General features: G+C 43.3%; 1 protein-coding gene across 1 annotated transcript; it reads left to right on the top strand.

The window, feature by feature from the left end:
* The first annotated feature begins 55,274 nt into the window (after positions 1 to 55,274).
* DCLK3 (doublecortin like kinase 3) lies at positions 55,275 to 113,203 on the top strand. The gene is made up of 5 exons (XM_056520382.1): positions 55,275 to 55,542; positions 83,414 to 85,167; positions 94,015 to 94,147; positions 111,465 to 111,632; positions 111,813 to 113,203. The coding sequence occupies exons 1-5, from the start codon at positions 55,485 to 55,487 to the stop codon at positions 112,007 to 112,009; spliced, it is 2,310 nt and encodes a 769-aa protein (XP_056376357.1). The 5' UTR covers positions 55,275 to 55,484; the 3' UTR covers positions 112,010 to 113,203.
* Positions 113,204 to 144,179: the final 30,976 nt, after the last annotated feature.

The raw sequence follows: 144,179 nt of genomic DNA on the forward strand, positions 1-144,179 counted from the left end.
CCTACAGAATAATGATAAGGTGTAATGTTTACCGAAATATGCACTGCGTAGAAACGGAAGCCCCCAAAAGTTACAAAATGGCGTTTTTTCTTCGATTTTGTCGCACAATGATTTTTTTTCCGTTTCGCCGTGCATTTTTGGGTAAAATGACTGATGTCACTGCAAAGTAGAATTGGCGACGCAAAAAATAAGCCATAATATGGATTTTTAGGTGGAAAATTGAAAGGGTTATGATTTTTAAAAGGTAAGGAGGAAAAAATGAAAGTGCAAAAACGGAAAAAACCTGAGTCCTTAAGGGGTTAATGTATAGAGTATAAGGTGCATATAACTGTTATAATAACAATAATAATAATCTGCTGGTTCTCAGAACATCTGTAAGACGCCCCACCCTCCCGGCTAGAGGTAACTTGTTGACCCGGGATGTGGTGAAAGTAAGTGACAGTTTGTTCAGAGATACCACGCATGCTCAGTGATTGGTGCAATTAAATTAGAGAATCCCTACTCTGTTGAGAGGAATTGCCGGAGCCTTCACGGTTCAGTACAGCCACTCCAAAGACTGTGGTTTTGCTCCAATTACAGAACATGGGTTCCAAATCATCTAAGTCATATCCTCCTCCCCTTCCCGGTGAAACATGTAAGGATTATGTGACCCGAGTTAGCCCTACAAGATGGAACTTAGTGAATCCGTGGGTAGATGATATAGCTGGTTGGTCAGAATTCATGGAGGAATCCAGCCCATTCCCGAGGGAGGGGGCCAATGATAATTACCACATGGACATGATAAAGGGATTTTGTTTGGGCGATTGGGATGCCTTCCCCCATTATACGGGGGATCCCGAATGGGATATGAAGTATATGCAGGAGGGAGGAGTTCAGTGGTTAAAAATAGCACCTTACTGGACAAATAATTACAGCCCCATGCCAGACAAAGGTCCTCTCCATGACAAACAATCCAGACATTTACATACGATGACTAAGATCAAATCTAACACTAGAAAGCTATTTAAACGTAGTCCGAATTCATCTCAAGAAAACCCCCCTCCATACTCTGTACCCACCGCCCCTCCTGATAACCGCCTACCATCCAGAACTGTTATTATCCAGAATTATGATCCTAAGCCCCCCAAAATTACCCAGGGTCTTTATCCTTCCCTCAGCCCTCACACTACAGAACCTTTCACTGAGGAAGATGAGTTAGTGGTTTCTGCAGGAGTTATACCCGAACACAACCCTATACCTGATTGTAGTTACCCTACATCTGAACACAATTCAAAATCCATGACCAAGCAGCAGAAATCAACCCGCTCACATCCTGTTAGTTCACGGGAGATGAGAAACCTTCTGCCACCAGAGAAAGATGAAGTGAGAGATCAGGAAGAAGATGAGGAGAAGGAGGACAGTGAGGAATCAGAGAGTTAAAATAGTCCCCCTGCAAGGGCATTATATGCTGCAAGGCCCCCTGCCAACAGGGCATTCCCCTTCATGACGGTAGGGCAACTTGTAGTAAAGAAAGCAATCTCAATAGAAGACGTCAACGCAATTTTAAAACATTGTCCCAAGCCAAACATTGCCCCGTCAGGTACAATACAATACCTGAAGAAAGCTTGTAATGGTAAACAGTTTACTCAGGAAGATTTACGTATCATACTAGATAGTCTTATAGGCACACACACGACATGGAATTGGGAAAATGTAAGCTCAATAAACGTACTCCAACCTGACCCCCAAGCTCACAACTACATCTGTAATCTCGAGACAGGTAGAGAGAGTATATGGAGAGAATTAGAAGAGGAACTTAACAGAGTTTTCAAACAAAAATCATCACTGCCCATTGCTGTGGCATGCAAACAAAAATTAGGTGAAACAGTTACTGAATTTTGGAAGAGGTTAAACAATGTTGGCGTTATGATGCAGGGCTGCCCTACACTGATGACAATAGTCCCCTAATTATCTCAACTTTTATAGCGAACCTCCAAGAAAAGGTAGTGCTCTCAGTAAAACAAAATGTCTCCTCATGGCCATCCGACAAAATCCTTGAATTCGAGCAACATTTGTTCGAAAAAGAGGCTGACGGATGCTTTGTGGAAACTAAAAAAACACCCCTTGCAACCACCACCACACACGCCTACACTCAGGGCATGGGCAACCAAAATAGGACTAGGGGCAGAGGACGGGGCAGGGGATTTAATAACCGTAACACATTCCAAGATCACCGTAATTTTAACCATTCATATGATCCCAACACTAATCCTCAGCCACCCCCACAACAAAACTCCTGTTATAATTGTGGGAACATGGGTCACTGGGCTAGAGACTGTACTGCACCCAGACGCCCCAGACAGCAGAACAATAATCAAACCCCACCACAGGATCAACCAAACCCCTTCCCAAATTATTTCCCTCTCCCCTGCTGTCCACAACAATAACAACATCAACCACAACAGCCACCCAGGTTCCCAATCAACTGGAACAACCAATATAATTACTGACGAGGCCCGGAGGCATTTACCCCGACTTATACACAGGTCACAGAACATTGGAAAGACTCCCCTATCATCCTGCTCAATGTCAATGGCAGGCAGATAGGTTTTCTTGTCGATACTGGAGCCACCTCCAGCATCCTCAACAGGGACAATTACAAAGGACCACTAGTGAAGTCTGAGCCCTCTATGGGAATTAATGGGGTGCTGACCAGAACATACCAAACTACACCGCTACCAGTCTACACGATTGACAATCAGTACATCACACATCACACATTCAGGGTCATACCAGATTGCCCAGTAAGCCTGTTAGGAAGAGATCTATTTGCCAAATTAAACGTCACCATTTCTGCAGATCCATCAGGGATACACGTCCACTCTGATCTCATCCCTATACAAGTCCCCCACCTGACCATGCTGTCCCTCGACCCTCACCCAGAGCTTCACCAAATTCCTTCGGGATTATGGTCCACCTCAGACTACGACACCGGTTTCATTAATTGTACCCCCTATGAGGCCACTCTAAAACCTGATGCTACCCTGGTGTTCCTTAAACAATACCCCCTTTCAAAAGAGAAAATTGATGGCCTAAGACCTATGATACATGAGTTCTTGTCCAAAGGCATACTTGAAGAAGTAGTGTCTCCCTATTGTATTCCTATTAACCCCGTACCAAAGTCAGATGGTACTGTAAGATTTGTCCAAGACCTCAGGGCCATAAACAGTCTCATTGTCCCAATTGCCCCTTTAGTCCCGGACATTAACGGGCTACTTTCAGCTATACCCACGGACGCTGCCATCTTCAGTGTTCTAGATCTGAAGAATGCCTTCTTCTTCATAACAGTAGGCAAGGGTACCAAACTCCTTTTTGCTTTTTCCTTTGATAGCTGCCAGTTAACTTGGGCTAGAATGCCCCAAGGATTTGCTGATTCACCTGTTGTGTTCAGCATTGTCCTCCAAACAACTTTAAAACCTAAATTGGAAACTAATTAGGGAAACCTCAAAGTTATTGAGAATAGACTGAAAGTTCCATGTCCCATATCATCCACAATCCTCAGGGATAGTAGAAAGAATGAATAGAACAGTCAAGGACAAAATAAGAAAGGCCACAGGGGGCACCTTTGAGAAGTGGAAACGAGTCCTTCCCATCATACTCGCAGAAATTAGAATAACCCCCCATAAAACTTTAACCCCTTCCCTCAGAATGTCATATATAAACGCTGGGTTGTGCAGTGCGTTCGCGCATCCCGACGTTTATAAATTACATTCAGTTAACCCGGCGATGCGCAGCATCGCACGGGTTGACTGGCAGAAGTCCCGATGTTTACAGCTGGGGACAACTTCTGCTTCACCCCCAGGACCATCCATTGATGGTCCTGGTCAGCGATCACTGTGATTGGTCCCTGTGGACCAATCACAGTGACCTGGGGTGAAAGTTCAGATCCCCCGCACTGCCCGCCCCTGGAAGTCGGGCAGAACGGGGGATGATGGCTGCGGGGGCTCGAGGGGACCTGCGGCATAGGTGGGGGAACACGCAGGGACCGACGGCCTTACCCGAACCAGCGGCGGGACCGGCCACGTGGACGAGCAGCGACGGGACCGGCAGGTAAGTATGTGGTTCTCAGAAGCAGCAGTGAAGATCTTCACTGCTGCTTCTAGGAGTCTGAAAACTACAACTCCCAGCATGCCTAGACAGCCTTTGGCTGTCTGGGCATGCTGGGAGTTGTAGTTTTGCAACATCTGGAGGGCCCCAGTTTGGAGACCATTGTATAATGGTCTCCAATCTGTGCTCTTCCAGCTGTTGCAAAACTACAACTCTCAGTATGCACTGACTGTCCAGGCATGCTGGGAGTTTTAGTTCAGCAACATCTGGCCCTTCAGTATGCCCTTCAGCTGTCTGGGCATGCTGGGAGTTGTAGTTTTGCAACAACTGGAGACACACTGGTTGGGAAACATTGTCTGTTTCTAACTCAGTGTTTCCTAACCTGTGTGCCTCCAGCTGTTGCAAAACTATAACTCCCAGCATGCACTAACAGACCATGCATGCTGGGAGTTGTGGTTTTGCAACAGCTGGTGCACCCCCCCCCCCCCCCTGTGAATGTACAGGGTACATTCACATGGGCGAGGGTTTTACAGTGGGTTTCTCGCTTGCAAGTTTGAGATGCAGCAAATTTTGCGCTGGGAAACTCGCTGTAATCCCCTGCCCATGTGACTGTACCCTAAAAACACTACACTACACCAACACAAAATAAAATAAAAAGTTAAAAACACTACATATACACATACCCCTACACAGCCCCCCTCCCCCAATAAGAACGTCCGGTACACCACTGTTTCCAAAGCAGAGCCTCCAACTGTTGAAAAACAACAACGCCCAGTATTGCCGGACAGCCGTTGACTGTCCACGCATGCTGGGAGTTTTGCAACAGCTGTAGGCACCCTGTTTGGGAATCACTGGCGTAGAATACCCCTATGTCCACCCCTATGCAAATCCCTAATTTAGGCCTCAAATGCACATGGCGCTCTCACTTTGGAGCCCTGTCGTATTTCAGGGCAACAGTTAAGGGCCACATATGGGGTATCGCCGTACTCGGGAGAAATTGCGTTACAAGGTTTGGGGGGCTTTTTCTTCTTTAACCCTTCATGAAAAGGAAATGTTGGGGTCTACACCAGAATGTTAGTGTAAAAAAATTTAATTTTTTACACTAACATGCTGATGTTGCCCTATACTTTACATTTTCACAAGAGGGAAAAAGGAAAAAAGCCCCCCAAAATTTGTAACGCAATTTCTCCCGACTACGGAGATACCCCATATGTGGGCGCAAAGTGCTCTGGGGGCGCACAACAAGGCCCAGAAGGGAGAGTGCACCATGTACATTTGAGGTGATTTGCACAGGGGTGGCTGATTGTTACAGCGGTTTTGACAAACGCAAAAAAAACAAAAAACACATGTGACCCCATTTCGGAAACGACACCCCTCACGGAATGTAATGAGGGGTGCAGTGAGAATTTACCCCCCACAGGTGTCTGACGGATCTTTGGAACAGTGGTCCGTGAAAATGAAATGGCTTTTTGAGAGCAAATTTTGCTCGGGGGGCATGTCGCATTTAGGAAGCCCCTATGGTGCCAGAACAGCAAAAAAAAACAACACATGGCATACTATTTTGGAAACGTAACAAGGGGTACAGGGGTACAGTGAGCATAACAAGGAGGAACGTAACAAGGGGTACAGTGAGCATTTGCCCCCCACTGGTTGTACAGCCCACTGTTCCAAAGATCTGTCAGACACCAGTGGGGGGCAAATGCTCACTGTACCCCTTGTTACGTTCCTCAAGGGGTCTAGTTTCCAAAATAGTATGCCATGTGTTGTTTTTTTTTGCTGTTCTGGCACCATAGGGGCTTCCTAAATGCGACATGCCCCCCGAGCAAAATTTGCTCTCAAAAAGCCAAATATGACTCCTCTTCTGAGCATTGTAGTTCGCCCATAGTGCACTTCAGGTCAACTTATGGGGTACCTCCATACTCCGAAGAGAAAGGTTACAAATTTTGGGGGGTATTTTCTGCTATTAACCCTTGCAAAAATGTGAAATTTCGGGAGAAACACACATTTTAGTGGAAAAAAACTTTTTTTTTTTACATATGCAAAAGTCGTGAAACACCTGTGGGGTATTAAGGCTCACTTTATTCCTTATTATGTTCCTCAAGGGGTCTAGTTTCCAAAATGGTATGCCATGTGTTTTTTTTTTGCTATTCTGGCACCATAGGGGCTTCCTAAATGCGACATGCCCCCCGAACAAAATTTGCTCTCAAAAAGCCAAATATGACTCCTTCTCTTCTGAGCATTGTAGTTCGCCCGTAGTGTACTTCAGGTCAACTTATGGGGTACCTCCATACTCAGAAGAGAAGGGGTTACAAATATTGGGGGGTATTTCCTGCTATTAACCCTTGGAAAAATTTGAAATTTGGGGGGAAACGCACATTTTAGTGAAATTTTTTTTTTTTTTACATATGCAAAAGTTGTGAAACACCTGTGGGGTATTAAGGCTCACCTTATTCCTTGTTACGTTCCTGAAGGGGTCTAGTTTCCAAAATGGTATGCCATGTGAGGGTTTTTTGCTGTTCTGGCACCATAGGGGCTTCTTAAATGCAACATGCCCCCCAAAAACCATTTCAGAAAAACTTACTCTTTCCCTTCTGAGCCCTCTACTGCGCCCGCCGAACACTTAACATAGACATATGAGGTATGTGCTTACTCACGAGCAATTGGGCTACAAATATAATTATACATTTTCTCCTTTTACCCCTTGTAAAAATTCAAAAATTGGGTCTACAAGAACATGCGAGTGTAAAAAATGAAGATTGTGAATTTTCTCCTTCACTTTGCTTCTATTCCTGTGAAACACCTAAAGGGATAAAATGATGACTGAATGTCATTTTGAATACTTTGGGGGGTGCAGTTTTTATAATGGGGTCTTTTGTGGGGTATTTCTAATATGAGGACCCTTCAAATCCACTTCAAACCTTAACTGGTCCCTGAAAAATAGTGAGTTTGAAAATTTTGTGAAAAATTCGAAAATTGCTGCTGAACTTTGAAGCCCTCTGGTGTCTTCCAAAAGTAAAAACTCATCACTTTTATGATGCAAACATAAAGTAGACATATTGTATATGTGAATAAAAAAATTTTTTATTTGTAATATACATTTTCCTTACAAGCAGAGAGCTTCAAAGTTAGAAAAATGCAAAATTTTCAAATTTTTCATCAAATTTTAGGATTTTTCACAAGGAAAGGATGCAAGTTACTACAAAAATGTACTACCATGTTAAAGTAGAATATGTCACGAAAAAACAATCTCGGAATCAGAATGATAACTAAAAGCATTCCAGAGTTATTAATGTTTAAAGTGACAGTGGTCAGAATTGCAAAAAACGCTCTGGTCCTTAAGGCCAAAATGGGCTTGGTCCTGAAGGGGTTAAAACTCTCCCCTTTTGAGATCCTCATGGGTAGGCCTTTCCCGACTCCATGGGCCCAATGACCACTTATAACAGAAGAAGGGGACCTTGACCAGATAAGGGAACAATATGTCACAGACCTTATCCAAAACCTTGATAAAGTAGAACAAAAAGTTTTCTGTAATTCTCCTTCTCTCCCACAGGAACCAACACACCAGTTCCAGGAAGGCGACACTGTCCTGGTTAAGACTCTGTCGAAAGGTAAGAAGCCTGGAGACTTCACCTTTGGACCCCCAAGCACAGTTGTAGCCGTGACAAGGACGGCGGTGCTCACGGAAGACAGCTCTTCTTGGATCCACGCCTCTCAGATAAACTCTTCCAAAATCACCCAAAGGAGGTAATAACGGGGGCAGACAGCCCTGACCTTGAAAGCCTACCAAAAGATGTACCCGCTGATGCCCTGGCCTTGTTCTGGCAGATGGTCGAAGAAACTAATTCTCATGATGTTTGCATTAATGACTTTATTGACTTTGATTCACCCCACAGTGACTCTGCATAATGAATTAGAGAGACACCCAAGTCCCTCTACTTCACCGTCACTCAGCAGAGGGCTATACTGCCTACATAAAGACTTTTCAAAAGAAAATGGAAAACAAGAAAAAACAAGTTGTCTAAGTGACAACTGGTTTTAAGAGGGGATTGAAGGATGCAAGGATCCTGATAAATTAGTATTATTTATGTATGACATATCATAGTTCTGCTGTCTAGTAACCGCAAGGCATAAGTTACCCCAATCCATACAAGGGTACAGACCTTAAGTCACGTACGTTCTGTTATTCTGTGTTGATTAACTGCTGACGTGTAACTATTGTACAACTATGATGTTTGCAAGATATATATACACAAATATTGGTAAAAGTAAAACAGAGCGTTCTTAGACGGTATCCTGTGTGCTTGTATTCTTTCCACACCCGACAAGACCCTCTCCTGGCGCCAGTACAAGTCTTAAGCCAAATTGGACCTGGTACCAGGGGTACTGAGTAAACTGAACCTTTCACTATCCAGCAGGCTTCATGCTGTAGCAGGACCTTGTCACTATTGCCTCCATTACAGAGTGGAAGAATTCTTTCAAGGCCTAGGAATTGGAGGACATCACAGTTACCATTATGCAATTGATTCATGTGGGCAATGAGCCTGGGAGCGCCAGTACCAGTTCAGGTGGAGCAGACATGCTTACGGAACCGGACCTGGAGCTGCCTAATGGTCTTACCCACATAAAACCTGCCACAAGGGCAGATCAAAGCATACACCACATATGTAGATCTGCAGGTAATTAGTTCAGATAACTGGTGGTGCCAACTTCCTATCTTTACGGTGTTACCTGCCTTTAAATGAGTGCAGTGTGGGCAGGATCTACAGGGATAGTTGCCTGTGGGGGAGTGTTGAGGCAGCCAGTTATTATTTGGGTTGTGGTGTGTACTGGTGTTCAGTATCCTGTTAAGTTTTTCACCTATAGTGGTGCTTTTCCTATAGGTGACAAGAGGGGGGTGTTGGGTAATTTCGTGAAGGTCAGGATCAGATTCCAAGATGAACCAATTGCAGCAGATGGCACAAGCCAATTGTTGGTTCATGTTGGAATTCGCTAAAGAGAAGCAAAAACGTCTAGGCGATGTTTCACATCTTCTCTGTTGGAGGATGTCTGATCTTTTCATAGACTTGACTCTAAGAAGGCTGTCGTTAATTATGTTTTCAGGATATTGCCTAGCAAGTAGAGGCATTTTAAGGTCCTGGGCCTGATTCTCAAACGCTTGATCGGTACTGTTGATCCTCCGAAGGCGGAGAAATTGGGAGAAGGGAATGCTCTTTTTCACGTGCTGGGGGTGAGAACTCGAATAATGCAAAAGTGGGTTCTTAGCAGTGGGTTTGCGAAATCCTTCAGTGGTGAGGGCATTGTCAACCACTTTCAGTTTAACCTTCTTAGCGATTATCCCGAGCGTGACTCTGGGTTAATTTTCCCTGCCAGGAGCGGTAACCCCGAGTCATGCTCGGGATAGAATTGCAGAGTTGCTGGCGGGCCTGCACGATATATCGCAAAAGCAATGAAATCGCGGTTTTTGCTTTCTGCGATATAGCGATACAGCCCCCGGGAAAACATGCAATTATCTGCTCAAGTCGGCTCTTGTGGCGGGGACCGGCCAGAGCAGGTAAAGACAAAATACTAAAAGTCAGTGTTTCCCTACCAGGGGGGCTCCAACTGTTGCAAAACTACAACTCTCAGCATACCCAAACAGCCAAAGGCTGTCCGGGCATGCTGGGAGTAGTAGTTTCACAACAGCTGGAGGCACCCTGCTAGAAAAACACAAAAAAAACCTCTGCTCACCTTGTCCCTGCACATGCCGTTCCCCCCTCCGTGCGGTCCGGGGTGTCCTCTCTTCATTATTCACCTTGTAGGACCTTTCCCTTTTCAGCCAATCACCGGCCGCAGTGGTGTCACTTGTCAAGCCAGTGATTGGCTAAAGGCAGGGCCGGATTAAGAGGATCATGGGCCTGGTGCTGAAGATTTTGATGGGCCTTTTTATCGAAATATATAAAATGAAAAAGCAACACAAAGCAATTTTGTTTAACACAAATAAAGCGCATCCGTCATGTTTTATGCACATTAAATTACCAGGATAGATGAATATATGTTAGTGTCCAAAAGTTGCTGAGTTGCCCACAGCAACCAATTAGATCACTTCTTTTATCTGATGTTACTAGGAGGATGTTAAATGCTGCTGGACTGCGCTTTTCTCTGCTGTAACACACACAGGCTCTGCGTCCTATGATCCTTCTGCAGTGTAATATAATGAAGTGACTGGCCGCAAGATGGCTGCGATTATATAGGGCTGTGACATCACAGGGGTGACTGGCTGCTGATAGGCTACATCCTGCATGTGATTCAGGGTCATCCCGCCTACTTCTCTTCCTGCCTTCCCAGCATTCCTTGCCCCATATACTGACATGTGGATCCGCCATTTTAGAGGCCCTGGAGCCTGCACCACAGTAAATGGAGTATAATGAAGCGATTTGTGCGATACAATCGCAGCGATATTCGCATTCGTTGCGAATCATATATATTTTCTGAAATTTGTAATGAATTCGGGTTCGTCAGCTCTGATTCGCTCATCTCTAGACATAAATCTTACTTTTCTACCTACAGACTCATATAAGGGCTTGTTTTTTTGCGTCACCAATTATACTTTGCAATGACAAACAAACAAATATTTGTGGGACAAACTTAAAAAAAAAAAATTTGGGGGGCTTTCTACACAGTGCACTTTTTGCAAACAGTCCCACATTGGGGGAGATTTATCAAAACCTGTGAAGAAGAGCGGTGCAGTTGCCCATAGCAACCAATCAGATCACTTCTTTCATTTTTCAGAGGCTTTTAAAAAAAATGAAAGAAGCGATCTGATTGGTTGCTATGGGCAACTGCACCACTACTCTTCACAGGTTTTGATAAGTCTCTCCCATTAACTTTATTTTGTAGGTCCTGGGCTTCTGGGCTCCTGAATGGCATATCTGCTTACCATAGAATAGACAGATATGACAGAAAGGTTATAGGTAAATCTATCTATAATAACTGAGCTATGATAAGCAGTCATGCCATTCAGGTACACAGAAAAGCTTGGTGACAATTTCTCACCTAGTTTTCCATGCTCCTGAATGGCATGTCTGCCTATAATAACTGAGCATTTATAAGCAGGCATGCCATTCAGGAGCATGGAAAAGCTAGGTGAGAAATTGTCACCTATCTTTTCTATGTACCTGAATGGCAAGTCAGTTCATGACTGGTGGTGGTACCTTTTTGGGGGACTTCAGAGGCAGAGAACAATGACCGCCGGCGGGACCTCAGCCGCTGTCACACAGTAACATTTTTTGACTGGCATGGGCCAGGCAGGAAAGCAGCACATACGATCCTCTTTCTGACAGGGGGGAGGAGCGTCCTACGATACCGCGACATGAGTCACGCTGGTCAGGAGGTTACCCAGCCCATGTGACCACCCAGGCCGGGGCGGACTGACAACACTCAGGGCCCTCGGACCAAATAAAACAAGGGCCCCCTGTGAGGCTCCACCCATGGCCACACCTCTGCCACGCCCCTATCCAACCCAAATGCCTCCTAATGCCCCAACCTACACACAAAAGAAAAGAAAAGAAAATATTTAACAAGTTAACATAGGTAAGATAATTTTCCATGACCAAGAATACCAGTATACAAGGAGGAAATATATACCACCACACAATAACTTGATAATACCGCCATACTGTACTGAATAAAACCACTATACACAGACCAGTATTCCCCAAACAGTGTCCATATAGCGAAAGTTACAGGATCTGTATACCATATAAGTGATTATATATAAGACCAGGGCTGCCATCAGAAATGTTGGGGCCCCTTACACAACTCAAGGCCTGCCCCCCCCCCTCTGCCTACTAACTTCCACATTATCTATAAAAAAAAATATTTGAAAACACAGGACAAGAAAAACAAGAGCCCTTTAGTTTAATGAGGAAGGAAAGAGGAATATACCTGGACCCCAGTGACAGTATATATCCGGACCCCAGTGACAGTATATACCCGGACCCCAGTGACAGTATATACCCGGACCCCAGTGACAGTATATACCCGGACCCTAGTGACAGTATATGCCCGGACCCCAGTGACAGTATATACCCGGACCCCAGTGACAGTATATACCCGGACCCTAGTGACAGTATATGCCCCTGCCCATCAGGACTATCCACTATGTGGGGCAGAAGAGCAGCCAGTGCCCTGGGGAGAGTACACTGTATCACTGGGTACACTGGTATATAGGGTACACTGGTATACTGGGTACACTGGATACACTGGTATATTGGGTACACTGGTATATTGGGTACACTGTATCACTGGGTACACTGGTATATTGGGTACACTGGTATATTGGGTACACTATCATTGGGTACACTGGTATATTGGGTACACTGGTATACTGGGTACACTGGTATATTGGGTACACTATCATTGGGTACACTGGTATATTGGGTACACTGGTATACTGGGTACACTGGTATATTGGGTACACTGTATCACTGGGTACACTGGTATATTGGGTACACTGGTATATTGGGTACACTGGTATATAGGGTACACTGGTATATTGGGTATACTGGTATATAGAGGTACACTGGTATATTGGGTACACTGGTATATTAGGTACACTGGTATATTAGGTATACTGGGTACACTGGATCACTGGTATATTGGTAAAACTGGTATATTGGGTACACTGGTATACTGGGTACACTGGTATATTGGGTATACTGGTATATAGGGTACACTGGTATATAGGGTACACTGGCATATTGGGTACACTGGTATATTGGGTGCACTGGTATATTGGGTACACTGGATCACTGGGTACACTGGTATATTGGTAAAACTAGTATATTGGGTACACTGGTATACTGGGTACACTGGTATATTGGGTACACTGTATTACTGGGTACACTGGTATATTGGGCACACTATCACTGGGTACACTGGTATATTGGGTACACTGGTATATTGGGTACACTGGTATATTGAGTACACTGGTATATTGAGTACACTATCACTGGGTACACTGGTATATTGGGTACACTGGTATATTGGGTACACTGGTATATTGGGTACACTGTATCACTGGGTACACTGGTATATTGGGTACACTATCACTGGGTACACTGGTATATTGGGTACACTTTATCACTGGGTTCACTGGTATATTGGGTACACTATCACTGGGTACACTGGTATATTGGGTACACTGGTATATTGGGTACACTGGTATATTGAGTACATGTGACCATGTGACCACCCAGGCAGGGGCGGACTGACAACACTCAGGGCCCTCGGACCAAATAAAACAAGGGCCCCCTGTGAGGCTCCACCCATGGCCACACCTCTGCCACGCCCCTATCCAACCCAAATGCCTCCTAATGCCCCAACCTACACACAAAATAAAAGAAAAGAAAAAATTTAACAAGTTAACATAGGTAAGATAATTTTCCATGACCAAGAATACCAGTATACAAGGAGGAAATATATACCACCACACAATAATACCAGTATACAAGGAGGAAATATATACATCACACAATAATACCAGTATACAAGGAGGAAATATATATCACCACACAATAACTTGATAATATCGCCATACTGTACTGAATAAAACCACTATACACAGACCAGTATTCCCCAAACAGTGCCCATATAGCGAAAGTTACAGGATCTGTATACCATATAAGTGATTATATACAAGACCAGGGCTGCCATCAGAAATGTTGGGGCCCCTTACACAACTCAAGGCCTGCCCCCCCCCCCCCCCCCCATTGCCTACTAACTTCCACATTATCTATAAAAAAAAATATTTGAAAACCCAGGACAAGAAAAACAAGAGCCCTTTAGTTTAATGAGGAAGGAAAGAGGAATATACCCGGACCCCAGTGACAGTATATACCCGGATCCCAGTGACAGTATATACCCGGACCCCAGTGACAGTATATACCCGGACCCCAGTGACAGTATATACCCGGACCCCAGTGACAGTATATACCCGGACCCCAGTGACAGTATATGCCCGGACCCCAGTGACAGTATATGCCCGGACCCCAGTGACAGTATATACCCGGACCCCAGTGACAGTATATACCCGGACCCTAGTGATAGTATATGCCCCTGCCCATCAGGACTATCCACTATGTGGGGCAGAAGAGCAGCCGGTGCCCTGGGGAGAGTACACTGTATCACTGGGTACACTGATATATAGGGTACACTGGTATATAGGGTACACTGGTATACTGGGTACACTGGATACACTGGTATATTGGGTACACTGGTATATTGGGTACACTGGTATATTGGGTACACTGGTATATTGGGTACACTATCATTGGGTACACTGGTATATTGGGTACACTATCATTGGGTACACTGGTATATTGGGTACACTGGTATACTGGGTACACTAGTATACTGGGTACACTGGTATATTGGGTACACTGTATCACTGGGTACACTGGTATATTGGGTACACTGGTATATTGGGTACACAGGTATATAGGGTACACTGGTATATTGGATATACTGGTATATAGAGGTACACTGGTATATTGGGTACACTGGTATATTAGGTACACTGGTATATTAGGTATACCGGGTACACTGGATCACTGGTATATTGGTAAAACTGGTATATTGGGTACACTGGTATACTGGGTACACTGGTATATTGGGTATACTGGCATATAGGGTACACTGGTATATAGGGTACACTGGCATATAGGGTACACTGGTATATTGGGTGCACTGGTATATTGGGTACACTGGATCACTGGGTACACTGGTATATTGGTAAAACTGGTATATTGGGTACACTGGTATACTGGGTACACTGGTATATTGGGTACACTGTATCACTGGGTACACTGGTATATTGGGTACACTGTATCACTGGGTACACTGGTATATTGGGTACACTATGACTGGGTACACTGGTATATTGGGTACACTGGTATATTGAGTACACTGGTATATTGAGTACACTATCACTGGGTACACTGGTATATTGGGTACACTGGTATATTGGGTACACTGGACCCTAGTGACAGTATATACCCGGACCCTAGTGACAGTATATGCCCGGACCCCAGTGACAGTATATACCCGGACCCCAGTGACAGTATATACCCGGACCCTAGTGATAGTATATGCCCCTGCCCATCAGGACTATCCACTATGTGGGGCAGAAGAGCAGCCGGTGCCCTGGGGAGAGTACACTGTATCACTGGGTACACTGGTATATAGGTTACACTGGTATATTGGGTACACTGGTATACTGGGTACACTGGATACACTGGTATATTGGGTAAACTGGTATATTGGGTACACTGTATCACTGGGTACACTGGTATATTGGGTACACTGGTATATTGGGTACACTATCATTGGGTACACTGGTATACTGGGTACATTGCTATATTGGGTACACTATCATTGGGTACACTGGTATATTGGGTACACTGGTATACTGGGTACACTGGTATACTGGGTACACTGGTATATTGGGTACACTGTATCACTGGGTACACTGGTATATTGGGTACACTGGTATATTGGGTACACTGGTATATAGGATACACTGGTATATTGGGTATACTGGTATACAGAGGTACACTGGTATATTGGGTACACTGGTATATTAGGTACACTGGTATATTAGGTATACTGGGTACACTGGATCACTGCTATATTGGTAAAACTGGTATATTGGGTACACTGGTATACTGGGTACACTGGTATATTGGGTATACTGGTATATAGGGTACACTGGTATATAGGGTACACTGGCATATTGGGTACACTGGTATATTGGGTGCACTGGTATATTGGGTACACTGGATCACTGGGTACACTGGTATATTGGTAAAACTGGTATATTGGGTACACTGGTATACTGGGTACACTGGTATACTGGGTACACTGGTATATTGGGTACATTGTATCACTGGGTACACTGGTATATTGGGTACACTATCACTGGGTACACTGGTATATTGGGTACACTGGTATATTGAGTACACTATCACTGGGTACACTGGTATATTGGGTACACTGGTATATTGGGTACACTGTATCACTGGGTACACTGGTATATTGGGTACACTATCACTGGGTACACTGGTATATTGGGTACACTTTATCACTGGGTACACTGGTATATTGGGTACACTATCACTGGGTACACTGGTATATTGGGTACACTGGTATATTGGGTACACTGGTATATTGAGTACACTATCACTGGGTACACTGGTGTATTGGGTACACTGTATCACTGGGTACACTGGTATATTGGGTACATTGGTATATTGGGTACACTGGTATAGTGGAAACACTGAGATATAATATAGATATTAGATACAACATAGATAGATCAGTGTTTCCTAACCCAGGTGCCTCCAGCTGTTGCTAAACTATAACTTTCAGCATGCCTGGACAGCCAAACACATGCTGGAAGTTATAGTTTTGCAACAGCTGGAGGCACCATGGTCAGGAAACACTGAGATATAAGATAGAAATAAGATAGATATGAGATAGATAGATAGATATGAGATAGATATGAGATAGATAGATAGATATGAGATAGATAGATAGATATGAGATAGATATGAGATAGATAGATAGATATGACATAGATAGATAGATAGATGGATAGATAGATAGATATGAGATAGATGGATGGATAGATAGATAGATATGAGATAGATAGATATGAGATAGATAGATATGAGATAGATAGATAGATATGAGATAGATAGATATGAGATAGATAGATAGATAGATAGATATGAGATAGATATGAGATAGATAGATAGATAGATAGATATGAGATAGATGTGAGATAGATAGATAGGAGAAAGATAGATAGATATGAGATAGATGTGAGATAGATAGATAGGAGAAAGATAGATAGACAGATAGATAGATATGAGATAGTTAAAGTGTTGCAAAACTACAACTCCCAGCATGTCTGGACAGCCAAAGGCATGCTGGGAGTTGTAGTTTTAAAACTGCTGAAGGCACCCTGGTCAGGAAACATTAAGAAATTGCCCATTTAACTCCCACTGACCCCCCAAACAGCAATTTGCCCCTCTACCAGAAAATTATCTGTTGTATAGGGGGCCGCAGCGGTGGGCAGGGGAAGTCTTCCTTTTCCCCTTTGGCGCGGGCGGATGATGTAGTCAGCAATGGAACAGGAAGCAAAGAACCTGCCTGCTCCAATAGGGCTGCAGCCTGCACACAGAGGAGTGTGGGGGAGGGGAGGGGAGGGGGAGGAGCATCCCTCTGCTCTCTTCCCAGAGAGGCATTGCGGCCACGGCCCCTGCACTCACCTTAAAGGGCCGAAGGATAACTATTTATAAAAAGAAAACAGTGCTGCAGCGGCCTGCAGTGACCCAGGGCTGTAAGTAAGAAGCAGGGCCGGCCCTCTTTTTCTGTTATCATATTTATCGTGGGCGCCTGGCGGCCTATGCGGGCTGTCTGTGGAGGCCGCTGGGCCTATTTTCATGTAAGGGCCTGGAGCTGCAGCTCCATCCGCCCCTACGTTAATCCGGCCCTGGCTGAAGGGGAAAGGACTTGTTCTGCAGCAAATACACTAGGTTTGAAATCTGCCCGGCAAGCCTAGTGTGTGTTACTGCAGGACAAGAAAAGGTGACAAGGGGGGGAGAATGTGACAAAAAGGGGGGGGGAAGAATGTGACAAAAAGGGGGGGGGGGAATGTGACAAAGGGGGGGGAATGTGATAAGGGGGGGATGTGATAAGGGGGGGGGCAATGTGATAAGGGGGGGTGTGATAAGGGGGGGAATGTGATAAGGGGGGGGGGAATGTGATAAGGGGGTGTGTGATAAGGGGGAGGGGAGTGTGACATGGAGGGGGGAATGTGACGTGGAGGGAGGAAGAATGTGACAAAGGGGGAAATGTGACAGAGGGGGGGGGGAATGTGACAAGGGGGGAAGAATGTGACAAGGGGGGGATGTGACAAGGGGGTGTGACAAAGGGGAGGAGAATGTGATAAGGGGGGGGAAATGTGACAAGGGAGGGGGAATGTGACGGGGGGAGATGTGAAATTTCAATGCAAAAAATTGTACCACTTCTGGTAAAAATTTCTACACATAATCATACCTCCAGGAGGTTAACATCCAGGAAGTCGAGTTCATGGCCCCCAAACACTGTGGAAAAGAGCATATTCTCTTTATTAGATTTTTTGCTCTGTTCACTTGTATTGTTTTTGTTATTATCACATGATTGTCACATGACTAAACACCCAGTCACCTGACCAGGGTGTTTACCAGGTTGCTAGGCCATATGGTTTCATCTAATGTTATAGTATATTGCACTTGCACTTTACATATGCCCTTGGCATTAGAAACAGTAGTTTGAGCTTGCAGCAGCCTTATGATGTAGCAGATGTTAAATCACTATGGGGAGATTTATCAAAACGTGTCCAGAGGAACAGTTGCCCATAGCAACCAATCAGATAGCTTCTTTCATTTTTAACAAGGCCTCTGCAAAATGAAATAAGCAATCTGATTGGTTGCTATGGGCAACTGGGCGACTTTTCCTCTGGACAGTTTTTGATAAATCTCCCCTTATCTTCTCAGTGCCAGCACATTTTTGCACACTTATCTTATGTATGTTTGTCCCAGGTATGCCGCCTGTCTGTGTCGTATTCCTCCTTTTTTTAATCATGTTATACAAATTTTAAAATCATGTGAAATAAAGATTGTACCATTTTATCAATTATATTTGAGTAGCCCCTTTTTCTTTGGGTATATTATCAATTGGACTCTATTTACAAGGCTCATCATACATTTATTGGGGGTTTCTTTTTGCAATAATGTTACTATATGTAGCTACCCAATATAGGGCATTACATTATACAGGGTGGGCCATTTATATGGATACACCGTAATAAAATGGAAATGGTTTATATTAACTTCCTGTTTGTGGCGCATTAGGATATGTGAGGGGGGGGGGGGGACCTTTCAAGATGGGTGGTGACCATGGTGGCCATTTTGAAGTTGGCCATTTTGAATCCAACTTTTGTTTTTTCAATAGGAAGAGGGTCATGTGACACATCAAACTTATTGGGAAAAACAATGATGTGCTTGGTTTAACGTAACTTTATTCTTTCATGAGTTATTTACAAGTTTCTGACCACTTATAAAATGTGTTCCATGTGCTGCCCATTGTCTTGGATTGTCAATGCAACCTCTTCTTCCACTCTTCACACACTCATAGCAACACCGCAGGAGAAATGCTAGCACAGGCTCCCTGTATCCGTAGTTTCAGGTCCTGCACATCTTGTATCTTCACAGCATAGACAATTGCCTTCAGATGACCCCAAAGATAAAAGTCTAAGGGGGTCAGATCAGGAGACCTTGGGGGCCATTCAACAGGCCCACAACGACCAATCCACTTTCCAGGAAACTGTTCACCTAGGAATGCTCGGACCTGACACCCATAATGTGGTGGTGCACCATCTTGCTGGAAAAACTCAGGGAATGTGCCAGCTTCAGTGCATAAAGAGGGAAACACATCATCATGTAGAAATTTAGCATATCCAGTGGCCTTGAGGTTTCCATTGATGAAGAATGGCCCCACTATCTTTGTACCCCATATACCACAACATACCTTCAATTTTTGTGTTCCAACAGTCTTAGAGGGATCTATCCAATGTGGGTTAGTGTCAGACCAATAGCGGTGGTTTTGTATGTTAACTTCACCATTCACATAAAAGTTTTGCCTCATCACTGAACAAAATCTGCGTAAACTAAGGGTCCGTTTCCAATTTTTGTTTTGCCCATTCTGCAGCACCTGAAACTACGGATACTGGAAGCCTGTGCTAGCATTTCTCCTGCAGTGTTGCTATTAGTGTGTGAAGAGTGGGAGAAGAGGGTTGCATTGACAATCCAACAACAATAGGCAGCACATTGAACACATTTTATAAGTGGTCAGAAACTTGTAAATAACTCATGAAAGAATAAAGTTACGTTAAAACTAGGGATGTCCCAATACTGATACTGGTATCGGGGCCGATACTAGCGATTTACCATGCCCGATACCTGGTGCCGCTCTGCTGCCCCGTTCTCCCGTCCTCCGGTCCGCATCATGTTGTTCTATGGAGGAGCATGTGACACACACATCACTCCGCCTCCTCCCCTGCGCACAGCGTAACGCTACGGAGGAAGCAGAGTGACGTATATGTCACATGCTCCTCCATGGGACGACATGATACGGACCGGAGGACGGGAGAACTGGGCAGCAGAGCAGCAGCACCCGACAGAGGACAGCCACAGGTGAGCTGTCTGCAAGGAGGGGGCTGCTTCTAATGTCTAAAGGGGGAGGGACTGCTGGTGTCTACCGGGGGGCCCTGCTGCTGCTATCTAAATGGGGGGCCCTGCTGCTATCTAAACGGGGGGCTCTGCTGCTGTCTAAATGGGGGGCCCTGCTGCTGTCTAAAGGGGGGCCTGCTGCTGTTTAAATTGGGGCCCACTGTATAAAGGGGGGCTGTGGTCTACAGGGGGGCTGCTACTTATGTCTACAAGGGGGTGGGCCTGCAGTCTACAGGGGGAGGGGGGGTCTGCTACTAATGACTGCCAGGGGGCTGCTGCTAATGTCTGCAAGGAGATACTACTTACTTGAATTTATATGTAGATAGTGCAGGTGACCCGGTATCTACCGCTGCTCACCATGTGTACATCGTTCTCACCACCAATGCAAATTCCCTGTTCTGTCTAATGGAGAAGAGAGGAGTCTGTGCTCATACTACAGCAGCCACCTCCATTGTACACAACAAGGAACCTACATATCATAAGGTAAACAGCGCCAGAAACCGGGTCACCATGCTGTCAGATTCCCTTTAAAATATAAGTACTCGTACTTGGTATCGGCGAGTACTAGAATTAAAGTATCGATACTCGTACTCGGTCTTAAAAAATGGTATCGGGACATCCCTAGTTAAAAAAGCACATAATTGTTTTTCTTGTGAAATTCCCAATAAGTTTGATGTGTCACATGACCCTCTTCCTATTGAAAAAACCAAAGTTGGATTCAAAATGGCCGACTTCAAAATGGCCGCCATGGTCACCACCCGTCGTGAAAAGTTTTCCCCCTCACATATCCTAATGCGACACAAACAGGAAGTTAATATCACCACCCATTCCCATTTTATTAAGGTGTATCCATATAAACGGCCCACCCTGTACTATAGGTATCTTGCCTTCTTACTTTGTGCACCATACAGTAGTGTGTGTTTTTTGCATTTTTTGCATAACTTTCCAGGCGTGGAAGAGTTAAGCCTTTCACCCATGTGCAAAGCGGTTGTGTCTATATATAACTCCAGCTCAATCTGCATTCTAGTTGCTGGTTATTTAGTGCAATACACTTTGCTTGTTCAATAATGCTGCTATGATGTCTGTGCATTATACTTCTATGTCTGCTTGAGCATTTATCTTGTATTTATCTTGTTATATGATCTGAATTTTAGCTATGGTTAAATAGTCTTTTATTGTAGATTTTAGTCTGTGGTACATTAGTCAGTTTTAGGATTAGTATATCTGTTCTGCTATGTCGCTGTTCACACTGTGAGTCTTCATGTATCCGTTTTCTGAATTTTTGTAACAAGACATCCCTGTGACCTTTTAATGGGACTCTGGGGAATTGAGTTTCAGTACAAGATATCTCCGTGCTCCATGGTGGACTCTGGGAGATTGAGTTCTAGTATCAAGACATTTCCGTGTTTTCTGGAGGTTTTCTGGGGGATTGAGTTTTTATTCCTGTTTGTTCCTTGAGTCTGTGTGGACTCGTCCATTTCCCAGTCTTGTGTTCTGGACCTAATCTTGTTTGTTAGTTTTCTTTGTTCAGTGTGAACAGTATTCTATATTTATATCCTGTTTGGTTACATAGTTACATAGTTAGTACGGTTGAAAAAAGACATATGTCCATCAAGTTCAACCAGGGAATTGAAGGGTAGGGGTGTGGCGCGATATTGGGGAAGGGATGGGATTTTATATTTCTTCATAAGCATTAATGTTATTTAGTTCCAGGAATGTATCTAATCTTGTTTTAAAGCTGTTAATTTTTCCTGCTGTGACCAGTTCCTGAGGTAGACTGTTCCATAAGTTCACAGTTCTCATGGTAAAGAAGGCGTGTCGCCCCTTGAGACTAAACTTTTTCTTCTCCAGACAGAGGGAGTGCCCCCTTGTCCTTTGGGGGGGGGGGGGGGGGTTTAACCTGGACCAGTTTTTCTCCATATTTTTTGTATGGGCCATTAATATACTTATATACATTTATCATATCCCCCCTTAGACGTCTCTTCTCAAGACTAAACAATTGTAACTCCTTTAATCGCTCCTCATAGCTAAGATGTTCCATGCCCCATATTAGTTTAGTCGTGCGTCTCTGCACCCTTTCCAGCTCCACAGTGTCCCTTTTATGGACTGGTGCCCAAAACTGAACAGCATATTCCAGGTGAAGTCGTACCAATGCTTTATAAAGAGGGAGTATTATGTCCCTGTCCCTCGAGTCCATGCCTCTTTTTATACATGACAATATCCTGCCGGCCTTGGAAGCAGCAGCCTGACATTGCATGCTATTCTGTAGTCTGTGATCTACAAGTACACCCAGATCCTTCTCTACCATTGACTCTGTCAGTTTAATCCCCCCTAAGACATACGACGCATGCAGGTTATTAGTACCCAGATGCAAAACTTTACATTTATCTACATTGAACCTCATTTGCTAAGTGGATGCCCAGACACTTAGTCTATCCAAGTCATCTTGTAACCTATACACATCCTCTATAGACTGTACCGTGCTACAAAGCTTGGTGCCATCTGCAAAGATAGAAACAGAGCTGTTAATGCCTTCCTCTATATCATTGATAAATAAATTAAACAACAGCGGTCCCGGTACAGAACCTTGGGGTACACCACTAATTACCGGGGACCAATCAGAGTACGAATCATTGACCACCACTCTCTGGGTACAATCCATGAGCCAGTGTTCAATCCAGTTACAAACTAAAATTTCCAAACCCAAAGACCTTAACTTACCTGTCAGAGGTCTGTGAGGGACAGTATCAAATGCTTTAGCAAAATCCAGAAACACTATATCCACAGCCAATCCTCTATCAAGGCTTCTACTCACCTCTTCATGAAAGCAAATTAGATTTGTTTGACAACTTCTATCCTTAGTAAACCCATGCTGGTTATCACTTATAATACTATTATCCCCTATGTATTCCTGTATGTAATCCCTTATAAGTCCTTCAAACAGTTTACCCACAATGCACGTTAAACTTACCGGTCTATAGTTTCCTGGGGAAGACCTAGAGCCCTTCTTGAAGATTGGCACCACATTCGCCTTGCGCCAGTCCCTTGGCACAATACCAGACACCAGTGAATCTCTAAATATCATGAACAGGGGTACAGATATTACTAAACTTACCTCTCTAAGAACTCTTGGGTGCAATCCGTCTGGCCCTGGAGATTTGCTTACATTTATATTACTTAACTTACCTTGTACCATCTCTACATTAAGCCAGTTCAGTACATTACATGATGTGTTACCAGCACTGACCTGTCCAATGTCAGCTCCTTCTTCCTTAGTATATACAGAACTAAAGAACCCATTCAGTAGCTCTTCCTTCTCTTGATCGCCTGTGACAACCTCCCCATTATCATTATTAAGGGGTCCTACATGCTCTGTCCTTGTTTTTTTTTGCATTTATATATCTAAAAAAAATATTTAGGATTAGCTTTGCTTTCTTTGGCCACCTGTCTCTCATTTGGAATTTTTGCTGTTTTTATTACATTTTTACAGATTTTATTAAGCTCTTTGTACTGTTTAAATGTTATAGCTGACCCATCAGATTTGAGATTTTTGAAGGCTATTTTTTTGAACACCTCTGCTCTGGCACAGAAGATCCAGCAGAGGACAGCACAACTCCTGCAAGTGTGCACTCGTCCATTGACAAAAGGAAAAGCAAGAAGGAAAAAAAACATGTATCACAGAGTTTATCTATATTTTCGCATTGTTGGCAACATGAAAATATTTTCCAGAGATGGTTCGGCTTTGAGAATGAGGGGTGTGGCTTATTATGGGCCTGGTTTATTGTTAGGCTGACCATGCATCCTGTTTTGATGGAGAAAGCTTAGTTTTTTCTTGAGTGTCCATCTTTTTATTACAAAATTTAAAGATTGTTAAGTTTTTAAAAGATCGGGAAAAAATTGATGGGAGCATAGAGGGGGCCTTTAACTGTATATGCCTACAACAGTGTTGCCCCCATACATAGTTGTAGGCTCTTAAATATGAGTCTATATGGGGCACAGGGGGCTTATAACAGATGTAGACCCCCATACATATAGGAGCCTTTAACTATACATGGGGCCCCACTACACATGGGGGTCTTTAACCACTTAAGGACCCAGGGCGTACAGGTCCGTCCTAACGCCCTGGTACTTAAGGACCCAGGGCGTACCTGTACCCCCGTTGGAATTTCTATCAGTAGGAACCCTGTACAAACCCCTGGGGGAGTCCTGAGGGCCCCGCCCCCCATGTGGACGATCCCGGGTCAATTGGGTTTCTGGTGACCCAGAAAAAAAAGGTAAATGGGGCTTTCCGAGACAGCCCCATTCACCTTTACCCAGCAGGAGTGAGGTGGCATGGGTGCCACCTCACGATCACGTGATTGATCGGTCGGAATGACCGACCAATCACTGCCCTGCTGGGCAGTGATCAGGGCAGAAATCGGGGCCAGTGGAGGTCTCTTATCTCTCCCTGGGTCCCTGCAGCGGCGAGTGGTGGTTCCGGCGGCAGGATACAGCAGGAAGTGAGGCCTGTTCACCTCCTGCTGTTGCTTAGCAAAAACTCTCTGCATGCACAGCCAAAGGGCATGCTGGGAGTTGTAGTTTTGCAACATCAGGAGTTCCAACTACAACTCCCAGCATGCCCTTTGGTAGTCTGTACATGCTGGGGATTGTAGTTATGCAACAGCCGGAGGCACATTTTTTCTATGAACAAATGTGTATCACGCTGTTGCATAACTACAACTCCCAGCATGCACAGACTACCAAAGGGCATGCTGGGAGTTGTAGCAGTGTGTCTCCAGCTGTTGCAAAACTACAACTCTCAGCATGCCCTTTGACTGTCAATGCATACTGAGCGTTGCAATTTTGCAACAGCTGGAGACACATTGGTTGTGAAACAAAGTTTGTATCCTAACTCAGTGTTTTGCAACCAGTGTGCTTCCAGCTGTGTCAAAAATACATCTCCCAGCATACACTGAGAGACTGTACATGCTGGGAGTTCTAGTTTTGCAGCAGCTGGAGGCCCACTGGTTGCGAAACACTGAGTTAAGTAACAAACTCTGTTGCGCAACCAATGTGCCTCCAGCTGTTGCATAACTTCAATTCCCAGCATGTATGGTCTGTCAGTGCATGCTGGGAGTAGTAGTTTTGCACCAGCTTGAGGTTTGCCCCCCCCCCCCATGTGAATGTACAGGGTACATTCACACGGGAGGGGGTTTACAGCGAGTTTTCTGCGGCAAGTTTGAGATGTGGCAAATTTTCCGCCTCAGCTCAAACTCCCAGCAAGAAACTCACTGTAAACATCAACCCATGTGAATGTACCCTAAAAACAGTACACCACACAAAATTAAAAGTAAAGCACTACATATACACCCCCCTTACACAGTCCTCCCCTCCAATAAGAAAAAAAAACATCTTGTACAGTACTGTTTTCTAAACGGAGCCTCCAGCTATTGAAAAACAACAACTCCCAGTATTGCCGGACAGCTGCTGACTTCAAGGCATGCTGGGAGTTTTGCAACAGCTGGAGGCACCCTGTTTGGGAAACACTGCTGTTAGGTATTTTGGTGGCGGAGGCAAATCTCAAAATAGGCTTCAAATGTGCATGGCGCTTTCTCACTTTGGAGCCCTGTCGTATTTCAAAGCAACAGTTTAGTGCCACATATGGGGTATTTCCATACTCAGGAGAACATGTGTTACAAATTTTGGGGGGCTTTTTCTCCTTTTACCCCTTATGAAAAGCTAAAGTTGAGGTCTACCCCAGCATGTTAGTGTAAAAATGTTAAATTTTTTACACTAACATGCTGGTGTTGCCCCATACTTTTAGTTTTCACAAGCGGTAAAAGGTAAAAAAGACCCCCAAAGTTTGTAATGCAATCTCTTCTGAGTACGGAACTACCCCATATGTGGGTGTAAAGAGATCTGCGGGCGCACAACATGGCTCAGAAGTGAGAGCGCATCATGTACATTTGAGGTCTAAATTGGTGATTTGCACAGGGGTGTCTGATTTTACAGCGGTTTGGACAAAAACGCAAAACAATAAATAACCACATGTGACCCCGTTACAAGCCTTAACACCCCACAGGTGTTTGACAAATTTTCGTTAAAGTTGGATGGGAAAAAAAAAATGTTACTAAAATGCAGGTGTTACCCTACATTTTTCATTTTCACAAGGGAGAATAAGAAAAACGCCCCCCAAAATTTGTAACCCCATTTCTTCTGAATAAGAACATACCCCATAAGTGGATGTAAAGTGCTCTGCGGGCGAACTACAATGCTCAGAAGATAAGGAGCACCATTGGTCTTTTGTAGAGAGAATGTGTCCGAAATTGAAGGCCATGTGTGTTTACGATGCCCCCATAGTGCCAGATCAAAGATAAAAAGGAGAGCGCTCCATAGCGTAAAAACCACCTTTGGCTAAGCCAGTAAAATAACTAGAGACTCTTACCATCGGTGGTTGTGTGACCTCACACACAACAATGGTCGTGTCCTACAGCTGTTCGGGATGCCGCGATTTCACTGTGGCGGTCCTGAACAGCCCACTGAGCTAGCTGGGGGGTTTAGTTTCACTTTAGACGTGGCGATCAACTTTGAAAGCAGTGCCGCACGCTATTAGCCACAGGTCTCGGTTGTTGTTAGAGGCCGGGCTCGACCCGCTATGATGCGGGGCAGAAAAGGAGCGGACTCAGGGCGTACAGGTACGCCCTTGGTCCTTAACAGGTTAAGGGTTAAAGGGGTATTCCAGGAAAAAACTTTATATATATATATATATATATATATATATATATATATATATATATCAACTGACTCCAGAAAGTTAAACAGATTTGTAAATTACTTCTATTAAAAAATCTTAATCCTTCCAGTGCTTATCAGCTGCTGAAGTTGAGTTGTTCTTTTCTGTCTAACTGCTCTTTTATGGTACCTGTCTCGGGAGCTGTCCAGAGTAGGAGCAAATCCCCATAGCAAACCTCTTATGCTCCGGACAGTTCCTGAAACAGACAGAGGTCTCAGCAGAGAGCACTGTTGTCAGACAGAAAAGAACAACTCAACTTCAGCAGCTGATAACTATTGGAAGGATCAAGATTTTTGAATAGAAGTAATTTACAAATCTGTTTAACTTTCTGGAGCCAGTTTCTCTAAAAAAATAAAAATAATTTTCCTTGAATACCCCTTTAACTATATATGAGGGAAGTCTTTGGACCTACAACTATATTTGAGGGAACCTAAAATGAAATATGCGGGCAGGATGGGGACCTGCAACTATATACAGGTAAAACTCGATTAAAACTCGAAAAATGTGAATATCATGCAACAGTTCATTGTATTTTTTATTAATGCAACTTAAAAGGAAAGAAAGCATGAAGTGCTCCAAAATCTCCTGTTAGACGGATACGTTGACCCTGAACTTAATGAAGCACAGTGGACCAATACCAGCAGATGACATGGCTCCCCAAATCATAGTAATTGGGGGGGATTTGGGGTGTTCGTGAGCTGTAAGCCATAATCATCACAATTATGAAAAAATCACGGCTTGAACTATCTTGCTTTGCATGTAATGAGTCTCTCTCATATATTAGTTTAACCTTTTAAGTGGCATTACTGAAATAAATTATCTTTGCACAATATTGTTATTTTTTTGAGTTTCACCTGTATAGGCCTACAACTATATATAACATATTACATAATCACATCCCATTTTTTCTATCTAAATATCCCGTTTTTGTATCAAGGAAATTTGGTCAACCTAGTAAGAAAAATGAAGATGTGAAAGAGATGGCTGAACATTAAACCTAGCTACATAAATCCCCCTCCTCGAGCCATATAATGTGAAGGACAGATTTGCCTTTCAGAAACTCAGGAAAGCTAGGTAGCTTGCACTAAAAGCCCTTTTGTAGAGCTACAATATATGCCAAAATGTGTGTAAACAAACAGTTGTACCCCTACTATACAGTATAACATACGCACATAAAGATACAGGTATGTGTTCTAAACAGTTCTTTTCATGGGAAACTGTTCATGTGGATATTAAAGTGTATGTGCATGAAGCCCCGCTGAAAGAGGACCTGTGGCCAATCCCCCAAAAATAGTAAAAAGCTTAGATAGCTTAGGGAGTCCCAACCACACACCTTTTTACAGTTTCTTGATACATCCTTCCATTAGGTATTAGGGTTTATAGTTTTTCAGACAATTCAGGGAATCAGTCAGAGAGGCATGAACTGAATTTTAATAATTGTAGTGAATATCAGGTGATGGGTATTAGGCATACACACCCCTCAATGTAAAACATTCATACCTCCTGAATGTATAATCCCTCCAATCATCTGATATTTATCCCATTATTAAAATTTAGCATACGTCCATCTGACTTATTCCTTGAGTTGTCAGACAAACTATAAACCCTCATATCTTGGGACCGGATAGCTGCATCAAGTAGCCCTTTAAAAAATGTGGAATCAGGGCACTCTAAGCTATTTGATGACAAATGGGCACATGTCCCCTTAACCCCTTTAGGACTGAAGGTCTTTCCGTTTTTGCACTTTCCTTTTTTCCTCCTTACCTTTAAAAAAATCATAATTCTTTAAATTTTGCACCTTAATATCCATATAATGGCTTATTTTTTGTGCCACCAATTCTACTTTGTAATGACATCAGTAATTTTTCCCAAAAATCTACAGCCAAATGGGAAAAAAATATAAATTGCGTGATAAAATTGAAGAAGAAACACCATTTTGTAAATTTTGGGGGCTTCCGTTTCTACGCAGTACATTTTTAGGTAAAAGTGACACCTTCTCTTTATTCTGTAGGTCCATACGATTAAAATGATACCCTACTTATATAGGTTTGATTTTGTCGTACTTCTGGAAAAAATCATAACTACATGCACGAAAATGTATATGTTTAAATTGTCATCTTCTGACCCCTATAACTTTTTTATTTTTCCGCGTACGGGCTAATTTTTTTACAACATGACCTGAAGTTTTTAGTGGAATCATTTTTGTATTGATCTGACTTTTTGATCGCTTTTTATTCATTTTTTCACAATATAAAATGTGACCAAAAGTATGCTGTTTTGGACTTTGGAATTTTTATGTGCGTACACCATTGACCGTGAGGTTTAATTACCGTATTTATCGGGGTATACCACGCACCGGCCTATAACACGCACCCTCATTTTACCACGGATATTTGGGTAAAAAAAGTTTTTTACCCAAATATCCATGAAAAAATGAGGGTGCGTGTGTGCGCGTGTATACCCCGATATACCCCCAGGAAAGGCAGGGGGAGAGAGGCCGTCGCTGCCCGCTTCTCTCCCCCTGCCTTTCCTGGGGTCTAGAGCGCTGCTGCCGGCCCTTCTCTCCCCCTAGCTATCGGCGCCGCTGCCCGTTCTGTCCCCCTGACTATCGGTGCCGGCGCCGATAGCCAGGGGGAGAGAAGCGGCGCCGACAGCCAGGGGGAGAGAAGGGGCAGCGGCACCCATTGCCGGCGCCGCTGCCCCGTTGCCTCCCCCCATCCCCGGTGGCATAATTATCTGAGTCCGGTCCGCGCTGCTCCAGGCCTCCGTCGTGCGACCCCAGCGTCGTTGCTATGCACGGCGCGGCGCTCTGACGTCATGCGCCGCGCCGTTCAGCGCATAGCAATGACGCCGGGGACGCACGACGGAGGCCTGGAGCAGCGGAGCAGCGCGGACCGGACTCAGGTAATTATGCCACCGGGGATGGGGGGAGGCAACGGGGCAGCGGCGCCGGCAATGGGTGCCGCTGCCCCTTCTCTCCCCCTGGCTGTCGGCGCCGCTTCTCTCCCCCTGGCTATCGGCGCCGGCACCGATAGTCAGGGGGACAGAACGGGCAGCGGCGCCGATAGCTAGGGGGAGAGAAGGGCCGGCAGCAGCGCTCTAGACCCCAGGAAAGGCAGGGGGAGAGAAGCGGGCAGCGACGGCCTCTCTCCCCCTGCCTTTCCTGGGGGGGTATTGGCGTATAACACGCACACAGACTTTAGGCAAAAAATTTTAGCCTAAAAAGTGCGTGTTATACGCCGATAAATACGGTAATAATATATTTTTATAATTCGGACATTTCCGCACGCGGTGATACCACATATGTTTATTTTTATTTTTATTTACACTGTTCTTTTTTTTATGGGAAAAGGGGAGTGATTCAAACTTTTATTAGGGACAGGGTTAAATGATTACATAAACATGGTCTAAGGTGACAGAAGGTGCTCAACCCCAAGTGCAGTTGTGCACCTACGAGTGGAGGACCTGCATTTGGGGTTAAATGATCTTTATTAACTTTTTTTTCCCCCCTTTTTTTTTTTGCAGTGTCATAGCCCCCTCTAGTGGCTATAATACTGCACTAATTGATCTTTCACATCGATATTTGTTATCTCATAGGATAACAATGATGATTCTGCCGCTTGACTGCTCATGCCTGGATCTGTGACGCAGGAGGAAGGTAAGGACCCTCCTTGTGTCTGCCAGCTGTTCAGAATGCCGAGATGAGCTAGCCGGGAGCAGTTTACTTTCACTGTAGACACGGCGATCAACTTTGAACCGCGATCAGTGCCGTGCACCATTAGCCACAGGTCCCGGCCGTTGTTAGAGGCCGGGCCCGACCCGCTGTTATCCGACCCCTGGCCCTGCGTTATAGAAAGGGTGCGAACTCAGGGCATACATGTACCCCCTGCGTCCTTAAAGGGTTAAACCTTTCCCAAAATGCCTGTTGTCGACAGTGAGCTCATGTATATGCAAATAGAAAGATGTATTGAGCCCCAGCACCAGTCTTATTCCTGGTGCCAGAGCTCAATACATCATATTGCTGCTCAGCCAATCACTGGCCAAGGCAGGACATCAATGCAGCCAGTGATTTGCTGAGCCACAGCGTGACGTATTGATCATAGGAAACCAGGAAGAAGACCGCAGTGGGACAACGGGGCACCGCGGAAGTGGTAGGTGGTAAGTTAGTTTTCTTTTATAACAGACAATGGGAAAGTTGCAGGAAACTCCTCTATCCCGGAGCGCTCCTTTAAGTAGATATGCCATTCAGGATCTTGGGAAAGCTGTGTGTGAAAGACCCGGTAATGACTCATGACCCTGTAATGATTTCAGCGTTATGAGTCTACAAGGTCTGACTGCTTCCAGAGTGGCCCAGCTATCCAGCCATACTGTAACTTCGGTGCTCCTCTGGTCTGGGGCCAAGACTAGAAAAACAGTGGAGCACTGAGGCTGACATAACTATATTTATATTGCACTGATGTTGTGAAAGGTTAAAATGCTAATTTTATTTGGTCTAGTTAAAACAGAGAGAAAAAACACACAAAAATAGAATATAAAGCTAACTAAACGGCCGCCATCTCTACTCAGATATTGGTAGGGAATGAGTGTTCATACATGCCAGATCTCAGCCTCAGTATAATTTATGCCGATTTTGTAAGATAAACTACCAAAAAGAGGGCCACTTGGTACAAGGTACTAAGTATGTGTCTCAAATGGAAGCACTCACTATACAAAACCTATCACATAACCACTGAGACAAAAATATTTGCAAAAATAGTGTACAATCTTTATTAGAGTGCATACATGCATAAAATCACAATTAAAATGGAACAGAGACAGACAGAAGATACAGGCGTCTCATACAGTATATAAGGTGAGTATTCTAGTGCAAGGACTATCAAGAGTTATCCAATACAGGTTATGGGTAAAGGGAGCAGCTATATATACATATTAGCATGATGCCCATAATAGATACCCAAAAACTACCCAAATAACTGCACATAACACAACAATAGGGTCACAAGGATACAAGTGCAAACGTGCATAGAACATATAGTATCATAACCAGACCACTAGACCCTGTAACCCTAGCACAAATTCAGGTGAGAACCGGCCAAAATATGGCGCATCTCACCTCACCATGCCATGGTCCAAGAGTAAGGAACGGTCAAATGACACATAATGCACAGGTTAGATCCGGACACCCTTACCAGTAGAGACCACCACCCCAACGCCGTTTCGCTATGAGCTTCTTCAGGGAATGTATAGTATGGTGAATAAACAGAATATTTATATGTGTAGCAAACCAATCAGAAAAAGAATAATAGATGAAACAAAGAGATCACCTGCAGGACGCCATCTCAATGTGTTCCCAGCTGGTCGCCGCCATCTTGGTCCACACTGCGCATGTCCCGGCATCTAGATGCGTGGTGCGTCCACCACGTCATCACGCCCATCGACTACACACTGGGAATCAGGCTTGCGGCCCTCCGGGAATAACTCCCGAACCACAGTGAGGCCGCGTGCATGCGCCGGCCTCACCATGTTCGCGAGTCGGCCATATATGAATAGGGCAGAGGTATGGGCAAACATATATGTATATTAAAGACTTATAAACAAATATCATACATATATAGTACACAAGGATCCATTATATCGGCAGCAGCAGAAGACAAAGAATGATAAAAATAATAATAATAAAGATACCATTTGTAATAATAATAATAAATACCCATTAGGGGAGTATATTGTCAGTGCATATATGAAACCAAATTTAATAAGGTGAAAAAGTGCATAAAGTGAAAGATGTGAGCACATGTGCCATGCAGTGAATAAAAAGGTGCAGTGATGATTTACATAATTATGTATATTAGCCATATTAGCCACAATGGCAAAAAAATATAGTGCATGAAAACATACTTAGTGAATATGTGATATAAATATTACATGATTAATAGTTATATAAATATAAAAATATATAAAAAGTAAATGAAAAATTTTTTTTATCAAAATTTTTTTTATATTATGTAAAGTGAATCAGTGTATGTAAACTAGAATTTTTTTAAAATATATATATATATATATATATATATATATATATATATATATATATGTGAATATAAACACACAATAGCCGCTGTGCTCTAAACATAACCACTCATCCTACAGTTCAGTATAAATAAAAAAAATTCAAAAAGAAGGTTTAAATTTTTTTTTAATATATGTTAGAAGGTAGCTTGCTCCAGTGATTCTTGTAGTTTCAATCCTTGTGATCACATATGGTCACAACCATTAGTCTATCGAGATAGACACTGCAAAGGTGAAAAAGGAAAAAAAGAAGAAGGAGAAGGAAGATGGGAAAGAAGAAGGGGGGGAGGGGAGGGAGGGAGGAGAAAAGGGGGGGGGGGGGGAAAGAGAGGGAGGGGAAGGTTGGGGGGGGGGAAAGAAGAGGAAAAGAAAAGAATAAAGAAAAAAAGAAGAAAAGAGAATAGAAGACAAGATAAAGAAAAAAGAAAAAAGAAGAAGAAAAGAAAAGAAAAAAGGAGAAAAAGAACAATAAAAGATTGGTAAGTATATCAAAAAAGTATATCTAGACGCCGGGACATGCGCAGTGTGGACCAAGATGGCGGCGACCAGCTGGGAACACATTGAGATGGCGTCCTGCAGGTGATCTCTTTGTTTCATCTATTATTCTTTTTCTGATTGGTTTGCTACACATATAAATATTCTGTTTATTCACCATACTATACATTCCCTGAAGAAGCTCATAGCGAAACGGCGTTGGGGTGGTGGTCTCTACTGGTAAGGGTGTCCGGATCTAACCTGTGCATTATGTGTCATTTGACCGTTCCTTACTCTTGGACCATGGCATGGTGAGGTGCGCCATATTTTGGCCGGTTCTCACCTGAATTTGTGCTAGGGTTACAGGGTTTAGTGGTCTGGTTATGATACTATATGTTTTATGCACGTTTGTACTTGTATCCTTGTGACCCCTATTGTTGTGTTTTGTGCAGTTATTTGGGTAGTTTTTGGGTATTTATTATGGGTATCATGCCAATGTGTATATATAGCTGCTCCCTTTACCCATAGTTTGCATTAAATAACCCTTGATAGTCTCTGCACTAGAATACTCACCTTACATACTGTATGAGAAGCCTGTATCTTCTGTCTGTCTCTGTTCCATCTTAATTGTGATTTTATGCATGTATGCACTCTAATAAAGATTGTACACTATTTTTGCAAATATTTTTGTCTCAGTGGTTATGTGATTGATTTTGTAAGATGCACAAAAATTCAGTTATTTATAAGTTTTGTTTGAAGTTGACACTTTGATGCCAGTACACAACTTCACTGCTGTTACGCCGAGTGCTTCGGGTTCCCGCTCCTCCCAGGAGCGCTCGCAGCGTTCTCCTGTTCGCAGCGCCCCGGTCAGACCCGCTGACCAGGAGAGCTGCGATAATGTCCCTAGCCGTGATGCGATCCGCGATGCGGGACGCGCCCGCTCGCGATTCGCATCCCGGCCCGCTTACCAGACTCGTTCCCCGTCTGTGCTGTCCCGGCACGCGCGCGGCCCCCGCTCCCTAGGGCGCACGCGCCGGCTCTCTAGGATTTAAAGGGCCAGTGCACCAATGATTGGTGCCTGGCCCAATCTGTCTAATTAGCCTCCATCTGCTCCCTGTCTATTTAACCTCACTTCCCCTTCATTTCCTTGCCGGATCTTGTTGCCTTTGTGCCTTGAGAAAGCTATTACTGTGTATCCCAAGCCAGTGTTCCAGACCTCTTGCCGTTGCCCCTGTCTACGATCCTTGCTGCCTGCCCTGACCTTCTGCTACGTCCGACCTTGCTCTTGCCTAATCCCTTGTACCGTGCCTATCTCAGCAGTCAGATAGGTTGAGCCGTTGCCGGTGGATACGACCTGGTTGCTACCGCCGCTGCAAGACCATCCCGCTTTGCGGCGGGCTCTGGTGAATACCAGTAGCAACTTAGAACCGGTCCGCCGGCACGGTCCACGCCAATCCCTCTCTGACACAGAGGATCCACCTCCAGCCTGCCGAATCCTGACAACTGCCACAGTACCAAATACTATTGCATGATGTTAGTCAACAAATTGCACAGTTCCGTAATATTGCACTTCAGATTAGAGCACTTCATTACATAGCACAGTGTCCATTATATTGATAGCTACATGAAAATTGTATGCATGTGTCCACCAGTGATTGCTCAGTCCCAAATGTGTATAACAGCAGGTATTAGATAATCAATATTGCACGGTCCCATATATAGTTATTGCACATTCATTTGGATCAGTGCGATAGGCAACCTGTGCTAAAAACTACAGTATCTAGCTGTTGATCACTATCTTGGGTATTTTGTGCAATTATACAATGTCACATGTACAAAAACAGCTGCTGATTAAAAATCTGTGGTCCACGGTGTAACTTCTGGCTTAGACTGGTTAAAAAGTTGTAGCAAAGGAGTGCGATTCAACGCGTTTCACTGTCCGATCATCAGGAATCGCTGACAGTCCGATGGTATCATAAAAGCCTCGCTCAGTAAGTTTAGGTGTGCATGGCTTCTGATGGCGGCCGTACCGGTGACAGGTGCCTGATCTCGCCTCCTGGGTCCTAACCAGGGTTCAGGCTTGTCCTCTACAGTTCTGTGAAGTGTCACAAGTTACTGGCAGCCACTGCTTGCTTCTAGGCACTTTAAGATCAGGCAGCACAGGCTGTGGCCACTTTAAGAACAATGACCAGCGGCTGCTGCAGGACAGCAAAAGAAGAAATTTCAATTTTGTCCCAGTAAAATCTATAATGCCCCAAGCAGGGCAAGGCATACATTTTTGGAGATATTTAAACTTTTTAATTGTGATAGTGATATAAACTTTTTATTAGGGAAGGGATTTTTTTTTAAATACTTTTAACACCAAGGGGATCATCTGCTACTACAGATGCATAACAAGAAACATCTATACAAGGATATTGTCATGAATATTTGGAAAACAGTTAAAAACATCAAGACCAAAAATGTTCATATAGTATAATGTAGTGCAACAAGTGTATGATGTATTCATTGTTGATTTTTTTTCTTTTTCATTTTTATAATTGTGTACCTTTTATAAAAAATTGTCAAATGACTTGAAAAATTCGACATATTGTGCAAAACTGTGCGCGGATGTGTTTAAAGAGATGATCAGGGTTTGGAGAGGTAGCAGGGATTCAGAAAGTTGTGGGGGACATCAGAAAGGTGGTGGAAATTTGGGGAGATAATGGGGGTTCAGAGAGGCGAAGGCAGATTGTAAAGATGATGGGGATTGATCAGCTGGGATCTGATTTCTTCTTTTTTTTCACTCAGCCTAACAAAAGTATACATGCAAACAGTTGTTTATACACAAAAATTAATTATATCCACTGATACACTTGCACACACTACCTACACTTGCATTCCGTATATCCACATTTGCAAGATATGCACACACACTTGCACACACTTGTGGTAGCTCAGTACAGGAGTTGCACCCCTGTACCCTAGCTGTCCTGTCTGGCAGACTCCATCCTTTGACCCCTGGACCCTCCCTCCCCTATGTCTTGTATATATCACCTCCAGTGCCTATGTTATATAATGTATTGTACACATAATGTGTTATACCTTTAAGAGATGTTGTCATGTGTTTGTGACTAGGGAAGGTACCAGTGACCACGTGACCTACAGGGTGACCTATGGGACTCCTCCAGAGTCTCCCCCATATAAGCCCTTGGTGGAGCCTCTGCTCGCTCTCTCATCCTGTTTAGCTGAGTTACAGTAAGGTCAAGTCCTGTAAGAGTGTGTCTGGAGTCCAGAGGAGGCCTAAAGTCTACCATTTATTCAGACACGTGCTAAAAACGTAGGCCCCAAAACAATAAGCCAGTTAGGTAATTGGACACCAGATCTATACTGTGCAATACAGACCGCATGAAACAGAATGCGTCTGTATTGAGGGATAAGGTTGGGGAGAGCAGGATCAAAGAATTGTGACAGTCACTCTAGAATTCCCTGTCGGGGAGATGTGGTGAAGTCTACCCCTGCTCCCACAGGGACTATCGGAGCTCTCGCCCTAGAAAGGGCGACCCCTGCCCCGATCTATCCCTTTGACTACTCCCTAGAATTCCCTGGCAATAATAACCAAGTCCTTGCTCTGGTACACCCGACGCGTTTCTACCACATCGGTGGGTTCTTCAGGGGTTAACCAGGCAATATACAGTACAAGGATAACTAGAATAAATATTACCAAAAAATAGACTAATTACAAATACAAAAAGTTGTAACTAAAAGGGTGAAAATAGAAAAATCTGTGAGCGCACATGTAGCTTGAGCAGCTATGCAGTTTATGCAATATTGGTGCCACGACTTATGCTCTATTAGCCTGGTGGCAATGTTGCCATCAGGTGGCTACTCACGGTTACCAAGGCTGCCGCAGTGGTGGTATCCCTAGGTGCACTACCGCAGTGGTGGGCAGTGCATTCAGCCGATCGGTGTCCTGGCTTACCTGCCGCGGACACCCACTCTGTATTTATGCGTATCTGAAGTGAAAATCGCTCGCGCACACTAGCCGCCGCGCGTCACTTCCGGTCATGACGTCTGACTTTCGGTGACGCGTCTCTCAGCGCTAAGCGTCGCTCGTGGCTAGGCAGCGCTCAGGATACGAGCGCAGCGCTGTCAGCAACTACTGCAACCATAGTATTAAGCCGGACACAGCGGTTGAGCGGACCATTCAACAATATATACAGGGTGCGAGGCAACAATAAGTAATATCGCAAATGATTTTGCAAGTTGGTAACTTATATAGAGGACCTCGGTACCTCCATGTATGTGTGCAGAGTGTCAACAGGACAATTGCACATAATGGAGGTAAACGGATAATTACTTCAGAAAAAAAGGGGGTGAAAACAGGCAGTAAACTTAAATGAGCAGAGAATTAAGAAATAAAAAATAATAATAATTAGAAATGATTAGAAATAATAAGAAATGTGTGGCTAAGGGAATAGGATAGGGCCTTAGATGGAAAAGGGGGCACAATTAGTGAGATTACTCCAAGAAGCAAGCATAACTCAGTGCCTCATTGAGTCCACTGGGAGACTGAGTCCGTAGGGAGAATATCCACCTATTGGGATAGGTTGATATTTCAAAATGAGACTCGGTGGATATTCTCCCTACGGACTCAGTCTCCCAGTGGACTCAATGAGGCACTGAGTTATGCTTGCTTCTTGGAGTAATCTCACTAATTGTGCCCCCTTTTCCATCTAAGGCCCCATCCTATTCCCTTAGCCACACATTTCTTTTTATTTCTAATCATTTCTAATTATTATTATTTTTTATTTCTTAATTCTCTGCTCATTTATGTTTACTCCCTGTTTTCACCCCCTTTTTTTCTGAAGTAACTATCCGTTTACCTCCATTATGTGCGATTGTCCTGTTCACACTCTGCACACATACATGGAGGTACCGAGGTCCTCTATATAAGTTACCAACTTGCGAAATCATTCGCAATATTACTTATTGTTACCTCGCACCCTGTATATATTGTTGAATGGTCCGCTTGACCGCTGTGTCCGGCTAAATACTATGGTTCTAGTAGTTGCAGGGGTCGCCCTTTCTAGGGCGAGTGCTCCGACAGTCCCTGTGGGAGCAGGGGTAGACTTCACCACCTCTCCCCGACAGGGAATTCTAGGGTGACTATCACAATTCTCTGACCCTGCTCTCCCCAACCTTATCCCTCAATACAGACTCACTCTGTTTCATGCGGTCTGTATTGCACATTATAGATCTGGTGTCCAATTACCTAACTGGCTTATTGCTGTGGGGCCTACGTTTTTAGCACGTGTCTGAATAAAAGTTATATTTTAAGTGTGTACCCCCCTGTGATTCCATTGTACTCTCTGGTACTGTTAAGCATCCCTTAGGGGACAAACTGTGAATCATCTAAAGTCTACCATGCAGCCACGGATCCACAAGTCTACTACCCCACAGGTCCAAGTCAAAACCTGGATAGCTACAAACGGTGTATAATCAGTCTCAGTCAAGTCAGTCAAGTCGTGGCCGTGCATCAAATTGTCCAAATCCTCTATAAGTCCTAGCAAGCCCTTTGGTCTCTAAAGTCACTGGTCACCTCTTTGGGTCTAGCCAAGCTGTATAGACTGTTACACCTCTCTGACTCAGTAAAGCTGCCGTTGTTCTGTAACTTGGAGTCATTATTTGCCCCCGTGTCCGGCCCAGGATCCAGCGGTATTCCTTTGGGTGGTGTAAAGTATAAACGAAGCCCTGTCATCACAAAAACCAAGGGGTTAAAGCCATCTGCTCCTAGGGTAATTCCATCTACCCTCATAACACCCTCACCACACACACTATATACACATCGTATATATACACACACACTTATCTTCTAGGCTTGATTTTTAAGGAATTCCCTTTAGTCTTTTCAGATGCCATCAGTCCTCAAGGCCAGCATTTGGGGGTCGAGGGGGTCTCCATAAATAAGAAGGCCACAATAAAGAACAGGAGGGGGACACCCCCTTCCTGACTTCCTGCTGGTGACTTCTAATTAATTTCCAGTTAAATTTCCAGTTAAATGCCATTGCCACAATGGTTAAATGCCAACCGCCCTTATACCACTGCCACTGATGCAGATAGAGGTAATCATCTCATTCATGTGTAGTCTTCTCTGCGTCATGGATGATGTTGGGCAGCACCCAGAGTAAACAATTGATGAAAAGATAAATCCAGTGCAGGATAAATGCAGTGAATTTCATAAAACCAATTAAGCAAGTGATGCATTGCAGAGTCGCATATATAATGTTTAGAACCAGTCTAGAAGTGACTTAAAGTAACATATTTTTGTTTTGAAAATGAAGCCTAAAGTGATTTAAAGGGGTATTCCAGGATTTTTTTTTATTTGACTATGCTACAGGGGCTGTAAAGTTGGTGTAGTTCATAATATAGTGTATGTACCTGTGTGTGACAGTTTTTTCACAATTCTTCTGTGATTTTCACCCCACTATTTATTTTGAACACCATACAAAATGACTGTTCTAGATTTTTTCCAGCTTGCAATGCGGCCGAGACCTGACTCACTAGTCCGCTGATGACAGGGAGCCTTTCTGCTTCAATGGGTGGAGGGATCGCTTGGTGGGAGAGAGATCAACTGCAATTAATGCAACAGCTGTAGGCACCCTGATTGAAAACCACAGGTCTTTTGAATGGATGCAGCTCATTTATGTTTCAATGGCTGATGTGTGGGAGGGAGGAAAGTTGAATTGTGGGATTTGTAGTATAAAAAAAGAAAAGTCAAACAGGAAATACCAGTTCACAGAAAGCTAGCCACAGTGTTATGGTAATCTCACAACATAGCCATTTAGCCCCAAGACAAGTGCAGATCCTCCCTAAGCATGTCTATTACTGTCTGCCAGGTACGTACTAAAATCACCTTATGGTGGATAACCCCTTTAAGGTTTATAGGTAAACCCTTTTAATAAATCTTTTTCCCAGTAAATACAGCACTTCAACAAATAAATGACTGCAATGTTAGAATTTATTAATTCATTTGGAACTCTTTTATAATGGTTGGCACACTTTTGTATTGTTAAATTCATATCCTACAGGGATGGTTGCCTAGTTGCACTGCTTACTCTAGTGACACTGGTGAAATGCATAAGGGAACAAGTAAGTGAGAAAAAAAATAACATTGTTTGCTGAGAAACTCAGAATTATTTCATTCCAGTCATTGAGTAATGTCACTGTGTAAAATAAGTGAAGAAGTCTTCAGAGGATATTTAACAGAATAGCCAGCTGGATATCCTTTCAGGAAAAAATAATCCTATCATATATAATTTAGTAATGTTATATGTGACAAATTGAGAGTCTAATCATTTACTTCTAGGTGTGTATGTAATATACAGAACACGAGCCCAAATAACATATTAAAGTTGTGCAATCAGTGGAAGGAAGTAAGGATACTTTTTTCTAGTAGGCACCATCGAATAATTTGTCTCTGTCATAGACACTGCAGCCTGTACAATAATAGTATACCTCAACGTAAGTCAGTTATCATACAGCTAGTACTTCAACCAATATTACCATCTAACAGTGACCCCCTAATGCCACGATATGAGGAATATTATACATTTATTGATTATTGATTATTTTGACCTCTTACAAACATTGTATCCATTTTCAGATGCAGGCATGCACCTCTATTACAAGGTGTAAGGTTGTACTTTATTACCGTATTTTTCGCCGTATAAGACGCACTTTTTCTTCCCCAAAACTGGGGGGGGGGGGGGGGGGGGGAAAGTTGGTGCGTCTTATATGGCAAATACACATTAAAACCGGCGGTCCCTGCGGCCATCAACGGCCGGGACCCGTGGCTAATACAGGACATCACCGATCGCGGTGATGCCCTGTATTAACCCTTCAGATGCGGCGATCAAAGCTGACTGCTGCATCTGAAGCGAAAGTGACACTAACCCGGCTGCTCAGTCGGGCTGTTTGGGACCGCCGCGGTGAAATCGCAGTGTCCCGAACAGCTTACAGGACACCGGGAGGGACCTTACCTCCCTCCTCGGTGTCTGCTCCGTGCTGGGATCCCCTGCATGACCGGCGCTCTCCTTCGTCGTCATCACCTCGTCACGCACTCCGTCCCGTCATCCAATAGGAGCGGCGTGCATAGCAACGTGATGATGGAGAGCGAGGATACCGGGCAGCAGAGACGTTCCGGAACGACGGGGACACCTCAGGGACGCGGCGACAGCGATGGAGGGCGACATCCAGGGCAGTGGTGACAGGTCCGGAGCGGCGGGAACATGTGAGTACCACCTCCTTTACCAGTGGTCTTCAACCTGTGGACCTCCAGATGTTGCAAAACTACAACTCCCAGCATTCCCGGACAGCCGTTGGCTGTCCGGGCATGCTGGGAGTTGTAGTTTTGCAACATCTGAAGGTCCGCAGGTTGAAGATCACTGTCCTATACTTTACATTGAATTTGGTTCAGAATCTTTATTTTCTAGATTTTTATGCTTTAAAATTGGCTGCGTCTTATATGCCGGAGCGTCTTATATGGCTAAAAATACGGTAACTTGCTGACTTTACCCACTATTGGTGTTTTGTTGCTCACACTGCAGACCTGCTTCCCAGCATAAAAACCTAAACAGAAGGTAAGCATCACAAGCAAAGTAGCGTCACTGCATCTGAGGGTAATTTACAGATCTACATATGGTGTGGGCCCAGGAAGTCAAATCCGCATGATAATTGGCAGAGATATGAAGTTTATTTGATGTCCGTCATTTAAATTATTAAATGCCCCGATCAATAGCAATCACAGCATTTAAACATTAAATGTCAGTAATCCTTGGTATCAAGTGGTCCCATAAGCACCCCTGTGATGTAATCCTAGAGAGCCAATGGGTCCTGGGGAACCCTCACCTCGGCATCTTCTCTGGACCTTGGGCAGGCTTTAGCAATGGAGCGCTAATAACATAGATAAATGTAATACAACAGTATTACATTCATCTATGTAAGCCATCTACAGGGGCCATCATTCTATTGAAATAAATAAAGTAAAAAAAAAAACTTTTTAAAAATACAACCCCCCATAAAAATTTGAATCTCTACCTTTTCTATTTTTTTTTTAAATGTAACACTTCAAAAAAAAACAAAAAAAAAAACACATTGGTATCACCGTGTGCATAATTGTCCGAAGTATTACATTATGTCATTTCTGATTCAAAAAAATGTAACCGCCAAAAAAAACAACAACAACAAGGTAACAAAAAGTAATCAAAAAGCCAGAACTACACAACAGAGAAACCCTTAAAGGGGTTCTCCGGTGCTTAGACATCTTACGTTATGCATTTATATTGAGCCTATATCTAGAGAGGATTCTATAGGTTCACAAACTTGGATAATTTATGTTACCAATAAATAAAAAATCAGTTGAGCTGCAGTTTTTAAAGGGGTACTCCGGTGCTTAGACATCTTATCCCCTATCCAAAGCATAGGGGATAAGATGCCTGATCGCGGGAGTCCCGCCGCTGGGGACCCCCGTGATCTTGCATCACGGCCCCTCCCGTAGGCTTGCATTGAGGGGCGGAGCGTGACATCACACGGGGCGGGGTGTGACGTCACACGCCGCCCGACCTGTAGTCGCCGGTAATCAGTCCCGGAGCGAACATGCTCCGGGGACTGATTACAAATGGGGTGCCGCGTTCAAGATCACGGGGGTCCCCAGCGGCGGGACTCCCGCGATCAGGCATCTTATCCCCTATCCTTTGGATAGGGGATAAGATGTCTAAGCACCGGAGTACCCCTGTAAAAACTACAGCTCAACTGATTTTTTATTTATTGGTAACATAAATTATCCAAGTTTGTGAACCTATAGAATCCTCTCTAGATATAGGCTCAATATAAATGCATAACGAGGGGTTAAAAAGAAAAGCAATGTATACACCTAAAAGCGCACTAGGCGCACCAACATATAACCCCCACACAAACAACTATACATAAATTAGTGTGGTAGCCCAGTATGGGATGGTGTGTCCCCGTAGATTTCTCTCCATGTCCCCAGGGCCCCCTTACAGGGTAACCCCTATTGTATATATGTTTGTAATACTAGTGTACTGTTGCTTTAAATATTATACCATGTGCTTGTTACCCAGGAGGCACTAGTGACCAGGTGAGCCCCCAAGTGACCTATGGGATCCTTGCTAAGCTCCCCTATAAAAACCAGGGGAGGGGCTGCGATCTTTCTCTTGGAGCTCTTAGGCTGGGTTCACACCACGTTTTGTTAACTACGGTTCCCGTATACGGCCTTATGCCGTTTTCGGCCGTATGCGGTTTCCCGACCGCAGGCAAAAACGTGGTCGACCGTGTTTTTGCCTGCGGTTGGGAAACCGCATACGGCCGAAAACGAAGCCGACCGGAGGCTGCGGTTCACTCCCGTCGGCTCATAGACATGCATTAAATACGGTTCCCGAATACGGCTGAGTGCGGGCGCCGCAACTAAGCCCCGCCCCCTCCTCCCAGCCATATACGGGAACCGTAGTTAACAAAACGTGGTGTGAACCCAGCCTTAGCTCTCTTGGAGCTCTTAGCTCTTGTTCCTGAGGTCCAGTTCAGTCAAGACGTCTCAGAGTGTGTCCAGAGCATTGGAGGCCTCAAGCCTAAAGTCTGCAGCCACAAAGTCAGCTCAATAAGCTAAAAGTCATCTTCATGTCAATTGTCAAGTCAGTGTCTCTACATACTGCAAGTCCCAGCAAGCCTGCGAGGTCCCCCTGTGTCACTGGTCACCTCCTTGGGATATTGGATGTACTGCATAGACAGTATCATCAGTCTACCCTCAGTAAAGCTACCTTTGTCCGTAACTTGGCATCGATGTCTTCATTGCCCCCGTGCCTAACCCCAGGACCAGCTGTATTACCTTCGAGTGGTTAAAGGGATACTCCTGTGGAAAACAGTTTTTTTTTTAATCAACTGGTCCCAGAAAGTTAAACAGATGTGTAAATTACTTCTATTAAAAAAATCTCAATCCTTCAAATACATTTTATGGGCTGTATACTACAGAGGAAATGCTTTTCTTTTTGGATTTCTCTGACATCATGACCACACTGACCTCTGCTGACCTCTGCTGTCTATTTTAGGAACTGTCCAGAGCAGCATATGTTTGCTATGGGGATTTTCTCCTGCTCTGGACAGTTCCAAAAATGGACAGCAGAGGTCAGCAGAGAGCACTGTGGTCGTGACATCAGAGAAATCCAAAAAGAAATGCATATGAATCTCAGAATTATTAAAAGTCAATAAGATAACAAATGGATATTGGGGTGAAAGTCCTGTTGTAATAAATACTCTGTATGTCTGATAAAAAGGTAGCAGCTACATACTGAAAAAAAGGTGCTAAGTGACAAAAAACAATATGGAAAAATCACAAAGTGAACAGTGCACACATGTAGTTAAACAACCACTTCAAAGTGCACAAAAACATATAAAAAATAGGTAGTGAAAAAAACCACAAGTAATAAATATGTAGCAACAACAGTTGCATACAGCGCCCAGAACTCACCCCAGCCCCACACCAAACCTCCCATGCTTTTATCCAGGAGAGGCTTTGTCCAGGAATTATCCAAGTTTGGTATCATTGGAATCATGATGACCAATAAAATTTAGTTTGCATGTCAGTTTTACCGTAACGTGAACTCCCCAAAAAATATTGCCCCACAAAATTGCACAATTCCATATTATTTTTCAATTTTTCCCTAAATTTAATTTCTTTCTGGCTTCACAATACATTATATGATAAAATTGTCATCAATTGCCTTAAAAATATACAGTTTTGCACTATGAGTACCCTATGAGTAACAAAAGTTCTCTGACATAGGCCCTATGCACACAGGCAAATTATCGATCTTTTTTATGTCAAAGAAATAAGCCCTCAGAACTGTAGTTTTTACAGACCTAGATGCTAACCCAGTATTAGGGATGTGTCTGTTTGCTGAGGTCATATTTTTATTGCAGCTCTTAAAATAGTGGGATCATATAATATTTTTCTCAGTTCTTAAAAGTTTGTGATATAGTGCCTTCTTTTAATATGGTGTACCACGTTTGCAATAGTTATAATTAATAATTTTTTGTGGGGTACCATTGTTCTTGCTTATTATAAAATGTGCGCATCTGTGTGTGCATGTATTTATGTTCCAGCATCACAAATGGCTAGAGACATTTCAATGAAACTTGGAACACGTTACTTATATGTTATCTAAATATATAGCAGATTTAAATTAACCATAACCCATCCCCATTTGCGAGGGCTGGGTTTTTGTCTGAAGTCCTATGAAAGTCTATGGGACTTCCAGTACCTTATGCCACAAGCTCTGCTCAAGGCCAAAAATACAATTTTCCCCTAATACACCCACTTTACTTCAACTACAATATCTTCATCACAGCTCAGTCCCTTCTGTGTAAAGCCATGCCCCCTTCTATTTTTGGCCTACAATCGGCCTCTTCATCACCATAGCTCGGCCTCTCCAAAGGACAGGATAGGAGGACAAGATAGGGGTCTAATTGAGGTCCAATTTAATACATTATGGCCGGAGGGTCTTACCGAATGCATTGAGAGAACGGAATCTTGTTACACACTGCGCTCTGGCCGCAAGTACCGGCCGTGAGCGCAGTGTCCCTGAGTCCCCGACCACCAGCGGGGCCGGGATTTGCATCGCAAGATGCACCCGCATGCGAATCCTGTCCCGTCTCTTACCACGCTACGCTCCTGCAGCTCCTTCTGTGTCTCAGCTCTGGCGCGTGAATCTCAGTCCCTTAAGGCATGCGCGCGCCGGAGCTCTGAAATTTTAAGGGCCAGTATGCCCATAATTAGCGAATACACCTGACACCACATTATAAGTTGTTTGCACCTCCCACACTTCCCTGCCAGATGTTCAGGGCCTATTGCCTGAGAGAAAGCATTTCTATTGCCTGTTTGCCATACCCGTGTATCCAGACCTTCCTGCTATGTTTTTTGACTATGAACCCTTGCCGCCTGCCTTGACCTTCTGCTAGGTTGACTAAGCTACTAATTCTTCCTTCGGTACCTCACCTTGCCCAGTTACTTGTGTGGTCGAGCCGTGTCGGGGGTAGCGACCTGGGTGTCGCCTGCTGCAGCAAGCCCATCCTGCCTTGCGGCGGGCTCTGGTGAATACCAGCGGCACCTTAGACTCCACTCCCCGATACGGTCCGAGTCATCAGCCACACAGGTAGAGGATCCACATCCAGCTCAGTTACAAATCTTAATAATAAGTCTGTTTTTATATTATCATTTTGATTGATTTTACATATTGTTGCTTCATTTTTGTAATTTTATGTATATTATCTGCAATTTTATGTATATCACATATAGTCTCGAATACTTGATGTAACGGCACATCGCTTCCTGTGATGACGTTCTCAGGATTTTCTCTGAATATATTTCCTGTCTTTTGTTCATTTGTTATCATGCCTGATGAAAGGGTAGTTTATGCCCAGAAACGCGTTGTGTGTACACAATAAAAAGAAACCTTAGTGTTTAATACCCACGTCTCAGGATCCTGATTGACCAGCAGTGCAATGTCAGCTTCGCACATTCTCTCTCTTCTTCATTGCAAGATATGAAGTAGGGATTTTAGGGCAGTATATGAGGTAGGGATGTGAGAATGGGATATAATGTTGGCATATAAGAGCAAATATGAGGTTGGTATAAGAGGACAGGATATGAGGTCAAGATATCAGGACAAGAGCAAGGTTGCTTTTATTAGTCCTGTAAACTAAAAATATTTTAACCCCTTAACGCAAAACGATGGGTATACCCGTCGGCTGCTGAAGTGCATTCGCGCAGAACGATGGGTATACCCGTCGTTCAGCAGCTGCTTCTGCATCCCGGGGGCTGAACTTTTCACCTCCGGTTGTCTCCGGCAGGTGAGAAGTTTGGCTTAACCCTTTCGCGCAGAACGCCGCATTTATACGGCGGATAACGTGATAACTTTGTGCATTCCGCCATATAAAGGCGGCATTCATTAAGTGCGTGCTCCCTCGGCACTGATCGGGTTAATTAGCTAAAGTCCCGGTGTGCAGGGGCGGCGGGGAGTGTGTGGCGATGCGCAGCGATCCTGAGGTCCGGCAGCGGCAATGGCGGGTGGGTGGCGATGGCGGGGGTAAGTACCCCCGCCATCACCACGCACCCGCCATCGCCGCTGCCGGACCTCCGCCCACGTGTGGAAGTCTGGGGAGAGCGGGGCACAGCGGGGTGAGAGGGAAGGGGAAGTCGTTGCTTACCCGGTGGCGGCATGTGGGGATCCGGCAGGCTGCGGAGGGATCTGACTGGTCGGTGAGTAGTTGACGGTGGCCCTCAAGAGCATGCAAAACTACAACTCCCAGCATGTCCAGACAGTCTGGGCATGCTGGGAGTTGTAGTTTTGCAACATCTGGAGGACCACTGTTTGGAGACCACTGTGTAGTGATCACCAAACTGTGATCCTCCAGATGTTGCAAAACTACATCTCCCAGTATGCCCAGACAGCCAATGCCTGTCTGGGCATGCCGGGAGTTGTAGTTTTGCAACATCTGAAGGATCACAGTTTGGAGACCACTATACAGTGGTCTCCAAACTGTAGTCCTCCAGATGTTGCAAAACTACAACTCCCAGCACGGCTGTCTGGGCATGCTGGGAGTTCTAGTTGTGTGCCTCCAGCTGTTGCAAAACTACAACTCCCAGCATGCCCAGACAGCCAATTGCTGTCTGCGCATGCTGGGATTTGTAGTTTTGCAACATCTGGAGGGCCACAGTTTGGAGATCACTGTGCAGTGGTCTCTAAACTGTAGCCCTCCAGATGTTGCAAAACTGCAAATCCCAGCATGCCCAAACAGCTGTCTCGGCATGCTGGGAGTTGTAATTACATACCTCCAGCTGTTGCATAACTACATCTCCCAGCATGCACTTCGGCGATCAGTACATGCTGGGAGTTGTAGTTTTGCAACAGCTGGATGCACTCTGGTTGGAAAATACTGAATTAGGTAACAGAACCTAACTGAAGGTTTTCCAACCAGTGTGCCTCCAGCTGTTGCAAAAATACAACTCCCAGCATGCACTGTCTGTCATGTACATGCTGGGAGTTGTAGTTTTACAACAGGTGGAGATTCCCCCCCCCCCCCCATGTGAATGTACAGCGCAAACTCCTAGCGGGAAACTCACTGTAAACCCGTCAGTGCAAATGTACCCTAAAAACACTACACTAACACATAATAAAGGGTAAAATACTACATATACACCCCCTTACACTACCCCCCCCCCAATAAAAATGAAAGACGTATCGTACGGCAGTGTAAAATGCTCTGCAGACGCACAACAAGGCTCAGGAGTGAGGGCGCACCATGTACATTTGAGGTCTAAATTGGTAATTTGCACAGGGGTGGCTGATTTTACAGTGGTTCTGACATAAACGCCAAAAAATAAATACCCACCTGTAGTTTCCATTTTGGAAACTACACCCCACACGGAACGTAATAAGGGGTATAGTGAGCCTGGACACCCCACAGGTGTTTGACGAATTTTCGTAAAAGTTGGATGGGAAAATGAAGAAAAAAAATGTATTTCACTAAAATGCTGTTACCCTAAATTTTTCATTTTCAAAAGGGAAAATTGGAAAAAAGCCCCCCAAAATTTGTAACCCCATTTCTTCTGAGTAAGAACATACCCCATATGTGGATGTAAAGCGGGAGAACTACAATGCTCAGAAGAGAAGGAGCACCATCGGGCTTTTGTAGAGAAATTTTGTCCGGAATTGAAGGCCACGTGTGTTTACAAAGCCCTCATAGTGCCAGAACAATGGACCCCCCCCCCCACATGTGACCCCATTTTGGAAATTACACCCCTCACGTAATGTAATAAGGGGTGCAGTGAGCATTTACGCCCCACAGGTGTCTGACAGATTTTTGGAACAGTGGTCCGTGAATATGAAAAATTTCATTTTTCATTTGCACAGCCCACTGTTCCAATGATCTGTCAAACACCAGTGGGGTGTAAATGCTCACTGCACCACTTATTAAATTATGTGGGGGATGTAGTTTCCAAAATGGGGTCACTTTTGGGGGGGTCCACTGTTCTGGCACCACGAGGGGCTTTGTGAATGCACAAGGCCCCCGACTACTATTCCAACCAAATTCTCTCTCCATAAGCTCAATGGCGCTCCTTCTCTTCTGAGCATTGTAGTGTGCCAGCAGAGCACTTTACGTCCACACATGGGGTATTTCCATTTTCAGAAGAAATGGGGTTACAAATTTTGGGGGGCATTTTCTCCTATTACCCCTTGTAGAAATGTAAAATTTGGGGGAAAACCAGCATTTTAGTGAGAAAAAAATTCATTTACACATCCAACTTTAACTAAAAGTCGTCAAACACCTGTGGGGTGTTAAGGCTCACTGGACCCATTGTAACGTTACCTGAGGGGTGTAGTTTCCAAAATAGTATGCCATGTGGGGTTTTTCTTGCTATTCTGGCACCATAGGGGCTTCCTAAATGTGACATTTCAGCAAAATTTGCTTTCTAAAAGCCAAATGTGGCTCCTTCTCTTCTGAGCATTGTAGTGCTGCGCGGCAGTGCACTTGACATCCACACATGGGGGTATTTCCATACTCATAGGAAATGGGGTTACAAATTTTGGGGGGCATTTTCTCCTATTACTCTTTGTAAAAATGTAAAATTTGGGAAAAAAACAGCATTTTAGTGAAAAAAAATAAATGTATTTACACGTCCAACTTTAACGAAAAGTCGTCAAACACCTGTGGGGTGTTAAGGCTCACTGGACCCCTTGTTACGTTCTCTGGGGGGTGTAGTTTCCAAAATACTGTGCCATGTGTTTTTTTTTTTTTTGCTGTTCTGGCACCATAGAGGCTTCTTAAATGTGACATGCCCCCCAAAAACCGTTTCAGAAAAATTCACTCTCCAAAATCCTATTGTCGCTCCTTCCCTTCTGAGCCCTCTAGTGCACCCGCCGAACACTTCACATACACATATGAGGTATTTCCTTACTCGAGAGAAATTTTAGGAAGATTTTTCTCCTTTTACCCCTTGTAAAAATTCAAAAACTGGGTCTACAAGAACATGCGATTGTAAAAAATGAAGATTTTGAATTTTCTGCTTCACTTTGCTGCTATTCCTGTGAAACACCTAAAGGGTTAACACACTTACTGAATGTAATTTTGAATACTTTTAGGGGTGCAGTTTTTATAATGGGGTCATTTGTGGGGAATTTCTAATATGAAGACCCCTCAAATCCACTTCAAAACTGAACTGGTCCCGGAAAAATTCAGATTTTGAAAATTTTGTTAAAAATTGGAAAATTGCTGCTGAACTTTGAAGCCCTCTGATGTCTTCCAAAAGTAAAAACATGTCAACTTTATGATGCAAACATAAAGTATACATATTGTATATGTGAATCAATATATAATTTATTTGGAATGTACATTTTCCTTATAAGCAGAGAGTTTCTAAGTTAAAAAAAATGCAAAATGTTAAAAATTTTCATCAAATTTTTGGAATTTTTCACCAAGAAATGATGCAATTATCGACAAAATTTTACCACTGCCATAAAGTAGCATATGTCACGAAAAAACTATCTCGGAATCAGAATGAAAGGTAAAAGCATCCCAGAGTTATTGACAGTTAGTGACAGTAGTCAGATTTGCAAAATAGGCCTGCGTCCTTAAAGTGAAAATGAGCTGCATTCTTAAGGGGTTAAAAATTGTGGGACATTGACTCCATGGTACCAGGAAAATAATGGTAAAACAGTAGTCAGAGGGAGTGAGGCTGGGTTCACATCATGTTTTCAGCCATACGGGATCGCATATGGCAGGGGGGAGCTAAACCGAGTGCTCCCGTATTCCTGCCGTATGCCGCACATATGTAATTCATTTCAATGAACTGACCGAAGTGAAACACAAACTCCAGTTGGCACATTTTTGCCTTGTATGTGGTTTTCACACCGAACCTAAAACCGCGGTCGGCCACGGTTTTAGGTCCAGTGGAAAGCCGCATACAAGCCAAAAATGTGCCAACCGGAATCAGTGTTTCCCTTCGGTCGGCTCATATAAATGAATTACATGCAAGCGGCATACGGCAGGGATACGGGAGCACCCGGTTTAGCTCCCCCCAGCCATATGCGATCCCGTATGGCTGAAAACATGATGTGAACCCAGCCTGACACAGATATATATTTCAAACAGGGTTTCTTTTTTTTTAATTTTGTTTCTATTTTGTAGCATAACAAAAATTAAGCCTTTACATTCAGGCACAAAAAAAGAAAATTCAGCTAATCCAAGCACTAACAAAAAATATATAAAACTAAAGTAGTACTACATAGAACTTTACAAAAGTCAAGTTACATTTTAAAGTATCTGCATTGTATTTTACAGCAAGTTAACCGTTGTTTCCTACAACCCTTGCTATTACAAGTCTTTTTCCTGGGGTTTGTGTAGGGGGAACAGTTCCTTTGAAAAGGACATTGTGGGGTCTGCTGAGGAACTTTGGTTTGTACCATTCAATCAAGTGTCACATCAGGGACTACTACCCTCATCATTAACCCACTCACATACAACTATGTATCTCAATGTATGCCTATAGGGAATATACCCTCACCCACCACTTAGATACACCTGTCCACTTGCTTGTTAACACAAACAGATAATCAGCTAATTATGTGACAGCATGTATTTAGGTATATATATATATATATATATATATATATATATATATATAGCAACAGAAGAATGCAGCAGCACACTGCCAGCACAAGGATATATGTGAAACATGAATATGCAGTTATAACATGGAGAGCTATACAGCCATGGTGTAATAGATGCACATGTGAAACTATGAAATAGTGAGGCACTTAGCTCGCAGATTTGTCTCCTCCGGCGGTCAAATAGCTTGGACCGTCCCACCGCGATAAGGTGGCCTCATTGGGACGGACCCTACACTGTGAATATGCCTCTGTGTGAACAGTACAGTAAGCATGGCAGGGTCTGGAACATCCAAGACACCTTATATACACACCTGATTGAGGTGGGTGGGGTGCAAACGCCAACATGGAGGTAGCCACTCCCCCGTATGTGCAATACAGACAAAGAATAAGTCAGACAGCACTTTAGTTGATACCAAACTATTATATGCATATATATATATGAAAATTATAAAATGTTGCAGTATCTTGTAATACCTTTTTTTATTGGACTAACAGCATTTAGTCCAATAAAAAAAGGTATTACAAGATACTGCAACATTTTATGATTTGCATCTGCATCACTGGACTAATACGGCTACTCAAATTTACTATATATATATATATATATATATATAGTCAAGACAACCTGCTAAAGTTTAAACCGGGCATCAGATTGGGGAGAAGAGGGGATTTTAGTGACTTTGAACCATTGATACAAGGCTGGATTGATCCATGCTTTCATGTTATTTATGCCAAATTCTGACCCTGCCATCTGAATGTCACAGGTCACATTGAGGCTCATCAGGCCGGGCAACATTCTTCCAGTCTTCTATTGTCCAATCTTGTAGCCTCAGTTTCCAAATTGTAGCCTCAGTTTCTGGTATTAGCTGACAGGAGTTGCACCCGGGGTGGTCTTCTACTTCTGTAGCCCATCTGCTTGAAGGTTCGTAGTGTTGTGCATTCAGAGATGGTATTCTGCATACCTTGGTTGTAATGAGTGACATTTGACATCAACAATGCATTTTAACCCCAAACTCACAGTCCCCCTTAGAAATGGCTGTGTGTGAAATCTCAGTAGTTTCTGGAATACTCAGACCAGCCCGTCTGACACAAACAAACATGCCACCTTCAAGGGTCACTTAAATTGCCTTTCTTCCCCAATCTGACACCCGTTTCAACTTCAGCAAGTTGTCTTGACCATGACTACATTCCTAAATTCCAGTATCTACCATGTAAGTGGCTGATTAGCTCTTTGCAGGTGTACCTAATAAAATGGCCAGTTAGTGTATATCTATGGCAATGCTTATAAGAACACAATAAACAACAATTCATGCTTATATAGTGATCCTTCAACTTATAATGGCCTCAACATACAATAGTTTCAACATACAATGGTCTTTTCTGGACCATTGTAACTTGAAACCAGACTCAACATACAATGCTACGGACAGTCCAGATCTGTGAAACGTGTCACAACTGGAGGAACTGACCAATCAGAATGGACATTTTACTGGTAAATCACCTCTATTACTGAAGTGCCTGCACTGACTGGCTGACTGGTAGCGCCCCCTACAGTACAGGGAGGAACTACAGGTTCTGCACTACTCCTTACCTGTGCCAGGGTTAGCTGCTCCTTTGGACACCAAGTAAGGGCGTCTCCATTTGGGACAATGTGTGTACTGTATAGGACCCTGAAGAAGCTCCTGTCCTCTAAATAAACCATTGTTTTCCAACCAGGGTGCCTCCAGCTGTTGCAAAACTATAACTCCCAGCATGCCCGGACAGCCGTTGGCTGTCCGGACATGCTGGGAGTTGTAGTTTTGCAACAGCTGGAGGCACCCTGGTTGTGAAACACTGACAGAGTGAATTATGGCTCCCAGCAGCTCTTTATTACTTTTATATGTAAGGACTTACTTTGTATTAGGTATCTACTTATTTATCTTTAATTCTCACTTTTTCCTCTTTTTGGATGACATTTTGGTGGCTTAACCCCTTAATATGACCCCACGTCATATCGGGTCGGTCCCGGCATGTATCTGATTTTTTCCAGAAGTACGACAAAATCGAACCTATATAAGTAGGGTATCATTTTAATTTTATGGACCTACAGAATAAATATCAGGTGTCATTTTTACCGAAAAATGTACTGTGTAGAAACGGAAACCCCCAAAAGTTGCAACATTTTTCTTCAATTTCGTCGCACAATGATTTTTTTTCCATTTCACCGTAGATTTTTGGGTAAAATGACTGATGTCACTGCAAAGTAGAATTGGTGGCGCAAAAAATAAGCCATCATATGGATTTTTAGGTGAAAAATTGAAAGGGTTATGATTTTTAAAAGGTGAGGAGAAAAAACGAAAGTGCAAAAACGGAAAAACCCTGCGGTTTTAAGGGGTTAAGAACCAATTACTAGGTTTCCATAGAGTTATGGTCTCAACATACAATGGTTGTCCTGGAACCAATTAATATTGTAACTTGAGGGACCCCTGTGTTAGAAAGTCAAACTGGTAAACCAGATGGAAAGAGGCAATAACGTGTTTATCATACATTCTATCGAATCCCTTTTCTACGATTCAGTACAGGTATTTTGCTGACTGCATTTGTGCTGTGTCTAACTAGTATGAGAACTGGCATGGTTGCTAAGCTGCCTAATAAATATCCAGGGTAATGTCCTGATCCCTTGCACAAACCCCAATAGAGCTGAATAGTTTAGCTCCCTAGGTCCTGTTGCTGAGTGAGACTTGGGAGAGACTGAAACATCCTATAGAAATGAATAGCTTGTTGTTACACTGAAGTCAACAAAAACCAAGGTCAAATTAAAAAGAAGACAAAAAAGAAGACACAATAAGAAGATACATAGATACACCAATCGTTCAGGCCGGCAGCCTCAGCCTCCTTGCTAGTCCCTCCTCTCCCTCAAGTCACAAGTCTCCTAAACAAGAGAACTTCATTATTTATTGCCAGGAGTTAAAGTGCTGGACAAAGTTAATGCCGTCATCTACGGATACAAAGGCGAACCGAGGAGCACCGGCTAATTAGACTCCAATACCTAAAGTCTGTGGTGGAGGTAACATGCCAGGAGGGGCTTTTCTCAGGACCGAGCTGGCATCGTGCACCTGCAAACATCATGGTAAATATTTCTTTTACTATTAGAATGTGTTTCCATTCTGTACAGAAACCAATGGTATTGTGTATATAATGTCTCATTTCTTTACTTTATTTATTTCATATTTAGTGTTTTCATATATTTTGTCAAATCTAGTATGTTCTAGTATAGTAAAAGAAACAATTAGTGAGAAATCTAAGATCTGGTCCTTTTGACATTTGTTTTTACTACATTAGTTTGGAACAGATTATTTTTTATCTCTCCCTCTCTTTTACTCTCATTTTATTTATTAAAAGTACAGAGGGGGGTGGGGGTCTCTCTTGTTCAGGAATTAGCATCTCCTCTTGTTGACCCAGACTGTATGAGCATTAGGCCCTATTCACTTCATGTTTTGGGGCTGAGTCACATGTACGCTGCTCAAAAAAATAAAGGGAACACATAAACAACACAATATAACTCCAAGTCAATCACACTTCTGTGAAATCACACTGTCCACTCAGGAAGCAACACTGATAATCAATTTCACATGCTGTTGTGCAAATGGAACGGACAACAGGTGGAAATTATAGGCAATTAGCAAGACACCCTCAATAAAGGAGTGGTTCTGCAGGTGGTGACCACAGACCACTTCTCAGTTCCTATGCTTCCTGGCTGATGTTTTGGTCACTTTTGAATGCTGGCGGTGCTTTCACTTTAGTGGTAGTATGAGATGGACAACCCACACAAGTGGCTCAGGTAGTGCAGCTTATCCAGGATGGCACATCAATGCGAGCTGTGGCAAGAAGGTTTGCTGTGTCTTTCCGCGTAGTGTGCAGGCATTGATGCTATGGACTGGCCTGCCTGTTTCCCAGACCTGAATCTAATTGAGCACATCTGGGACATCATGCCTTGTGGTGTCTGGGGTGTTGCAATGGTGTAGCATGGTCTGGTGGTATTAACCCTGTGGGGCAAGGTGTTATTAACCCCTGATTTGTCAACCATCCCAAAAACGGCTGGCAAGAAAGGAATGTCCACAGCATGAATTATGAGATAACTGGAACTTTTACTTAAACTTCTTATGGAACAGTCTTTACAATTATGCAGTTTCTCTAGAGGCAACAGGGATGCAGGATACCTCACAGGCTTGAAGGGACTTGTAGTATTGAGATTTATGCAGGACACTGTGCTACTAATTGTATACTTGAGTTGAGTAGTAGTCACTAGAATTGTAGATAGAGCTTGATAACTCACATTTTGAAGTGGCTGCAGGTTCCTTAGGTTTTGGCCTAGATGAAATGAATTTATATAGTACAGGTATTGTGCTTGTCTGAAATCCAGGAATCAAGAGAGAAGAGGGCTAACTGAGAGACTACAGCCCCTTATATACTAGGGGGGCTGGACTAAAGCCCATTGGTTGCAAAGCCTGTAGGTCCTGTACCCAGGGACCTGGGTACATCACATAACAGTAGATCACATGACCCATGAATGTCCTATACATTTATACAACCTTTATACAAACTGAACAATATGCACATAATCCATACAATGCATTTATACAAAGCAGTAACTGATGAGCAAGGGGGAAAGCCCTGCAGGAGAGCCCTATGGACTGCAGGGACCCTTCCTGAGGGGACTTAGGAAGGGTACAGGACCATGTCCTGTACCGGGACACCACATCTCGCTCCATCCACCAATGCCACGTTGCACCACAGACTGTCCAGGAGTTGGCGGATGCTTTAGTTGGGGTCTGGGAAGACATCCCTCAAGAGACCATCTCATCACCTCATCAGGAGCATGCCCAGGTGTTGTAGGGAGGTCATACGGGCATGTGGAGGCCACACACACTACTGAGCCTCATTTTGACTTGTTTTAAGAACATTACATCAAAGTTGGATCAGCTTGTAGTGTGGTTTTCCACTTTGATTTTGAGTGTGACTCCATATCCAGACCTCCCTGGGTTGATAAATATGATTTCCATTGATAATTTTTGTGTGATTTTGGTGTCAGCACCTTCAGCTATGTAAAGACAAATGTATTTTATGCAACTAGTTCATTCATTCAGATCTAAATGTGTTATCTTAGTGTTCCCTTAGAGATGTGAACCATGAAATGGCTGACCGACTGACTAAAAATAATATATGATTTTGCAGTTCTTTGACAATAGATGTATGTTATATATGTCTGTGTGGTTGTGATCTGCATTGCAGCCTATTGAGAACCTCTTAGAATGTTGCAATAATATATTGAAATTGTGTAGTATATAGAGAAAATGGTAGTACAGCACTCACCCTTGTATTATCCGTTGGGAAGAAACTTTATTCTTTACTCCATCAGGCATGATACAGGTGACTGCAGGGAGAAAACAAAGACAAAAGCTCCGGGGAACTTTTAGGCAACAAATCCATTTTGCGTCTTTAAATAAATAAATAAATATATATATATATATATATATATATATATATGTGTGAAGGCTAACGCAGTTAGCCTGTATTTGTGAGAGGGGGCGGGGTTAATCACTATAAGAACCCGCGGTGCCCCTAGCACAGTACGCCGCGGGTTCTTCACGTGATGAGAGGTCAACTGACACACCAGTCAGCTGACCGGAAGCTGTTTCCGGCGGTGCGGTACGGGTAAGTGGCCGGGGCTGGCCTTGGTGGCGGCGTTTCTCCGCAACCACCTCTCCGGAGGTAAGCCGGAGTCCGGGGGTGTACCCTTGGCCAGGCCCCGGCCCCGGTTTCATAACAGTGGGACACGTGGCCCGTTCTCTTCCTCCGGCAGGTTTGGCACGGCACCTCCGGCAGTGGGACCCGTGACGGAGGCATGCTGCGGCTATTGTGTTGGGATGGCTGCGCGAGTCCTCGCTCCCCCACGAACCCGCGTGGCAGTACGGTACCGGCATTTCTACAGCCGGGTCGGTGCTGTCACCTTAGGGTTTTCTGCCAGGGTACTGGCCCCTGTTGTGGTATCGGGGAGCTTATAGGCTATCATCATACCCCCGCCACCTGTCATGGTTATGTAGTGTATATTGTGTGTGTCGGTTACCGGGTTCGTTCTCAACGGGGGAAGGGGGGGGTTTAGTCACATGCCGGCACGTTCTCTGGCTGCTCAGCTCTGCATTTTACTACAAGGGGTTAATTATATGACGGCACGATTCTCTGGCTGCTCAGCTCTGCATTTTACTACAAGGGGTTAATTATATGACTGCTCGATTCTCTGGCTGCTCAGCTCTGCATTTTTCTACAAGGGGTTAATTATATGACAGCACGATTCTCTGGCTGCTCAGCTCTGCATTTTACTACAAGGGGTTAATTATATGACAGCACGATTCTCTGGCTGCTCAGCTCTGCATTTTTCTACAAGGGGTTAATTATATGACAGCACGATTCTCTGGCTGCTCAGCTCTGCATTTTTCTACAAGGGGTTAATTATATGACAGCACGATTCTCTGGCTGCTCAGCTCTGCATTTTACTACAAGGGGTTAATTATATGACAGCACGATTCTCTGGCTGCTCAGCTCTGTATTTTACTACAAGGGGTAATTACATGCCGACACGTTCTCGGGCTGCTCAGCTCTGCGTTTTACTATAAGGGGTTATTGTATGCCAGCACACTCTCGACTGCTCTGCTCGGTCATTCCTTCCACGCATACGATCAGATAGTTATGCCGAGCACACGATTCATTTTCTACGCATACGGTCATGTAGTTGTTGGTGTTCACACTCTTATAATTTATTCCTCATACACGGTCATATAGTTGATCTGTGCAGGCTCAAAAAAAAAAAAAAAAAAAAAAAAGGAAATCCCCCCCCTATAATTATTCTACGCATACGACCATATAATTGGTTCCTTGCACACGCCCCCCTTAATTTGCTCCATGTATATGATTATATATGTATATATACGTACACATTTTAGTTTATTCAAGGTTTACGACACGGCCCTCCTGATCACAAGGAGGGTGTTTAATGTGTTTGTCAAGGCACATGCACTGGTAGCATTGGTGCAGTTCAGGCGCATGTAGTATGGGCGCTGGTAATTCTGTACATGCACTCATGGTATTTGTACCATTCATGCGCTCGCGCACGTTGATTACGCTCATGGCATTTTTCTGTTTACTCGTTCGTAACATTTGTGCCTTACGCTTGTGGGATTTGGGCCTTACAGGTGCTTGTGGGATTCATGCCTTACACGCTTGTAGAATTCATGCTGTACACACGCTTGTGGGGTTTATACCGCACACACGCTTGTTGGTTTCATGTTGTAAACATGCTTGTTGGGTTTATACTGTACACACGGTAGTAGCGTTTGTGCTGTACACACGGTTGTAGTGTTTGTGCGGTATACACGCCTGTACATGCTTGTAGGATTCATGCTGTACACACGCCTGTAGGGTTTATACTGTACACACGCTTTCACATGCTTGTTGGATTTATACTATACACACGCTTGTAGGATTTATGCTGTATGCATGCTTGTAGAGTTTATACTGTTCACACGCTTGTACATGCTGGTTGGATTTATACTGTATACACGCTTGTTGGATTTATACTTTACACACTTGTAGGATTCATGCTGTACGCACGGTTGTAGGATTTATGCTGTACACACGCTTGTAGGGTTTATACTGTACACCCGCTTGTACATGCTTGTTGGAGTTATACTGTACACACGCTTGTTGGATTTATACTATACACACGCTTGTAGGATTTATGCTGTACACACGCTTGTAGGGTTTATACTGTTCACACGCTTGTACATGCTTGTTGAAGTTATATTGTACAAACGCTTGTTGGATTTATACTATACACACTTGTAGGAATTATGCTGTACGCACGCTGGTAGGGTTTATACTGTACACACGCTTGTTGGATTTATACTGTACACATGCTTGTTGGATTTATGCCGTACACACGCTTGTAGGATTTATGCTGTACACACGGTGGTAGCGTTTATACTGTACACTCGTGTGTCGGATTTATACTGTACACGCTTGTAGGATTCATGCTGTACACTCGCTCATAGGATTCCTACTGTACAAACACTTGCACACACTCGTAGGATCCATACTGTGCACGCATTTGCTGATTTAAACTGTGCACACTGGTACGTGCGTGTGGGGTTTGTGCTGCACGCGCGCTTGTAGGATATATTCTGTGCACGCGCTTGTGGGGTTCTTGATGTACACACGCTTGTACACGCTTGTAGGATTTATACTGTACACAGGCTTGTAGGATCATCCTGCACACGTGCTTGTAGGATTTATTCTGCACACGCGCTCGTAGGATTCGTACGGTACACGTTCGTAGAATTTGTACTGTACACACGCTTGTAGGAATTATACTGTACACATGCTTGCAGGTTTTATACTGTACACACGCTCGTAGGATTTGTTAAGTACATGCCCTTGTAGGATATGTACTGTACGCTCGATACATACTGTGCACTCACTTGTAGGATTTATACACGCTCGTAGGATCCATGCTGTATGTAGGATCTATACAGTACATGCGCTCGTAGGATTTATACAGTACACGCGCTCGTAGGATTTGTGCTGTACACGGGCTCGTAGGATCTGTGCTGCACACTCGCTCGTAGGAATTATACTGTGCAGGCTCGTACGGTTGTATTGTACATGTGCTCATGAGAACCATGCTGTTCATGTGCTCGTGGCATACGTCATGTGCATGCGGTGCTTGTGCGGCTCTTGCGCTTGTAGCGTTTGTTCCGCGCGTGTGCTCGTACAGCGCATGTAGTGTTGTTCTGTGCTGGGTACGTGGTCATAGAATTACTGCATGCGTGTATTGGTTATCGGTTGTCACTGGCCATACGCACATGCAGTTTGGTTGTGCATTTGCGCATATAGTTGGCCTGAGTATAGGTTCATCACGTTTGTTGGTTGAGTCACTCGTAGCTGTTAGACGGCACAGTTCTATACATATTCACATAGTTGTTCCGTACATATCTGTGTATAGTGGGGCCGGGCTTACGTATATAGTTTGTTCTGGGCGTTCGGGTACACACATTTAGTTCATTCGGTTTATACGCTCAGGGTTTTTGTGCATACACTCATATAGTCTGGCCTGTGCATATGTTCATCCAGTTGGTTTGGACAGTTGCCCAGTTTATTAGAGGCCATATAGTTTTGGGCATACGCTCATATAACTTGTTCTGGGTGTTCACTTAAGCAGTTCGTTCTGTGCATGTAATTCGCTTATGCATACAGGTCATTCGGTGGACACGTGCAGTGGTTCGGCCATGCGTCCGTATGGTTCGTTCTCTGCACACGCGCATACAATTTGATCGGTGCATACGCTCACATAATTGTTAGGTGCTCACATAGTGTGTTCCATACATACCAACATATAGTTTGTTCCCTGCATGTTCACATAGTTCGTTTGTGCATATGCCCGTATAGCTTGTTCTTTGCGGTCATAGACTCATGCTGTACATACGCGCACACAGTTAGTTCTCGGCATGCTCACTTAGTTCTATGCATGTGCGCATAGTGGTTTCGGCATACGCTTACTTAGTTAGCCCATGCAGACACACTCATAGTTTGTTCTGGCATACGTTCACTCAGTTAGTCCTGTGCATACCCGCAAATAGTTTCTGTGCTTACGCTTATGTAGTTGCCAAGCGCACTCGCTCATAAAGTCTTGTGCATTCACTTACTTAGTCTGTTCCGTGGACTTGCTCTGGTAATCGGTTAAGTTGTTAAATGTTTCTGCTAGTAGTTATTATGTACATATTTGATTGGTGCATACACTCGCTCGTGTAGTTCATTCCAGCTCACATTCATATAGTTTGTGCGGCACAGGCTCTCATATAGTTTGGTCGGTGTATACGGTCTAGGTGTCTGGTTTGGACATGTGGTCTGGGTATTATTGATCAACACATGGTCTGGTTGGTTTGCCGGGCCCACGTTCAGTGTCATGTGCAGCATATGTGCCAAGGAGTTATGCTTGGTATACGCTTACGGTGTTCATACTCGGTACATGTTCATATACATTCAGCACATACGTTACTTTGGTTGAGGTTTTCAATTGCGGATTGACCAGTCACGTCTACAGGTCGGTCCGGTTACAACCTGTCACGGCTTCAGGTTGGCGACAGTGTCATCACATACGTTGTGTTTAGGTAGCAGTTGGTTCAGGCTACAGGTATAGCTTGGCGGTGATACTTTTAGTTTCATAGTTAATTGCGTTTTCAGACCTGTCACGTCTACAGGTCGGTTCAGTTACTACTCGACGCGGCTTCGGGTTGACGACAATGTTATGTGTTTTCACAAGTTCATTTAGCATCGGGGGCCACGTATATACGTCAATCATGGTTACGATCTGTCGCGGCTTGGTGGTGATACTTTGTTTCATAGTTAATTGAGTTTTCAGACCTGTCACGTCTACAGGTCGGTTCAGTTACTACTCGACACGGCTTCGGGTTGACGACAATCTTATGTGTTCTCACAAGGTCATTTAGCATCGGGGTCATGCAAATAGCTTGATTTCAGTTGGAGTTTGGGCTGTCTTAGCTTCAGGTTGATCATTATTTTGGTTATACATTGGTTGAGTGTCATGATCAGGCTTGCCGCATGAGTGGTGTCATCACCTGTCACGTCCACAGGTCGGTTACAGTCACAACCTAACACGGTTTTAGGTTGACGACTAGGTAGTTATGTTTTCTGTACATATGCACTTGGGATTAAGCATACGGTCAGGGTTTGGTTTGTAACATGTACTCGGAGGAGCTTACACACACACTTTACTTTCCTACTTGGTTTTATTGGGTTTTTGCCACTCTTCTCTTCATCAAGCACGATTAAGTCATACCTAGCGGTGGTTCAGCTCCACATCTCATTGGCACATTCCGACTTGGCCTCCTTGTTTCATTCGATACAATTTAAGCGGCGCTGAAAGGTGCGCTAAGGATCCAAGCCTTCTTCCCGTCAGCCTTTGTCGGCCGACTCGTTCAGACAGTTAGTAGATGTTCTAGAAAGGACCCCCGTTCAGCTACAAAGATAGTCTGTGTTGGAAAGCAGCTTTATCTCTGGGTTACTATGGCTTCCTCAGACCTGGTGAGTTCTCTAGTAAAACGTAAAATGATATTTGTTGGAGACTGAGCCAACTGATATGGAATTCCAATCACTATTAGCTTGAGTTGAGCGCTACTAAAACATCGTTACCCGGGCAAGGCGTTACCATCTGCTGCTTTTCCACATTTCATTTCATAGGTAGTGCCTGGTTCGTCTGCTACGTGACCTGTTGTTCACACGCCAGGGAGCCAGTAGGTCGCAGCCGTTATTATTATTCTGAGGTTTTGCTCTCACCACTCCGCAATTCGTTAAAGTACGCATTTTAGTGATAGGCTTTGGGGGGTGACTCAACTGTGATATCTGGACACCCCCTTCGCATCGGTGCCACCTCATCAGCGTCACGTCAGGGGATGCCAGCCCGTGTGATTCGTAATTTGAGTCGCTGAATTCTAGCTCATACATGCGCCCATCCCCTATCCAAAGTCTGGAAGGTCCCATGCTTTCCAGTTTCTGTTTTTGTAATGTTGTCTTATTTCATAAAGCGTTTTTGTTTCAAATATTGAAGTTTTGCCCTCTATTTTATTCAGGTGTACCTACACGCGGCAGTATATGGCACAACTCAGACTGCCTGTTAGTTTGTATATCAGTGGTTAGGCTGTTAGGTAGGTACGCTACGCATTTGAGCCACCGATCACAAGTGTGAAGGCTAACGCAGTTAGCCTGTATTTGTGAGAGGGGGCGGGGTTAATCACTATAAGAACCCGCGGTGCCCCTAGCACAGTACGCCGCGGGTTCTTCACGTCCCACCCAACCCCCCCTCTTTTAAAGAATTCATTTAATCTCTTAGGAGTCTTTTCTATCAAGGTATGCCCTCTATTTTATTCAGGTGTACCTACACGCGGCAGTATATGGCACAACTCAGACTGCCTGTTAGTTTGTATATCAGTGGTTAGGCTGTTAGGTAGGTACGCTACGCATTTGAGCCACCGATCACAAATATATATTTACACACACATGTGATGCAGCATCAAAACATGAGGTGAATGCCGGCATCCAAGCCATATAATATCGGGCCATGTGCACTGACCTTTAGGTGAACCAAGCGGAAAACCTGCAAAATGGATTCATCGCCTAAGGCTAGGTTCACATGGCCGTTCTCTTCTGTCCTGATGTTCTCCCATTATTGCTGCTAAACGGACCATACTAACAATGGATGCAAAATGATGCAAACTGATGCAACACAATGCCATTTCTCTGTTATTTTACAGACTTTTTAAAACAAACAAAAAAGACACGTGGCATCCTGTTGCATCAGTTAGCATCCTTTTGCATCTGTTTATATCCTTTATTGTCCGTTTGTGTCATTTTTTTTTCTTTGCTCACATCTCTTCTGAGCATGCTCAGACGTAATAACTGATCAAAAACTAATTGGAAAAAACTGATGCAAACAGATGACATTAAAGGCTCATCCATTTTCCATAGACTTCAATGTTAAATTTATTGTATCCTTTTTTGATCCGTTTTTTTTACGGAGAAAAAAATACTGCATGCACCATGTTTTCCCCTGCAAAAAAAAAACGGAAAAGAAAGCAAACGGGTGCAAATGGGTGACAAAGGACTGTAATAAAATCTCATTGAAATCAATGGGATCCTTTTTCAGACGTTTGCAACTCGTTTGCAAAAGTATCAAACAGATTGCAGAACAGGCATGAATTTACGGCGGCAGACGGCCGTCTGAACGAGCCCTAATAGCTCCACTGAGCTCTCATCTTTGTTTTCACCCTGCTGTCACCTGTATGATATCTGATGGTGTAAAGAACTAAATAATAAAGTTTACAATGGTTAGTACAGGGTGAGTGCTGTACTACCATTTTCTTTATATACTATATCGTATTGCTTTGCATTCTCAGTATCCAGCACCACCTTACATAACCAATCATACAGTCAATATCTCTCTTTCTCTCCTTCGCTTAAATTGAAATTGTATGATGAGGAATTAGAGTGCTTAACTACATTTAAGTGACATTTCTGTATGCGGCCCCTTATTGGGGAAAAAAAACCTATGGGTTGCTGTACTGGAGAATAATATTTTTCTATTTATTTTTTTTGGATCATAATCCTGATGCTGTTTCTTTGCAGTTTGACATCTGTTGACATATGTTAGGACACGAGCAAACAAAAATTTCATATACTACTGCAGTGTTAACAAACATAGTTTTAATAGTGACTACAATAGTTGTACTGTTATATATATATATATATATACATATATATACACAGTGGGGATCAAAAGTTTGCGCACCCCATGTAAAAATTTGTATTAATGTGCATAAAGAAGCCAAGGAAAGGTATCCAAAAAAGTATCCAAAAGGCATCAAATTACAGATTAGACATTCTTATAATATGTCAACAAAAGTTAGAATTTATTTTCACCGTGGACACTTTCAAAATAACAGAAAACAAAAAAATGGTGTCTGCTAAATTTTGGGCACCCTGCAGAGTTAATATCTTGTACTGCCCCCTTTGGCAAGTATCACGGCGTGTAAAAGCTTTTTGTAGCCAGCCAAGAGTCTTTCAATTCTTGCTTGAGATATCTTTGCCCATTCTTCCTTACAAAAGTCTTCCAGTTCTTTGAGATTTCTGGGCTGTTCGTCACGCACTGCTCTTTTAAAGGGGTATTCCAGGCAAAACCTTTTTTTTCATATATCAACTGGCTCCGGAAAGTTAAACAGATTTGCAAATTACTCCTATTAAAAAATCTTAATCCTTCCAATAGTTATTAGCTTCTGAAGTCTCAATGATGATGTCACGTCCTGGGAGCTGTGTATGATGGGAGAATATCCCCATAGGAGCTGCACAGCTCCTGGGAAGTGAGTCATCAGAAAGCAGTTAGACAGAAAACAGCAACTCAAATTCAGAAGCTAATAACTATTGGAAGGTGTCACGATTCGGCTTACAGGTAGTGGATCCTCTGTGTCAGCGAGGGATTGGCGTGGACCGTGCTGGTGGACCGGTTCTAAGAGGCTACTGGTGTTCACCAGAGCCCGCCGCAAAGCGGGATGGTCTTGCTGCGGCAGTAGCAACCAGGTCGTATCCACTAGCAACGGCTCAACCTCGCTGACTGCTGAGAAGGCGTGGGACAGAAGGACTAGGCAGAGGCAAGGTCAGACGTAGCAGAAGGTCGGGGCAGGCGGCAAGGTTCGTAGTCAAGATGGATAGCAGGAGTTCAGGTAACACAGGCTTTGGACAACACTAAACGCTTTCACTGGCACAAGGCAACAAGATCCGGCAAGGGAGTGCAGGGGAAGTGATGTGATATAGCCAGGGAGCAGGTGGAAGCCAATTAAGCTAATTGGGCCAGGCACCAATCATTGGTGCACTGGCCCTTTAAGTCTCAGAGAGCTGGCGCGCGCGCGCCCTAGAGAGCGGAGCCGCGCGCGCCAGCACATGACAGCAGGGGACCGGGACGGGTAAGTGACTTGGGATGCGATTCGCGAGCGGGCGCGTCCCGCTGTGCGAATCGCATCCCCGACGGCCATGTCAGTGCAGCGCTCCCGGTCAGCGGGACCGACCGGGGCGCTGCAGGGAGAGAGACGCCGTGAGAGCTCCGGGGAGGAGCAGTGACCCGGAGCGCTCGGCGTAACAGTCTCCCCCCCTCCCCTTAGGTCTCCCCCTTTTTTTGTCCGACAACTGCTTTACCTGGGACGAGGACACCGGGAAAGAATGGAGGGTTTCCTCAACGGCAGGCAGTACAGCAGGAGTGGGAATGGGGAGGGAGGGCAGAGGGTGAAGCTTGGCACGGGGCAGGGTGACACCAGGACGGGGGCCATGAGGAGGCACTGAGGCTTGCCTGACGGGACTGGGAGGGGGGGAGAGGCATTTCTTGTGGCAAGCAGAGTCCCAGTTCTTGATCTCCCCGGTGGTCCAGTCAAGGGTGGGAGAATGAAGCTGGAGCCATGGCAGACCGAGGAGGACCTCAGAGGTGCAGTTGGGAAGGGCGAAAAATTCAATCCTTTCGTGGTGGGGTCCAATGCACATTAAGAGGGGTTTTGTGCGGTAACGCACGGTGCAATCCAATCTAACTCCGTTGACGGCGGAAATGTAGAGCGGCTTGACGAGACGGGTCACCGGGATGCAGAACTCATTCACCAAAGACTCCAAAATGAAATTCCCAGAGGCACCAGAGTCCAAGCAGGCCACGGCTGAGAGGGAGGAATTGGCTGAAGGAGAAATCCGCACGGGCACCGTGAGACGTGGAGAAGCAGACTTTGAACCAAGAGACGCCACACCCACGTGAGCTGGGTGCGTGCGTGCGTTTCCCAGACGTGGAGGACGAATAGGGCAATCCACCAAGAAATGCTCGGTACTGGCACAGTACAGACAAAGATTTTCTTCCCTACGGCGATTCCTCTCTTCCTGGGTCAGGCGAGACCGATCCACTTGCATGACCTCCTCGGCGGGAGGCCCAGGCGTAGATTACAAAGGATACTGTGGGAGAGGTGCCCAGAGATCTAAGTCTTTTTCCTGGCGGAGCTCCTGATGTCTCTCAGAAAAACGCATGTCAATGCGTGTGGCCAAATGGATAAGTTCTTGCAGGTTGGCAGGAATCTCTCGTGCGGCCAGCACATCCTTGATGCTACTGGATAGGCCTTTTTTAAAGGTCGCGCAGAGAGCCTCGTTATTCCATGATAATTCGGAAGCAAGAGTACGAAATTGGATGGCGTACTCGACCACTGAAGAATTACCCTGGACCAGGTTCAGCAGGGCAGTCTCGGCAGAAGAAGCTCGAGCTGGTTCCTCGAAGACACTACGGACTTCAGCGAAGAAGGACTGGACTGTGGCTGTGGCAGGATCATTGCGGTCCCAGAGCGGTGTGGCCCAAGACAAGGCCTTTCCTGAAAGAAGGCTCACTACGAACGCCACCTTAGACCGTTCTGTAGGAAACAAGTCCGACAACATCTCCATATGCAGGGACCATTGAGACAAAAATCCACGGCAGAGTCTAGAGTCCCCATCAAATTTGTCCGGCAGGGACAAGCGGAGGCTAGGAGCGGCCACTCGCTGCGGAGGAGGTGCAGGTGCTGGCGGAGGAGATTGTTGCTGCTGTAGCCGAGGCAGAAGTTGCTGTAACATGGCGGTCAACTGCGACAGCTGCTGTCCTTGTTGGGCAATCTGCTGCGATTGCTGAGCGACCACCGTGGGAAGGTCAGCGAGACTTGGCAGCGGCACCTCAGCGGGATCCATGGCCGGATCTACTGTCACGATTCGGCTTACAGGTTGTGGATCCACTGTGTCAGTGAGGGATTGGCGTGGACCGTGCTGGTGGACCGGTTCTAAGAGGCTACTGGTGTTCACCAGAGCCCGCCGCAAAGCGGGATGGTCTTGCTGCGGCAGTAGCAACCAGGTCGTATCCACTAGCAACGGCTCAACCTCGCTGACTGCTGAGAAGGCGTGGGACAGAAGGACTAGGCAGAGGCAAGGTCAAACGTAGCAGAAGGTCGGGGCAGGCGGCAAGGTTCGTAGTCAAGATGGATAGCAGGAGTTCAGGTAACACAGGCTTTGGACAACACTAAACGCTTTCACTGGCACAAGGCAACAAGATCCGGCAAGGGAGTGCAGGGGAAGTGATGTGATATAGCCAGGGAGCAGGTGGATGCCAATTAAGCTAATTGGGCCAGGCACCAATCATTGGTGCACTGGCCCTTTAAGTCTCAGAGAGCTGGCGCGCGCGCGCCCTAGAGAGCGGAGCCGCGCGCGCCAGCACATGACAGCAGGGGACCGGGACGGGTAAGTGACTTGGGATGCGATTCGCGAGCGGGCGCGTCCCGCTGTGCGAATCGCATCCCCGACGGCCATGTCAGTGCAGCGCTCCCGGTCAGCGGGACCGACCGGGGCGCTGCAGGGAGAGAGACGCCGTGAGCGCTCCAGGGAGGAGCAGGGACCCGGAGCGCTCGGCGTAACAGAAGGATTAAGATTTTTTAATAGAAGTAATTTATAATCTGTTTAACTTTCCGGAGCCAGTTGATTTTTGCCTGGAATACCCCTTTAAGGTCTATCCATAGATTTTCAATTATGTTGAGGTCAGGAGATTGTGAAGGCCATGGCAAAACCTTCAGTTTACGCCTCTTGATGTAATCCCCCATGGATTTCATGGTGTGTTTAGGATCATTATGCATTTGTAGAAGCCATTTGCTGAAATTTTATTGAATCCATTTTTCCTTCTACTTGTGAGATGTTCCCTGTGCCACTGGCTGCAATTCAACCCCAAAGCATTATTGATCCAGCCCCATTCTTAACAGTTGGACAGAGGTTCTTTTAATTAAATTCTGTTCCCCTTCTTCTCCAAACTTACCTTTGCTCATTCTGGCCAAAATGTTAAATTTTAAACTCATCGGTCCACAGAACTTGTTTCCAAAATGCATCAGGCTTGTCTATATGTTCATAAAGTTCAACCGCTGATTTTTGTGGTGAGGACGTAGAAGAGGTTTTCTTCTGATGACTTTTCCGTGAAGACCATATTTGTACAAATATCTCTTTATTGTGGAGTAGTGTACCACAACTTCAGTGTCTGCCAGATCTTTCTGGAGGGATTGTGCAGTCAAACGTGGGTTTTGAATTGTTTTTCTCACAATCCTGCGAGCTGTTCGTCCTGATATTTTTCTTGGTCTTCCAGATCTTGCTTTAACTTCCACTGTTCCTGATGACTGCTATTTCTTAATTACATTCAGAACAGAGGATATTGACATCTGAAAACGTTTTGCTATCTTCTTATAGCCTTCTCCAGCTTTGTGAGCGTCAACTATTTTCAGTTTCAGATTTGTAGACAATTGCTTAGAAGAACCCATGGTGCTGATTGTTGGGGAAAGGTCAGATGAGTCTGGGCATTTAAAACCTTTGAGATTGACATGACCTGGTCTTCCCAGATGATGATTGAGAACAATCCATGACACTGGCAGGTCTCAGCTTTGCAAAGGGGGCAGTGCATGCTATAAATTCTGCAGGGTTCCCAAACTTTTGCAGATGCCATTTTTTTTTGTTTTCTGTTATTTTGAAAGTGTAAATGATGAAAATAAAATCTAACTTTTGTTGAAATATTATAAGAATGTCTAATCTGTAATTTGATGCCTTTTGGAGATTTTTCCATCTTTCCTTGGCTTCTTTATGCACATTAATACAAATTTTTACCTGGGGTGCCCAAACTTTTGATCCCCACTGTGTGTGTGTGTGTGTGTGTGTGTGTGTGTGTGTGTATATATATATATATATATATATATATATATATATATATATATATAGTACAGACCAAAAGATTGGACACATCTTCTCATTCAGAGTTTTCTTTATTTTCATAACTATGAAAATTGTAGATTTACACTGAAGGCATCAAAACTATGAATTAACACATGTGGAGTTATATACATAACAAAAAAGTGTGAAACAACTGAAAATATGTCATATTCTAGGTTCTTCAAAGTAGCCACCTTTTGCTTTGATTACTGCATTGCACACTCTTGGCATTCTCTTGTTGAGATTCAAGGGGTAGTCACCTGAAATGGTTTTCACTTCACAGGTGTGTTGGTGTGGAGGAGAAGGTGTGATGGTGTGGGGGTGCTTTGCTGGTGACACTGTTGGGGATTTATTCAAAATTGAAGGCATACTGAACCAGCATGGCTACCACAGCATCTTGCAGCGGCATTCTATTCCATCCGGTTTGTGTTTAGTTGGACCATCATTTATTTTTTCAATGACCCCAAGCACACCTTCAGGCTGTGTAAGGGCTATTTGACCAAGAAGGAGAGTGATGGGGTGCTGCGCCAGATGACCTGGCCTCCACAGTCACCGGACATGAACCCAATCGAGATGGTTTGGGGTGAGCTAGACCGCAGAGTGAAGGCAAAAGGGCCAACAAGTGCTAAGCATCTCTGGGAACTCCTTCACGACTGTTGGAAGACCATTTCAGGTGACTACCTCTTGCAGCTCATCAAGAGAATGAGTGTGCAAAGCAGTAATCAAAGCAAAAGGTGGCTACTTTAAAGAACCTAGAATATGACATATTTTCCGTTGTTTCACACTTTTTTGTTATGTCTATAATTCCACATGTGTTAATTCATAGTTTTGATGCGTTCAGTGTGAATCTGCAATGTTCATAGTCATGAAAATAAAGAAAATTCTGAATGAGAAGGTGTTTCCAAACTTTTGGTCTGTACTGTGTATATATATATATATATATATATATATATATATATATATCAGGTAGAGGAGTAGAAGTATAGTCTTCGAGGCAGAGATTATGCTGGCCAATATGAGGGGACTGAATAGGGAAGTGTCTCCTTATGGGATCAAAAGCTGAGAAAGTCAATCTAGGGAGTGAGTTATGTGGAGACAGCTTAAGTGACAGAGCGTAACTCAGCCGTTCCTGCAGCTGACATTGTAGCTGCCTGCCTGTATGTAACTAAGAATAGTACCGTAACATTGAGAACCACCAGTCATCTATGAGATGTAAATATTTTCTGTAACCAAAACTTTACCTCTCAGAGAGTAAAAGTTCTGTGCAAGCAGAAAATAAATGCTGTGTGCCATCTGAAAGAATTCAGGTGTCTGTCTGTCATTATTCTTGTTGAGCCTTTCTTCTGCAGGGCCATTGTCATAAGACCCCCCTCACCTTACTAAGAGTACCCCTTGTTGGTAATGGTACAAAACCAGTCAAGTGAACACTCTATTTAACATAGAGTATATTCTATCTTGCAGAAATTGTTCAGTACATACTAACTTGAAGCATCCAGTACCTATTGTCTAAGGTAAATTTTCAGAATAAGCTGTCGTGTATGTTGGTGAGAGAAAAAGCGAAAATTTTGGCCTTTATAAAACTTGTGTGGCATTTTTCAGCAGTTTTCCCTTCTGCAAGGCTCTATCTCTTATTTTCAACTTTTACTGAGCTCAGTTCAAGGATCGGCAAAGAATAACTACTTTTATATCTACGATATGCAGCACAAACAAAAGGAGATCCTGCTTCGCTATCTCTATAACACACCCTCATTGTATCATTAAAAGGGTACTCCGGCGCTTAGACATCTTATCCCTGATCGCGGGGGTCCCGCCGCTGGGGACCCCCGTGATCTTGCACGCAACACCACAGTTAAAATCAGTTTAAGGAGCATGTTCGCTCCGGGTCTGATTACCGGCTACCACGGGGCCGGCGGCGTGTGATGTCACTGTGTAAAATTTCCTGACATCTGATTTTTTTTTTGCAGTTTTGTCTGTAATTAGAAAAAAGGGCGCGTATTATGTGACTGTTTAATGACAATTTACGTCAGAAAACTAAAACTTGGTGCTCAAGACTAAAATTGGCCTGGGGGGTTGAGGGGTAATAAGGATTTGTGACAGACAGATGCACTTTGATCATTGTGCATCTTGTGTATATGGGTTGTAGTCTTTCTGTGTTGTGTAATAGTGTAAACTTTCCCTCTGTAAAATGTACTTGAAAGGGAATGCTAAAGATAAGATTTATTTCCATCCTACTGAATAAATGTAATAAGGAGAGTTTAGTTACAGTACAGATCATTTTCGTATAGAGTGTAGTTCTCCAAGTCATACCACTCTCTAGCACCATGCTAGCATTCTTAATTATTTACATTAATGTCCTAGTGTCATTACCGATCTTATATTACCTCATGTAGATTATATCTTCCCCACAGTGCAGGAACATGTCCATTATAGGCAATGTATCAACAGTATTTAACAGTCTCTCAGTCGGGTCATGCAGGATTGGGATATATCTAGTATATTTAGTATGTTTTTCATACTCCATGCTCAACATTAACAATACACAATAGGGGACATTTATCATTGTATTTACAGCTCTTTTTTCTTTTGCTTAAAATTGGCAGTACGCAAAAACCTGCAAACAACCTTTCAAAAGTCAATTTCATTTTTTACTTTGCAGTGACAACGGATTTATTAAGTGTGAATGTTGCACAAAAAGTCACAAACCCCCCCCCCCCCAAAACACAGCAAATCTAACCAGCCCAGACCTGGCTTAACAGGTTAAAAAGTTGTGCAAAAAGTTGCACAGAACAAATTTTACAAAAGGATGTACTGAAATAAAAAATGTGTACCAGCATTATATTTATCACATGCCCTGCACCATTTAAAGGGGTATTCCAGGCAAAACCTTATTTATATATATATATATATATATATATATATATATATATATATATATATATATATATATATATATATATTTATATATATATATATATATATATATATATATATTTATATATATATATATATATATATATATATATAAATATATATATATCAACTGGCTCCAGAAAGTTAAACAGATTTGTAAATTACTTCTATTAAAAAATCTTAATCCTTTCAGAACTTATGAGCTTCTGAAGTTAAGGTTGTTCTTTTCTGTCTAAGTCCTCTCTGATGTCACCTGTCTCGGGAAACACCCAGTTTAGAAGCAAATCCCCATAGCAAACCTCTTCTAAACTGGGTGTTTCCCGAGACAGGTGTCATCAGAGAGGACTTAGACAGAAAAGAACAACCTTAACTTCAGAAGCTCATAAGTACTGAAAGGATTAAGATTTTTTAATAGAAGTAATTTACAAATCTATTTAACTTTCTGGAGCCAGTTGATATATATATATAAAAACGTTTTTTTTTCCTGGAATACCCCTTTAATACATTTGGTGCATGAACATATTTCTAACACCAAAAAATAAAGGTGTAAAAAAACCTTCACCTACACCATCTTTGATAAATTTCCCCTAATGTCCACATATTTAACTAAATGTTCTCAAAATTCCAAGGTCATTTACTAATTTCAATCAGTTATGTTAGGATGTGATAATCCATATTATAGTGTAAGGCAGAACATTCCATTCAATTGCATGTCAAAAGTTTTGTAGAAGCCAAATCTAACCTGGTAATTTAATTTAAAGTAGTTAACCAGGGAAAAACTTTATTTTATATATCATCTGGCTCCAGAAAGTTAAACAGATTTGTAAATTGCTTCTATTAAAAAATCTTAATCCTTTCAGTACTTATGAGCTGTTGAAGTTGAGCTGTTCTTTTCTGTCTAACTGCTCTCTGATGACACTTGTCTCAGGAACTGTCCAGAGTAGAAGCAAATCCCCATAGCAAACCTCTTCTACTCTGTGTAGTTCCCAAGACAAGCAGAGATGTCAGCAGAGAGCACTGTTGCCAGACAGAAAATAACAGCTCAACTTTAGCAGCTGATAATTATTGGAAGGAGTAAGTTTTTTTAATATAAGTAATTTACAAATCTGTTTAACTTTCTGAAGCCAGTTTTTCCTGGAATACCCCGGGCGGGGATCGGACCGGGATGCCTGCTGAAATCATTCAGCAGGCATCCCGTGCAAACGCCCAGGGGGGGGGGGTCATCAGACCCCCCCCCCCCATGTCGGCGATTCTACGGGTCTATGGTGACCCGGTGACCCGGAATATAAGGGGGATCATGGTTGTCTAAGACACCCAGATCCCCCTGAAGGGATAGGAGCGAGGTGGCAGGGATGCCACCCCTCCTATCCCTGCTATTGGTTGCCAGAAGCGACGACCAATAGCAGATCGGGGGCGGGGGGGTTAACTTTTGTTTTCCCCGTCCTGTCCACCCACAATAGGTGGAGCAGAACAGGGAAATGACAGAGGAACGGGCGCCAAAGTCCACTTACCGATCCAGAGGCAGCGGGCGACAGAGATCGGTGGGCGGCGATGTCGTGCGGCTGGATCCTACGGAAGCCGGTGAGTTGCCTAGCAACATCTGGAGGGTACAGTTTGAGACCACTATACAGTGGTCTCTAACTGTAGACCTCCAGATGTTGTAAAACTACAACTCCCAGCATGCCCAGACAGCTGTTTGGGCATGCTGGAATATGTAGTTTAGCAACAGCTGGAGGGCTACAGTTTGAGACCACTATACAGTGGTCTCTAAACTGTATCACTCCAGATCTTGCAAATCTACAACTCCTAGCATGCCCAAACAGCTGTTTGCTGTCTGTGCATGCTGGGATTTGTAGTTTTGCAACATCTGGAGGGCCACAGTTTAGAGATCACTTTGCAGTGTTCTCTAAAACTGTAGCCCTCCAGATGTTGCAAAACTGCAAATCCCAGAATGCCCAAACGGCTGTCTCGGCATGCTGGGAGTTGTAGTTGCGTACCTCCAGCTGTTGCATAACTACATCTCCCAGCATGCCCTTCGGTGATCAGTACATACTGGGAGTTGTAGTTTTGCAACAGCTGGAGGCACATTGGTTGGAAAATACTGAGTTAGGTAATAGAACCTAACTGAAGGTTTTCCAACAAGTGTGCCTCCAGCTGTTGCAAAAGTACAACTCCCAGCATGCACGGTCTGTCAGTACATGCTGGAAATTGTAGTTTTGAAACAGCTGGAGGTTTGCCCCCCCCCCCCCCCCCCCCCATGTGAACATACAGGGTACATTCACATGGACAGCGCAAACTCCTAGCGGGAAACTCACCGTAAACGCCAGTGCGAATGTACCCTAAAAACACTACACTAACACATAATAAAGGGTAAAACACTATATAAACACCCCCTTACACTGTCCCCCCCCCCCAATAAAAATGTGTTTTTCCAAAACAGAGCCTCCAGCTGTTGCAAAACAGCAACTCCCAGCATTTCCGGACCGCCACTGACTGTCCAGGTATGCTGGGAATTTAGCAACAGCTGGAGGCACCCTGTTTGGGAATCACTGGTGTAGATTACCCCTATGTCCACCCCTATGCAAATCCCTAATTTAGTCCTCAAATGAGCATGGTGCTCCCTCACTTCAGAGCCCTGTCGTATTTCAAGGAAACAGTTTAGGGCCACATATGGGGTATTTCCTTACTCGGGAGAATTTGCACTACAAATTTTGGGGGGCTTTTTCTCCTTTTACCCCTTATGAAAAGGAAAAGTTGGGGGCCACACCAGCTTGTTAGTGTAAAAAAAAATAAATGTTTACACTAACATGCTGGTGTTGCCCCATACTTTTTATTTTCACAAGCGTTAAAAGGAAAAAAAGACCCCCAAAATTTGTAACGCAATTTCTCCTGAGTACGGAAATACCCCATATGTGGGCGTAAAATGCTCTGCGGACGCATAACAAGGCTCAGGAGTGAGAGTGCACTATGTACATTTGAGGCCTAAATTGGTGATTTGCACAGGGGTGGCTGATTTTACAGCGGTTCTGACATAAACACAAAAAAAGAAATACCCACATGTGACCCCATTTTGGAAACGACACCCCTCACGGAACGTAACAAGGGGTATAGTGAGCCTTAACACCCCACAGGTGTTTAATGAAAATTCTTCAAATTTGGATGGAAAAATGAAAAAAAAAAAAAAAAAACATTTTTCCCCAAAATGCTGGTGTTACCCTAAAGTTTTCATTTTTACAAGGGAAAATAGGAAAAAAAGCCCCGCAAAATGTGTAACCCCATTTCTTCTGAATAAGAACATACCCCATTTGTGGATGTAAAGTGCTATGTGGGCGAACTACAATGCTCAGAAGAGAAGGAGCGCCATTGGGCTTTTGAAGAGAAAATTTGTCCGGAATTTGTGTTTACAAAGCCCCCATAGTGCCAGAACAATGGACCCCCCCACATGTGACCCCATTTTGGAAACTGCACCCTCACGTAATGTAATAAGGGGTACAATGAGCATTTACACCCTACAGGTGTCTGACAGATTTTTGGAACAGTGGTCCGCGAAACTGAAAAATTTAATTTTTCATTTGCACAGCTCACTGTTCCAAAGATTTGTCAAACGCCAGTGGGGTGTAAATACTGTTAGGGGTGTAGTTTCCAAAATAGAGTCACATGTGCGGGGGTCCACTGTTTTGGCACCACGGGGGGCTTTGTAAACGCACATGGCTCTTGACTTCCATTCCAAACCATTTTTTTCCCCAAAAGCTCAATGGCGCTCCTTCTCTTCTGAGCATTGTAGTGCACCAGCAGAGCACTTGACGTCCACACATGGAGTATTTCCATACTCAGAAGAGATGGGGTTACAAATTTTGGGGGGCATTTTGTCCTATTATCCCTTGTAAAAATTTTAAATTTGAGGGAAAACTTGCATTTTAGGGAAAAAAAGAATCATTTACACATCCAACTTTAACGAAAAGTCATCAAACACCTGTGGGGTGTTAAGGCTCACTGGACCCCTTGTTACATGCCTTGAGGGGTGTAGTTTCCAAAATAGTAAGCCATGTGTTTCTTTTTTTTGCTGTCCTGGCACCATAGTGGCTTCCTAAATGGGACATGCCCCCCAAAAACCATTTCAGCAAAATTTGCTTTTCCAAAGCCAAATGTGACACCTTCTCTTCTGAGCATTGTAGTTTGCCCGCAAAGCATTTTAAGTCCTAACCTGGGGTATTTCCATACACAGAAGAGATGGGGTTACAAATTTTGGGGGGCATTTTGTCCTATTATCCCTTGTAAAAAAAAAATTCATTTGAGGGAAAACTAGCAATTTAGTGAAAAATAAATAAAAATCATTTACACATCCAACTTTAATGAAAAGTCGTCAAACACCTGTGGGGTGTTAAGGCTCACTGGATCCCTTGTTACGTGCCTTGAGGGGTGTAGTTTCCAAAATAGTATGCCATGTGTTTTTTTTTTGCTGTTCTGGCACCATAGGGTCTTCCTAAATGTGATATGCCCCCCAAAAACCATTTCAGAAAAACTCACTCTCCAAAATCCCACTGTCGCTCCTTCCCTTCTGAGCCCTCTACTGCGCCCGCCGAACACTTAACATACACATATGAGGTATTTTCTTACTGGAGAGAAATTGGGTTACACATTTTAGGAAGATTTCTCTCCTTTTACCCCTTGTAAAAATTCCATAACTGGGTCTACAAGAACATGCCATTTAAATTTTTAAAATTTTGTGAAAAATTGGAAAATTGCTGCTGAACTTTGAAGCCCTCTGATGTCTTCCAAAAGTAAAAACATGTCAACTTTATGATGGATACATAAAGTAGACATATTGTATATGTGAATCAATATATAATTTATTTGGAATATTCATTTTCCTTATAAGCAGAGAGCTTCAAAGTAAAAAAAAATGCAAAATTTTCAATTTTATCAACAAATTTTGAATTTTTTCACCAAGAAATGATGCAAGTATCGACAAAATTTTACCAATAACATAAAGTAGAATATGTCATGAAAAAATAGTCTCGGAATCAGAATGAAAGGTGAAAGAATCCCAGAGTTATTAATGTTTAAAGTTACAGTGGTCAGATGTGCAAAAAAGGGCTGGGTCCTACAGTGAAAATTGGCTGGGTACTTAAGGGGTTAATGACAATGTTTACAATACAGAAGTGTCAATCTGTTGTCTGCTGCTTTTGTCATAGTGTCAGTGGAGTTTTGGGCACTGAGCCCCATACTAAAGCTAGACCATGGATGTCTGACGTGCATCGACTTTCTCAGCTTCTCTTGCATTTATTGCCTATGATATGATCACACAAGGCTTTTTCTGTGCATGTTTTGGTCCAATGTGGATTAGTCCTATTGAGTGAAATAAAAAAAACACTGTTAAAAGGGGGAAACTACACTGCAGACATCAAAGGCCATCTTTAAAATTTACAAAATAAGTTTTAAGTAATAAGTATAAGGGGGCTTTGTGCTCTGCACATTCTAGACATTGTTGGGCTTCACTTTGGACACCAACTAAGAAGTGATAGATAATGCACATTACACTTTCTTATCTTCACATTCGTCTATATTAAATAGGTACTCCAGTGGAATTTTCTTTTTAAATCAACTGGGGCCAGAAAGTTAAAAAGATTTCTAAATTACTTCTATTTAACAATCTTAATACTTCCAGTACTTCCAGCTATTGTATGCTCCACAGGAAGTTCTTTTCTTCTTGAATTTATTTTCTGTCTGACCACAGTGCTCTCTGCTGACACCTCCTTCTGTGTCAGGAACTGTCCAGAGCAGGAGAAAATCCCCATAGCAAAACAATACTGCACTGGACAGTTGCTGACACAGATGTGTCAGCAGAGAGCACTGTGGTCAGACAGAAAAGAAATTAAAAAAGAAAAGAACTTCCCGTGGAGCATACAGCAGCTGATAAGTACTTAAATAGAAGTAATTTACAAATATTTTTTACTTTCTGGCACCAATTGATTGAAAAAAATGTTTCCCACTGGAGTACCCCTTAAAACTAATTTATAGAATGAGCAGTTTTATGTGCAATGCTTTCTCCTGCCTGCTTTGGGCGATAACCCTGCCACCCATTGGCCGATAATTCCCCCCCTTCATAAATATTCATCCCTCTTCCTTGGCATTTCTATGAGTTAGTAAAAGAAGGGTTATCGGTAGAAGGGTTGGGATTATCAACAGAATGGGTGGGAGAAAGCTTTGCACATAAAGAAGCATTGCACGTAAGGAGAAATTGCCATAATAGCAACAAGATGAATTTCATTGGACCAATTGCACCGATTTTCACCCAGTAAGAAGTGTTAGAAACAAGTTCACCTACACTGTCTACATGTATACTCAGGTTAATGCAAGGGACCCTCCTGTCATTTTCCCTTTAAGGGCATTGGATAGTACATTTTTCAAAAGCATAAGACCCCCTTCAATTTCAGTTTTGTATTATTCAAAGGGGTATTCTGGTGGAAAACTTTTTTTTTTTTGTTAATGAACTTGTGCCAGAAAGTTATACAGATTTGTAAATTACTTTTATTAAAAAATCTTAATCCTTTCATTACTTATTAGCAGCCGTATGCTACAGAGGAAATCATTTTCTTTTTGTCTTGTCCACAGTGCTCTCTGCTGACACCTCTATCTGTGTCAGGAACTGTCCAGAGCAGCATAGGATTGCTATGGGGATTTTCTCCTGCTCTGGACAGTTCCTGATACGGGCATCAGGTGTCAGCAGAGAGCACTGGGGACAGGACAAAAAAGAAAAGAAAAAAAAAGAATTTCCTCTGTAGCATACAGCTGCTAATAAGTACTGAAAGGAATAAGATTTTTAAATAGAAGTAATTTACAAATCTGTTTAACTTTCTGGCACTGGAAGGGTAATGATTTTTTAATAGAAGTAATTCACAAATCTGTTTAACTTTCTGCCACCAGTTGATTTAAAAAAAAATGTTTTCCACCGGAGTACCCCTTTAATGCTTTAAACAGAGTTATTTTTCTTTTAAGAGATCGACTTATTGTGAATTAGTGATTCTCCTGTTAGCCTCTTAAGGACGCAGGGCATACCTGTATGACCTGCGCCCGGTCTATAATGCGGGGTCATGCTTATGAAAGCTGGGATCCTGGGCTAATAGCGTGCGGCACCGATCATTGGGCCGCACTCTATTAACCCTTTAGATGTGGCGTTCAATGTTGATCGCCGCATCTAAAGTAACAAAAATACACTCCTGGCAGCTCAGTCGGGCTGATCGGGACCACCGCAGTGAAATCGCAATGTCCCGATTAGCTAGAACGCAAGCGGAGGGTCCATTACCTGCCTCCAGCGCTTCCGATCGGCGATTGATTGCTCCGAGCCTTAAATCCATGGCAGTGATCTGTGTATAAGATCACTTTGTGCAGTGTTATGGCCCCTAGAGGGGGCTATAACATTGCAAAAAGAAAGTGTGAAAAAAGTTAACCCCTTAGGACCAAGCATTTTTCAGTTTTTACACTTTCGTTTTTTCCTCCTTACCTTTTAAAAATCATAACCCTTTCAATTTTGCACCTAAAAATCCATATTATTTTTTGCGCCACTAATTCTATTTTGTAATGACATCAGTCATTTTACACAAACATTTACGGCGAAATGGAAAAAAAATCATTGTGCGACAAAATTGAAGAAATAACACCATTTTGTAAATTTTGGTGGCTTCTGTTTCTACGCTGTACATTTTTCGGTAAAAATGACACTTTATCTTTATTCTGTAGGTCCATACTACTACTTATATAGGTTTGATTTCGTCGTACTTCTGGAAAAAATCATAACTACATGCACAAAAATTTATACATTTAAAATTGTCCTCTTCTGACCCCTATAACTTTTTTATTTTTCCTCGTACAGGGTGGTTTGAGGGCTAATTTTTGCACCGTGATCTGAAGTTTTAATCGGTACCATTTTTATTTTGATCGGACTTCTTGATCACTTTTTATTCCTTTTTTCATGGTATAAAAAGTGACCAAAAATATGCTTTTTTGGAATTTTTTTGCGTGTACGCTATTGACCGTGCGGTTTAATTAATGATATATTTTTATAGTTCGGACATTTATGCACGTGGCGATACCACATATGGGTATTTTTATTATGGTTACATATTTTTTATATGGAATTTGGGAAAAGGGGGGTGATTTAAACTTTCAATAAGAAAGGGGTTAATGTGTGTGTTTTTAAACTTTTTTTTAAACTTTTTTTTTTTTTTTTACACTTTTAGTTCCCTTAGGGGACTTTTAAGAGGAATCATTAGATTCCTCATACAGATCATTGTGGTTTCATAAAACTACAATGATCTGTGTGCTCTGCGCTCGATTGATAAAGCCTGGCCCTGCCAGGCTGTATCATTCAGAGCCCCGGAGCCCCCGCAGCAGGAGAGGTAAGCCCTCAGGCTACCTCAGTAGTGGATCGCTCCCCCGCAATCGCGCTGCGGGAGGGGAGGGGTCGATACACCCCACTGGACCACCAGGGATGGGATACAGGCACCTTTAGACGCCGCTGTCAACTTTGACAGCGGCGATCTAAAGGGTTAATAGCCGGCCGCGGCGATCGCCGCATGTCGGCTATTAACGCCGGCCCCCAGCTACAAGAATCAGCTGGGGGCCGGCCGTTATGATGCGGGCTCGAGTTGGGAGCCCGCGTCATACCCCGGTAACGGCCATTGGACGAGCGTAGACGTCCATGGTCATTATCAGGTTAAGATCATTTAACCCCTTCCCTAATAAAAGTAAGAATCACCCCCATTTTCTCATTAAAAAACTATGTAAATAAATATAAACATATGTAGTATCGCCGCGTGCATACAAACTATAAAAAAATATTGTTAATAAAAGCGCACGATCAATGACGTATGCGCAAAAAAAATGTCCAAAGTAGTGTATTTTTGGTCACTTTTTATATCATGAAAAAATGAATAAAAAGTGATTAAAAAGTCAGTGCAATACAAAAATGGTACCGCTAAAAACTTCAGATCACGGTGCAAAGAATGAGCCCTCATACCACCCCGTATGCAGAAAATAAAAAAAGTTATAGGGGTCAAAACATGACAATTTTAAAGGTATTCATTTTGGTGCACGTAGTTATGATTTTTTTTCCAGAAGTAAGACAAAATCCTACCTATATAGGTATGGACCTACAGAATAAAGAAAAGGTGTAATTTTTACCAAAAAATTGGCTGCATAGAAACAGAACCCTCCAAAACTTACAAAATGACATTTTTTCTTCAATTTTGTCAGTCAATTAATTATTTTTTTCCGTTTTGCCGTGGATTTTTCGGTAAAATGACTTATGTCACTGCAAAGTAGAATTAGTGGCACAAAATATATGCCATAATATGGAATTTTAGGTGCAAAATGGAAAGGGTTATGATTTTTAAAAGGTAAGGAGGAAAAAATGAAAGTGGAAAAACCCTGAGTCCTTAAGGGGTTAAAAGAAGCAAAGAACAACAAAAAAAGGTGTGTGTATCCTATAAAATTAGCTCAATAAAACATTATTTGACTATTTATTGAATTACGTGGGGAACAAGTGGATCTTGATTTCCCTAATAAATTATAAATATTCCTTTTAGTTGGATATTGGGGGATACCAAATAACGATTTATTAAAATATTATATAAATATACAACAAAATATATTTGTTCTGTTGTTGATGATCTTTTTTTATTTTTTAGGGCAACAAAGACTTTATGGTCATCTATACAACAACTTACATGTAAGATCCACAGACAGGAGACACCAGGTGACTTGTCCACCCATAGGCCCTAGAGCTTTTGGAAAACCATTCCAAGGCATGAACACCTATTCCTCACCCTATTTTCATTCCCAGAATGGTTTTCATACAATACATTCCGAGAACAGCCCAGTGAAACCAAAAATTGTGACAGTGGTTAAACCAGGAAGTCATCCTCTGAAAAAAATTACATTACTACTTAATCGGAGGTCTGTCCAGACCTTTGAACAACTTATTGCTGATATATCAGAAGGACTTGGGCTCCCAAGATGGAAAAATGACCGTGTGAGAAAACTTTATAACCTCAAAGGCAAGGAAATTCACAGTGTGTCTGACTTCTTCCGCGGAGATGATGTTTTTATTGCACTGGGTAGGGAGCAGCTCACCCTGAAGAGCATTGAAATTGTTTTAAATGAACTTTATCCTGATAGGTCTTTTAAACAAAACAAGGATTATTATGAAAAACTGAGGTGCAAATTCAGTGATAATGGGTTAAATATTGATAGTGGATATGAAGACACAGACACAACCCACAAATTGGAGAATATTATGTCTTCAACGGTAGTTAACAAAACTAATAGCAAAACTCATGGAAAGAGTAGGACTGAAGAATCGAGGAGGCAAAAAAAACATGATAAATTTAAGAGTGACCAGGAACACTTACCTAGAGTGATGAAAAAACTTGAAATATGCCATAGTAAACCACTTACCCTCTTGGCTACAAGCTTAGATTATACCACCCACTGTGAGCACTGCACAACTTACAAAATAAAAAAAAAATTAAACAGTGACTTTGGTAATGATACGCTAGAAGATTTGTCATTGACTGAAATATGTAGGAAACAAAGACCAGAGAAGCCAAAACCCACATGTATAGTTTGCCACAGCAGAACTAGGGTATTGGGTATGGACTATGGTGAGGTAGGGGAAAGAGTGGACAGTGACATGGATCTAAACCAGAATTCAAACTGGCCCCCTCATAGAATTCAAAGGCAGACAAATGACATAGAAACAAAGAGCAAATGTCACAAAGAGATAAAGAAATGCAATGGTGAGCATCCTGACTGCTCTCCAATAAAACCCAGTAGACGGAGAATAGAAGATTTCCTGGAAGATACAAAAGAGAATGTTCTAATAAACACAGACAAAACAATCACTGACAATGAATCCAATAGTAAAAAGGAAATGGCAAACATTGCCCACACAACACAGAAGGTTTCTGGTGGGAAGTCAAGTACATGTGAGGAAAAGGGAATTTTACCTCTCAGCCAACGTTCTATCAGGGACAAGATGGATATTGATAAATATTATGAGATTGGCAAGAGTATTGGAGATGGCAACTTTGCTGTTGTGAAGGAGTGTAGAATCCGAAATACAAATCAAGAATTTGCCATGAAGATTATTGATAAAGCCAAGCTTGTAGGAAAGGAAGATATTATTGAGAACGAAGTTAGGATAATAAAATTGCTCTCCCACCCTAATATTGTAAAACTGCTGGACAATTTTGAGACTGAAAATGAGATTTACTTGATAATGGAGTACATAAAAGGAGGGGACTTGTTTGACGCAATAACTGAAAGTATTAAATTTACTGAACACAATGCTGCACTTATGTTGAATGACTTGTGCGAGGCTCTTGGTTATATCCACGGTAAAAATATCGTTCATAGAGACCTAAAGCCTGAAAATTTACTGGTAAGTGCTTATTAATCATGGCAATACGCTCAATACTTTCTATACATGTACTGTACAGTATTTTAATTATATGTTAAGTATATATGCACAGTTTATATATGCACCACCTTTTGAATTAATGTGTCTGTGCATGTTTTCCCCTCCCAGCCCCCAAGCCCTTTACCCCAAGAAATATGTCCCTCCTCCACCATTTTAGCTATTTGAACTCCTGCGAAATGCGACATTATCCGATGGGCTGACTGAGTTATCCGGTATATATGATTTAATACTGACACCTACAGCTATGAAGTGAGCGCAGCGCCTGCACTTCCTTCAAAGTAACTTCAAACTCCAGGGCATATATTTACGCCCTGATGCGTTAAGTCCCGAAGGCTACATAGCCCAACCTCTGCACGATATAAGTGCTTATCTCTTAGATCAGTGCTCATTTATTGAGACTTAAGACAGCTTGGTTATTAGTCCAGCAGGGCCATACAAATGATAGTTTGTACTTCTATCATTCGCAGGCTGGTATCATCTCTTACACAGGGCAATGTGAGCCAACAAATGAAGAATTTTTTTGCAGGTTAAAATCATGCAGTCAGCTAGCTAACAAGCGTTTGTTTGTACAGTGATTAATAGCCTTATGTAATAGTTAGTTATAGTTTTGAAGAACAAGTTGCCCTTTTTATTGACATGTTTAATTTTACTATTTAAAGCATGTCTAAAAATTTCAGAGGAATTTACAACAGAATTCAGTCATCTGAACATAGCCTGTGGCACAAATATATTGCAATTGGTGATTCATTGGTGGGGAATTTTAACAAATCCATTGTTGACTGTGTATTTAATCATTGCAATGAACACGCCCTATGTACTACATACAACCAAACAAGGGTAGGATAGTTATGATGGGAAAAAAAAGATATCAAGCAGCTTTATCTTACAAATACTATATCCACAAGGAGACACTAATTGTTTCACAATTGTTTGGGGGAAACCAACAGCTGCTTACCAGAGTAGGTTGTGTGAACTCACATACATCAATGAAGAGCACGTGGAAGTTATCAATGTATCGTCTGCAGCCTTCCTGGAGAAATCTGATCAAGAGGGTGACTGGGAGTGCAGGAATGATGTCGACGCTGGATGAATGGAGGTATCGGGACAGCAAGCGTAAAAAATATGGTCTGTTTATTCAGCAGAGATGCAATGCACAGTTTCATCAGGCATGTCAGCTAGAGCAATCACATGGGTTATATACCCGCAAGGATTAACCCTTCACATTACCAATTCTCGGTTTAACATAGCAGTGTCAACATATCAAATTTTCCATTTCACAGTGTCCACACAACAATAATAACAAAATATGTAATAAAAAATACATCCAACAGTATATCAATAAATAGACATAAAAAACATATCTCCTGCACGAGACGTAACAAACAAGAGCCATATCATATAACACGTGGCTTCAGCTAGGTGTCCCAAATACCTGAAAAGCAGCTGATATAGAACAACGTTCCTCCAAAGGATATTTTACTATCCTAGCACTAAACAAAACTAACAGGAACATTAAGCTAATCACAGCATAAGTGGGTCGGGTAGTCCAATAACACTGCGCTTGACAAGAAGAGAAATATATGGAATCATAGACATGGATAATATCGAAGGTAAGGAAAAGATAAAAATCATAACTATCAGCTTACGAGCATTCTCTATGGATTCAGAAAAGCCCTGAGGGGTATCCAAATAGACTCGCAATTTATTAGTCTATGATAATAGTTTGGAATTTCTGAAGGAATAGGTTCAAGTATGACTAGACTTATTGTTTCCATATTTCTATGAGGAATGATGTTAAAATGCCTTGACAAACTGTGAAGCATGTAAATATGCATAATGTTCCACCTATGTTTATTCATTCTTGCATGTACAATTTGGATTAATTACCCCATCATTTTAAAATCTACTTGGGGCAATTAAATTGCGGAGATTCTTTGGACATCTATATGTAATATTAGGTGTTTTTTTGGAATTAATTCCTTTAGTATGGGATCACTTTGTATGATGGGACCATTTTTTGGCAGAATTTTATGTTAGACGCTTCTGAGTTATAATTATAACTATAATTAGTTATAAAATTAAAATTTTAATCCGTGTTCAGTGAAAATTTCACTTTAGATGTAGTAACCAAATCTGATTGTTTCTTATAGCGAACCCTTTTGTAAGCTTCTGTTAAGAGGGATCTAGGGTATCCCTTTTCCTGGAAGCGTGTCCTAAGGACAGGTACTGCCCGTAGGGCACGCCTCTAAGCCAGCTGGGGTAATGAGCACTGTCAAACTGTAGAAAACAACTACTGTTAACATCTACTGTTTTAAAGAAAGTTCTAGTTACTAAAGATCCTTTTTCTGTTATATAAATCTCTAAATCCAAAAATTGGATAGAGACATTACAATAATACATAGTAAATTGTGAACCCAAGTCCAGCAGCTCACCCCAGTGATTTCCAATAATTTCTAGATTTAAACCAGTTTGTAAGAAAACTTCTCCATTGTAGATAAATTGAAATCTAACCAGTTTGTAAATGAAGAAAATAGTACTACACATTCCCACTCTGCTATTTGTACTAATGGTGACAGTGATAGTAATGCCACAACAGATTTGAGTACCAAGGAAATTTCCGCTAGACATGTTTATGTTAGAACACTTCATTCTATCCTCTGCACCAATGAGGGGGACATGTAGAAACTTTCCATACAATGGTGATGGAATAATTTAATGATTACTGTGACAGGTCAGTAAATAAATAGAGTTGATAATTTAACATTGTCCGGAATGGCTGTGATGAAATCTATCCAGGACAATATGTCCATTATTGTCCATCCAGCGGACAAAGGGGGGGCGAGGTTTTTGCGCTCTTGAACCGCCTTGCGTATAAAGAAGAGGCTCTGCGTATTTTAGCAGACACTGAGCATTATAGTACAATTGTAGTTGATCCATCTGCTGAGATTTTTGCCCAAACTGCATAAAGATTTAATAACCCCCCCAGGACGACCTATAATTTCTGGTATTGGTTCAGTTACAGCTAATTTGTCTCACTTTATTGATTTATTTTTACAGCCTTAAATGTTTTAAGTTTACCATCTTATCTTAGGGATTCAGCTCAGTTAATTAATGATATCCATAAATTGTCTTTACCATCATCATTTGCTTTTTTGACATTAGACGTGTGCTCCCTCTATTCCAATATTGACACCGAATTAGGTGAAACAGCAGTTAGCAGCCTTTTTTTATACTCTTTTGAGTAAAAACCAGGCAGATTTTTTATTAGAATCTATTAGATTTATTTGGGAAAATATATTTTTTTTAAATTTTAATAGTAATTTATTGTCAGAACAAGGGCTGTGCCATGGGGACTCGATTCGCCCCTAGTTATGCAAATTAATTTATGGGGCAGTTTGAGTCCCTAATAATGGCACAGTCCTTGTTTTTTTAATAAGTTTGTTTTTTTCATCGATTTATAGAGAAATTATTCATGATTTGGTTTGGGTCTGAAACAGAGGCTGAATTTTTTTGTAAAAGAATTAAATCAAAATACCTGGGGTTTACAATTTACAATGCATTATTCTAATGTCTCTATCCAATTTTTGGATTTAAAGATTTATATAACAGAAAAAGGATCTTTAGCAACTAGAACTATAGAGGATGGTATTAACAGCTCTGTTTCTATCTTTGCAGATGACACCAAGCTTTGTAGCACAGTACAGTCTATAGAGGATGTGCATAAGTTACAAGATGACTTGGATAGACTAAGTGTCTGGGCATCCACTTGGCAAATGAGGTTCAATGTGGATAAATGTAAAGTTATGCATCTGGGTACTAATAACCTGCATGCATCGTATGTCTTAGGGGGGATTAATCTGTCAGAGTCACTGGTAGAGAAGGATCTGGGTGTACTTGTAGATCACAGACTACAGAATAGCATGCAATGTCAGGCTGCTGCTTCCAAAGCCGGCAGGATATTGTCATGTATCAAAAGAGGCATGGACTAAAGGGACAGGGACATAATACTCCCCCTTTTTAAAGCATTGGTACGGCCTCACCTGGAATATGCTGTTCAGTTTTGGGCACCAGTCCATAAAAGGGACACTGCGGAGTTGGAAAGGGTGCAGAGACGCGCGACTAAACTAATATGGGGCATGGAACATCTTAGCTATGAGGAGCGATTAAAGGAGTTACAATTGTTTAGTCTTGAGAAGAGACGTTTAAGGGGGAATATGATAAACGTATATAAGTATATTAATGGCCCATACAAAAAATATGGAGAAAAACTGTTCCAGGTTAAACCCCTCCCCAAAGGACGAGGGGGCACTCCCTCCGTCTGGATAAGAAAAAGTTTAGTCTCAAGGGGCGACACGCCTTCTTTACCGTGAGGACTGTGAATTTATGGAACGGTCTACCTCAGGAACTGGTCACAGCAGGAACAATTAACAGCTTTAAAACAGGATTAGATACATTCATGGAACAAAATAACATTAATGCTTATGAAGAAATATAAAATCCCATCCCTTCCCCAATATCGCGCCACACCCCTACCCCTTATCCCCTTAACGACGCAGGACGTATATTTACGTCCTGCGCCGGCTCCCGCGATATGAAGCGGGATCGCGCCGCGATCCCGCATCATATCGCGTGGGTCCCGGCGCTAATCAACGGCCGGGACCCGCGGCTAATACCACACATCGCCGATCGCGGCGATGTGCGGTATTAACCCTTTAGAAGCGGCGGTCAAAGCTGACCGCCGCTTCTAAAGTGAAAGTGAAAGTGACCCGGCTGCTCAGTCGGGCTGTTCGGGACCGCCGCGGTGAAATCGCGGCGTCCCGAACAGCTGATCGGACACCGGGAGGGCTCTTACCTGCCTCCCCGGTGTCCGATCGACGAATGACTGCTCCGTGCCTGAGATCCAGGCAGGAGCAGTCAAGCGCCGATAATGCTGATCACAGGCGTGTTAATGCACGCCAGTGATCAGCATTAGAGATCACTGTGTGCAGTGTTATAGGTCCCTATGGGACCTATAACACTGCAAAAAAAATGTAAAAAAAAAGTGTTAATAAAGGTCATTTAACCCCTTCCCTAATAAAAGTTTGAATCACCCCCCTTTTCCCATAAAAAAAATAAAACAGTGTAAAAAAAATAAAAAATAAACATATGTGGTATCGCCGCGTGCGTAAATGTCCGAACTATAAAAATATATCATTAATTAAGCCGTACGGTCAATGGCGTACGCGCAAAAAAATTCCAAAGTCCAAAAAAGCGTATTTTGGTCACTTTTTATATCATTAAAAAATGAATAAAAAGTGATCAAAAAGTCCGATCAAAACAAAAATCATACCGATAAAAACTTCAGATCACGGCGCAAAAAATGAGTCCTCATACCACCCCATACATGGAAAAATAAAAAAGTTATAGGGGTCAGAAGATGACATTTTTAAACGTATAAATTTTCCTGCATGTAGTTATGATTTTTTCCAGAAGTGCGACAAAATCAAACCTATATAAGTAGGGTATCATTTTAACCGTATGGACCTACAGAATAATGATAAGTTGTAATTTTTACCGAAATATGCACTGCGTAGAAACGAAAGCCCCCAAAAGTTACAAAATGGCGTTTTTTTTTCGATTTTGTCGCACAATGATTTTTTTTTCCGTTTCGCCGTGCATTTTTGGGTAAAATGACTAATGTCACTGCAAAGTAGAATTGGTGACGCAAAAAATAAGCCATAATATGGATTTTTAGGTGGAAAATTGAAAGGGTTATGATTTTTAAAAGGTAAGGAGGAAAAAACGAAAGTGCAAAAACGGAAAAACCCTGAGTCCTTAAGGGGTTAATTCCCTGGTTGAACTTGATGGACATATGTCTTTTTTCGACCGTACTAACTATGTAACTATGTAACTTTCTTTAAAACAGTAGATGTTAAGAGTTTTCTACAGTTTGACAGTGCTCATTACCCCAGCTGGCTTAGAGGTGTGCCCTATGGACAGTACCTGTCCTTAGGACACGCTTCCAGGAAAAGGGATACCCTAGATCCCTCTTAACAGAAGCTTACAAAAGGGTTCTCTATAAGAAACAATCAGATTTGGTTACTACATCTAAAGGGAAATTTTCACTGAACACAGATTAAAATTTAATTTTATAACTAATTATAACTCAGAAGCGTCTAACAAAAAAAAATTCTGCAAAAAATTGGCCCATCATACAAAGTGATCCCATACTAAAGGAATTCAAAGAATCCAAAGAATCTCCACAATTTAATTGCCCCAAGTAGATTTAAAAATGATTGGGTAAATAATACTGTCATTTTGACTGAATCTGGTTGTTCTCCGTGTATGAAGAGCCGATGTCTGTGTTGCAATTGGATTAAAAATAGTGCTACTACTTTAAAATCGTTTCAGACCCAAAACATTTTTTTAATAAAAGGTAAACTGAATTGTGATACAACTTTGCTATATATCTCCTTTCCTGCAAATGCTGCAGTATGTGGGCCGGACAGTCCAAACTGTACATGCAAGAATGAATAAACATAGGTGGAACATTATGCATGTTCACATGCTTCACAGTTTGTCAAGGCATTTTAACATCATTCATCATAGAAATATGGAAACAATAAGTCTAGTCATACTTGAACGTATTCCATCAGAAATTCCACATAGATATTAGAGATTAATAAATCGCGAGTCCTTTTGGATACCTCTCAGGGCTTTAATGATTCCATAGAGAATGCTCGTTAGCTGATAGTTATGATTCTTATACTTTCCTTACCTTCGATATTGTACATGTCTATGATTCCATCTATTCCTCTTCTTGTCATGCGCAGTGTTATTGGACTACCCAACCCACTTATACTGTGATTAGCTTAAAGTGCCTATAAATTTTGCTTAGTGCTAGGATACGTATGAAATATCCTTTGGAGTTGTTCTACGTCAGCTGCTTTTCAGGTATTTGGGACACCGAGCTGAAGCCACGTACTATATGATATGGCTCTTGTTTGTTACGTCTTGTGCAGGAGATATATTTTTTTGTCTATTTATTGATATACTGTTGGATGCATTTTTTATTATATATTTTGTTATTATTGTTGTATGGACACTGTGAAATTGAAAATCTGGTGTGCTGATACTGCTATGTTAAACTGAGAATTGGTAATGTGAAGGGTTAATCCTTGCAGGTATATAACCTGTATGATTGCTCTACCTGACATGCCTGATGAAGCTGTGCATGTGCAGTGAAACACATTGCATCTCTGCTAAATAAAGAGACCTAGTTTTTACACTTGCTGTCTCACTACCTCCATTCGTCCAGCGCTGACATAATTCCTGCAATCCCAGTCACTCTCTTGGCTAGGGAATAGTTAATGCTATTAGCCAATGGGGGTGGGGCTATGTAAACCAAAGCTCTGCTGAACTCTGTTCTGGTTATTAGTTTTCCCTTTGCTATGTTTGTCTGTTTATATTTAGTGTGTACCATAGTTGATTCCTGTTTATGATATTGATTTTAGTCTGCTTGGTTTTAAGTACATCTGTCGGCTTTTAGTATCTTGTTTTATCTTAGTCCGTGTTCACACTGTGAGTCTTGCTTGTACCCGCTCTGTATTTGGTATTCCTGTTTAGAGTCCTGACCCGTATTCCTCCATGTTATGGAGTTTGGTTTTGTAATATTCCTGTTTGTTATCATGATCCGTTCTTAGTCTAGTGTTCCATGTATTATATTTCTGTTTCCCTCTAGGCCAGTATCCTGATCACACAGTGGAGTGTGCCTGCTGGCTTGTAGTCTATTTGGCTTTGGTATTGATGTCCTTCCATGTTTGGAGTGGGGAGTTTAGTTTGTTCTTTGTTCAATGTCCAGTGTTAACGGTGTTCTATGTTTCCTGACCTGTTAAGTGTTTGGCTACTGGTTTCTGCTGTTCATCTCCTGGTTTCTGCTGTATACTTATTCCATATCTAGCCTCATTCATTTATTCATGTCTGCCGTTTATCTTGATTCTGGTTTCTGAACTGTATGTTAGTACGCTTTATCCTGCCCTGTTTGTATATTTATATCCTGTCTGGTTTATCGGGTTGTTTGGTTGTTTTCCTGTCAACTTTTTGACCTGTCCCCAACTATGTTCTGTATTATTTGGGTAACTTTACGCCCATTGCACTTCAGCGCAGGGAGGGATCGGCTCAAAGTTGTCAATCCGCCATTTAGGGTAGGCTCCCTCTCCGTGTCCACCTCCGGTCATGACTCTCCCATTCACACTTCATAGTTTCAGCATGTGGATTCTGAACGGAATCCTTACTGACTCTGCACAAGCCAGAAACCACCCAAATGAATGCGGATGTGGAATTGGTGCGCGAAATTCTGCCTTGTGAATATACCCCTAGAGGTTGAGGATTGACATAATTTCTCCATGCTAAGGCTATGTTCACACGCCGGAGAATCTTCGTGCGGACATTCCGGACACTGTGGGTCCGTCTCATAGATGGCTATGCATTCGGTGCAGTCTCCAAACAAAGATTAAAAGAGTTAATTCTTTGTGTGGACAAGGAAAATGGTATTTCCATGTCAGAAATAGCTGGCATGGAAATTCCACCGTGTGCACATTGCAGCAGAATCTTGTTGAGTTCAACAGGACTCTGCTGCAGTGGAAATTCCGACGTGTTAACATGGCCTCAGGCTACACAGGACTAGGACAGGCTTGGCTCATAACATCAAGCAATAAAAACCCAGTAAAAGAACGATTGATAGAGATCACTTGGTCTCCTTAATTTCAGATCTCTTGGTGTAAACAGTTTTTGTGGATCATGTAAGGAACATGATATCTTTATTCTTAGGTACAAAAGAATCCTGATGGATCTTCCACTCTGAAGTTAGCTGACTTTGGACTTGCTGTGTTTGTCACAGAGCCTATATTAACTGTGTGTGGAACTCCAACATACGTAGCCCCTGAAATCCTCTCAGAAAAAGGTATTTATTATCTTGTACTTTTGTAGTCCCATCATTAGAACTATAGTAGCTTGAGAATGAACTGGGTAGAGAATACAGCCACTGTTGTTACTAGAGATGAGAGAACTTTTAAAATGTGTGTGTATAAATTTGCAGATAATCATTGACCCTGATTTATCAAACTGTGTGAGAGAAAAAGTGGATTGATTTTTCCACAGCAACCAATCACAGCTCAGCTAATGAGCTCTGGTAAAGTGAAAGCTGAGCTGTGATTGGTTGCTGTGGGAAAATCACTCCACTTTTCTCTCTCACAGTTTGATAAATCTGGGTCAATAATTTTAATGAACAGGGATTTGTGGTATTTTTTATATTTGTGTTTTCTTTCTAATGTCAACCCTTATAGCATGTCACTGAAAGGGAATCTGCCAGCTGTACATGAGACATAGAGCTGCATACCTGTCAGATAGCTGTTAGTTAAATAAAATTAAGAGTACCATTTAAGTAACAGCTGGTTTGTCCAAAATGTATACAATTACAATTTCCCTACTTATGTAAGTGTCAAAAAGGTGGAATTAAAGGAGTAGTCCAGTCCTGAAAAACGTATCCCCTATCCTAAGAATAGGGCATAAGTTTCAGATCGCTTGGGGTCCGACCGCTGGAGCCCCCCCGTAATCTCCTTTATGGGGCCCCGGCAGCCCCGCAGGAAAGGGGCATGTTGACCACCGCACAAAGTGGCTGCTGACATGTCCCCTCAATACAACTCTATGTATTGAGGGGGGCTCTCGGCAATGTCTGGCTCGTGCGGTGGTCAATATGCCCCCTTCCCGCGGGCTGCCAGGGCCCCGTACAGGAGATCGCGGGGGACCCCAGTGGTCGGACCCCCCACGATCGGAAACGTATCCCCTATCCTTAGGATAGGGTATACGTTTTTCAGAACTGGACTACTCCTTTAAGCTGAAGAGGTGCCTCAGCCTGGTATGCACCCTCACTATCCCACCCTGCCCTTTATTGTTTGACTTATGGGGCTTAGCTTAGCTCTGATCCTTGTTTGCATAAATGCTGTGTACAGATAGGGCGGAGAGCAAAGCCATGACCTGTACATGAGTGAATAAGGAACAAGGAGGGGTAAAGAGGAGATGTACCAGCCTGTGAAACCGTAGCTGCCTGGTACTGCCTCTTTGACCCTTGAATGGGGAAGAAAAATTAGATTTTATAAGTTTAGGATTCACAGTTACATCAAATGTATCTCATGGAATAAAACTTATCCCCTATCCTGCTGGGTTTTAGATCATCGGGGGCCGAGTGCTGGGGCCCCGCACAATCTCCTGTATGGAGCCCTGGCTCTCCTGTGGAGCGGCACCTTACGACCCCCACCTGAAACAAAGGCCGCCACACCCCTCCATATATCTTTATGGTAGAGCAGAAGATAGCCGAACGGCTCTCCCATAGAGATATATGGAGGGGGACCCCAGCGCTCGGACCCAGCCCCCCCCCCACGATCTAAAGCTTATCCCCCATGCAGATAGGGAATAGGTTTTGTTCCATGAGACTACTCCTTTGAAGTAAATATATCACCTAAAGTTTTTTTTACTGATACATATTCTACTTTCTAATCAGTTTCTATTTCTTGACTGTAATTTTTTTATTTTGTTTTTGTACATTATTATAAGGCAGCCATTTTGCCATAACTGCTTTTAACAGCATTAAGAGAATTTAAAACCCCATGGACATGGACTTCTGTGGGAGAGATTTCTTGACATGCTCTGTGACCTGTGCAGAAAGCCTGTGAATAGCCTTATCTATATACTGATGATTCACCATAATCCTTTTTTTTAAATCAACTGGTGCAAGAAACTTAACCAGATTTGTAAATTACTTGTATTAAAAAATCTTTGTGGTTGGTGCCCATTAGTGTGGCGAGCCTATCTAACTGAACCTCATACTAAACTCCTATTCCCTACTAAATCCTGTAACCTATCTATGCAGTTAGAGTTATGCCATATACTGCAGCATAGGAGTACACCTGAAAAATAGAGGGCATAACCTGATGTATAACAATAGTCATGGAGTGAAAATGATATTGAGGGAGGGTTGGGTGGGACGTGACAAACCTGCGGCGTCAGAGACAGGTACTGCTGCGGGTTCTTATAGGGAATCCCCGCCCCTCCCACAAATACAGGCTAATAAATTAGCCTTCAAACTTGTGGTCGGTGCTCATTAGTGTAGCGAGCGTACCTAACTCATCCTCATACTAAACTCCTATTCCCTACTAAATCCTGCAACCTATCTATGCAGTTAGAGTTATGCCATATACTGCCGCGTAGGAGTACACCTGAAAAATAAAGGGCAAAACTCATAATCAGAGCAAAGCGCTATTAGCACGTGCAATAACCCCGTGACCAATGACTGAAATGCATTGTGCATTACCGACTATGGAATGGGGGTATGGTGCACGTAGTACTGAATTCCCAGCACCCCGAATTCCTAACCACGTATGCAGGCACACCATGCTGTGACGTCGGTGCAGCAGCACCAATGCTTGGGGAATGACTGGATATAATATACGGATCACTATAAAGTATTTAACAAGAATACATACATGTTTGACAACAACGTAGTAGTGAGTGCCACCCCCTAAACAATGGCAGCGGCTGATCCCATTGGATCCTTGACATGCGGAAGCAAAGCTTGCCACACTCGAGCTGAGCATCACTTGTGAGACTTGGGAAAATGCTGTATGATGATACCCTGACCGGACAATGACATTCATCTGCTATACAATTTCCATGCACCTGCATGTAACTCTCCTAAACCTTAGGAGACCACTACAACTCATGAACAGTGCAGCCGCTAATGTTAAGCTGTCCTGATGTCCCAAAGGGGAATTACCTAAGCGTCCGCTGACCAACTAACTAAGCCAGCTACCAGGGCTGACGGCAAGAGGGCTTGCGAACCTCCGTCTTGCGCACTCTTCAGGGCAGATTTGATGGCATGGGACGCAAACAATGACACCCTGTCAGAGCAAGACCACGTGATATTATGCTGGATACCTGACAGATTTACCTTGATAGTGTTATGCTGGATGCAAAGAAGAGTGGCAAAACCCGATGAATGCAAGTAGGAATAAAATGGCATGTGAGACATCCTTTGGGTAACTAATGTAAAATATCACGTAAATATTTTCCAAGTGCTAACAACGTTTATACGCAAATAACTACATAGTCGCCAACCTAAACCTGTGTCAGGTTACCACTGTAACCAACCTGTGGATGTGACCGGCAATGAAAACCACTTATGCAGCAAATATGAACATGAGACTCAACCAACATGTGATTATTATCATCGTCAACCTAAGCTGAGATTAACAAGACCAATCACACTGAAGCAAGCTATGTTCCTGTATGCACAACCCAAATGCTAAGTAAACATATGGACACATAATGATGTTGCCGCCAACCTGAAGTCATGTCAGGTTGCAACTGAACCGACCTGTAGACATGACAGGCCGAAAAATAAATGAAAGACTCAACCAAATCTGCAACTAATAGTATGACCGTCAACCTGAACCAAAGCAGGTTGTAACCATGATATACCTATAGACGTGGCAATTAACAATGGAAGTGTAAAGCTATCCCTGTAGCATGACCCAACTGCTGAATTAACACAACGTATACAAAGACATTGTCACCAACCTGAAGTCGTGTCAGATTGTATCCGGACTGAATTAATCCGAATCCAAATTAAAAGCTTCAACCAGCATGTATGACTACTAGTATCGACGTAAACCTGAAACCTGAAGCCGAGACAGCTTGTAACCATGATTGACCTATAGACGTGACAATTCACAATGGAAAAATAAAGCTATATCCCTGTGCATAACCCAACAACTGAATAACACAACGTATATGTCAGGTTGTATCCGGACTGACCTGTAGACGTGACTGGTCTAGCCGAATTTAAAAAGCCTCAACCAATGTATATGGCTATTAGTATCGACGTCAACCTGAAGCCGAGACAGGTGGTAACCATGCTTGACCTGTCGACTTGGCAAGTAATAAACCGAACCCCAGCTATATTTTCCTATGCACGACTCAATGTTAATAAAAATGGTGACCCACCGAATAATCCAATTCGCCCAATGCCATGAAAACTGTGCCATGCCAAAGACATGAGTGTATGGTCTAAACACCATAACATAGCAAAACATCATAAAACATATGTACCTAGTGAACCTATGAATCTATACCGAACATGAACACCATAAATGTATGCCTTGCATGACTCCTAGACCCATATGCAGACCATGACAATATAAACGTGGGCCCGGCATAATCATCAAGGCCATATGCACCTCACTAACACAATGACCACATGCTCAAACAACCCACGACTGTATACACAGTCAAAACTGTATGGGCACATGTACGAAACTTTGAGCGTGTGCACTGAACAAACTATGAACATATGGCTAGAATGAACTGCATGAGCTAGCATAAGCACTGAACAAACTACCTGAGCAGATGCACAGAGCAACTTATCCAAACATATGCCCAGTGCAACAATATAATTGCATGAAGCACTGATGTATGATACAACACATGAATTTATACATACGATGCCTGCCCCACTGTACAATAACTAGAAAGCACTGATGTGAAGCGATTCCCCCCCCCCCCCGATCGGGCAGGTATAACAGGTATATCACCGCTTATGTGTCGTAATGTTGTCGCTCTGAAGGTGTGTCAGTAACAACAATTATGCAATGTATCCCCCTGCAGACATGGCAGGTATAATGGGTAAACACCGCCTATGTGTCGTGTTATTGTTGTCCTGAAGACGTGTCAGTAACAACAATTATGCAACGTACCACCCCCCTGGAGACGTGGCAGGCATAATGGGTATACACCGCCTATGTGTCATGTTATTGTTGTTCTGAAGACGTGTCAGTAACAACAATTATGCAATGTGCCCCCCCCTGCAGACGTGGCAGGCATAATGGGTATACACCGCCTATGTGTCGTGTTATTGTTGTTCTGAAGATGTGTCAGTAACAACAAACATGCAACATACCCCCCTGCAGATGTGGCAGGCATAATGGGTATACACTGCCTATCTGTCATGTTATTGTTGTTCTGAAGACGTGTCAGTAACAACAACTACGCCATGTATCTCCCTGCAGACGTGGCAGGTATGAAGGGTATAAACCACCTATGGGTCATGAGGCTGTTGCTCTGAAAGCATGTCAGTAATAACTACTGAGTGCCACCCCCTGCTGACGTGGTAGATATGATGCCCCGACCGCAACAGCTGTATAAATACTAAAGTGAGGAACGCATGTGTCCCAATGCTATGCAATTATATGCACTGCAGACACTACAATGAATCTACAAAAGTGCACACACTGTAACGTGTGAAAACTACATGAACTGACATTAGCAGGAAAACCTGAGCGTATAGACTGAATGAACTATGTGTGCGTATACACAAACGAACTATATGGCCACTGTAAATGCCACCATGGCAATAAACACTTATCCACACTATCATGTAACAAGCAGATGTAACGTATAACAGCACAAGCATAAGAACAGTATCATTAATACCAGCATATATAAATTACAAACATAAGTACAATATGAATCTATGAGCGTATATATGTGAGTGTGCTATAAGTGTATGAACAATAACGTACTACCTCACCTATAAAATGTAATGTGAAGTTACGAGTCCATGTGTCCTATAAGACTACAACTGAGTTAACCAGGATGAAATGAGAACAAACTATATGTGCGTAAGCTCGGGACAACTACATGCACATAATAACAGAGTAAACTGTGTGCATATGTATGGAAACTATGCCATATAACAAACTATGAGCGACTGTACCAATAACTTGATGAACCTATACTCAGGACAACTATGAGCGTATGGCCAACAACAAACTATATGAACATCTGCACCGAACAAATCTGATAAACGTATGCATAGAACAATCAATATGTATGCATGTAATAATTATATGACCACGTACACTACAAGCATGTGTACAGCACACACGCTATGAGCACATGCACCGCTCAACTCCCACAAGCGCACGTACAGTATAACTCCTCCGAGCGTATGTACGATATAAATCCTACAAGCGTGTTTACAGTATGACTACTTCCAGCGAGTGTACAGTATAAACCCTCTGAGCGTATGTACAGTACAAATCCTATGAACATGTGTACAGGATAAATCCTACAAACATGTGTACAGTATAAATCCTGCGAGCGTGAGTACAGTATAAATCCTACGAGCATGTACAGTATGAATCCTATGAGCATGTGTACAGTATAAATCCTACGAGCGTGTGTACAATATAAATCCTACAAACACGTGTACAGTATGAATCCTGCGAGCTTGTGTACAGCATAAATCCTACGATCGTGTGTAACGTATAAATGCTACGAGGGTGTGTACAGTATAAATCATGCGATCGTATGTACAGTATAAATCCTGCGAGCGTGTGTACATTATAAATCCTGCGAGCGTATATACAGTATGAATCCTACGAGCGTGTGTACAGTATAAATGCTACGAGCATGTGTACAGTATAAATGTTACGAGTGTGTGTACAGTATTAATGTTACGAGCGTGTGTACAGTATAAATGCTACGAGTGTGTGTAACGTATAAATGCTACAAGGGTTTGTACAGTATAAATCCTGCGAGCGTGTGTAAAGTATAAATCCTGCTAGCGTGTGTACAGTATAAATCCTGCGAGCATATATACAGTATGAATCCTACGAGCGTGTGTACAGTATTAATGTTACGAGGGTATGTACAGTATAAATGCTATGAGCATGTGTACAGTATTAATGTTACGAGTGTGTGTACAGTATAAATGCTAGGAGCGTGTGTACAGTATATATGTTACGAGCATGTGTACAGTATAAATACTACGAGCGTGTGTACAGTATAAATGTTACGAGTGTGTGTACAGTATAAATGCTACGAGCGTGTGTACAGTATAAATGCTACGAGCGTGTGTACAGTATAAAGCCTACGAGCGAGTGAAGTATAAATCCTACGAGCGTGTGTACAGTATAAATGTTACAAGTGTGTGTACAGTATAAATGCTACGAGCGTGTGTACAGTGTAAATGCTACAAGCGTGTGTACAGTGACGCCTACTGCAACCTAAGATTAACCTTCCTGCATAACTAAATGACAAAAGCGAAGACCGTACCACGATGGAACCTTTTTAAAAAAAAATAAGATGTGACATCATCTTGTTGGTGCGTGAACTAAGGTTTTTTTATATGGTCCCTGGTGGACTCCCCCCGCCACACTGATCGCGGCCAACAGATCCCCCCTAATTGTGTGCACGGTGAGATCAACAACGGCCAACAGGGCAGGCAGAAGCCACCACGGAGCCCACTGCTTACTTGGCACCAGTGGTGATATGAAATCTCCCCCCCCCCCAGCACTTGAGGCTTGTGGGGGAGCGAGGTCACATCGCAGACATGCCCATATGACAGTGGCGATTCCTGGTTGCGAGTCCCGCTGTCAGAGGTGACTCTCAGCGCTCCTCTGCGCATGACAGGGCAAAAACAAACCATATGTAAGGACCCCTTACAATGAAAAAGTGGGGCCGGGCCTGGCCGGGCAGAGGGAAACCCCCCCCCCCCCCCAAAAAAAAACTGATTTACCTCCAGAGGGGGATTACGCGTAACATCGCCACCCCGGCCACTTAACTATGGGATGAACCCCGACGTAGCGAGGTCCTACCATTAGACATCCCCTTCAAGTAGAAAAGTGCCGGAGCCCGTGAGAACTCCCGCTGCCGGAGCTGTCCAACGTGCGCAGCCAGACTACCAATGGGAGCGCATGCACAGGCCATAAAGCACGTGGGACGCTGTGCTGAAAACCGGGGCTGACCGAGGGTGCCCTTATCTCTGGAGAGAGGACTGCAGCGGACGCCGCCCCCCCTGCCGGCCGCTTACCGTTGCTCCAAAACCGGAACTCCTGTGCATCAGCTGACTCGCGTGTCAGCTGATCACGTGACGGTTCTTATAGGGAATCCTCGCCCCTCCCACAAATACAGGCTAATAAATTAGCCTTCACACTAATCCTTCCAGTACTTATCAGCTGATGTATGATCCACAGGAAGTTATTTTCTTTTTGAATTTCCTTTCTGTCTGACCACAGTGCTCTCTGCTGACATCTTTGTCCATATCAGGAACTGTCCAGAGCAGGAGATGTTTGCTATGGGGATTTGCTTCTACTCTGGACAGTTCCTAAAATGGACAGAGGTGTCAACAGAGAGCACTGTGGTAAGTCAAAAAGAAAATAACTTCCTGTGGAGCATATAACAGCTGATAAGCAGGGCTGCCATCAGAAATTTCAGGGCCCCTTACAAAGCTAAAGGCCTGGGCCCGCTCCAGCACCGGTGGCCGCCCCCCCCCCAGGGCCCACCCCCAAACCAATTTTAATTTGTAATTATATATTTCTAATTACTTCATAGCAGAGTGCACTTCATAGGTATGGGCAGGAAAACCACCATGTAAGTTGAAGGAGTAGCTTTATTGGACCATCACGCAATGCGTTTCACTGTGCAATGACAGCTTCACCAGACATAGCGTACTCTACCTTGTAGGACTAGGCTCAGAGCAGTAGGCCCTGGACCGGTTGAGCAGTGATCGGAGCACTGAAGGCAGCCTGCTGTAGCTGCCTTCTCTGCGGGCCAGCCATGACTCTTCCTGGCTGCTCCTCCGTTCATGCTGTTCTTGGTGCCACTCTCTTCTGACGTCAGGGCCAACATGCTATATCATAGCACAGCGGATGTTCGTTGTGCTAGTACCTCCCGGCGGCCACCGGCCAGCAGCCGTCGGCCCTGGAAGCATGTGGAGCAGAGCAGCGGGACAGTTTGACTGACTGACTGTACATAGTAGGTCAGTCTGTGTACAGTGATGCCCCCCCCCCCCCCCCCCCCAGCGGTCAGTGAGTGACACTTACTCACTGACTCACATGACATTAAAAATTGTTTTGCAGAGGAGTACCCATTAAATGCCCTTTTACATTGGCTGATCATAAGTGCCTTTAGGAATGCCTCTTCATGATAATTTGCCAATGTAAAACAACATGGGCTGGTTGCATCTTTAGCAGAACCATTAACATCATTGTTATGGGCTGCACATCCTCCTGTGTAAATGTGTGATGTGCAGCTGACAGTGATGAAATAAAGTGCTGAACACACAATCCAGCAATCATTTGTGCATCTGGACCTGTGAATGATTGAGCCATGTACATGCTTATTAAATGAACAGGCCAATAAAGGCTGTGTAAAATGGCCTTTAGTGGGCAAGATTTCAGGATCATATATTATCCACAGTGAAATGCAAAATAAAAAAAACTACTTTTTATTTCAAAATATATGTTTAAATGGGCACTATCAGACATTTTGGGGGAGATTTATCAAAACCTGTGCAAAGGAAAAGTTTCCCAGCTGCACATAGCAACCAATCAGATTGCTTCTTTCATTTTTAACAAGGCTTTGCAAAATGAAAGAAGCAGTCTGATTGGTTGCTATGGGCAGCTGGGCAACTTTTCCTCTGCACAGGTTTTGATAAATCTCCCCCTTTATATGTTGTACATCTTGGCAAAACAATAGTTTTTCTGATATACTTCTTTAAAAGTTTTTCACATTTTATTAAATAAATCTTCCTTGAAAATCACTCCACTAGGGGTCCCCATACCTCCTGGGACACTGATGAGGGTGTGCAAGGGTCATGGACACGAGATGGCTGATGGACAAGGCTGCAAGAGGAACACATTCGCTGCAACACTGCTGTAACAAAGATATTTACTAATCATGTGCTTCCAGCTGTTGCAAAACTACAACTCCAAGCATGCCTGGACAGCCAAAGGATGCCTTGGCATGCTGGGAGCAGCAGTTTTGCAAAAGCTATAGGCAAACAGCTGATGGCAACATTGCTGTTAAAGAGTTATCCAAACACTGTACCTCAAATTATTCCAAAACTAAAAGTCCCAGCATTACAGGACTGCCAAAGGATGACATAAATAAAATAGGAACATATAAGTTGTACACTCACCATATTGTCTTTGTTGGTAGAATACAGCCAATCTCCAATAATCATTCCTCCTGTGTGTATGTGTGTGTGTACAGCATGAAACCAGAGAGGAAAGGGTTACAGAGCTCCCTAGAGCAATGAGTCAGCAGACTAAAGAGGAAAGCTGAGTCATGCACAGTGCAGGCAAGAGCAGGAGACGCCCCCTCCACACGACAGAATGAAATGGACAGTGAGCAGGTTTAATATGCAATTTCCTAGTGAAATATGGGGGATAGAGACATACAAATTATATGTACATGATCAGGATTAGGTACTGAGCAACATATAACAGTTTTGTTTTTTTGTGGGATCTAAGTACACTTTAAAGGAAATCTGTCAGCTGCAATTGACCTACTAATCTGCTGACACTGTTACATAGTGTCTGTGCTTCCATAATGTATAAAAATGCTTTTGGTACAGTGTCAAAGAGGTGTTCGCAAGACCCTGAAGTTCTTCGGGCTGGAATGCCTCCTTGTTTCTTTTCTATTCCTGTCCCTGTTTGATTGACAGTCAGCTGGAAGCTGAGCTCTGTTTCCAAATCTCATTCCTGTGCCGAACATACAAATTGTGGACAGGGCTTGGCTTTCAGCTAACTAAAGGCATTCCAACCCTCAGCACTTCAGACGCTTGGAAACCCCTCTTTAACACTTTGCAACAAAGAACAAAAACATTGTATATGTTATGGAAATGCAGACAGATATTCGAAAGGTACAATGGGGGAGATTTATCAAAACCTGTCCAAAGGAAAAGTTGCTGAGTTGCCCATAGCAACCAATCAGATTGCTTCTTTTATTTTTGAAAAGGCCTCTGAATCTAAATCTCCCCCCAATGTGTTTCCTCATTCTTATAGCTAATAGTGTCAATAGTTTGGAATGTCAATTGCAGTTGAACAATAAGTAATTTCATGATGACACATTCCCGTCAAGTAGCTTTTAAACCCCAGCCTAAGTATATGTTGTGAATGTACATACAGTGGGGCAAAAAAGTATTTAGTCTGCCACCAATTGTGCAAGTTCTCTCACTTAAAAAGATGAGAGGCCTGTAATTGTCATCATAGGTATACCTCAACTTTGAGAGACATAATGAGAAAAAAAAATATCCATAAAATCAAATTGTCTGATTTTTAAATAATGTATTTGGTCACATACAAACAAGTAAGATTTCTAGCTCTCACATGCTCAATACTTTGTTATATACCCTTTGTTGGTAATGACAGAGGTTAAACATTTTCTGTAAGTCTTCACAAGGTTTTCACACACTGTTGCTGGTATTTTGGCCCATTCCTCCATGCAGATCTCCTCTAGAGCAGTGATGTTTTGGGGCTGTCACTGGGCAACACGGACTTTAACCTCCCTCCAAAGGTTTTCTATGGGGTTGAGATCTGGAGACTGGCTAGGCCAATCCAGGACCTTGAAATGCTTCTTATAAAGCCACTCCTTCATTGCCTGAGCAGTGTGTTTGGGATCATTGTTATGCTGAAAGACCCAGCCACGTTTCATCTTCAATGCCCTTGCTGATGGAAGGTGTTTTTCACTCAAAATCTCACAATACATGGCCCCAGTCATCCTTTCCTTTACAAGGATCAGTCGTCCTGGTCCCTGAGCAGAAATTCAGCCCCAAAGCATGATGTTTCCACCCCCATGCTTCACAGTAGGTATGGTGTTCTTTGGATGACATTCTCCCAATACTCTTCTGGATCATTCAAATGCTCTCTAGCAAACTTCAGATGGGCCCAGACATGTACTGGCTTAAGCAGGGGAACACGTCTGGCACTGCATGATTTGAGTCCCTGGCGATGTAGTGTGTTACTGATGGTAGCCTTTGTTACTTTGGTCCCAGCTCTCTGCAGGTCATTCACTAGGTCCCCCCGTGTGGTTCTGGGATTTTTGCTCACCGTTCTTGTGATCATTTTGACACCACGGGGTGAGATCTTGCGTGGAGCACCAGATTGAGGGAGATTATCAGTGGTCTTGTACGCTTACCATTTTTTATGATTGCTTCCACAGTCGATTTCTTCACACCAAGCTGTTTGCCTATTTCAGATTCAGTCTTCCCAGCCTGGTGCAGGTCTACAATTTTGTTTTAGGCGTCCTTCGACAGCTCTTTGGTCTTGGCCAAAGTGGAGTTTGGAGTGTGACTGTTTGAGGTTATGAACAGGTGTCTTTATACTGATAACAAGTTCAAACAGGTGCCTTTAAAGGGGTACTCTTCCCCTAGACATCTTATCCCCTATCCAAAGGATAGGGGATAAGATATCAGATCTCTGCGGTCCCGCTGCTGGGGACCCCCGGGATTGCCGCTGCGGCACCCCGCTGTCATTACTGCACAGAGCGAGTTCGCTCTGTGCATAATGACGGGCGATACAGGGGACGGAGCAGCGTGACATCATGGCTCCGCCCCTCGTGATATCATGGCCCGTCCCCTTAATACAAATCTATGGCAGGGGCATGACAACCGCCACGCCCCCCCCATAGACTTGTGTTGAGGGGGTGGGCCATGACGTCACGAGGGGCAGAGCCGTGACGTAACGATGCTTCGGCCCCTGTACTCCCCGTCATTACGTACAGAGCGAACTCGCTCTGTGCAGTAATGACAGTGGGGTGCCGCAGCGGCAATCCCGAGGGGGCCCCAGCAGCGGGACCGTGGCGATCTGACATGTTATCCCCTATCCTTTGGATAGAGGATAAGATGTCTAGGGGCGGAGTACCCCTTTAACCCCTTGGGGACGGAGCCCATTATGACCCTAAGGACGGGAGCATTTTTTGCAAATCTGACCACTGTCACTTTAGGCATTAATAACTCTGGGATGCTTTTACTTATAAATTTGATTCCGAGATTGTTTTTTCGTGACATATTCTACTTTATGATAGTGGTAAATTTTCGTCGATACTTGCATAATTTCTTGGTGAAAAATTAAAAAATTTGATGAAAAATTTGAAAATTTTGCATTTTTCTAACTTTGAAGCTCTCTGCTTGTAAGGAAAATTGACATTCCAAATAAATTATATATTGATTCACATATACAATATGTCTACTTTATGTTTCCATCATAAAGTTGCCATGTTTTTACTTTTGGAAAACATCAGAGGGCTTCAAAGTTCAGCAGCAATTTTCCAATTTTTCACAAAATTTTCAAAATCGGAATTTTTCGGGGACCAATTCAGTTTTGAAGTGGATTTGAAGGGTCTTCTGGTTAGAAATACCCCATAAATGACCCCATTATAAAAACTGCAGTCCTCAAAGTATTCAAAATGACATCCAGTAATTGTGTTAACCCTTTATGTGTTTCAACAGCAGCAAAGTGAAGCAGAAAATTCAAAATCTTCATTTTTTACACTCGCATGTTCTTGTAGACCCAGTTTTTGAATTTTTACAAGGGGTAAAAGGAAAAAAATCCTCTCAAAATTTGTAACCCAATTTCTCTCGAGTAAGAAAATACCTCATATGTGTATGTCAAGTGTTCGGCGGGCGCAGTAGAGGGCTCAGAAGGGAAGGAGCAACAATGGGATTTTGGAGAGTGAGTTTTTCTGAAATGGTTTTTGGGGGGCATGTCCAATTTAGGAAGCCCCTATGGTACCAGGACAGCAAACCCCTCCCCAGATCGCACACTATTATGGAAACTACACCCCTGAAGGAACGTAACAAGGGGTACGGTGAGCCTTAACACCACACAGGTGTTTGACAACTTTTTGTTAAAGTCGGATGTGTAAATGAAAAAAAATAATAATAGAAAATGCCCCCCAGGGGTAATAATAGAAAATGCCCCCCACTGCGAGCGAACTACAATGCTCAGAAGAGAAGGAGTGCCATTGAGCTTTTAGAGAGATAATTTGTTTGGAATGGAAGTCAGGGTCCATGTGCATTTACAAAGCCCCCCGTGGTGCCAGAACAGTGGACCCCCCCACATGTGACCCCATTTTGGAAAATACACCCCTCACGGAATGTAATAAGGGCTACAGTGAGCATTTACACCCTACTGGCATTTGACAGATCTTTGGATTAGTGGGCTGTGCAAACTAAAAATTTACATTTTTCATTTTCACTGACCACTGTTCCAAAAATCTGTCAGACACCTGTGGGGCATAAATGCTCACTGTACCCCTTGTTACATTCCGTGAGGGGTGTAGTTTCCAAAATGGGGTCACATGTGGGTATTTATTTTTTTTGGTTTATGTCAGAACCGCTGTAAAATCGGCCACCCCTGTGCAAATCACCAATTTAGGCCTCAAATGTACATAGTGCGCTCTCACTCCTGAGCCTTGTTGTGCACCAGCAGAGCATTTTACGCCTACATATGGGGTATTTCCGTACTCAGGAGAAATTGCTTTACAAATTTTTACCTCTTGTGAAAATAAAAAGTAAAGGGCAACACCAGCATTTTAGTGTAAAAAAAATTTGAAGTGCAATTTCTTCCGAATACGGAGATACCCCATATGTGGCCCTAAACTGTTTCCTTGAAATACGACAGGACTCCCAAGTGAGAGATCGCCATGCGCATTGGAGGACTAAATTAGGGATTGCATAGGGGTGGACATAGGGGTATTCTACGCCAGTGATTCCCAAACAGGATGCCTTCAGCTGCTGCTAAACTCCCAGCATGCCTGGACAGTCAGTGGCTGTCCAGAAATGCGTGGAGTTGTTGTTTTGCAACAACGGCAGTGCCGTACAATAGGTTTTTCATTTTTATTGGGGGGGGGGGGGGGGGACAGTGTAAGTGGGTGTATATGTAGTGTTTTACTCTTTATTAGGTGTTAGTGTAGTGTAGTGTTTTTAGGGTACATTCACACTGGCGGGTTACGGTGAGTTTCCCGCTAGGAATTTGCGCTGTGACGAAACATTTGCCGCAGCTCATACTTGAAGCAGGAACATTACTGTAAACCCGCCTATGTGAATGTACCCTGTACGTTCACATGGGGGGGGGGCAAACCTCCAGCTGTTTCAAAACTACAACTCCCAGCATGTACTGACAGACCGTGCATGCTGGGAGTTGTAGTTTTGCAACAGCTGGAGGCACACTGGTTGGTGTTGGAAAACCTTCAGTTAGGTTCTGTTACCTAACTCAGTATTTTCCAACCAGTGTGCCTCCAGCTGTTTCAAAACTACCACTCCCAGCATGCACGGTCTGTCAGTACATGCTAGGAGTTGTAGTTTTGCAACAGTTGGAGGCACACTGGTTGGAAAACCTTCAGTTAGGTTCTGTTACCTAACTCAGTATTTTCCAACCAGTGTGCCTCCAGCTGTTGCAAAACTACAACTCCCAGCATGTACTGACAGATCGTGCATGATGGGAGTTGTAGTTTTGCAACTGTTGGAGGCACACTGGTTGGAAAACCTTCAGTTAGAACCTAACTGAAGGTTTTCCAACCAGTGTGCCTCCAGCTGTTGCAAAACTACAATTCCCAGCATGTACTGATCACAGAAAAGCATGCTCGGAGATGTAGTTATGCAACAGCTGGAGGTACGCAACTACAACTCCCATCATGCCGAGACAGCTGTTTGGGCATGCTGCGATTTGCAGTTTTGCAACATCTGGAGTGCTACAATTTAGAGACCACTGAACAGTGATCTCCAAACTGTGGACCTCCAGATGTTGCAAAACTACAACTCCCAGCATGCCCAGACAGCAAACAGCTGTGTGGGCATGCTAGGAGTTGTAGTTTTGTAAGATCTAGAGGGCAGTATAGAGATCACTCTGCAGTGGTCTCTAAACTGTAGACCTCCAGCTGTTGCAAAACTACAAATCCCAGCATGCCCACACAGCAAACAGCTGTCTGGGCATGCTGGGAGTTGTAGTTTTGCAACATCTGGAGGGCTACAGTCTAAAGACCACTATAGTGGTCTCATCCTGTAGCCCTCTAGATGTTGCTAGGCAACTCACCGGCTTCTGTTGCATCCAGGGTGCAGTCCTCTTCTGCCGCCCGCCGATCACCGTCGCTCCGCAGCCTCCGGACGGGTAAGTGGACGTCGGCGCCCGGTCCTCTTTGTTTTCCCCAATCTGCCCGGCCTTTGTGGGTGGGCAGGACGGGGAAAACGAAAGTAAAGCCCCCCCGCCCCCGATCTGCTATTGGTGGTCGCGTCTAGATCACCAATAGCAGGGATAGGAGGGGTGGCACCCGTGCCACCTCACTCCTATCGCTTCAGGGGGATCGTGGGTGTCTTAGACAAGCGCGATCCCCCTTATATCCCAGGTCACCGGGTCACCATAGACCAGTAATGACCCGGAATCGGCGCAAATCGCAAGTGTGAATTCACTTGCGATTTGCGCCGATCGCCGACATGGGGGGTCTAATGACCCCCCTGGGCATTTGCACAGGGTGCCTTCTGATAGATATCATGGGTGCCTGCTGATAGATACGCCAAAATTCCCACGGGCGTATGGATACGCCCTTCATTCTTAAGTACCAGGGAGTAAAGGCGTATGCATACGCCCTTCGTCCCCAACAGGTTAAAGGCACCTTTTTGAACTTGTTATCAGTATATAATACAGGAAACAAGTGGAGGACAGAGGAGACTCTTAAAGAAGAAGTTACAGGTCCGTGAGAGCCAGAAATCTTGCTTGTTTGTAGGTGACAAAATACTTATTTTCCACCATAATTTGCAAATAAATTCTTTAAAACTCAGACAATGTGATTTTATGGATAGGTTTTTTCTCATTACGTCTCTCATAGTTGAGGTATACCTATGATGAAAATTACAGGCTTCTATCATCTTTTTAAGTGAGAGAACTTGCACAATTGGTGTCTGACTAAATACTTTTTTGCCGCACTGTATATAAAATATATGGATGGAGATAGCGAGGAGAAAAGCAGGAGTACATACAGTATTTATGTATAACTGAAAGTTTGCACCTGCCAGTTAGAAATACTTTAAAAACTATGTACTATAAATGTTATATCAAGTGTTGATGAAGCCTTGTTTGAAAATGTATATAACATTTGCATTGAAATTGTAACAAAAACACAACAGTTGTTATTTGTGAACTGCTGCTATGTTGGGAAAAAAGACTTAACTATGCCACCCTTGTATGTCACATACAGTATATATGTGACAGATACTAAAAACATGATGATACTGTATACAAAAACAATCTTGCCAATATATTTTGCATAACAAAAAAAAAAAGCTAAGCTAATCTGACCCCTTAAAGGCTTTATTAGTTGTTTGGGCACCTGATTAACGTTCTAAATGTGTTCAAATTTTCTTGTTAATATTTTTGTTTTTACAGGCTATGGCTTAGAAGTTGATATGTGGGCAACTGGAATTATCTTGTATATACTACTTTGTGGATTTCCACCTTTCCGTAGTCCAGAACGCAATCAGGAGGAATTATTTGAGATCATACAACGCGGAGAATATGAATTTCTATCACCTTACTGGGACAATATCTCAGAAGGTAAAAAAAAATCTAATATAAAATGTGTTGCAATAATCTACAGTAAAATATGGAAATGCTCTAATAGGTTGGGTCATAGGCTAGGAAGTAATTTCCTGAGAAACGTTATTCTGCTTTTATTACTATATATTGCCATCTAGTGGTTAATGAGACGTTTTCTCTTCTATTTCTCTTCTACAGAAGCAAAAGATTTGGTCAGCAGGTTGTTGGTGCTAAGTCCACTGAAAAGATTTACTGCTAAGTGTGTTTTGCAGCACAGTTGGGTCAAGTCCCGTGGACAAATGAATGTTCGAAATTTGCAAAGAGAAATCACCATGAATATAGAGCGGCATTTCCGTAACCGTCGACAGAAAAAGGGCACACAAAGTGATCTGTGAAATAATGGTGCATTATGGTATTTCCTCCTATAGTTATGAAGTTTTTATTTTGTGAGTAAAATATTAAGCAATGTGCAGTGTCGATCTGTTATTGAGACTGTATAGTGAGGTCACGTCCCACAGAAGAGCTTTCCTATTCTACATAAAGCAGATGTATTCATTGTACAGTGATACATTCTGCAACTTACTAATATACCATATGTTGAGTTTCTATTTCAATGCTATAGACAGGTTCTCAGTGCACATAGAAACATGTAGAAAAGCCAAGGCCCTAGCACTCACCAAGTTCTGCTAGAAACATTGTTTATTCCATTTTTGGATATTAGGGTAAACAGCCTTTCTAGCAGAACTTTGTGAATGCAGGGACCTTGACTTTTCTATGAGTTTTCTATTTTACACACCATTTTTAACGTTTCTGCCTCTTATGGTTATAATGTTCTGCTCCAACACCTAGTGACTTGTCTTTCTCGCTGCGGTTTGCAGTGTGCGTCCAAGGTTTTGGTCTAAACAGAAAACTCAGACAATACAGTACATATATAGGATGCCACTTGGTAGTGGTACTATGCAGTACATACACACACACATATATAATAATAATAATAATTCAGGCTGCATAAAGATCAATGAACTGTATAAAGAGCAATGAACAGGATGAACAGATGGCACAAACTAATGATGACTATGGTAGACAGGAATGAAGCACAACATGAAAACACAGACAAATTTTGAATAGGCACTGTCATTAAACATTATTTTATTATATAGGCTTCTTTAATGTGATAACAAGTCACTTTGCAATTTAGATTCTGATTAAATTCTTACTGATCATATAGTTTCTTTGGCCGCGAAGTATTGGTCTCCCTTTCATTCCTGGATGCATTTCGCGTCTCTGCGTGTTAATACAGTAACCCCCCGACCTACGATGGCCCCGACATATGATAAAATCGACATACGATGGCCTCTCAGAGGCCATCGCATGTCGATGTCAGCATCGACATACGATGCTTTTATATGTCGGGGCCATCGCATTAACTGGTATCCGACAGTGCAAAATGCTTAAGCTGCTGTCGGATAGCAGTTTAAGCATCCCTGGCAGGTTCACTTACCTATTCCCGCTACTCCGGGTCCACTTCGCGATCCTCCGGTGTCTTGCGCATCTTCTCCAGGGTCCGGGCCTCGCTTTCCGGCGTCGTTATTACATCACTACGCACGCCGCGCCGGCACAGCAGCGTAATAACGTCACCAGAAAGCGAGGCCCGGACCCTGCAGAAGAAGTGCAAGACACCGGAGGATCGCGAAGAAGACACCGGAGCAGCGGGACAGCATCGGGAGCCCCTGGAACAGCATCGGGAGTGGTGAGGACCTGGTCCGGAGCGACGGGGACAGGTAAGTACAGCTTCCTATACTTTACATTGCACGGATCCCTCAACATATGATGGATTCGACAAACGATAGGTCGTTTGGAACGAATTACCATCGTATGTTGAGGGACCACTGTAATTTGGGCCGGAAACAGCCCTTGCTCTCTGCCTGTCAATCAAACAGTTGAGAGCGAGAGCTGTACAGGGCGTGTGGCGTGCCTCATTTGTATGGCCCGTGCCTCCTGTCACCGCCTCCTGTGTATAGGATCACTGGCTGGCAGCAAGCACGCAGTTAGTGACAGGATCCCTTCAAGGACTGACCCCAACTAACTTTCTCTAGTCTTCCTAAACCATAGCCTAACACCAGACACCTCACTAGTGTCTATGGTTAGGTTACAAGGCATAACAAACACAAAAGACAATGGAAACAAACACAAAGTGTATGCTATAATCCGTATAGAACTGATCTAAAGCAATGATCAGCCATGAGGCAGCTGTATAACAACTAGACTAATAAAAGAAGACAGAATAGCAGGGAGATTACTGCTATTCATGACAGATCATTGAAACATCTCAATAATTGAATCCTACCTCTTGTTGTACAAAACAAATATTTGCGTTTACTGATAGCATGAAGAGTTAAACAATTAAACCTGTGAATAATTAAAACAAAGTATATTAGAAAATTGCAGTACTTCTTATTATACAAATAAATAAAACTGCATTTAAAACTGGGAAATCCCATGGAGGGCATACATCAGTTGTCAGTGTTAAAACAAATGTTATTCTTATCCCCTGCTATTGCTGTGGGAAAGTTAAAAGTGTCACTAGAAAATGACCTATTGTTTGAATCAAGTTTTTTTTAGGTAAGCATATAATTTTCCATTTTAATAATTATTTTTCGAAATATTCCTGAATTGTTGCATGTTTCAATCTACAAAACTGACACTAACTGTTCTGTACAGATTACTTTCTAACAATGTCCTCCTTATCATCACAGGTAGGATTATAATAAAAGGTGAAGCCAGTGTGTAAATAAGAAGGGATCCTACCTTGCATGTACCGCCCTGGATGAATATACCTTTAGAGTTGTTACACTGGAATTCAATCATTCTATTTTTATTTTATTTATAATACAAAGATGTTTTAAGTATATTTGCTTAAATAAAACTGGAAGAAATTTCTTATAAATACCTACTTCTTAAAGGGGTACTCCGCCCCTAGACATCTTATCCCCTATCCCAAGGGCCGTCACGCCCCCTCCCATAGGCTTGCATTGTGGGGGCGTGGCCATGACATCACATGGGGGCGGGCCATGAAATCATGATACTCCGGCCCCTGTTTTGCCCGTCCTCAGCCACGGAGCGTTCTTTGCTTCGTGCAGCTGATGAATGGGGGTGCTGCAGGAGAGATTGAGGGGGTCCCCAGCAGCGGGACCATCGGGATCAGACATCTTATCCCCTATCCTTTAAGGGACCCTTAAAACCATACCTGACAATAGCTTTAGCATACCTTGTGATATCAGGCTACCACAGTCCAGGAGGTTGAGAGCAGACCTCCATAACAATCATTGGAGATGACATGTGCTCAAGCAGAGGGTATGCAGGAACGCCATAATGAGGCAAGATGGCAAGGCCTAGGACCTACTTCTACCTGAAATGTACCCGAATGTGTGAATGGTAAACATAATTTATATTGTGAGGAATAATACAATTATTGAACATTATAAAAAATGTTTATTGCCAATATTCCTGCACTGTCATTGTTTAATCCAAGCCTACCTATATCCATACAATTCTTTACTGAAGCTGGGTCATGTGACCATCAGTCTGACAACCAGAAAATTGCAAGACAGGAGGTCAGTGTGTATCTGACTTCTGTTAACTACTTGATTACATCATCAACTATCAAATTCCCACTTGCAGATAAGTCTGCTCCTCTCCCAGTCCCACCATCCTTATTTATCTATATTTCTTTTTGATGTGTAGACTGCTGTTTAAGATCTTATACCCTTCTAAGGGCCAAGTGCAATGATATAGGTGAGCCCATACAATGATTAGCTACAGAGTTATATACCTCCGCTTATCACGCTGCCTATCTCCTCTATGTGAAGATTCGGTAATATGTCCTGTGTAATGAAGTCTGACAATGCTCTCTCTTCTGTGTGTAAGAGCTGCTCTTTACAAGGAGACAGGCTGAAGCTGTATCTATAACATATGAGGTTCTACATTCCCTTTGTCTCTGCAAAACCAGAGAAATCATGGATAATGTCTGCCGCACTAGGAAACCATCTCAGAGGAGAAATTGGAATCAAGATGGCAGACAACATATCCATGCCACATCAGCTAGTATTCATATACACATGGTACATACAAGAGGTTTTACATTATTCTCTTATTATAACCTATGTTGCTGTATATAACCAAAATAAAATAAATAAAAAATAATGGAGTGCTTCTTTAAATGTTAAAGATGTAGCAGACCGTAAAGACTGTACCATATATTTGGTGCACCCTGGGAGAAGATTTCTGAATGACATGATCTTTTATGCTACTTAATGATTATTTTATTTTCTTCCTATTTGCTTAGCATAAAGGCCTATTTACTAACCGTTGCTTGATAAATGCAGACTTGTCCTGCTGAAATATTGTACTGTATGTGAATTAAACAAAAGAACAGCAGGTTTATACCTCAGTCCTGGCTCTGCTGTGATTCCTTTTGGCAAAATATTTACTACCTGTTCAACTGCTCTTTTCTTCTCTAGTGTAGAAAGCAATGAGTATATATTTTTCTTTTTGGTCAGGGATCTAAATTATTTTAGGAGCAGGTTGTTGTTTGTTTCTGGTCTCAAGTCTTATTATGTTAGGGTCTCGTTTAGGTTCTTAAAGGGGTATTCCAGGCAAAAACTTTTTTTTACATGTCAACTGGCTCCGGAAAGTTAAACAGATTTGTAAATTGCTTCTATTAAAAAATCTTAATCCTTCCAATAGTTATTAGCTTCTGAAGTTGAGTTGTTGTTTTCTGTCTAACTGCTCTCTGATGACTCACATCCCAGGAGCTGTGCAGTTCCTATGGGGATATTCTCCCATCATGCACAGCTCCCGGGACGTGACATCATCATTGAGCAGTTAGACAGAAAACTTCAGAAGCTTCAGAAGCTATTGGAAGGATTAAGATTTTTTAATAGAAGTAATTTATATATAAAAAGTTTTTGCATGGAATACCCCTTTAATAACCCTATTTCACAAATGTATTTATTACAGTAAGTTTCCATGTCAAACAATAAACCTTTAACATAAAGTGAATCTGTCATTAGTATCACCTGCACTAACGCTAACCTGTTGTACAGGCTTGTAGTACGGATAACACTGATGACAATAACACTTACCCATGCTTGGTGCACAGGAGATGCACAGTGCCATCGGGCTGGCATCTTCCTATTAATGCATCCTCCCCTGTGCTGAGCCTCCTCTGCTGCAGAATAGAGCTTCACTATGCAAAGACTTAGCACAGGGGAGGAAGCATTAATAGGAAGATGCCAACCATATGTCTCTGTGCACAGCAGCTTAGGAACGCCCCCCCCCCATGCACCAAGCAGGTCATTTGAACAGAGATTGTGGTGGAACTGAGGGTGGGGAAGAGTGGGGACTGGTAAGTATCATTGTCATCAGTGTCACTCACACTACAGGCCTGTACAATAGATTAGTCCTGGTGATACTGATGACAGATTCCCTTTAATAAAAAAGGTACGTGTAATTTCAAACCAGACAGTCGGATTGCAGCTATAAATCCTGACAATTCTGTTCACCACTGCTAAAGTGAGCAGTACACAAAATTGTCAGAAGTTGAGTAGTCTTGCATTGTTAGCAGGGACATGCACAGACATTTGGGGGGGCAGGTGCTGAGCAAAAAAAAAAAAAAAAAGGCACTTATAATAATTATTTATAGAAATGCCCACATAATGATACCAGACTGCCCAGGGCACTTGTAGGAGGAACATCAAAAGGGCAGGGGCTCAAGCCCCCTTTCTAGTTAACCTGTGCACGTCCCTGATTGTTAGTATACCCTTTAACCCCTTAACTACGCAGGACGTATATTTACGTCCTGCGCCGACTCCCGCGATATGAAGCGGGATCGCGCCGCGATCCCGCATCATATCACGTGGGTCCCGGCACTAATCAACGGCCGGGACCCGCGGCTAATACCACACATCGCCGATCGCGGCGATGTGCGGTATTAACCCTTTAGAAGCGGCGGTCAAAGCTGACCGCCGCTTCTAAAGTGAAACTGAAAGTATCCTGGCTGCTCAGTCGGGCGTCCCGAACAGCTGATCGGACACCGGGAGGGCCCTTACCTGCCTCCTCGGTGTCAGATCGACGAATGACTGCTCCGTGCCTGAGATCCAGGCAGGAGCAGTCAAGCGTCGATAATGCTGATCACAGGCGTGTTAATACACGCCTGTGATCAGGATGAGAGATCAGTGTGTGCAGTGTTATAGGTCCCTATGGGACCTATAACACTGCAAAAAAAAGTTTTAAAAAAGTGTTAATAAAGGTCATTTAACCCCTTCCCTAATAAAAGTTTGAATCACCCCCCTTTTCCCATAAGAAAAATAAAACAGTGTAAAAAAAAATAAAAATAAACATATGTGGTATCGCCGCGTGCGTAAATGTCCGAACTATAAAAATATATAATTAATTAAGCCGTACGGTCAATGGCGTACGCGCAAAAAAATTCCAAAGTCCAAAAAAGCGTATTTTGGTAACTTTTTATAACATTAAAAAATGAATAAAAAGTGATCAAAAAGTCAGATCAAAACAAAAATCATATCAATAAAAACTTCAGATCACGGCGCAAAAAATGAGTCCTCATACCGCCCCGTACGTGGAAAAATAAAAAAGTTATAGGGGTCAGAAGATGACATTTTTAAACGTATAAATTTTCCTGCATGTAGTTATGATTTTTTCCAGAAGTGCGACAAAATCAAACCTATATAAGTAGGGTATCATTTTAACCGTATGGACCTACAGAATAATGATAAGGTGTAATTTTTACCGAAATATGCACTGCGTAGAAAGAAACGGAAGCCCCCAAAAGTTACAAAATGGCGTTTTTTTTTCGATTTTGTCGCACAATGATTTTTTTTTCCGTTTCGCCGTGCATTTTTGGGTAAAATGACTAATGTCACTGCAAAGTAGAATTGGCGACGCAAAAAATAAGCCATAATATGGATTTTTAGGTGGAAAATTGAAAGGGTTATGATTTTTTAAAGGTAAGGAGGAAAAAACGAAAGTGCAAAAACGGAAAAACACCGTTTAAGGGGTTAAAGAGGTTATCCAGGAAAAAACTATTTTTTTTATATATCAACTGGCTCCATAAAGTTAAACAGATTTTTAAATTACTTCTATTAAAAAATCTTAATCCTTTCAGTACTTATGAGGTGATGAAGTTGAGTTGTTCTGTGGATTTTGCTCCAGTAGCCAGGTGCACAGCCTGACAAGTGCATAGACATCCAATATAGCTTAGATAGAAATTAATGGGCGGCACTCACTTGTAAAATCCAACATGCTTTTATTCTCTTGTGGAGCAGTGGGTTACAGCAATGCGTTTGCGATAGTAAGTGTCAATTGTTTTGAGCTAACACGGTCTTCTTCCTGGCTCACTAATTCAACATCACTCTCTGGCACTAGATAAACATAATTTAGTGCGCAGCGTGATTTCCTCACTGCATCCTGCATACAAGTCTGGAAACCGAGGATGCCAATGCTATGCTGCATGGCCTGAGTCTCCCCATCGCGCTACTGCAGTGCGCTGAGCCATTGCCTTGACAACGGATAAACAAGCTGCATACAAAGCGCGATGCGGGAGCAATCTACCACATAAATCTAGCAAGTACAAATATTACATTAAACACACATTCTGCACAATGGTATTGTATTTAAGAAGATGCACCTCTTCCCACTCCTATACTAATTTTATCTTTATTACACCAATAATCTAGTGACATAAAATATATATATATATATATATATATATATTTATATATATATATATATATATATATATATATATATATATATACACATTAAATAGCTAAAGAGATTCGTAAAAGATCTACATGTGGATTTACAAGAAAACACTCATTTCATTTTTGTCATTTAACCCTTAGGGTCCTAGGGCATCAGTTTTTAGTATCCACCTTGCTTCTCGTTGAAGGAGCAACCTATTACGGTTTGACATGGGCAACCTAATCCTGTCTGTATGGATTTACAATTATCACATATCCTAACACATAGGCACCATATGGTCTTACCTATGTAAAATCGATCACATGGGCAAACTATGGCAGAGACAATGTATTTTGTTTTACAGGTTATAAAATCTCTCACTGTCTACTCACTACTACCCAAGTGTATATACTTGGCTTCTGAGTTTAAATTACACATTGTATATTGTCCACAACAATAGTTTTCCATGGGTCTTGATATGTCTAACCAAGTGCCTTTCTTGTTGGTTTGTAAGTCATTGGTGCCTAAAACACACAGTAATGTACGATTTTTCCTGTATGAAAACAACGCTTTTCTTACTGCTATTTCCCTCAGGTCTGCGTCGTTTTCAATCAGATGCCAGTATCTCCACACCGCTGTCTGAACTAATCTATCTGCCGGTGAATGAAAAAAGAAAATGTAAACCGTCATTCTCCTCTTTTTGAATTTATTATTTCCTCTTTTCAGCAATGTTTCTCTCTGTATATGTTGTTCACTAGTCCAGGCTTTCTTCACCAAATTGAGGGGAAACTCCTTTCTACCAGGTGATTAAATAAATCAAGCGCTTTCTGATTGAATGTTTCAATATTATTATTTATGCAGCTCAGTCTAAGGAACTGGCCAAATGGGATGGCTCTCTTGACGTGGGGTGGGTGGTAGCTTTTGTAATGAAGTAACATATTTGTAGAAGTGGATTTTCTGAATCCTGAAGTTTTTAATGAACCATCTACCACTTCCACCCATACGTCAAGAAAGTTCATGACGGAATCTCCATACACAGTTGTAAGGGTCATGTTTATTTGTTTTTCCTGAATTTAAGTAAGAGAGAAACTCAAAAAAATTGGGTCTCTGTGCCTGACTACACTACAAATATATCGTCCATGAATCGCAAAAAGTTTTGATATACCACAAGAATGGATTTTTACGGGCGAATACATGGACCTTTTCAAAGACTGCCAGAAATAAAAAATATATAAAAAGTATATACGCTTGGGTAGTGGCTTGAGTGGACAGTGAGAGATTTTACAACCTGTAAAACAAAATACGTTGTCTACGCCATAGTTTGCCAGTGATCGATTTTACTTAGGTAAGCCATACGGTGCCTATGTGTTAGGATACGCGATAATTGTAAATCCATACAGACAGGATTAGGTTGCCCACATCAAAGGTAATGCTAATGTGGTAAAATTTGGAAGTACAGAACATCCCTCCAAATGGCGGAGACCGTAATAGGTTGCTCCTTCAAATAGAAGCAAGGTGGATACTAAAAACTGAGGCCCTAGGACCCTTAGGGTTACACGACAACACTGGCATGACTGTTTTCTTGTAAATTCACATGTAGATCTATTAAGACTCTCCTTTGCTATTTAATTATATATATATTTTTACATTTCAATAGATTATTGGTTTGATAAACATAAGATTAGCATTAGAGTGGGAAAAGGTGCATATTTTTAAATACAATATCATTGTGCAGAATGTGTGCTTAATGTAATATTTGTAGATTAATGTGGTAATGTGGATTAATGTGGTAGATTGCTCCAGCATCGCGCTCTGTATGCAGCTTGTTTATCCGTTGTCAGGGCAACGGCTCAGTGCACTGCAGTAACGTGATGGGGAGACTCAGGCCTTGCAGCATGGCGTCCTCGGTTTCCAGGCAACTTGTACGCAGGACGCAGTGAGGTAATCACGTTATGCACGAAATGATGTTTATCTAGCGCCAGAGAGTTACATGGAATTAGTGAGCCAGGAAGCGCGTGTTAATGCCAAACAATTGTCGTTTACTATAGCAAATGCATTGCTGTAACCACTGCTCCACAAGAGAATTAAATCATGTTGGATTTTACAAGTGAGCAGCAGCGGACTGACGTGGTCTGAGGGCTAGGCTGGGTCAGGGGCCCGCCACCGCTGCTCGGGGCTGCCGTCAGGGGGGTACAGCCAGTAACCCAGTAAGGGTCCCGGGTCCCCGCTGTACCCACCCTGCAGCAGCTGCAGCACAGTAGGCCGGATTTATGGTGGGGCACTCTAACCTGCAAAAGGGCCCGCCACAGCAGCACTATTTTCTTTTTTTAAATAGTTAGCCTCAGGCCCTTTAAAGGTGAGTGCAGGGGCTGCGGCCCCAATGCCTCTCTGGGAGAAGAGCAGAGGGACGCTCCTCCCCCTCCCCCCAAGCTGCTATGCGTGCAGGCTGCAGCCCTATTGGAGCAGGCAGATGTTTTGCTTCCTGCTCCACCGCGGACTATGACACCCACCCGCGCCGAAGGGAAACAGGAAGACTCTCCTGCCCACCGCTGTGACCCCCCATACAGCAGGTAGTTTCCAGGAGGAAACGTTTAAGGGGCAAATTGCTGTTTGGGGGGGTCAGTGGGAGTTAAATAGGCAAATTTCTTAATGTTTCCTGACAAGGATGCCTCCAGCTGTTTTAAAACTACAACTCCCAGTATGCCTTTGGCTGTCCGGACATGGTGGGAGTTGTAGTTTTGCAACAGCTGGAGGCACCCTGGTTGGGAAACACTTTATCTATCTAACCTCGTATCTATCTATCTCATATCTATCTTATTTCTATCTTATATATCAGTGTTTCCTGACCACAGTGCCTCTAGCTGTTGCAAAACTATAACTCCCAGCATCCGTTTGGCTGTCCAGGCATGCTGAGAGTAACAGTGAATATCTATGTTATATCTCAGTGTTTCCCAACAAGGTGCCTCCAGCTGTTGTAAAACTACAACTCCCAGCATGCCTGTGGTTGTCCAGGCATTCTGAGAGTTGTAGTTTTGCAACAGCTCGAGGCGTCTGGTCTGGAAACATTGAGAAATAACATAGATATTAGATAGATAGATATTCCAAGGAAAAGTGGCACTGCAATATAGTGAAAAGCGAGATTATTTATTCCTCTCAATGTGCAGCGACGTTTCGATGGTCTCACACCATCATTATCAAGCAACTTGTGTAGCAACATGTGACTATTTATGGCCACACAGGACCAATCAAACAATTTACATAGTGTAAGGATTTCCCCCTGGGGATAGCTCTGGGATCGTCCTTGACACAGCCACAGGACACGTTTATTCACAATAAACCGGCAAACAGCAAATCCTTTCTGCAAGTCTGGCTCCTCGCCAGCTTTATTAGACAGGTTGCAGGATAAATAAAAACATAAAAGACAGGAACCAACCAAAATCCTAGACCTTCCACTTCACTGTTGTGGGTGTCCCTCACAGCCCTGGCTGTGTGCTCCTCGCAAGGACCCCTGCCTCCCCCAAAGCCCCCTTGCTGTCTTCTGGGGAGAGCCCAGACTCTGACTTCCTTTTAAACATACGTCCCCTCTCTGCTGCCTCACTGATTAGGCACCAGGTGGAGGTTCCTCCAGGATAAGCTAGGGAAATACACCCTTTCCTGGTCACGATCCATCTTTGGTCCAGATGTCACATCTCCTTCACTCAGGACTCTGTAACAGTAAGCCCAGCACCCGGCTCCACACGAATTCTCTTCAGTACTTCTGTATTATCCACAGGCAACTCTGTAGCTTCTTTTCTGGTCACAACTTACAGATGACCGCACAATTTCATCCCCACATTGGGCTCATCTTTATTCACAAGGTTCAGCATAGCTTCCTCTTTCTTGGTCTCAGTCACTTCTTCCAGGTGACTGCGCAACTCTAGCACCACCTTGGGCTCATCTTCAGCTGGTTGATGGAACCCATATTCCTGTACCTGATCCATTTCTGGTTTTACTGAAGATTCTGTTTCAGTCAGAGGCACACTTGTGACTTGAGTCTTTGGATCCTGTTGGACTTGACTCACAGTCTGTTCTTCAGCTCTCCCAGCAGTCTGACAGACCCCTATCTGACATATATCTAGTGACTGCTGACACTCCCTATCCTCAGCCTCTCTTGAGTAACTCTCAACCAGTGAGCAGTGAAAGTCAAGTGTTGTGAGCCTATCAGGTGTACCCGTCCTAGTTACCTGACAGTCTTCCCATAATTGCAGAAAAAATGGAAAATCCATCCACAGTACTACATCATACTCCAAGGAGGGCTCTATTGTAACCTTGTGACTCACAGTACCATAGGGAGTAGAAATACAGACATTAACAGGTTTATAACCCCAAATAACTGCCTGTATAGACACTATGACAGGGTCCGGCTTCACCAGACTTAATATACCCCTAGTCACTAGCAAAGCAATCATCTTTTTACCATCTACTACCAGCTCACACAGGTTTTCTTTTGTCCTGTCAAAGTTGGCAGCAAGTTACACATTGCTTCAGAAAACATAGGCATGCATTTTACACACAAAACAGTATCACATTGCACATGTTCAAAATTTACAGGACAGTTCATAGCAATATGACCTAACTCATGCAAAGTGCCTTATTGGAAAATTTTCTCCCAGCCCTGCGTTCAACATTTTCTGTTCACCAGACTTTTTTAGTCCAACCTGCAGAGTGTGAACAGTCTCATCAGTCTTCAAGAGGGGTTCCCCACCCTCACATGATTTCACAACTAGACATTGGTTGGAGTCGCCTTGGACAGAGTTCACACAGTGAAGTAGTGACACACCACCCCCCATTACCTCAGGATCCTTTGGGTGCAATTTCTCTGGCAAACTCTCCCCATTCCACAACTGTCAAAAATATGGGAAGTTTCTGCCCAGTATAATCTCTATCTCAAGCTCGGCATACACCTCCATAACATGGCTCACTGTTCCATAACAGGTTTCAAAGTCAATTAGAACAATTTTACCAGGCTATGGTTGGGTCTTCAAAAAGAGTATCATGTCCGGCATGACTCTTGATACAGCCTGGCGACAGTCCAAATCCACGAACAGTGGGATTCCACCCACCAGTAACTCACGGGGCCTCATGTCCATCATTTCTGGCCTCCTGACCAGAGGATAATCAGGTGCGAAGTCGCCCTCTTGCTGAGCTGCAGCCAATTTCATCAAGGTGCTCACCATAGCATCCTTCTTGGCGACAAACGTTTGCTGTCCACGTCGATTGCTCCTAGCAAAGGCATTTTGACGTTGACCCATGTTTGCAAAGCAAATAATCCCAAATGGCTTACTGCTGTTGCACTCCGTAGGTGGCCTGTCCACCTGTCTCCTCACCTGAGAGAGCGCTCACTCGCTTAATACGATCTGTTGTCCCTAGAAATGCTTTCACCACAGGCTCAGTCCTGCTCTCGTACTCCTCAGCTGGGCTTGTCCCACTTGCAACATGCACGGTTGGTTGCTCCTGGCAACAACTTCCCTGCAACTCGACTGCTGGTTGCTCTTAGCAATATAATGCCCGCATCCTCCACCAATTGTAAGGATTTCCCCCTGGGGATAGCTCTGGGATCATCTTTGACACAGCCACAGGACACATTTCTTCACAATAAACCAGCAAACAACAAGTTCTTTCTGCAAGTCTGGCTCCTTGCCTGCTTTATTAGACAGGTTGCAGGATAAATAAAAACATAAGACAGGAACAAACCAAAATCCTAGACAGTCCACTTCACTCCACTTGGCAAATGAGGTTCAATGTGGATAAATGTAAAGTTATGCATCTGGGTACTAATAACCTGCATGCATCATATGTCTTAGGGGGGATTAAACTGGCAGAGTCACTGGTAGAGAAGGATCTGGGTGTACTTGTAGATCACAGACTACAGAATAGCATGCAATGTCAGGCTGCTGCTTCCAAAGCCGGCAGGATATTGTCATGTATCAAAAGAGGCATGGACTCAAGGGACAGGGACATAATACTCCCCCTTTATAAAGCATTGGTACGGCCTCACCTGGAATATGCTGTTCAGTTTTGGTCACCTGTCCATAAAAGGGACACTGCGGAGTTGGAAAGGGTGCAGAGACGCGCGACTAAACTAATATGGGGCTTGGAACATCTTAGCTATGAGGAGCGATTAAAGGAGCTACAATTGTTTAGTCTTGAGAAGAGACGTTTAAGGGGGGATATGATAAACGTATATAAGTATATTAATGGCCCATACAAAAAATATGGAGAAAAACTGTTCCAGGTTAAACCCCCCCAAAGGACGAGGGGGCACTCCCTCCGTCTGGAGAAAAAAAAGTTTAGTCTCAAGGGGCGACACGCCTTCTTTACCGTGAGGACTGTGAATTTATGGAATGGTCTACCTCAGGAACTGGTCACAGCAGGAACAATTAACAGCTTTAAAACAGGATTAGATACATTCCTGGAACAAAATAAGATTAATGCTTATGAAGAAATATAAAATCTCATCCCTTCCCCAATATCGCGCCACACCCCTACCCCTTAATTCCCTGGTTGAACTTGATGGACATATGTCTTTTTTCGACCGTACTAACTATGTAACTATGTAACTGTTGTGAGTGTCCCTCACAGCCCTGGCTGTGTGCTCCTCGCAAGGGCCTCTGCCTCCCCCCAAAGCCACCTTGCTGTCTTCTGGGGAGAGCACAGACTACACTGTCTGACTTCCTTTTAAACATACTTCCCCTCTCTGCTGCCTCATTGATTAGGCCACAGGTGGAGGTTCCTCCAGGATCAGCTAGGGAAATACACCCTTTCCTTGCCACATTGTCACAATAGTTAAGTGAATACAATGAATAAAACATGCGGTGATGTTCAGGCAGAGTGCAAACATGAGGATTAGCCATATACATTACAGCAAAACATCAACATGTTTTATACAGTGGAATAAACAGATACAGTAGTTGTGGAGATGAAGGACGGGTCTCTCCGCCCATGTATTGATTATCGGGGGCTCAATAAAATCACCATCAAGAATCGATAGCCCCTACTGCTCATTTCAGAACTATTTAATCGCCTGCGGAATGCCAAAGTCTTCTCCTAGTTGGATCTGCAAGGAGCTTACAATCTAATAAGAATACGGGAAGGAGACGAAAGGAAGACTGCCTTCAATATCCGTGATGGACATTTCGAGTACTTAGTGATGCCTTTTGGTCTCTGTAACACCCTAGCCGTCTTCCAGGAATTTGTCAATGACATCTTCCTGGAACTCCTCTATACTTGTATTGTGGTGTATTTGGACAACATCCTAATCTTTTCGCCTAACTTGGAAGTCCATTGCACTCATGTGCACTAGGTCCTGCGATGCCTTCGGAGCAACCGACTCTATGCTATACTCGAGAAATGCCTCTTCAAGAAGACGACTCTGCTGTTCCTTGGTTATATTGTCTCCAACCAAAGCCTCCAGATGGACCCAGACAAGCTGTCTTCTGTTTTAAACTGGCCACGACCTACTGGCCTGCAAGCTATACAACATTTTCTTGGATTTGCTAATTATTGTTGACAGTTCATACAACTCTTTTCCACATTGGTTGCACCGATTGTGATGCTAACCAAGAAGAACAGTAACCCCAAATTCTGGCCTCCTGAGGCTGAAGAAGCCTTCTCCCAATTGAAATCGGCCTTTGCTTCTGCACCTGTTCTGAAAACCGTTATTCCTCGAGGTGGACGCATCATCTGTAGGGGCTGGTGCCGTCCTGCTCCAAAAGACCCCCAGGGGTAAAACAATGACTTGTGGGTTCTTCTCCAAAATGTTTTCACCAGCCGAGAGGAACTATTCCATTGGAGACCGGGAATTCTTGGCCATTAAGCTCGTCCTGGAAGCGTCTCCTCATCCTGTCAATATTTACACAGACCATAAAAATCTCTTGTATTTATAGTCCGCACAACAATTGAATCCCTGGCAGGCCAGATGGTCTCTTTTCTTTTTCAGATTTAATTCCCTTATCTTAGCCAGTGGACAAGAACATCAAAGCTGATGCTCTCTCTAGGGCCTCCGATGTCGTGGGCCTGGACTCCTCCCCTCGGCAAATAGTACCTCCGAAACGTTTGATTTTGGTCCTGCCAGTCGACCTTCAGCAAGTTCCTCCGGGGAAGTCTTTTGTGCCTACATGCCTTAGAGTTAAGGTCTTGAACTGGGTACATGCTTTTTTACTGGCCAGGCATCCTGGAATAAGGAAGTCCATTCTGTTCATCTCCCGACATTACTCGTGGCCGAACCGGTAGCGAGATGTTTCTGATTTTGTCCATTCCTGTGCAACTTGTGCCCGTAACAAGATTCCACTTCTTAAGCCTGCAAGCCTTTTACTACCTTTGTCCATCCCAGAGTGTCCCTGGACACACATTGCCATGGATTAATCACAGATCTACCTCCCTCCTCTAACAACACGGTCATTTGGGTGGTCATGGACCGATTCTCCAAAATGGCTAATTTTGTACCACTGCCTGGACTTCCCTCTGCTCAACAGCTGGCGGACCAATTCTTCCGCCATAATTTTCACCTACATGGCTTGCCCTTACATATTGTCTCTGACCGAGGGGTCCAGTTTGTCTCCAAATTTTGGTGGACTCTCTGCTCTCATCTTAAGGTTAAGTTGGACTTCTCCTCGGCTTACCACCCACACACCAACGGCCAGGTTGAGAAGGTTGATCAAATTCTTGGGCAATACCTCCGCCACTTTGTTTCTGCAATGCAGGATGATTGGGCCAACCTGTTATCTTGGGCAGAGTTTTCCTATAACCACCGGGACTCTGAGGCTACTAAAACATCTCCTTTCTTCATTGTCTACATCCGCCACCATCGCCTTCCTCTTCCACTGCCTGCCTCTTCAGGAGTATCTGCCGTGGTTCATCACGTTCAGGACTTTATGACAATTTGGCACGAAAACCGGCGTTCTTTTGTTCACGCCTCCAGCCACATGAAGTCACAGGCTGACAAGAAGAGAAGACCACCCCCGATCTTCTCTCCTGCGGACAGAGTCTGGTTGTCTGCCAGATATGTACTGCTGAAGCCTTCCATGTCTCCCTTCTTAAGCCATTAATTCTCAACAGTTTCTCCCAGGGGATGTCTTTTTGAGGTAAAGGAGATTCTGGCTACCAAGACCATCAGGGGAAAAATTTTCTTTTTGGTTGACTGGAAGGGGTTTGGACCTGAGGAGAGGTCCTGGGAACCAGAAGTGAATATCCTGGACTGGGATCTGGTGCTTAGGTTCCTGCAGCTTAAAAAGAGAGGGAGACTTGGTGGGGGGGGGGGGGGGTACTGTTACTAGTGGCTCCACGGCCAGACATGCTGGCCATGGACCCACTCCTACCCCGCAGCCCAGTGCTGTCTCTGGCATGGGTGGCACTGCTATTAACTTGTCAGGCTCTGCCTGCAGTCTCCGGGCCGGCAGACACGCATCTGCGCTCCCAGCTCAGTCTCTCTCTCTCTCTCACTGGCGGCGTGCGCGTACCCACTTCCTAGGGTGCGTGCTCGCCGGCTTTTGAGATTTGAATAAATAATTGGTTCTCTTGGGCGCTGACCCTATAAGTATTTCTCACTTCCCCTTGACACCGGATCTTTGTGCCTCCAAGCCTTAGAGAAAGCATTCCAAGTTGTGTCCGTCTTACCGTGTACCAGTACCTTTTGCTACGTTTCCTGACCTTTGAATCTTGCCACCTGCCCTGACCTTCCTGCCAGTCCCCGACTCTGAGTTGCCATAGGTATCTGTACCTCGCCTCACTAGTGCCCCCACACCGTAAGTAGCCCCCTTATCATGGCCACACAGTTTTACCCCTTCATTAGGTAGTTACCCCCTTCTAGCACCACCATGCTAGATGAAGCTCAGTGGAGGCATTGTGATATCATCACACTGCTTGCACTTGGACATGGTGTCCTCAACTGCTCCTTACACCTTAAAAGGGCACTGTTAGATTCAAAACCTTTTTATATGTTGTAAATCTTGGCAAAACATTCACCTTTTTTATATACTTCATAAGAAAATGTAATTTCCTTTATAGAAATCATGGCTAATAAAAAAAAACACCAAAGGTCCCCAATACCATCAAGAACATAATCCTGTTCGGCTGCAGCATCATCTTTGTCCAAGCTGAAGCATAGGCTTAGACAAAGTCCAGTAAGTGAGGGTGGGACTAGCTATCCTCTGTTCAGATCAGACTGCAGGATGAAAACAAAGAGGAGGGGGTTACAGAGCAGCCTGTAGTGATTGAATAAAGAGACCCAGCACAGCACAGAACAGCAGACAGGACATGCTCCCTTAAAAGCACAGAATGACAAACACAAACCAAGGGAGCAACAAAAAGAAGGTATTTCTGAGAGAAATACAGGTGCTAGACACATTAAAATTAATTTTCATGGCAGATACTATTTGAAGGCCTCAAGCTTAAAGGGGTACTCCGGTGGAAAACTTTTTTTTTTTTAAATCAACTGGTGCCAGAAAGTTAAAACGATTTGTAAATTACTTTTATTAAAAAATCTTAATCCTTCCAGTACTTATTAGGGGCTGCATACTACAGAGGAAATGCTTTTCTTTTAAGATTTCGCTTCTGTCACGGCCACAGTTCTCTCTGTTCACCCCTGCTGTCCATTTTAGGAACTGTCCAGAGCAGCATATGTTTGCTATGGGGATTTTCTCCTGCTCTGGACAGTTCCTAAAATGGACAGCAGAGGTCAGCAGAAAGCACTGTGGTCATGACAGAAGAGAAATCCAAAAAGAAAAGCATTTCCTCTGTAGCATACAGCTTCTAATAAGTACTGGAAAGATTAAGATTTTTTTTAATAGAAGCATTTTACAAATATTTTGAACTTTCTGGCACCAGTTGATTTTAAAAAAAAAAAAGTTTTCCACCGGAGAACCCCTTTAAAACAATCTAAATCTAACATGGAAAAGTAATGGAACAGGAAGTCAGTGATTTTCCACTACGTCACAGCAAATCAATGCTTTCCTGGGGTTTGGGGCCTGTAGCCCTGGATTCTGGTAGCAGCCATGGAATATCGGCCACCAATATTATAATCAGCCAGTTGGTCTAGTAGAGTTGTACCCAATGTGAGCATTGGCTTTCAACCATTCTACAGAGCCTGGGTAGTCTGGCTCTCACTACTGCTTGTCTTATTCTATTTCAGAGCTGTAACTTCCCAGAGCATGAATTCCCATATCATGTATTTTCCTATACTAGGAAGATATAACATTTAGAGATGAGCGAACTTACAGTAAATTCGATTCGTCACGAACTTCTCGGCTCGGCGGTTGCTGACTTTTCCTGCATAAATTAGAGTCTCCTAGGACTGTATCTACCTTTTCCAGCCAACGGGAGCACCTGAAAGCTGAACTAATTTATGAAGGAAAAGTCATCAACTGCCGAGCCGAGAAGTTCGTGACGAATCGAATTTACTGTAAGTTCGCTCATCTCTATTAACATTTCCTACTGAGACTGCTGGCAAAAACTAATTTTAATGTAGGGTTTCCAAGCCTCTTATCTATTCACAATTCAGGAACCAGGTGGTATGATAACAGTAGGAAACATAGATACTGACTTTTAAAATTGTGTAAAATAATAGCAATTTCCTGCTGTCTGTGAGGATGGGCTGTGTTTGGTAAGTACAGGTCTATTGCACAAGGATAATGTAATGAAGCTCCCTTATAGCCATCAGCTTAGTATTAAAAAAATGAGCATAATGAGCAGATCCCATCACTTTCTTTATCTTTCATTTTTACATCCTTTTTTAAGACCTTAAAAATGACTATACTCTCATACCAGTGGGGTCAATACAGCTCTAGGAGTTCAAAAGACAATGGGGGGCATTTATCAAAGGATTTCTGTGTTTTTTTTCATGTAACTGTGGTGCAATACTTTGGCGCAGTGTCTTTTTGCGCCAAAGTTTGGCGCATCTTCTCCACTGTAATTTTTACAACTTTCTCAAAAACACACGGTCCTGTGTGTGATTTTAACTTTAGTCAGTAATTCATCATTTGCGCCAATCGTTCTTTGGCGCAATTTTGCGCCTTTAGGGTTTTTTTGGCCGCCAATCACCGCCAAGAAATTTTGCACATGGAAAACAAACTTAGTAATGTCAGAAAATGTAAAGGCGTTAAAATACATTAAAAACATTTTTTGTGAAAGCAGCGACGCCTCCGGGGCTGCGCAATACTATCCTGCGACATAGTTGTCTCTGAGGAACCTTCACCCTCCGTTGAGCCAGCATTGGATATGGCCACACAGGTTCAGGAAAGGTAAGCACTAAAGCAGTGGTCTCCAACCTGCGGACCTCCAGATGTTACAAAACTACAACTCCCAGCATGCCCGGACAGCCAACGGCTGTCCGGGCATGCTGGGAATTGAAGTTTTGCAACATCTGGAGGTCCGCAGGTTGAAGACCACTGCACTAAAGTAACCCCCCCAAAAAAAAAAAAAAAAAAGAAAAAGAAAATAACTCACGTCGCTTGCTGATATACTGCAGGAGGGTCTCCGAAATGGCTGCTCTACAGGGTAAAATACGCGTCCTCTGGGGTGGTAAGTTCTGTGTAAAAGGCGCTGAGAACAGCGGATTTCAATATTTGAGCCAAAATTACTAACAACTTGCACCAAATGATAAATTTGGTGCATGTCCACGAAAACCAAAGTGAAGAAAAAAGGGTAAAAATAAACTTTCAACAGGCAAAATTAATAAATACTCCCCATTACTCTTATAAAGAAGATTAGTGAATGAATAAATTGAACTTTGAATTCTGTATAATTAAGTTAACCCCTTGGCACAGGGAGTTTGCTGAGTGATGTTAATGACCTATTATATATACACATTACACAATTTCATATAAATTAAACCGAATACATTGTAGTCTGTAGCTTCCTGCACACAGTGATTTTTGTTGTTTTGCATTCATTTTTTTCTTCTTGCCTTCTAATATCAATGGGAGGAATTTATGAATGGTTTTACACTGTTTTTGGTGGTAAAAAATTGCACACTTTTGCGCCATGGGTCAAAAAAATAATAATAATAATAATTTGGTGCAACGAGTGAACCATAGAAAATTATGTACTGAATAGTGTTGAGCAGCATAGGCCATATTCGAATTCGCGAATATTCGCGAATATATGAACGAATATTCGTCATATATTCGCGAATATTCGCATATTCGTTATAGTCTCGTTTTATTTTCGCATATACGAACATTTCGCGTATGCGAAAATTAACATATGTGAATATTAGCATATGCAAAATTAGCATACGCGAAAATTCGCATATGCGACAATTCGCATATGCTAATTTTCGTATATGCGAATTTACGCACGCCAGTCTCACACAGTAGTATTACAGCCTTTTTTACACCACACAAGCTGGAAGCAGAGAGGGATGATCACTCTGATGTGTACTGTGAAAAAAAAAAAAAAAAAAAAAAAAAAAAACAATATTCGTAATTACGAATATATAGCGCTATATTCGCGAAATTCGCGAATTCGCGAATATGCGATATTCGCGAATAATATTCGAATTGCGAATATTCGTGAGCAACACTAGAGTGAAATACCAGGAAATGTACACATGCGCAAAATTTATCAATTGTGGGATATGCAATGTTATTGTTTAATAAACAAGATATTTCCACACACTGTAATACCAATTGTTGATTCATTTTTTTCTATTTATTTAATTTAAAAAATGAATAAAACTGAAGGGATTTGGGGTGATTAGAATTAGAGATGAGTGAGCTTACAGTAAATTTGATTCGTCAGGAACTTCTCGGCTCGGCAGTTGATGACTTATCTTGCATAAATGAGTTCAGCTTTCAGGTGCTCCGGTGGGCTGGAAAAGGTGGATACAGTCCTAGGAGACTCTTTCCTAGGAATGTATCCACCTTTTCCAGCCCACCGGAACACCTGAAAGCTTAACTAATTTCTGCAGGAAAAGTCATCAACTGCCGAGCCGAGAAGTTCGTGACGAATCGAATTTACTGTAAGTTCGCTCATCTCTAATTAGAATTTTTAATATGGAGAGAATTGTTTTATATTTTTCAAAACACTTACTTTTTTTGCACAGTTTTTGTTTGTCCTTTAAGAGATTGTGTACAAGCATTTGTTTGATCACTTGTATGGTACACTGCAAAACTATTGCATTACAATATTCTTTCATTTTACCAATCTGCTATTACATTTGCTGTGGTTGGCAAAACAACCAATGCACCTTGCAATTGTTTCGTTGCAGCCAGACATGACTGCTCTTTAAGAAAGCCCTGGAGGGGACAGAATGGGAACGGTGGGGCCCCATGACAGGGGTATTATGCGGGCAGGTAGGGGTTAAATGTGAGGAGGTTAGAGGAGGGAGTTAGGGAAGCGCGGGCTTTTAGTGAGGGAGTGGGGAGGAGTTAAGGAGGGTATATAGGATAGGAAATTTGTGCGGGGGCCACAATCTGCGTGGCTGAAGAAGTGTCCCGCCCGCCCGCCCTTATTTTTTGTCACAGTGGCGGGGTCAGGAGAGGAATCTGGGGAGGCACCAGTGGATGGGCATGGTATGTTGGATGGTGTGGAGGTGGGCTGGGAGCGGTTCCCAGCCTGAAGGTGGAATTCAGGTTGGTGGGCTTCACAAAATGGTGCTCCTGTGCAGGTGAGCTACGGCTAGGAGCAAGTGAAGATCCCATCACCTTTTGGTCTGGTAACGGTGCCCCTCAGGTTCTTCTCCTGTGCTAATAGACATCCTAATGTTAGGACAGGTTATATTGTTATGTATGACGTTCATACATCGATTTACAATGTTGTAATTGATTATTTATGTTATTTAATAAATGGGCTGCTGTGGCCTTTGTTTAACCAACACATGTCTTGTGTCATTTATCGGAGGGAATAAGTTAAGATTAAGGTAAAGGTGTTAAATGATAAATGATCTGGTGGGGGTCATAGCAGCTATAACATCCCCTAGTCATGATCTCTGTAGTCAGGACAGAGGAGCAGGGCATGGAGAGAGGCTGTCCAGTGCAGGGCGAACAAACAGGGTAAGGGGGCTCCCTGCAACTACTATAGTGCCTGGGGGTTGGAAGCAGCCTGCAGAATCTAGAAGTGGGTCTTGCTGCTGGATGAAGTTTACTGAGAAGCTTAAATGGGCACTGTCATGAAAACAAAAAATTGATATGTTGTAGTACTTAAGTACTACAACATATCTCTAATATAGTTTAATTAAAAAAAGTGATTTTAAAACAGTTTAGTGGCCGAATGCATTCTGCAGTGACGTCACTACAGAATTTCGACTCATTTCAGCCGGGCAAATGAGTCGAAATTCATTCACTGCGCGCTGGCTTCCTGTCTGTCAATCAAACAGGCAGGAAGCCAGCGCAGTAAAGCCCAGGAGCAGCCGCCCTGGCCGCACCATGCACGCAGCCTGTACCTCAGCCCAGTTGGAGTCTGCACTCTCTCTGCAGACTCCGGTAACTGAATTGGATTCCCCGTTTCTCTGCAGCTTGCCGCGCAGCGCAGAGTTCGCTGTCCCGGCTTCTTCTATCCATCTGAGCGACTGGAGGTGAGGGGAGGGCGGTGGGGGCGGGAGGTTGTTATGAATGGGTGCCTCCAGTTGTTTCCCCACTACAACTCCCAGCATGCCCTGTAAGCCAATAGATGTCAGGACATGCTGGGAGTTGTAGTTGTGAAACAGCTGGAGGCACCCTGTTAGAACTAAGGGCGGAAGTCCCCCCCAGCAGGCATCAGTGACGTGGTGCCTGCTGGGGAAGTCTGCCTGGTAGTGAGCACACTACCAGGCAGACAAAATGCCATTTATTAGTCAATAAATATAAAAATAAAGGCAGGGAGGGGGTTAGGGATAGAAGGGCAATAGGCAGGGACAGAAAAAAAAAAGAGGGTTGGTGGGAGCTACCCTTTCAAGAGTACCTCTCATGATCTTTTAGTTTACTACCTTGATATTGCTCTGTATGTTCTGCTCAGTCTCACAGACTGGGAAGGGGGTGTTACCCAGCCTGACATCATCTAAAGCCATACAGGGGAGAACCCCCTCCCTCACTCTGCTACACACAACCCAAGCAGTTCAGTGTGTGAAAATAGCTATGATTAGATATGGCTGCACCTCCTCCCCCTCCCCTTCATTTCCTGATTTTAGACTTCTGCCAGGCCAGCAGGAGCCCAAAGTCTCCATCTTCTCTGCAGAGTCTGAGGCCCAAACTTCATTGTCTCCTCACTATGTCAGTAGATCCTCATCCTTTGTATGACGACAGTAATCATTATAATACTGCCAGATACTGTGCCCTAAATAAAATACTGCACCCACTGAATGTAATACTGCCACACACTGTACCCACTGAATATAATACAGCCATACACTGAGCCCTGAATATAATACTGCCATACACTGTACCCCAAATATAATACTGCCATACACTGAGCCCTGAATATAATACTGCCATACACTGCACACCAAATATAATAATGCCATACACTGAGCCCTGAATATAAAACTGCCATACACTGTGCCCTGAATATAATACTGCCATACACTGAGCCCTGAATATAATACTGGCATACACTGAGCCCTGAATATAATACTGCCATACACTGCACACCAAATATAATAATGCCATACACTGAGCCCTGAATATAAAACTGCCATACACTGTGCCCTGAATATAATACTGCCATACACTGAGCCCTGAATATAATACTGGCATACACTGCACCCCAAATATAATACTGCCACACACTGTACCCACTGAATATGATACAGCCATACACTGAGCCCTGAACATAATACTGCCATACACTGTGCCCCAAATATAATACTGCCATACACTGCGCCCCAAATATAATACTGCCATACACTGCGCCCCGAATATAATACTGCCATACACTGCGCCCTGAATATAATACTGCCATACACTGAGCCCTGAATATAATACTGGCATACACTTTGCCCTGAATATAATAATGCCATGCACTGTGCCCTGAATAATGCCATGCACTGTGCCCTGAATATAATACTGCCATACACTGTGCCCTGAATATAATACTGCCATACACTGCGCCCTGAATATAATACTGCCATACACTGCACCCCGGAATATAATACTGCCATACACTGCGCCCTGAATGTAAAACTGCCATACACTTTGCCCTAAATATAATACTGCCATACACTGCGCCCTGAATATAATACTGCCATACACTGCTCCCTGAATATAATAGTTCCTTACACTGCGTCCTGAATATAATACTGCCATACACTGTGTCCTGAATATAATAATGCCATACACTGCGCCCTGAATTTAATACTGCCATAAACTGCGCCCTGAATATAATACTGCCATACACTTTGCCCTGAATATAATAATGCCATACATTGCGCCCTGAATATAATACTGTCATACACTGCGCCCTGAATATAATACTGCCATATACTGCGCCCTGAATATAATACTGCCATACACTGCGCCCTGAATATAATAATGCCATACACTGCGCCCTGAATATAATACTGTCATACACTGCGCCCTGAATATAATACTGCCATATACTGCGCCCTGAATATAATACTGCCATACACTGCGCCCTGAATATAATACTGCCATGCACTGTGCCCTAAACATAATACTGCCATTAGTCTTTGGATTAGCCTTTGGATAGGGGATAAGTTATAGATTGCGGGGGGTCCAAGCATTGAGACCCCCCACGATCTCCTGCACGGGGGCCCAATCAGTATACCAGAAGCCAACGTCTGACCCCACAGGAAGCCGTGGTCGGCACGCTCCCTCCATGTATCTCTATGGAGTATACGGAGGGGTGTGTCGGCCGGCACTTTGTGTGGGGTCGGCATACCTCTTTTCCAGCTGACTGCCAAGGCCTGTACTGGAGATCGCGGGGGTCCCAGCGCTCAGACCCCCCCACAATCTATAACTTATCCCATATTCTTTGGACCCCGCATCTATCAATCATGCATATACACCTCCCCCCTTATCCTTGGTTTCCTCAGCCTCACACCTCCCCAAACCCCCCATCCTTGTTATCCTCACCAACACCCCCCAGCCTCCCCCTCTTCAATCATAAATATATGCCCCTCCCCTCATCCTTGGTCCTAACCCCCCAGCCTCCCCCCATCAATCGTAAATATACACCCCCCCTCATCCTTGGTCCTAACCCCCCAGCCTCCTCCCCATCAATCATAAATATACACCCCCCCCTTATCCTTGGTCCTAATCCCCCAGCCTCCCCCCCCCATCAATCATAAATATACGCCCCCCTCATCCTTCGTCCTAACCCCCCAGCCTCCCCCATCAATCATAAATATACACCCCCCCTCATCCTTGGTCCTAACCCCCCCATCAATCATAAATATACACCCCCCCTCCTCATCCTTGGTCCTAACCCCCCATCCTCCCCCCAATCAATCATAAATATACACCCCCCCTCCTCATCCTTGGTCCTAACCCCCCAGCCTCCCCCCATCAATCATAAATATACACCCCCCCTCCCCATCCTTGGTCCTAAACCCCCAGCCTCCCCCATCAATCTTAAATATACACCCCCCTCCTCATCCTTGGTCCTAACCCCCCAGCCTCCCCCATCAATCATAATTATACACCCCTTCCTCCTTGTTCGTCACCCCCAGTCCTAACCCCCCCCCCCCCCCAGACAGAGCGGGCGAACACAGACCGGAGCGGGCAGCAAATTTTCCTCCCCCCCCCGTACTGCGGACCTGGCCGCCCCTAAGCGGGCACTTGGTTCGCCTGGTTATAGAGACGGGCCTGCAAAAGATGGGGGAAATGGGCTCTGGACAAGTAGGGAGACACCTAGTGGCAGCTTTTTTAAACACATAAAACATAGAAAACTTCATTTTTTTTAACAAAGTACATTAGAAAGAGTGCAATAGCAAAAATAATTTGTTTTAATGAGAGTGCCTATTTAAGTGTGTTCTCCTAGTGCCACCTTAAAAAGTGCTCCCATTCCCTTACGTCAGGTGTGAAGCTCTGGCTTCCTTCAAAAAGTAGCTTCCTAACCCTGTAATGTCTAGCTGTCAGGATAGGATAGGGTGGGGTGAGGGCAGGGGGTTATTTGTCTGCAACCACTGAGAAGCTTACAGTTTGATCCCTGCTACATACATCACCATGATGTCACGTATGAGGCTCTCTACACTGCAGCCAGCTAGCTTCCTTGGCCTCTTTGAACTGCACCAAGCTTGCTTCCACTTTCAGGGCCGGCGTTAGGGCGGGGCATCCTAGGCATCCAAAAGGGGGCCCCTGAAAAGCTTAGGGCATTACTAACAATAATGCATTTTGCGCAAAATCACGGTAAAACCTCTGCGTTTTTGCCGTGATTTTACAGCGATTTCGCGCAAAATGCAGTATTCAGGGCTTAAAGCGAACCAATCATCAGATTTTACCCTATATAACACTTGGCAAAGCGTTATATAGGGTAAAATCTTTATTTTCACTATTCCCGGGGAATGCTCCTGCCCCCAGGGATGGTGAAGATATGAAGTTATAAACTAGTCACTGCCGCCGCCATAAGTAGTCACCTGGGCGGGGAGCTCTTCTCATCTACTCCCGTTCTTCGGCCGGGAGCGACGCCCCCTCCGCTTGATTGATGGGCAGCGTCATCGCTCTGCTCCATCTGTTCAGTGAGCGGAACAATGATGTGGCCCATCAATCAAGCGGAGGGGGAGTCTCTCCCGGACGAAGAACGGTAGTAGATGAGAATAGCTCCCCGCCCAGGGGACTACTTACGGCGGCGGCAGTGACTAGTTTATAACTTCATATCTTCACCATCCCTGGGGGCAGGAGCGTCCCCCGGGAATGGTGAAAATAAAGATTTTACCCTATATAACGCTTTGCCAAGCGTTATACAGGGTAAAATCTGATGATTGGTTCCCTTTAAGGCACTAACACTCCTCCCCCTGTCCTCAGCATTCTGGAGGAGCGCTGCTGTCGCTCCACTAATCAGACGTCACTACGCTCAGGCAGCGCTCCACTAGTTTATCCCCCTCTAATCCTCATCATATTTAGTGGAGGAATGAACGCTGCTTGCGCTCCACTGCTCGGGGCCCCGGGCGATCACGGCCAGCACTTTTTTTTCTTCTTCTACTATGTCCGGCCCTGCAGGGCTGAGGAGGCCAGGGGCTGCTGGGAGCTCCTACTGACGTGATCCTGGCACAGAAGCAAGGCAGCCTCAGCCAACCCGATCTCCAGCAATCATCTCCTGGGTGTAAGGAGAGGCTTTCGGTTGGGGATGTGTATTGTATATGTGTGTATATGATTTTTTATGTGTACATGTATTATGTGTGCATGATAGATGTATGTGTATGTATGATGTGTGTTAGATGTCTATGTATATATGTATGTATGTATGATGTGTATATGTATGACGTTTGTTACAGTGTGCCACCCTAGTAGTAAGGAGATTACATGAGGAGGAGGTTTGTTCCAGTGTGTCACCCCAGTATTAAGGTAATTACATGAGGAGGAGGTTTGTTACAGTGTGTCACCCCAGTATTAAGGAGATGACATGAGGAGGAGGTTTGTTACAGTGTGTCACCCCAGTAGTAAGGAGATGACATGAGGAGGAGGTTTGTTACTGTGTGTCACCCCAGTAGTAAGGAGATGACATGAGGAGGAGGTTTGTTACTGTGTGTCACCCCAGTAGTAAGGAGATTACATGAGGAGGAGGTTTGTCACAGTGTGTTACCCCAGTAGTAAAGTGGGAGTCAAGGGGGGGAAAAATTAGCTTTTGCCTATGGTGACAAAAATGGGGGGGGGGGGGGGTTCAGGGGCAAAAAAATTGCTTGTCCAGGGTCCAATCAAAATTAAAGATGGCCCTGGCAGTATTGGTAGTGTAAGTATCAGTGGCGGATCCAGAGGGGGGGGGGGGTCCCACTGCTCCTCTGGTCCCGGGACCTACTGCTATGGCCTATAAGCCAGGAGGAGTGGTGGTCGGAGCACTGAAGCCGGGCAATACATAGACATACAGCCTCCAGCCATACACTGTATATGGTTGTAGGCTGTATGTCTGTGGGGGAACATACTGCCAGCCTAATGTGGGGGGGAACATACTGCCAACCTAATGTGGGGGGAACTATACTGCCAACCTAATGTGGGGGAACATACTGCCAACCTAATGTGGGGGAACTATACTGCCAACCTAATATGGGGGAACATACTGCCAACCTAATGAAAGGGAACTATACTGCCAACCTAATGTGGGGGAACTATACTGCCAACCTAATGTGGTGGAACTATACTGCCAACAAAATGTGGGGGAACTATAATGCCAACCTAATGTGAAGGAACATACTGCCAACCTAATGTGGGGGAACTATACTGCCAACCTAATGTGGGGGAACTATACTGCCAACCTAATGTTGGGGACCTACACTGCCAAACTAATGTGGGGGTGAACTGTGCTGCCAACTTAATATGGGGGGGGGGGGGGGAGAACTATGTTGCGTACTTAAAGGGGTAGTCCATATATGTGTCAGCGTTCGGAACATTTTCAGCAGGCCAGGGGCGGGTGAGGCGGGGGAAGGGGGGTGGCAATAGCTAGAGGCACAAAATGTGTCGGGTCACCGACGGATCCACAGGTGTTTCCGGCACGGAAATTCCATTTTCTGTGTCCACACAGAATTCATGGCTGTCTATGAGACGCTGCATTTATGTGCAGTCCTAGTGCCGGCATATTATTTTGGTGTCCTGCAGTTTGCGGAATATCCACACAGAGATTCTCCATGTGGACATTCCGTCTGTGAACTTGGCCTTATAGTATATGTGGGCGCTATTACTGATAGGCAGCATTGAGATGACTGTTTATCTGTGTGCGGTGACTATTTCTGTATAAAGAACAAGGTTACAATATAAGGTTAGGGCTACATGGCAAAAATGGGTCGCACAGTCAAAGATCGCCATGTTGTTCTCCTTGAATTGTGCTGAATCTCATCTAATGTAAGTAAATGTGGTCACACAGAGAAATCCAGCACAAATCAGTTCTTGCTCTTTGGGGGGGTTTATTAAACCCATAAAACAGCATCATAAAATGTATGGCTTTCTGTGACCCTGTGGTTTCCTCTTACCATACATTTTATGATGCTGTTTTGTGCTGGATTTCTCTACATGTTTCCTTACAAGTTGCTGTTGCTCCACAGGTGTCCGTGCAATTCGTTCTTGCAAAGGGGGGAGCTGATCTGCACTAAATGGTGTCACATTGTGACCCCCAAATTACTACAGCCACAAATTCTTCCTGGATGGAATTATTAAGTTTCACATGTTGTAGTCACAGCCATTTGTGGTTTTCAGCTCAATCTCATTTACTCGCATTAGCCGAGATGCAGCACAATTCAAAGGGCGCAACATAGTGATCTTTGATCACGCAATCTGGGGGCCCCTATTTTTCATTTTTGCCCAGGGCCTCACTTAGTCTAAAACCGTCACTGTCCACTTTTACACATAAATGTAAGTACATATATGTGTCAGAGTGTTTGTCTAATATGCAGATGTATGTGTGAGTAATTCTGTATGTCTGTAGTGTACATGTACTGTATATGTCGGGTCAGTATATAGTATAAAGTCATATGTGGGGTTGAGTATATTATATACATTTATTTGTAGGGACCTCTGTATTTTCTTAATTTATTAACAGATTGATTACAGAAATAAGGAGAAATATATTTTATTGTATGTGGACAGGAACTCTATGAAGGTGTACACTACAAGAAAAGAGGCTACAACTGTAACTGGTATGCACACCCAAAAGAAATTGATATCTAGAATCATAAATGATGCAAAACAGGTACATTTGATTAAATAGCCATCAAATACAAAAAAACTGAATAAAACCACATAAAAAGATGCCCTATAGGCGGGATACCATAACAAACACTGGGGGGGGGGGGGGGGCAGACGCTCTCCCCCCTGGAGCACGGATGTAATGTAAACAATCAATAAATGACATAGCCACATGACGGGGTAAATAACATGTATGTCCAATAATAATAGTACACAAACAAAGCTAAAATATCCCCTGACTACCTGGTAAAACTGATTGAACCAAAAGGTGGAATAATATCTAGGCAGATACTAGCAGAGTATAAAGTGCATCAAATAGAAAAGAATACCTGTATCTACCAAGAGATACATGCATGCGGATTAGAGTATGTATAAGTCCGTGCTTCACCAGACCCCATGGAACCATCTAACTAGTTGAATTTTACTCAGAGCCATCCCACAGATCCTTTTTTTTTTTTTTTTTTTTTAATAGATAAATACAAATCATGTTAAAAAAAATCGGTCCTGTAACAGACGGTAGAAACCATATGCATGTTGTGACTATTTTTTCCCATTCCTAATTTAATCCCTGACGTAGCAGGCTTATTCCTGCTGGTATATGAAGCACATGCTTTCAGTGCTTATTAATAAATTTGTTTCTTTCATGTTTCTCGCTATTTCTGTTTTAAACTTCTATATTAACAGAAACTTTCCAAAATAAAAGGAGCAAACAAAAGCAAATAATGGCAACATTCTGCAGGGGCTACATATTATTATCCTTGTGTTATCCCTGTGCACCAAAATACAAAACTTTTTCCAGCTCCTACATATTTTTTTTAATCCAAAACTGAAAAAGTGGACATTCCCACCTATGAGTTACATAGTACGGTTATTTTTCTATAAATTCACAATCTTATTGGTAAAGAAGGCTTGTAACCCCTGGAGACCAAATCTATTTTTGTCCAGGTGGAGGTAATGCCCCCTTATCTTTTGAGGATATTTTACTTGGAATAGTTTTTCTCATATTTTTGTAGGGTCCATTTATATTCTTAAATAAGATGATCATATCCCCCTTAAAAAGCTTAGGGCAGAGCTGGACTTACCGTTGGACACACCAGGCATTTGACAGATGTGACAGCCCGTCACATCTGTCTGTGAAACCTTTACTCACCCCCACCGCTAAGACCTACAGGCTGCCAATCCTCCACTACAAGGTGTCTGGGTGGGCCAGAGGAGTGTGGAGTAGGGGGAGATCAGAGGGATCTTGGAGACAGAGGAGTCTTGGGGGGAACAGAGAAGTGTGTGAAGGAGGAGGGAACAGAGGGTTCTGGGGCAGAGGGGTCTGGGGGGGGAGGGCAGAGAAGTGTGGAGGAGAAAACAGAGGGGTCTGGCGGGGGGGGACACAGAAGAACAGAAGAAAGGGGCAGAGTGCTCTAAAGTAGGACTTAGGGGTCTGAGGGAGGTAGAGGAGTCTGGGGGGACTTAGGGGTCTGAAGGAGGAGGGGAAAATGGTTCTGGAGGAGGACTCAGGGCTCATCCACACTACAGACATCCAGCCAGTGGAGTTCTGTGACAGAAATTGGCTTGCAGCAGAGTCCTATTGTTTTAAATGAGATTCTGCTGCACAGTACACACCGTGAAATTGCCACAGCGTGATTCCGCAGGTAAACATATTTAATCCACATTAGAGGACAACTTTTAAAGGACACAGTTCGGCACACGACTAGACAAATGTATTGCTAATATATTTGTCCAGAACAAGAACCAGTGTGTTAGAAACACCCCTAGGCACCAATTTGACAGTATTGATAAATTTCCCTCTATGTTCTTTCTGAAGACTCTCCACTATGAGGGGCAGGACAAGTTCTGTTCATGCCCAATTACTTAAACTGCAGTTAAATAGGATAATGTTTGGATAGGTAATAATTAATTGAACTGTTTTTTGTTTTACCTTTCCCCCACTAATTCCTTATTTATAAAGAGGGAACTTTTTTTTTTTCTTCAGTGGCATCCTAGATGA

Source organism: Hyla sarda, chromosome 5 (assembly GCF_029499605.1).
Source record: "Hyla sarda isolate aHylSar1 chromosome 5, aHylSar1.hap1, whole genome shotgun sequence".
Taxonomy (NCBI): Eukaryota; Metazoa; Chordata; class Amphibia; order Anura; family Hylidae; genus Hyla; species Hyla sarda.

Bases quoted from the DNA above. Each gene is read 5' to 3' on its own strand.
- DCLK3 (XM_056520382.1), top strand. From the start codon at position 55,485: ATGCCAGGAGGGGCTTTTCTCAGGACCGAGCTGGCATCGTGCACCTGC. The intron at 55,543-83,413 runs GTAAATATTTCT...TTTATTTTTTAG, and splicing joins GTGCACCTGCAAACATCATG to GGCAACAAAGACTTTATGGT. The intron at 111,633-111,812 runs GTAAAAAAAAAT...TCTCTTCTACAG, and splicing joins CTGGGACAATATCTCAGAAG to AAGCAAAAGATTTGGTCAGC.